This window comes from Bos taurus, chromosome 5 (genome assembly GCF_002263795.3).
Source record: "Bos taurus isolate L1 Dominette 01449 registration number 42190680 breed Hereford chromosome 5, ARS-UCD2.0, whole genome shotgun sequence".
NCBI classification, from domain to species: domain Eukaryota; kingdom Metazoa; phylum Chordata; class Mammalia; order Artiodactyla; family Bovidae; genus Bos; species Bos taurus.
Window position 1 is genome coordinate 109496259 of NC_037332.1, and position 108417 is coordinate 109604675.

The 108417-nt window shown below is 53.6% G+C and overlaps 5 protein-coding genes and 2 non-coding genes across 14 annotated transcripts in view; all 7 read left to right on the plus strand.

Annotated features, from left to right (window-relative positions):
• SH3BP1 (SH3 domain binding protein 1) overlaps positions 1–822 on the plus strand; it is a 16056-nt gene extending 15234 nt beyond the window's left edge. Inside the window, exon 18 of the mRNA XM_002687920.6 lies at positions 1–822. This exon is cut by the window's left edge and continues 37 nt beyond it. Coding sequence (XP_002687966.1) covers positions 1–376 — 376 coding nt within the window. The 3' untranslated portion in view covers positions 377–822.
• Positions 823–2509: 1687 nt separating this feature from the next.
• Positions 2510–8280, plus strand: PDXP (pyridoxal phosphatase). Its single transcript, NM_001035035.2, is given in 2 exon segments — positions 2510–3151; positions 6974–8280. Coding segments are annotated over 2 exon segments (891 nt in total). The 5' UTR covers positions 2510–2577; the 3' UTR covers positions 7291–8280.
• A 7974-nt stretch (positions 8281–16254) lies between these two features.
• Positions 16255–19535, plus strand: LGALS1 (galectin 1). The gene is given in 4 exon segments (NM_175782.1): positions 16255–16305; positions 17625–17704; positions 18823–18994; positions 19332–19535. Coding segments are annotated over 4 exon segments (408 nt in total). The 5' UTR covers positions 16255–16296; the 3' UTR covers positions 19479–19535.
• A 3486-nt stretch (positions 19536–23021) lies between these two features.
• On the plus strand, positions 23022–29468 carry NOL12 (nucleolar protein 12). Of its 2 annotated transcripts, none has more exons than NM_001046557.2 (6): positions 23022–23137; positions 24429–24534; positions 24807–24855; positions 25371–25513; positions 26798–26895; positions 27205–28044. In NM_001046557.2, exons 1-6 carry the CDS (start codon positions 23058–23060, stop codon positions 27368–27370), a joined length of 642 nt encoding a protein of 213 aa, NP_001040022.1. In that variant the 5' UTR covers positions 23022–23057; the 3' UTR covers positions 27371–28044. The 2 variants fall into 2 exon arrangements, with proteins under 2 accessions (NP_001040022.1, XP_059742709.1); XM_059886726.1 differs by lacking the exon at positions 23022–23137 and adding an exon at positions 24252–24339 and having other exon boundaries at positions 27205–29468.
• MIR2438 (microRNA mir-2438) lies at positions 25300–25366 on the plus strand. The gene has a single exon (NR_031051.1). It is a non-coding gene; the product is annotated as a microRNA mir-2438 (primary transcript).
• Positions 29469–34584: 5116 nt separating the features above from the next.
• TRIOBP (TRIO and F-actin binding protein) lies at positions 34585–95602 on the plus strand. Of its 7 annotated transcripts, XM_024991625.2 has the most exons (24): positions 34585–36594; positions 37088–37217; positions 38146–38306; positions 43440–43579; positions 44875–45049; positions 46131–46302; positions 51939–54519; positions 58906–59020; positions 59705–60799; positions 63848–63925; positions 66276–66413; positions 76055–76111; positions 78752–78820; positions 78945–79034; positions 79405–79514; positions 81147–81672; positions 82316–82426; positions 88035–88182; positions 89933–90035; positions 90836–90995; positions 91076–91189; positions 92178–92264; positions 93105–93268; positions 94887–95600. In XM_024991625.2, the coding sequence occupies exons 3-23, from the start codon at positions 38193–38195 to the stop codon at positions 93264–93266; spliced, it is 6345 nt and encodes a 2114-aa protein (XP_024847393.1). In that variant the 5' UTR covers positions 34585–36594; positions 37088–37217; positions 38146–38192; the 3' UTR covers positions 93267–93268; positions 94887–95600. The 7 variants fall into 7 exon arrangements, with proteins under 7 accessions (XP_024847393.1, XP_059742287.1, XP_059742285.1 ...); XM_059886304.1 differs by lacking the exon at positions 66276–66413 and having other exon boundaries at positions 34585–36615; XM_059886302.1 differs by lacking the exon at positions 66276–66413.
• On the plus strand, positions 92491–92550 carry MIR2285CA (microRNA mir-2285ca). Its single transcript, NR_162319.1, has one exon. It is a non-coding gene; the product is annotated as a microRNA mir-2285ca (primary transcript).
• Positions 95603–108417: the final 12815 nt, after the last annotated feature.

Here is a 108417-nt window from a genome sequence, read left to right on the forward strand (position 1 = left end):
CCCCCAGGTCTCCGGCACCCGCAGCTCCCCTCCAGCACCACTGCCGCCCCCTGGCTCTGGCAGCCCTGTGACCCCTCGGGCTCTGCCCCGCCGTCTGGTTGGCAGCAGCCTCCGGGCCCCCACGGTGCCACCCCCGTTGCCTCCCACTGCCCCCCAGCCTGCCCGGCGTCAGAGCCGCCACTCACCAGCTTCCCCCAGCCCGGCCTCCCCAGGTCTGGCCTCTCTCAGCCCAGTCACTCTGAGCTCACCTACACATGTGGACCTGGGGGCGGCCACTGAGGAGGGAGAGGGCCCTGAGGCTGCAGGCAGGGCCCCCACTGCCCCAGTCATCCCCCCTCAGGCCCGGCCCAGGAGCCTCGCCTCAGAGACCAACTGAGCCCACAGCTCCTCCCCGACACCCCTCAGCACCCGTTCCCTCCCGCCTCGTCCTCCCAGGACACAGCCCTCACCCCTCCCAAGGGGGCGGGAGCCTCCAGCCTTTGCCTAAAGTGCCTTGGTGCCCGCTGGGTCGGCCCCCACGGCAAGAAGGACTCAGGACAGTCCTCCACTTCCAGACCTTTTCCTCTTGGATCACCCTGGGCCTCAGGGGCCCCTCAGCCACCTCTCTGCTCTCTGGCAGGATCCCAGGGGAGCTGCCAGAAGGAAGCAGAGGCTTGCCTGCTCCCACAGGACTTTTTTTTTTTTCTCTTGCCAACATTTTTTTTTTTTTGTAAGGCTAGCAAATAAATTATTTTGGACAAAACTGGAGCAGCTACCCAAATGATAGTTTTCTTTTCTATCCTTGAAATAAAGAAGCCACTTTGATAAAAGGGGAAAAAATTACTTATTCTTTGCCTTTTTTTTTTTTGTCTTATCTGAAATAGTAACAGCCAACATTTTTAGCGCTTACTCTTTGCTACACGTTGTACTTTTCTATGCATGAGTTCCATTTAATCCTCTTTCAGGGAAGTAAATCCCATTACCTCTTACAGGTGAGGAGACTGAAACTCAGAAAGTGACCAAGGTCACATGGCGAGTGAGACATGGACCTGGCCCACATCTGCTTGATTCCAGAGTCTGTCCCTCACATCCTGAGCAATTGGAGTTTCCTTTTCTTCAAATGTGAAATCACTTTAACAGCTTTCACCACGGAAATGTTGTTGTGAGGATGAAATGAGACACTTGTAAAGACCAAAGCACTGCCCTTGCACACAGAAGTAAGTGTGCAAGGGCAGTGTGAGTGATGGCTGCTGTCGCTGTGTTCCCCCACCTGTGGTCTCTGTTCCCAGGGAAGGCTCCCCGGGGAGCAAGGATGAACTGTCTTCAAACATTCTCTGACCATACTCTGTACCAGACTCTGAGCGAGGTCCCCACTCAGCCCTAGGCCCAGGGAGCTCCTGGGGAAGGGCAGGAGAACTGACAGAATCATGTATCATGGGAGTTTCCTGGTCCAGTGGTTAGGACTCCTATTTCACTGCCAAGGGTGCAGGTTCAATCCCTGGTCGGGGAACTAAGATCCTGCAAGCTGTGTGACGGGGGAAAAAAAAAAGGTCAGGAGCAAAAGCCCAGGGCAATGAGAAGCAGAAAATATAAGCCCCAGAGGCCGAGGGTGTGCCTTTTCTCAGGTCTCTGAAGCTCCAGTTGCTCCTGGGGGTCAGACCAGTCTTCAGAGTCTTCTCAGAGGTTGGCAGACAACCTTAGATTTGGGACACATGCCTCACCAAGTAGGCACCAAGCTGCCTCTAGCCCAGTGTCTCTACATTCTGGCCTCACAGTAGAATCCCTGGGTGATTAAAAAACAAATCAAAAAAGTCAGGACTCACCCAAAGGAATTAAAATCAGAATTTCTGGGGTCCTATCACACGTTTTAAAAAACGTTTATCGAAGTATACACTTAAGATCCACACATCTTACTGTATATAAATTATATAATTTTAAAAATCTGTCTCCTTGGGAACTCTACTGCGCAGACAGGGTGGAAAACCACTGGTCCAGGCCAAGGGCTCCAGCGTCTCAGGGGACACCCTGTGCCTCTCTCCCCAGTCACAACCACACTGCATCCCAGAACTTCTTCCCAGGACTCCGCTCGAAACTGGAGTGTCTAGGGTTAGGAAGGCAGTGAGATTTGACCCAAAGATAACATCTCCTTTAATATTTGTTTTCCTCCTAGCAACCATCTGTCTTAAGTTTGTGATTGGCTGGGGAACGAGGAACGGGCCTTGTTGTTCCATTCGTAACTCCTTATTGGTCAAAAAGGTCAGTCCCTCTCCCGGCAGGCCGCTGAAGCTCTGCGGCTACTGGTCCAGAGGAGCTGAGAGGCGGGACAAAGGACCAGGCTAGGTCTTCATTGGTCCCCCTTCCCTTGGTGGAGCTCGAGATTCTACCCTTTTCGCCAGGCTCCTGTAGCTCCCAGCCCCGCCGCCGCTCCTCTCCGAGACTCTCCCTCCCATTGGCTGCAGGTCAGGCCGTGGCCCCGCCCCCTAGCCCTTCAGGCGCGCCGATTGGTCGCTGCCCGCGACAGGCCTTCTGCGGGCGAGCGCGCTGTGCCCGCGGGAAGAGAGCGGCGCGGCTCCGGTGTGCGGGCAGCCAGCCGGCTGCATGGCGCGCTGCGAGCGGCTGCGCGGCGCGGCCCTGCGCGACGTGGTGGGCCGGGCGCAGGGGGTCCTGTTCGACTGCGACGGGGTGCTGTGGAACGGCGAGCGCGCAGTGCCGGGCGCCCCCGAGCTCCTGGAGAGACTGGCTCAGGCTGGCAAGGCGACGCTCTTCGTGAGCAACAACAGCCGGCGCGCGCGGCCCGAGCTGGCCCTCCGCTTCGCGCGACTTGGCTTCGGGGGGCTGCGCTCCGAGCAGCTCTTCAGCTCCGCGCTGTGCGCCGCGCGCTTGCTGCGCCAGCGCCTGCTCGGACCTCCGGACACTCAGGGCGCGGTGTTCGTGCTGGGCGGTGAAGGGCTGCGGGCCGAGCTGCGCGCCGCCGGGCTGCGCCTGGCGGGGGACCCCAGCGAGGACCCGGGCGCGGCCCCGCGCGTGCGCGCCGTGCTTGTGGGCTACGACGAGCACTTCTCCTTCGCCAAGCTGAGCGAGGCCTGCGCGCACTTGCGCGACCCCGACTGCCTGCTGGTAGCCACCGACCGCGACCCGTGGCACCCTCTCAGCGACGGCAGCCGGACCCCCGGTGAGCGCGGGGAAACAGCTGGCGGGAGGGGGGGGGGGGCGGCCTGCGCTTTCAGCTCCATGCCTGGGGGTGAAGGCTGGGGAAGGGGCGTCTCCAGGCGATAGGAGGGGTACTGGAGGGATGTACGGGCGGTTCCCACCCAGCAACAGCCCAGCATGTCTTCATGGCGACATCTGGTATTTCTTGCAGCTTTCTTGCAGCTGCCACCCTGTGAGGGGCAGAAGTAGGGTCCGGTTGGACAGATGAGGACATTGTGGCTCGGGGAGTCACAGGTGCAATCCAGGGCCCTGACTCCCAACCCTAGCCTTCCTGAACCAGCCTGCATGACTCCTGTCATTTTCCCCACCCGCCATCGGAGTGAGGTGGGAGAGTTGGGGACAAAGCCTGCTCCCCTGCCCCGAGGGTTGGAACAGGCGTTTCTGGCGGCAGATTGAAGGCAGGTGTGCGGAGAGAACGGGCGGTGGATGGAGTTTGACCTGAGTTCCAGCTGCAGGGCTCTGTAATCTTGTTAAATTACATAACCGTGGAGCATCTCCTCCCTGGGGGTAAAATGGGAATACTAACCATGTCAGTTTAAGTTTCGCTGAGGAGAGAGTGATCAGGGCAAGTGCTTGCTCTGTAATAGGTGCTCAGATGATGTAAATTGTATCTGAGCCCTCTCCTGTTACAGAGCTTTATGAAGCACCTTGGTGTGTTATTTAGTTTCAGAATTATTCTGGAGATGGAAGTTATTGTTCCATTTCCAAGTTAAAGCAACTGAGGCTAAGAGAAGGGACATGAGCTACCCAAAAGCAAGAAGACCTGAACTTGGCACTTGAGACCACCTTATCCCCAGCCTCTAAACCCCACCCCTGCCATCCAGGGCACTCTTTGCTGCTGTCATTTAGGAATTTCACATCTGCAGAGGAGGCAGGAGCAAAGGAGGCTCCTATATCTTGGAGGGTTCGCATTAGACAAGAGCAGAGGGTAGCAAAGGCTAACCGACAGCAGGGACAACCCGTCAGTCGGCTGAGGGAGGGACAGATCTCCATCACTTTCTCCCTGCTGGCCACTGACTGTATTGATTCCAGATCCTAGGAGGGCAGGGTGAAACTGATGGAGTAGACAGAGTATTATGATGGGTGACAGGGAGGGCCTAGAGCTGAGGAGACCTGGGAAGGCTTCCTGGAGGAGGCATCTTGCAGGACAGGGCTCTCAGGAATGGAACAGGGCTTGGGCCATGGCAGAATCAGTTCCAAGCTGGGAATCTTAATAGTTCTAGGCCTATCTTGGCTTTGCCGCAGACCTACTTGCTGCATGACCACTTCAGTGTCCCCATAAATCCAAGGGGAAAGCGCTGCTCAGGGCTCCCAGCTGCCAGTGGCTCCTGCCTGCCTGAGGCCGTGCTGTGAAAAGTGAGTTTCTCCAGAAGCCTCACAGCTCAGGTGAAGGCTGTGGGTTCCGAAGCTCGCCCAAGGGCTCAGGAGAGATGGAGTGGAGCTGCTGGGTAGAGACCAGGCCCTGCCCAGGTGTGCCCCTTGAATCTCAGCACCCACTTGGCTTTGCCCACCAGCTCTGCTGGTCATTCCCACAGCCAAGAGGGGGAGACAGAGCTCAGCAAATACACCACTGCTGTCCTGTTTGAATCGTGCAGCTTTGTAAGAGGAATAACATTTTAAGTAAAGACCCCAGTATGCATAAAATCTGAAATAATGTGAATTTCACCCCAGTTCCCCTCCCATCCCTATGGGTCTGCTTAATTGTGTGTTTATCTTGTTACCACGTGGCAGTCACTTGAGTCGGCAAATAGAAAGGCCTGCTGTCTTAGGAATACGTCACCAGCAGAATATTCAGGACTCTTGGATGACAGGATGTGGAGAAAACTGGGATATGAAGGTCTGAGGGCAGAGTTGCGTTCAGACTCCCCTGCTGGGATGTTTGCTCCCCCAGAATACGATCTCAGTTTCCTTCACTGCTCTATCCCTGGTGCCTGGCACATAGTTGGGCCTCAGTAATACTGGCTGAGTGAGGTGGGACACGAGGGGCCAAGAGTGATAGGCTCAGACCTGGTAGGAAAGGAAGACGCTGACAGAGCGATGGTCCTGGAGCCGAGACAATCCCTTTGGGATGACTCAGTTGAGCCCTTTCCATTCTGGAAGGAATTCCTAAACAAAGGGTAAATGGCTTTTCCTTCTGACTCAGTTCTTAGGAAACCGAGTGGGCAAGTTCTAGGTCAGAAGTCAGGGAGACCTGCCCCACTGGGTCACTCTGGGCCGGCTCTGCCTTGATCCCAGGGAAGTTCCTCCTCCTCATCTCGGGGCTGCAAGGCTGAAGACACTTGCTGTTTGTGCACCTTCTGTGCCTTTGGCTTAATCATGTTGAATGTCATTCATTGTGAGAAGGGAGACAGGAGGCCCGGAGTGTTTGGAGTCAGACCAGTGGTATACTGATAAATCTTTAAGAACCGGAAGAGCCTTGATTTACACTTTTGCCAGTTTCTGTGGTGGTAGTACTCTCCCTGGTGGCCGATTTCAGCCTACCAACATGAGGTCACTTCCCATCGTGGGCTTGGGAAGGAAAGTAAGTACACACCATTCTGTAATATTTCCATCATTGCAGATATAAATAACCTCAAGAGCATAGATAATGGTAAAATAATTAGGCAGCGATGAGTTTTGAGAATTTATTACCTTTGTTTTAAACATTTTATTTAAGTTCATATGAGTTGACTTTAAACAGTGGCTTTGTTTAACTACCAGCTCACAGAATTCCTGAAAAGGAAACATTCAGCACTCTGGAGCCAGTACAGGCCGGCCCTCGTGTGTCTGAGTCAGACTTACTTGAATGCATATCCTTTATCTGCCACTTCCTAAGCTGTGCAACCCTGGACAAGTTACTTAACAACACTGAACATCGTCTGTAAAATGGGTATTCACGAGCTCCCGCACAACCCCTGGCACTTTAGAATGTGCTTAGTAAATTGTGATTATCATCATCATCTGTTCAAGGACATTAGTGTGAAGGTAGAACATTCTGGCACAAAGACATACCGATGGGACGGGCACAGTGGACTCATTGTATGGGGCAGGATGGTACTGGGCTGAGAATCAGAACCGTCCTTTTCTCAACAGCCCTCCTATTGTTCAATACTTGGGTGCATTCCACAATTCTGCTTATTATAGTTACTGCAGCCACGGACATCTTCAAGCATGTAGCTTTTGTCTCCAGTTTGAATTCTCGCCTTGTGATCACTCCCAGCGGAGGCAGACTGGGTCAGAGGTGCAAACATTTCTGTGCCCTGCTGTGTTCCAAAAGAGCTGGTGCCAGTTTCCGACAGAACACATTCTTGTCGCAATAACCACAACTGCTGTTGGTTACGTGCTTTTCCATTTCCAAAGCACTTGCCCCTGTGGTGCCCACAGCGCCTCTTTGAAGGCAGGCATCACTTGGACCCCCCTTTCCAGTGAGTCCAAGGAAACTCAGAGAGATTGGCTTGCCCAGAGATGTACGGCTGCCAGGGTGAAATGGTGAACCACAGGCAGGACTGACTGAGCCAGGCCTGGTTATGTGCAGTGGCTCCATATTCGAGATGGGAAAACTGAGGCACAGGGAGGTTAATAGCTTGCCCAAGAAAAGTGGAGACGGAATGTGAATGCAGGCAGCTGGTTGCAGAATCTATGCCCTTAAGGCCCACACTAAGACTGGGAAGCAGGCGGCCTTTTCACTCATTTCAGCCTGATTTAACCCCTGTGCCAAGCTGCCTCTGAGGATTCCAGTTCCCAGGCCTGGATGGATGCCTTCCCCGCTGCCTCCCGCACTGACCAAGTGTCCATGTCCCTGCAGGCACCGGGAGCTTGGCTGCTGCTGTGGAGACAGCCTCGGGCCGCCAGGCCCTGGTGGTGGGCAAGCCCAGCCCCTACATGTTCGAGTGCATCACAGAGCACTTCAGCGTGGACCCCGGCCGCACGCTGATGGTGGGCGACCGCCTGGAGACTGACATCCTCTTCGGCCACCGCTGTGGTATGACCACCGTGCTCACGCTCACGGGCGTCTCCAGCCTGGAGGAGGCCCAGGCCTACCTGGCGGCCGGCCAGCACGACCTCGTGCCCCATTACTACGTGGAGAGCATCGCGGACTTGATGGAGGGGTTGGAGGACTGACCCACTGATGCAAGCGCAGCCACAACCCTCCCTTAGCCTGTTCCCGTAGGTGGAGGTGATGGGCCAAGAGCTGCATTAAGGGCTACCGGCTCCCGCACCCCAGTTTCTACCCGGGTGGGACTGGAACCCAGGGAAGGAGTCAAGGTCCCCACACCCACTCCCAGCAGTGGCTGGGCACTCTTTGCTATCCCAGAAGCTGCCCCCTCCCCTCTTACTGGTTCACCCCGGCCTGACCCAGCCAGGTAGCCTTATATCCTGCCCTGTGACCTCCCCTTGTTTCAGTCTGGGCCCTGCTGCCTTGTGATCTCCCCAACCCTGAGCACTTCCGCCCTGGGGCCGCTAGAGCTTTTCCTGGGTCCTGGCGTGGGGTGCCTGTTGACCAATCAGAGGTCTAGGTAACCAGGAATCATTATTGCCCTGAGCCCTGAATGGACCAATCAGAAGGCTAAGTGATAGTGATGCATTGCTGTTGGGTCCTGAGTGGACCAGTTGGGAGCCTAAGTGACAGTGACCTTCTCAGTTCCTAGGTCCTGGGTAGACCAATCAGGACCCCAGCTAGTAATGAGCCATTAGTCTCTTGGATCCTAAATAGAACAATCTAGAAGTCTGAGAGACAGTGGCCTCTCGACTATCTGGGTCTGACTGGACCAGCCAGGGGTCCAGATTTCTGTTCATAAATAAGGGTCCAAGTGCTGAAGACACCGCTCCTCCACAAAGGGGGCCTTTAGTGACTCTGGAGGCTTCTGTAGTGAGGGCCCCACCCCTCCCTGATCATGGTATCAGACCAGTGCTGATGGTGGCCACAGCTTGGGAGTGGGGCTTTTGTGCCCCCGCCTTGCTATCAGTGTTTGCTGTGCCACCTCTCCCGTGCCCACCCCAGTTATTTATTATCGTGTGCCACTGATGGTGGGGGTGGGGGCTGAGCCTTCCCCCGCCACCTCCACCCCTGTTGTAACTGGTCCTCCCGTACTTAATAAAGTGCGAGTAGGAGTGTCTGTGTGGGTTCAAGTCTGTGTCCAGGGTGGGGTGGGGGCAAGAGCCCCTGCCTGAGCCTGTTCTCCCCAAAACTGGCCCATTCCCTCTGTGAAATGATCCACCCCAGTTCCAGCGTGTTCTCTGTGTAGAGTGGTACCTTAGCTTAATAGCACTTTATGCCTCACCGAGTCTTTTTTTAAAAACATTTTTGGCCATGCCACATAGCATGTGGAATCTAGTTCCCCAACCAGGGGTTGAACTTCCGCCCCCTGCACTGGAAGTGCAGAGTCTTAACCACTGGACCACCAGGGAGGGTCCTCCTCACTGAGTCTTTATATAATAATATGTTTCAGTCCTTCAGGAAATCCAGCAAGCTTGCATTACTCATTCCCCTTTACTCCTTGCGGAACGAGGATCAAAAAGGTGATGTTAGCTTACACAAGGGCACACACCTAGAAAGTGTGACCCCCTGAGTGGGGCCGAAACTTGTGTTGACTCTGGGAGGCTGCAGCCCCGCTTTGTAGAGACTGAAGGGGGAGACAGGTCCTCGCCCTCCTCCAGGAGCTCAGGAGAGATACAGTGCCCACCCCTCCACTGGATTTCAGGCATCCTTCACACCTGGGCTGCTGCTGTGACTGCCCTGCTGGCCTCGAGCTTCCCCAGGGCCTCCTGCAGAGCAGGTGCCCAGCTGGAAGCTGGTTGATGGGCAGGCCTGACTCACTGATGCACTTGTCACTTGAGCTTGCACAAGCCCCTGCCTGCTCAGCCTGTTTCCTCATCTGTAAAGTGAGGGATGGGACTCCGAGGTCTGGAAAATTCTCTTCAGTGTGGTTCTTGGGAAGATGGAGTGCTTGACTGAGTCTGGCTGCATCAGGAGGTAGGAGCAAATGTGCTTTTCTGGTGACTTTTGGTTAAGGCATAAAGGAGTTTATTGGCTGCCCCATGAAGTGGTCCAACACCCTCCAGGTGCATCTCTCTCATCCTGTCACTCTTATGGGCTTTGGATGTGGAAGTGGTTGCAGCCATTATGTGATCACAAGGCATGGCCTGGTATATTTCTCTGTTCTGTGACTCTGCTTCAGAAAAATGGGAAGCACTTGGGGGTATTTTCCCTAGACCTCTAAAAGTTGCAAACCATCAGAAAAAGTCTAAGAACAGCACAATGAATACCATATGGTCTTCACTAGATTTCTAGCTAATATTTCAGGCAACCGATGACACCAATTGACGAAACAACTCCTTCACATTATACCTCCTGATTTCAATAGGTTCCTAGTTTTGCCTCACCCCACCCCCACCCCTGCCTGTTGACTACTTTCTTGGTGAACAGAAACCTGAGAGGTACTTTCTGTTGTTCCTGCCATAATTTTTCCCTCTGGGAGTGGCTTTGAGTTAGGGGCCAAAGCTTAGACTTGCTGAAATAAATCTGAGCTTAGTCTAGCATCAGAGTCCCACAGAGCACTCCCTTTTGATTTCATTTTATCTATTACAGATAATCATAACTACAGGTCTGTAAATTTTACTTTTTTCGCAATTCCTTATGCATCCATTTAGCCAACTCCCCAGGACTTGGAGCCATGTCTAAATTCCACTGGTAACATTTACCTTTATTTAATTAAATTTTTTTTCAGAATGCACATAATTTTTTTGCTTTTTGCCAAGCTGCGTGGCTGGCAGGACCTTAGTTACTCAGTCAGGGACTGAACCCAGGCCCTGGGCCATGAAATTCTGCGTCCTAACCACTGCAGCACCAGAGAATTCTCCTAGGTCTACCTTTAGAGGCAATGCAGCACTGCTGCTCGACCATGGGTGACCACGTGACCACCTAGGACTCAAAGGTTCCTCACCCCTGCCCTTTCATACTTTCTCTTTTCAACCCACACATTTCTATGAGCCAGGGCCTTTGTAGCAAATCCCACTTCTCTGACACACACTGAAAGGGGAAACTGTTTACCCACAGGATACAGTACTTCTGACACCAAAATGTGCGAGGTTTCTACATCAAGCAATTCTCCAGTTTTCTGCGAATACCACCTGGGTGTCCTACAACCTAATTCAATTTTGACACTACCTGGAGTCAGTGCAGACCCCACAGGTTAAGGGCTCAGCCCCCCTAGACTTTCCCCTACTTCAGTGCCAGGCCCAAATGCCAGGTCGTTACCTGTACTCTGATCCACTGGCTATAAATCAGAGGTTCCCACAACCCCCTTCTCAGGTTTGATCATTTGTTACAACGGTTCACAAAACTCAGGGAAACTATGATTATGGGTTTATTCTACAACAAAGGATACGACAAAGCATACCGGTGAACAGCAAGATGAAGACATACACAGGGCGAGGCCCTGGAGGGTACTAAGAGAAGAGTTGCTGTCCCAGTGGGCTTAGGCTGTGCCACCCTGCCAACATGTGGGCGTGTTCACCAACCTGGGTGATCTCCAAACTGTGTAGCTTGGGGATTCCAATGGAGGGGGTTTATCACGTTGGCATGATAGATCATTAGTCTCTAGCTCCTCTCCCCTTCTTGGAAGATGGGTGGCAGAGCCGAAAGTTCCAAGCTTCTGATCACTGCTTGATCTTTCTGGTGACCAGCCCCCACCTTGAAGCCATCCAAGTGCCCACCAAGAGTTACCTCATCAGAACAAAAAATGCTCCTATCACTCAGGAAATTCCACAGGATTTAGAAGCTCTATGTCAGGAACCAGGGTCATAAACCAGATACACATTTCTTACTATGTCACACTCCCTCAGTTATTTATCTTTTATGTTTTGACTGCACCAGCTCTTACTTGCGGCATGCAGGATCTTAAGTCCAGCATGTGAACTCTTAGTTGTGGCACGTGGGATCTAGTTCCCTGACCAGGGATAGAACCCAGGCTCCCGGCATTGGGAGTGCAGAGTCTTAGCCACTGGACCACCACGAAAGTCCCTAATTTATAAAAGTTTCAAACCAACAGAAAAGGTGTAAGTGAAAGTGAAGTCACTCAGTCGTGTCCAGCTCTTCGAGACCCCATGGACTGCAGCCTACCAGGCTCCTCCGTCCATGGGATTTTCCAGGCGAGAGTACTGGAGTGGGGTGCCATTGCTTCTCCTAGAAAAGGTGTAAGAATGGCACAATGAACACTCATGCCCTTCATCTACATTCCCAGTTGTTTTCTATTTGTCCAATTTGCTTAGTTGCTCTGTATGTATACTGACATTTTTAAACTGGCTTGTTTGAGAGTATGTTACAGGTATGAAGACTGCTGCTGCTGCTGCTGCTAAGTCGCTTCAGTCGTGTCCGACTCTGTGTGACCCCATAGATGGCAGCCCACCAGGCTCCCCCGTCCCTGAGATTCTCCAGGCAAGAACATTGGCGTGGGTTGCCATTTCCTTCTCCAATGCATGAAAGTGAAAAGTGAAAGTGAAGTCGCTCAGTCGTGCCCGACTCTTAGCGACCCCATGGACTGCAGCCTACCAGGCTCCTCTGTCCATGGGATTTTCCAGGCAAGAATACTGGAGTGGGGTGCCATTGCCTTCTCCAGGTATGAAGACAGTTCATCTCAAATCGTTTACACTGTCTGTCCTAAAAGCAGGGGCTAACCGTGGATTGTGGTTGTGCAGAAGAGTGAGGACTGTCTATCTGGCCATAATCCATGATCATACAGGAACCCAGATCTTTTATGATTTCATTGAGCCACTGAATCAATCTGCTATGGAAACCTCCTAGCTCCAGACTGCTTGGTATGTGAATTTTTCTTAATTTTAAAGCAGTTTTTCTTGAGTTTTCTGTTACTTGCAGCCCCAAACTCTCCTGATACACAGGTCCCAAGCACATTATAGAAAACATTAAAATGCATCCACAGCCCCCATTAAATATATTTATGGGGGGGGTACTATACATATCTCCAAGGATTTTTATACTTTCATTTTAGACATTATTTAGCTATGGGGATCTAATGTAAGAGTGACCAATCTCTAGGAAGGCTTGGACATGCTTTTGAAGAAGAAAATTCCACCCACAAAATTGCTTTCAAAGGCAATAGTTTTTATGACTAGCAAGGGTTAGGTTTGACCAAAGTAAACACTTATTAACTTCAGTTCTGCAGTCTTAGTATTTGGGGGCCAACACATTTTTTTTCCTTCAAGTCTCAAATATTTTCTAAGCTCTTAAAAAGCTCTTAGCTTCCTCTGAGTCTATAATTATGTCACCCCCCTCCCCACGTACACACACATACCAGAGAACCATTAAAAAAAAATAAAGACTCATGCCTGAGCCCTGGAGGATAATGAAGGACAGGGTCTGGACCTCACCTAGACCTCATGAGAGGAGTGGTGATTCTCCAAAGGCAAGCTGGGGCCTGTGTTCAGAGAGGGACAAACACTAGGTGGGAAGGCAAAGTGACAGAGGCCCCTGTGTTTGGGGAGACGGCTGGCTGAGCACATGCAGCAGCGCAAGCAAAGGCAGGGAGGTGAGAAAGGATGAGCAGGTAAATGAGGAGGTGGGCTCCAGCACAATCTGCTTGGGAAAGTATCTGAAGTTGGGGGCATCCTCCCACTAGTCCTTTCCGACCCTTCATGGAACAGGGGGAAAAGATCACTTCTGAGGTCCAAGAATCCCAGCATCACACTGTTCTTCCCTTGGCTCAGCAGATGAAAGCACTGCAGCCCAAGCTCCCCGTGTGACCCTGGCCAAATGGCCACCCTCCCTGGGTGGTCTCCACATTATTAAATGAAGGAGCTCTGGAGCTGGCTCTGGCCACGCCCACCTTCTGGGGGTGCAGAGGGTACCTCAGGGGGTCTGGTAGCCCTCCCCACCACGGCCAGCTGGAGGAACCACAGCCTTCCTGGGGGCTGGGTGGGAGCCGGCAGCCTGGGAAGAGCCATGCTGGCCTGGATCTCATGTCTGGACAAGCTCAACTCATTTCTCACAGCAGCAGCCAAGGTCCAGCCCGTAGGGCCAGCCTGCAGGATGGAGGAATTCCAGACAGCTGGCTGCCTCCACTGCAGTGAGGCACAGGAGAGTCTCTGGGTGGGGAGGGGCTTGGCTTTGAGGAGTGCAGGAGAGAAAGCTGACTTTCAGCCCCTCTCACCTCACTCCTATAACCCTCCAGGCAGATGGGTAACATCCCCACTTTCCAGGCCTGGATACAGGTTCAGGGAGGACAAGGATCTTGGCTGGAGTTACAGCCCGGTAGCCCCCAAATCAGGACTTGCCCCTCCTCTCCGATTCTGATGTCAGCTTGGCTTCAGGGCCCCAGAGCAGCTTCCCTGTGCAGAAGTTCGACCCAGGTGGCTGCTTCAGGAGGGAGGTGAAGATGAAATGAGATAATGGATGAAAGCGAGGCGCCGGGCACAGGGCCTGACAGATAAGTGCCGCCACCAGCAGAAGGCCCTGAGACTGTGTGTGTGGGGGGTTTAATGCAGCTTGTCCTTGCCCTCCACCTCCAGAAAAACACGGTCCTTCTTATTTATAGGGGACACTGGACTCTGTAGAGACTCCCCACCAGAGCCTGGGGATGGGGGGACTACCTAGGGATGACGTGGGGGTGAGAGGGTGGCCTCCCAGAAGTGTTGACCCAGGAAGGTGCACTCAGTCTGGAAGAAGATAAAAGAAGACAGCAAAAACCTTCTGAGACTCTATGAACAAAAGAATCATCTATTAAGGATATACAACAGACCTGAACTCTACCTTGCGCTAAGCTTGTGCAAGAGAGCAGGCCTGCTCATGCCCAATTCACAGACAGGCCAACCGAGGCAATCAGGCAGGCCAAATGCCACAGAGGACTAAAGCAGCCCTCATCCAACAACATACACTTCCTGGTGCCAAACTCCATCTTCCAGGATGTGGGGGAAATGAAGGAGCAGCTCCTGAGGCTCTAAGAGCCCCACCACTGGGGAGTAGCCAGCCAGGCCCACCTGATGGCCGTCACAGCAGGGACTGCATCCGAAGCATCTCTGGCTTTGGTCCAGGGCTCCTCCTGAAATACCCTCATTCCTTGTCCAGGCAGAGAGGATGTCTGTGGGCCTCAGAGGGCAAGCGCAGAGGAGAGGCAGTGGAACTGGGCACCACCCACCCCTCCCTAATGCGGAGGTTTGGAGGGAGGCCCTGGAGGAAAAAGGGAAGCACTTTTGCTGGTTGGTTTCTGAGGCAGCTGGCTTGGTCTAGGAGGAGGGGTGAGGGGCTCACAGGGGGTGCCACCCAACCTCTCTGGGCCTGCCTTTCAGCCCCGTGCCCTCACCCCTCCTCCTGTGCCAATGTGGGCCTCAGTCTCTGGAGGAAGATGGGGGATGGGGAGGCAGCGAGCTCAGGGCAGGGCCTCTAGATGTGAGTCACCCGTGGTCCACATCTTCTTAGCTCTTCAGTGCTGGTGATTTCAGAAGGGGGACACTGATGTGAAGGAGGTCCTGTTGATACCTCTCTTAGCAAGCCCCCAACCCCACCCACCCAGGGCTCCCCATGCTCCTCTCCCTACTTGGTTTCTGAATGTGAGGTGAGCACCCCTTGAACCCACCCTCAAGTCTGTTGCTACAGTGATTTTTCCTGCAGTCTAAATCTGGCCTCACTACTCAATCTTCATGTAACTTTCTGTGGCCTCCCCAGCACCCTCAGATCAAACAATGCCCACACCCCTCCGTGAGGCCCTTCATGATCCAGTACCATTGGCCTCCCAGCCTCATAACCCCATCTTTCCCCAGCACCCCCCTAAACTCCAGCCACGCCCAGATGCTCACAGTTGCCCAGATGCTCACGGTTCCCCAGACGTGTGCTGTCTCATTTCTGTGCCCATGCTGGAATGCCAGTCCTTGTTTCTTCACCCATCCTTGAAGATCGACCTTCTAGGACTTCCCTGGCAGTCCAGTGGTTAAGACTCTGCCCTTCCACTGCAGTTGGCACACGTTCAATCCTTGGTCAGGGAACTAAGATCCCGCATGCCATGTGGGGTGGCCAAAAAAAGAAAAGACCCACATTCTTCCCATTCTGGACCACCCCACCACAGTGCTTGCTCATGACTTCTCTCAGAGCCAGCATCGTGCTACTTCTTAATTAGGTTCACAGTCAAATTCTGCCCCCAACAGAGAGCTACGTGAGAGCAGGTACTGAGGGCTTCATCTTTGAATCCTCTGAGGCCAGCTCAGGGCCAGGCACATAATAGGTGCTCAGTAAAATACCTGCTAAACGGATGGGGAAAAGAAGTTGTGCCTGGCGTCAGAGGGAGAAAGAATGGAGGCGGGTGCACAGACCGGGGTCCCCAGCCTTTTATGGCCTGGCTCACCCTGGGCCTCCTTCCAGGCCTGACCCTCTTGGACAGGCCAGAAGCTGTTAGGCAGGGGCTCCTGGAGGATCTGCAGCAGGGCCCTCGGGAGGGCCAAAGCCTGCGGCCTGAGTCCCGAGCCTGGGCGGCAGCCTCAACCCTGACACCAGCCCAGTCTTTCTTTAGCGCTAGTGAAGAGCAGAGCAGCAGCCGCAATCCCTGTTTCCGGGGGAGGCAGGGCTTTGTGGTTAATGGGTCCTGCGCCCTCTGCAGAGGCGCCCAGAGCGGGCCACGCCCTGGCCCCTGCCAAGGAACAGAGCCTCTCGAATCTCAGATCTAATTCTCGAGGGACCCTGCACCCCTTCAGCTGCCTTCTCTGGGTATCCCCCCAGCTCAGCCAGCTAGCCCTGGCCCTCTTCCAGCTAACTCTTGGACCTAATTCATCCTCAAACTATTTTCCACTGGCTTCCCCCAATCCTTGCCACAGCACAATTTTGGGAAGGGTAGGAGAATTGGGAGGTGGAGCCTGGACCTTGTGGGAGTGGCTAAGAAGGAATGGGGGGGCATCTCCACTCCGATTGGTCATCTCTGCTCCACAACGGGCTTCAAAATTCCATTCACTCCGCCTCCTGTGGCCCCCATCCCCTTCCTGAGTTACAATTGGCTCAGCATCCAGGGGGCGGGACTCACCGGGGTCTGGTCCACTTAAAAGGGTGGGATCGGCCCAAAGCTCATTTCTCCTGCAGAGTCTTCAGACAGCTGGTGCCGAAGTTTCAGGAACATCCTCCTCTCTCCAATCATGGCTTGTGTGAGTATGGGGACCCCCCCCAACTCAGGCCCAGAGATGGTCTGGGGGCTCAGCCAGGGAGAGCGAGGGTAGATCAGGATCTGGGTTCTAATTCCCGTGGTGCGGCCTTGAACAAGTGTCTTTTCTGGGCCTCAGTGGCCGTGTCTGTAAAATGAGGGTAGGGCCACAGTCCCCCAAGGCCTTCTCTGGCTTAAGAAATTTCTGGATTCCCCCAGAGTCTGATAGCAGAATTATTTCCGCCAAGGTCTGACTTTTCTGCGGCTCTCTTGAGAAGTGGGAGTGGAAAGGGTGTGGCCGACTGGACATGGGGGCGGGAGGAGCATTTTCTTAGTGCCCAGGACACTGTCCCTTCCCCCTCCTCCACCTAATAGAAACTGCTCTCCCTTCCCCCCCTGCAGCTGTCCCCAGTCCCTGGGCCAGGGCAGAGTCACCCTGTGCTCCAGAGAGCTCTGAAAAGTCGCCAGGATCTGAGCCACGCTGCCTGGGGGTAGCCTGCATAGGTTAGCCCGCTGCAGTGAGTGATTCTGTCCAAGGTGGTCAGATGAAGGTTGGGGGAGAGTGCCCTACAACCCTTTCCTCCAGGCTAGGAGGGGTGTGTATGTGTGATAAGGGATATCAAGGAGCAAGCTAGAATATTCTGCAGGCCCCGAGGGACAGGATTCAAGTTTCTGGCAGGAGGAACCACTCACACCAGTTAAGCTTTGCACTTGAATTGTTAACCCTGAACCAGCCAGGATGCAGGCTCCTACCCCGGGGCCCATTCTCCCTTCTTAGAGGGGTCTAACTGTGCTCCTTAGGGGACTCCCCTCCAGCCCCTGTCCCTCTCTGCACAGAGGGGCTTGAAGGGGATGGTGGACACCGCCCAGCTCCAGGCCTCTTCCTCTCCAGCAGATGTACAGACAGCCTCACTTACCCTCCTTTGCCCCCCAACTCGCAGAGACCCATGTGGAGGCGGGCTCTCTCCATCTATTCAGCGAGGCAGGCAATGGAGCAGACAGCACTCCACCTCCCAGGCTAGACATTGCATCTAAAATCCCCAGGCTAAATGGCAGAAACTTCTAGATCCTGTCTTCTTAGAATCTCAGTCATGTTACAGACAAGAAATTGACTCAGCTGGGAGTAGGGACTTGCCCAGAACCACACAAAGAAGGAGAGCCTAGAACTTGCAGCCGGGTTCCTCAGGCTTCAGGTCGGCCTGGTCAGAGCACCCTAAAAAGGGGACGACCCCACCCCTTCATCCCCACCCACACCTCTAGACGCCCCATCCCGACCCCGCCATTGCGTCCTCTAACCCTTCTGGGCGGGGTCTCGTCTGGCAGGGTCTGGTCGCCAGCAACCTGAATCTCAAACCTGGGGAGTGCCTCAGAGTGCGGGGCGAGGTGGCCGCAGACGCCAAGAGGTGAGGGGGATGAGGGCTGGGGCGGCGGGCGGCGGGCGGCAGGGGCGGCGGGCGGCAGGGGCTGGGGCTCAGCTCGAGGGAGGAGCCGGGCCCGGCCAGGGGCGTGGCTGGCTGGGCCCGGCCCCTCCCTCCCGCGGGGGCAGGTTTCAGGTCCGCGGCCGCTGAGGCAGTGTCTTCTGGATGAGTCACTTCTTCCGCGGGGTCTGGACGCCCCTACCATTGTCGCACCCTTAAACTGAACCAGCTGCGGCCTCGTCATCTACCTCGGCTGGCCTTCCTCTCGCCCCTTGCTGTGGGCGGGGCCTGAGGGGGCGGAGAGAAGGGATGAAAGGGCGTCACCCTTGCTGCCCGCCTTCGAGATCCGTTTTTTTTTTCTTTCACTCCTTCCTGAACTCATCATTCATTCGGCCAGCTGGCCTAGTTTCTCCGGAGTCTTGTGACCTTGGGTCAGTCAACCCCCCGCCTTGAGCCTTATTTGTTAATCAGTTCGTGGAGGGGGCAGTTGCTGTGTGAAAGTGCAATGCTGGATCTCTCGGTGACGATGATGACCAGCTGACCGTATTAAAAGAGCCGCAGGTTTCACGCGTACCACTTGTGCCATTCTTTCCAAACCCTCAGAGGTAGGCATTGCTGTTAGCTCCACTCAGCAAATGTATTATTGTTATTCGTTCATGAGCCCCGCAGTTATTGAGCACCTACCTGCTGTGTGTCACGCATCGTGCTGGGCACCAGGGCTACAGATAGACAAGACGGCCAGGACAGTTGCCTTCCCAGAGGACGCCATCTGGAGGGAGTCTCTGACCTTGATCAAAGGGGCTGGGACACAAATTCATGTCTGCAAGAGTCCTGGCTGTCAGCACAGCAAGACCCTTAAGAGATCCTCTTGGTGCAGCCTCCGCTGTGTAGATATGGATACTGAGATCCAGAGAGGGGCAGGGACTTGCTCAGGGGCGCACAGCAAGGAGGAGGCAGGGACACAGCTGGAATCCAGGTTTCCTGCTTCTCGCAGTGAGTTCCGCCAGCGAGGTGCATTCACACGGACTGGGTGGCACAGACTAGAGGGCCTGAGGGGGCTATGGCCAGTAGGGGTGGCCTCAAGCCCACCTGTTACCCTCTAGCTTCTTGCTGAACCTGGGCAAAGACGACAACAACCTGTGCCTCCACTTCAACCCTCGTTTCAACGCGCATGGGGACGTCAACACCATCGTGTGTAACAGCAAGGACGCTGGGGCCTGGGGGGCCGAGCAGAGGGAATCTGCCTTCCCCTTCCAGCCTGGAAGTGTCGTGGAGGTGGGCTGGCGTCTGGGGGCGGCGGGGGATCAGGGCACTGGGTGGGCTGGGGCAGAGCTGGGTTGAGTGGCTAGAAATCTAGGGCCCAACCCTCCAACCTCGCTCCCCCTTCCTCTACCTTCCCATCTCCCTGCCCTTCCCTCACCAGTTGTGTGATCCTCGGTGAGCAATATCCCCTTCTCCCAACCTCAGGGCCTCACCCATGAAGCAGGGCTGTTGTCAGGGCCGAGTGAGGAAAGGGCTCTGCGAGGGCCTAGGACCTGCATGCTGCAGCTGTGGCCATGGAGTCAAGGGTCTCTGTGGGGTCCACATGCTCACTGCCTTTCTGCACCCCTAGGTATGCATCTCCTTCAACCAGACGGACCTAACCATCAAGCTGCCTGATGGATACGAATTCAAGTTCCCCAACCGCCTCAACCTGGAGGCCATCAACTACCTGTCTGCAGGTGGTGACTTCAAGATCAAGTGTGTGGCCTTTGAGTGACATATGGGCCAGCCAGCCCATGGCCCCCAATAAAGGCAGCTGCCTGTGCTCCCCCTGATCTAGCCTCCTGTGTGTGTGGGTGTGGAAGAGGAGGGTTCCACCAACTGCCCCAAGCCCTGTCTCTGCCCTTTCCTTCACTTTCATTCACTACCTTGATGCATACCTTTTTGGGGGGTGGGGCTGCGCTATGTGGCTCGTGGAATCTGAGTTCCCTGACCAGGGATGGAACCCAGGCCCATGGCAGTGAAAGCATCTAACCATTGGACCCGACAGGGAACTCCCTTGATGTTATACCTCTTAAGTGGGCTTCCAATCCACTCCATTATTCTTGCCTGGAAAATCCCGTGGGCAGAGGAACCTGGCAGACTACAGTCCATAGGGTCGCAAAGAGTCAAACACAACTGAAGTGCAGGCATACCTCTTACGTGCCACTGACATCTTCTTCCCCTGGGTCCCCTGGGCTGAACAGAAAGCTCGGTACCCAGTAGGGAGCTCAATACTAAATAAGCCCCAGTCACTACCCTCAAACAGTTGCCAACTCAGTGGACCCCAGCACGCAGTAGATGCTCAAAAGGTATTGAATAAATGAAAACAGGGAGAGTCAAGAACAGGCTGATTCATGCCATGGTATCTGAAGCAGCACAGAGGGAGGTAGAGGGAAGAATACCTGGGGCCCCTCATTTGTTTTCATGAGCTAGGAAGCCGTCCGATTTCAGACAGAGAAAAGCTGTGTGCCCTTCTGGGCCTTAATTGACCTCACTGAGCCTGTTTAATTCATGCATATAACGGGGAGGATAGCATGGAGCCTCTCATGGGATTGCTGTGAGGATGAGGTGAGGTATGTGAAGGAGGACAAGCATAGGGCTGGCACATGACAACCACGCAGTGGGTAGTATATCCGTCCCTGCCCCACTATCGCGTGAGATCTTATCCCCTGAATCTGAAGGGGAGGAAACAGGCTCTGGGTGGTGACTCCCTGGTCTGTACCAGGCCCAGCTGAGCCTTCTGGGGCTCCCCAATCACCCCAGCTTTGTGGTGCCTGGCCACACCCCTGAATGCTGGAGTGTAAGGGCAACCAGGGTGCCAGTCTGGAAACTCAGGATCCTTAACCCAACAATGGGAAGATGGGCTTGGGCAATGGCCCTGGCACCACCTGCTGGCCCATTTCTGATAGGAGGAATGGGGGAGAGGGGATGCTAGCCCCTGCAGAGAGCCTAGAAATAGAGGCAGGTGGGCCTCCTGCTGCACACAGCCTCTTCTTCCCTGCAGAGCAGAGGATTGCAGGGGACTCACACAGCTCATGATGAGGCCTCCACGATCCCCTCTCCTGGTTTCCAGAGGATGTGCTTTCCAAGGCCAGCCAGGCTGTGTTACTCTGGAGGGCAAGGCTTCACCCAGCTCCATCATGCTCATTTGTCACAAGAGATGGGACATGAGTTGACTGCTGGGCAACCCTGCACACTGACCACGCCTCTGCCCCCTTTCCTTTCTGCTCCCTCCTGTAGGGCTCCTACCTCCCTGGGAAACAGCCCCTGGGAACTGAGCCAGTGTTCCCAAAAGGCTTAGAATCAGAACCTCAGCAGGCAACCCCCAAACCCCAGGGAAGCCTCCTGAGGTGTGTGTGGGGTGGGAGCTTGGCTAATTTCAGTCTCCAGAACAGCTAGCATCAGCTGTGAAACACTGGATAGGTCTCTTTCCCCCAGCCTTAGTTTTCTCACCTGTAAAATGCGGGCTGTTATTTTCAACTGGCCCCTTTGGGTGGATCACTCCCATCTCAGTGGGTCCGCTGCAGGATACATCTCTATGTGGGCCTCGGAGGATGGAGAACACAGGCTGGGAGCTGCCTTGAGCCACACCCAATCTCCAGGCTCTCTTGGGGCACCCAAGTGGCCACCCAGAGAGAGACAGCTTTGGAAGTCTGGCTGTGGGTGGGGCGCCCTCTGCTGGACATTGGAGAAAGTGTCTTCTTGACTGCCTTTTTCTCGCCCTACTTACTCTCCCTACACTGGCTGAACACACAATATACCAGGACTGGGACTACAACCAGGCAGAGGAAAGCTCCTGTGGCAGATTAGGAGAGAGATCACTGACTGTGGAGGAAAGAAACTCGGCTTGAAGTCAGATAGACCTGTGTTCAAACCCCAGTTCCATCACTGTGTGCCCTTGGACCAGTTACATAACTCCTCTGAACCTGTTTCCTCACCTATCAAATTGCATTAATACTAGAATCCACCTTGTGTGACTGTTGCAAGGATTAGCTGAGATAATGTGGAGAACTGCATTGTGCCTAGCACATAGTAGGGGCTCGGTAAACATTGGTTCCCTTCACCTCTTTTCAGACCCCGTGTGTCCCAAGAGCCTATGAAACTGGGTCCAGAGAAACAGTAAGTAGAGTTCTGTCTTTAGATGACAGGGCTCTGCCCTCAGCACCTGCTCTTCTTGTCTGTGTGACCTTGGGTAAGCGACCACACCTCTCTCAGCCTCATTAAAATGGGACTCATATCTCAAAAAAGATAATCATTTAGGGACCATGGCGATCCAGTGGTCCACACTTTCACTCTAGGGGACATCTTGGGTTGGAGGACTAAAGATCCCACATGCTACATGGCACAGCCAAAAAAAAAAAAAAAAAGATAATCGTGCAAAGAACTAAATGGCAGCTGCTGTTAATTCTTTGGCTTATTACCTTCATCATCATTTCTATTAAGAAAATGTGCCATCTCTTGCTGTGCCTGAACATAAAAATATGCTCAATGAACATAAAAATAATTTCAAGGAGAAAGTGATCCTAAAGGGAAGTGTGTTAAGACTGTGAGCTAACTGCAGCAAAGGGCTCTCAAGCTTTTGGAGTCTGGGTGGGGTTGCCAGTCCCACATCTATTTCCCTGGAGTAAAGGGGACCTGGAACTCCCAGGGAAGAGTTTGGAACAACGGCACCTGCCCGGGTGGCGTGATTCACTCTGCGCTGGGAACTTTGGCAGATGTGGCCTCTTTGAGCCCCTCGTGGGCTGGCAGCTCCAACTGGGTGGGCTGCGAGGGCCGACTGCACAGAGATTCCCCACAGAGCAGCTGTCTTCTTACTCTGCACCTGACCGTACGTTCCAGGAGGGCAGAACCACTCCACACACAGGGCAGCAATCGGGGGTGACGCTGCACACCACTTAAGAACGAGCTGACTTTAAGTTACTTCCCCTGAGCCTCCACGGAAGGCCGCTCGCCGGGCATCTTGCTGGGGGTAAGGCGGGGCGCAACACTGCAGCCAAGGCAATGCTTCTACCCAGTCGGGTGCCAAGGATGGCAAGCGGCTTGGCCACTAGTGGCGGTGTAGGGCCAGAGAGACAGTTTTTCATCACCTTGTTCAGCTGCGGGGAGTGGGGAGCGTAGGGGCGGGGGCAGAGATCCCGCCTGTTATACACGAAATAGAGAGGGACGGGAGGAACGCAGGGCGGCCCCTTTAAAAGGCGGGGTCCGGCGAGCGGAACGGCAGAGCGTCGCTGCGGAGCACTTCCGGGAGGTTGTCAGTTCTACAGCCGGAAGTGTCTTTGGTGCGCGGAATACGCGCCGCCGGAGAGTTCGTGCTATGGGCCGCAACAAGAAGAAGCGAGATGGTGACGACCGGCGGCAGCGGCTCATCCTGAGCTTCGACGAGGAGAAGCGGCGGTGAGTGCCAAGGCTGAGCGGATCTCGTTCGGGCCGCCGGGCAAGGCCGAGGCCGGGTATGTCCGCATACGCTCACGCGGAGGGCCCTTCCGGTCCCGCCTTCTCGGCGTGGTGCGGAGCCCTGGCTGGTGGAAGCCGCGGCTCTGGGCCCCCCCAGCCCGGAGGGATGGAATCGCCCGCCCCGCCCTCGCGTCGCTTCTTTGCTCCCCAAGCCGCCTTGTGATGCTGTGTGCGCGGCCCGAGAGCGGGCTTCACCCTCCCCAGCCTGGCGGTCTCACTCGCAGTTGTGTTGTTCAGACTATCAGTCCTGTCGGACTCTCTGCGATCCCATGGACTCACAGTAGACTCAGCTGTTTTGGATGAAAATGATTAGTGAATGAATCATTAGTGAAAATCATTAGTGAATGAATTAGTGGTCTAGCACCACTCAGAGTGCCACCGGGACCTATGGTAGTGGGTCAGTGAAAAGCCTGGTGTTGGGCTCCAGAACAGATAGCAATGGTGCGGCCAGACCTAGGAAGATGAGAGGGACTGAGATAAGATGGAGCGTGGGGAAGGAAGTGCTGGGGCATCGTCAGGAAACTCAGGGAGGCATCAACAAGACCTACAGACGAGTCGAGGGGCAGAGTCCTGGGGAAATGGGTGTTGGTCCAATGGACAATTTGTGGAGGTCTGGGTGAGGGTGGCCTTGAAAACCCCACTTGAAGCGGCCTAATTCACTGAGGAATAGAGTTTGCCAGTGAAGAAGGGACCCTCACCGGCTCTAGGTTCAAAGGCTCTCAGCCTATGTCCACCACCTGGCCCTGTTGCTGGCAACTAAGAGCCCAGGAGGGTAGTGAGTGGGGAAAGAGGCAGCATCTCCCTCTCTTTCCCTAACCTTACACTCTCTGACCCCCTTGGGCAAGTCATCTTACCTTTCTCTGCCTCAGTGTCTCCCATCTGTGAATTGGGAATGGGTACCTGATTGAGGACAGGGGAAAAGGGGGTGACAGAGGATGAGACGGTTAGATGACATCATTGACTCAATGGATCTGAGTTTGAGCAAAGTCCAGGAGATAGTGAAGGACAGGTCATGCTGCAGTCCATGGGGTCACAAAGAGTCAGGTGTGACTGAGCAACTGAACAATAACCACCCAATATGCATGCTGTTAAGATTACATGAGTTAATACGTTTACATTTTTGGAATGGTGCTTAGCACATGGTGAGTGCAGTATTAGCTTTTTTCCCCACCTTTTCCTGGAGTGAGCCCTTCTTCCCTTGTGTCTTGTTTCTCTTGCCTCTTTGCTGTAGGGAGTACCTGACAGGCTTCCACAAGAGGAAGGTAGAGCGGAAGAAGGCAGCCATTGAGGAGATCAAGCAGCGGCTGAAGGAGGAGCAGAAGAAGCTCCGGGAAGAGGTGCAGAGGGAGAGGGCAGCAGTGTCTCTGACTCGCAGGGACTCTGCAGCCTCCCTGGCCCGAATAGGGGCACCTGCAGGGCTGAGGGGAGGGGGCGGGCAGGCCTGGCGTGCAGTTTATGCAGATAGAGATGCCGTGGTCCAGGTGTGGGGAAGGTTCAGGGTAAGATCTCTTGATCTTTCCCTCCAAGCCATGGTCTTACTCATCCTGGAGGGGAGCAGTGTCTGGGCTGAGAGGCCATACTCACCATGTTGCCTTCCCTTCGGTTTCAGCGCCACCAGGAATACTTGAAGATGCTGGCAGAGAGAGAGGAGGCTCTGGGTAAGTCCAGTCCTTGACCTGACCTGGAGAATAGCCAGTCGGTTGAGTTTGTTTATCCCTTGGTGGGTGGAAGGGAAGGGGTACAAGGACTGCAGAGAAGCTGACATCCCTAGCTTTAGGGATCTTGGTGGTGCCCTAGGAGCCAGGGGTGTCCTCAGGTACCTCTAAATGTCAGTGGATCAGAGACCAGGAGGAGACCCAGACCTCTTGGCAAATGGATCCTGAGCAGAAAGCCCAGTTTCTGAGGCCTGGAGGGACTGGGGGTGGCAGTAGCTCCTGGGCTCCTGGTGGGGACCAGGTGGTGTGGGGTGTCCCTGGAGCATGAAGGGAGGAGTTGGGTCATTTCCAGCATTTGTCTACAGGCCAGGCTCTGGAGCCAGTGACTTCCTGGGTGCCACTCTGTAGAGTAGAGGGGGCCATTACATTCCAGGGCTGGAGTCAGGGGTGGGGTGTGTGCTGGAGCCTGCTTGCTTGTGTCCTGGGCTGAGGCCTGGTCCTGTACCCACCCTGCACAGAGGAGGCTGACGAGCTAGACCGGCTGGTGACAGCAAAGACAGAGTCGGTGCAGTACGACCACCCCAACCACACAGTCACTGTGACCACCATCAGCGACCTGGACCTCTCAGGGGCACGGCTGCTCGGCCTGCCCACGCCTGAGGTGGGGCTCTGTCCCAGCCTGGGGGAAGAAGGGACACAGGGTCAGCCTGGCTTATCAAGCGGGTCAGTAAGCGCTGGTCCATGTCAAGGATTCCAGTACAAGGGGCTCTTTGCTCTGGGTAACCCTCCAGGGCCTGGACCAAAGCCCTGAACCCTGGGGCTTCAGAGGTCAGCTCTACCATGAGCAGCTGTGGCTGCTTGGGCAGGTTTCTCTGCCTCGCCTGCTTCTTCCTTTCACCAGTACACTGGGGGTCACTGATGATAGCAGCTGCCTTGCTGGGTCGCTGTGAGGATAAGGGTGGTCTGTCCACTAGAAGCCCTCGAGAGCGGCTGGTTGTGCTTGCTACCCCTGCAAGACACGTCTCTCTGCTCTGACCTGTGAGGTGTGAGTCATAGCAAGTTCCAACCAGCATTAAAAAAAAAAAAAAAGGAAACAATATCAAAAGTATCAGAAAGCATCCCAGCAGGTGTTGTCTTATGAAACCTATGTTTCAGTTAAGCTTGTGTCTGGGTTGTGTAGGGATTTATGCACATGTATATGTATAGTTTGGAGAAGGAAATGGCAACCCACTCCAGTATTCTTGCCTGGAAAATCACATGGATGGAGGAGCCTGGCGGGCTACACCCCATAGAGTCGCAGAGAGTTGAATGTGACTGAGTGACTAACACACACACGTGTATAGTTAGTTACCAGGTAAACCACATCCCCTTGCGTGGGTTATAGTGTCTTTAAGTTCTAGAGCCACTGCTTTATTATATCCTTTCTGAGCTCACACTCGCTTTGTGTTTGATGCTTATTCTTCTGTTGTGAAAGTTGCTCAGTCGTGTCTGATTCTTTGAGACCCCATGGACTATAGCCTGCCAGGCTCCTCTGTCCATGAGATTCTCTAGGCAAGAATACTGGAGTGGGTAGCCATTCCCTTCTCCAGGGGATCTTCCCAACCCAGGAATTGAACCCAGGTCTCCCGCATTGCAGGCAGATTCTTTACCGTCTGAGCCACCGGGAAGCCCTTTCTTCTGTCTGGTCTGATGCAAAGACCAGTCTTGTCTCCATTTTAGAATTCTTCCGTTTGCGAGTGTTGGAGTGTGCCCACTGTGGGCCGTGGCGGTGGAGGACTTCAGAACCCAGCTCTGCCCCATGTCATTCCTGCTTCAGGGCACACGTGGCCTTTCGCCACCTAGAGCCGCCTTCTGAGCCCCGAGCAGGCGTGGGAGGCAGCAGAGTGGTGACTGTTCAGGAGGCTCAGGCCTGTTGATCCGCCACTCCTGTTCTGTGCTTCTTTAGCAAGGGGCCGGGTCTGGGCCTGAGGAGGAGGTGTCATCCATGGAGAAGCCGACCAGAGCCTTACCCAGGAAGTCCAGGGACCCTCTGCTGTCCCAGCGGTGAGCCCTGGCTTGTCCTCCCCTGTGAGCCTGTTCCTGTGGCTGGTGTTGTGACAGTCACCTCCCGCTGGCCCATGGTGGGTGGTGTAGGGCAGAGTGCCTGGGGTAAAGGACCTTTGTCGCTGTGAGCTGAGGAGCTGGCAGGCCCTTTGGGACAGAGCATGCTGCCTGTAGAATGGCATTTGGGGCCTGTCCTGACTTCCCCTGCATGAGCTGGGCTGTCAGGCACCCCCCGACCCACCCTTCCACCCATACCTTATTCCCCAGGGTAAACTTGAGGCCCAGGCCTCACCAGCATTCCTCCCATAGGATCTCCTCTCTCACGGCCTCACTGCATGCACACAGTCGCAAGAAGGTCAAGAAGAAACGTCTTCGCCGGGCCCAGGACACCACCAAGAAGCCCCCGAGCGCCACTCGTACCAGCAAGACACGGCGCCGCCGGCTGACAGGCAAAGCCCGGCACAGCGGGGAGTGAGCTTGGAGACCCCGGCCAGGCACCAGCCTTGTCAGCAAGGACCTGTCCTGTCTCAGCTGGGCTGTCTCATAACCCAGCCTGCACCCAGGCAATGACTACAGCCCAAGCTTGGGAGGCCAGCACCCCTCCAGCCTGGGGTTTGGACTCCAGAAGGTACAGGCAGCTGAGAGCTGGCCTCCCCCAGGAGGAGCCTCCGGGGGCCAAGTGTGGGGCGTCTGGCCAAATGTGAACCTCCCTGGACCTTCATCAGATTTGTGAAACTAAGCACACGTGTGGTTGGTTTGTCCCTGACCCTGATGCCGCACACCAAGGGCAGGCGTCTGGGGACGTGGGTCACCCTCGCTGTCCAGCAGTTCTCCCTCTGGGTATGTAAAAGTGGTGCTAGGCCTGGGCCCCCTGATGGGCTGAAGCCCGGCGCCACCCCTGGCAGACACAGAGTCTGCCTGCAGCCCTGGAACGCCGGCCCGTGGGTGAGCAGGGATAGCCTCTGCCTTTTCCCAGCTGGGAGTTGGGCTTGTGCCTCCCCTTGGCCGTGCTGGTCTCCTCAGCTGACATCGAAGGAGTGGAGATGGGGGGTCCGGGAGTATTCTCACCCCCAAACGTGGGCAGCTTCTGTAGGCTTCCAGCAGCTCCCAGACAGCCCAACAAAAAAAGAGTGATTAGTCGTTTGTAAAGAAAATCTCTCTCTCCTCACTGAAAGCGTGGCTGGCGGGTGCTTGGTGAGGGCTGCCGATTCTTTACACTTCTTCCAGGTGCGGCTTCAGAGCCGATGGAAACCAGCCTTGTTGCAGCAGGTGAATGACCTGTGTCACTCACACTCCCCGCTCTAATGACGGACCTGGGCTGGTGGCAGGGTGTAGGTCCGCCTGCCGCAGGTGGGTGTGGTGCGAGGGTGGGCAGCCGGAGCACCTGTTCTGGAGATTCAGACCCTGCTTGCGCTGACTGGTTCCTGTGGCTGTGGACCAGGGCCCAGGAATTTCGGGTGCTGCCCTGATTCGGGGAGCCGTGCCCAGTCCTGACACCAGGACTGCAGAGGGGTGAAGGGTGAGCTCTCGGCCCCTGTGAAGCTGGTGGGCTATTGAGTGTGTGTGAAGGGAATGCAGGTTCCGCCCCTGCACTCAGGGGCTCCTGGAGCCAAGGGGGCAGGGATCTGGGGTCTGCAGGGCAGGCCTTCCCCTTCATTCACCATGGAGGGCCTGCTGGACACAGTCCTGGCCCTGCATTGGGCAGGCGCTCTCCCATCACCATCAAAACCCACCATCTGGGGCTTCCCTGGTGGCTCAGGGGTAAAGAATCCACCTGCCAGTGCTGGGGACATAAGTTCGATTCCTGGTCTGGGAAGATCACACATGCCACAGAGCAACTAGGCCTGTGTGCCACAACTGCTGAGCCCCTGCTCTAGAGCCTGCGTGCTGCAACTAAAAAGCCTGCACAGCAGTGAAGACCCGGTAGAGCCAAAAAAACCCACCCCATCTGGTGCTGGCTGTGCATATCTGAAGGCCACACCTGGCCGTGGGAATGTGAAGCTCAGGGTTTATGGCTGGGAGGCCCTATGACCTGGCTTCTCTGGCTCCTTCCACCTGATCTCCCTGCTGCCTTCCTGTTGTCCTCCCCATGTGGCTTAGGGTGGGGCCACTCGCCTCACTTGGCTGCCTCCATCCATGGCAGATGGCAGGGTCTGTTACTGGGCCATCTAGATGGTTCTGGTACTTGACCCAGGGCAGTGAGTCTCCTGACGCCCTCATGAGCAGGAGCAGAGATGAGCCCGGGGTCTGCACACGTGGCCGGGCTGGGATTTGAGTCGTAGTTCTACTGCTGGCCCACTGTGTGAGCCCACTGCTGCTGACCTCCTGGAACTGTTACCCCACATGTAAAGTGTCATAAGACACCTACCTCGCAGGCCTGCCCGGAGGCTGAAGTGAGGCCACGTGCATGAACCACTTCCCACGGCTCCTGACGTTTTGGGTGCACCTTCTGTGTGCGCAGCTGCTTCTCACACGCCTGACCCTGCTCTCTGTCCCCAGTGCCATAGGGTCTTTTCACAACTTACAATCTATATTTGTAATGTTGATCTGTATTAAATTCTCATCTGTCTCTCTCCCACCTGTGCCCTTTTTTCATCCAGCAGACCAAGAAAGTTGAATCATGGTAATCTTTGTCAATCCTAAGATCAAAAGTGCTGGAGTGAGAACCCTCTGGAGAACTTTCCATGTTCTACCTGAATTCTTCCTGTCACTGTCCATCCGTCAGGCCCTGCGGTTTGGGGCCTTTAGGAGCTTAATCAGGAAAGATTAGATTTAGCTACATATAATGTGAAACAAGATTTTAAAATAACTGGCTTATATAAAGCTAGAGTTTTCAGGTTAACAGAAATAGAAGGCAGCGAGCCTGAAGCTGAGAGGGCAGGCTTTTAGCTTTTCGTTTTGTGTCGTTTTAAACACAGGTTCTACCTCGTGGTCCAAGATGGCTGCCTGAGCCTCAGCCATCATATCTGCCTCTCAGTTACAGAAAGGAAGAAGGGATGAAAGTCAGGTCCCTCCTTTTAGAAACACATGATGCTGGTGCTATTACGCAGGCAGCAAAGGCTTTAGGGCAGGAGGAAGAAGGAACTTCTACCTGTCAGGAAGGCTGAGGAGCGTGGCTTGTTCTGGAGAACCATGTACCCATCTAGGAATTGGGGAGTGTGTTGCTGACGAGGGAATTGGTATTGGGGTGCAAGCAGCAGATTGTCCCACAGGAGCCAGAAATGTTAAAGGGCTGTCTGGAGGGGATCCAACTGTGGAACTAAAGCCATAGCAGAGGCTTATCCGTTGCTGTTACTACACAAGTTTCCTGATGGGTCAGGCCTGTGCTAGTAAAACAAAGCCATGGCCATAGTTACTGGGAGCCAGGCCTCAGCTCAGTAGTAGGCTCTGGTTTTGGGGTAGCCTGATTCTCCCTGGGAGCTTAGGGTGAGGAGGCCAGGTGGAGCCGCCCTGTGGGTCTGGAACTGAGGAGGAGAGGGACTGGATGTCAGGCAAGCCTTAGCTTCCTGTTCCAAAATCCTCTGGATCCTGGGACTTCTCTGGAGGTCCAGTGGCTAAGGCTCTGTGACCCGAATTCAAGGGGCCCAGTTTCAATCCCTGGTCAGGGAACGAGATTCTGCATGCTGCAACCAAAACCCCGTGCAGCCAACTAAATAAATATGAAAAAAAAAATCCCCTTGACCTTGATGTTCCCTAGACTTGAGCTGTTGCCCTCCCTTTGGCTATGTGGATGGTTCTGGGGAGAGGTTCCCAATTCATCCTAGTGTGGGGAGCTCACTCCCTGCGCTCGTGAGCAGGTCCATCTTAGCAAAGTCCTGTTCTGAACAAGCATTTGCCTCCTTCAGACGCTATGGAAGCCCTCCCTTTAGGTGCTCACAGGCTGCCCTCAGCCTGCCCTGCTCTCCTTGGCTCTCAGTTGCCTCCTCTGGGAAGCCTTCCCGACCCCTGGGAATCAGTCATTTCTTCATCTGGGCTCCAGGTACACTTTGTGTTTCTTCCTTTTAAACACTGATCATGTTCTCACTGGGTTCCCTCTCTCCCCCGGCCAGGCCCTGAGCAGAGTGGGAAGTTTGTGTCGGTCATTTCTGTGTGTCTACCCCCACACAGGACTGGAGCCCCTAGGTTTTCAGCCAGTTCTGGCTAGATTACACTGAAGTCAGTCCCCCTCCCCACCAGTGTTCTCATATAATCCTTGAAATAATCTTTCTGAGAATGCTCTTGGCCCTAGTGCCATGTTTGCCTGTCTGCAAGTTTCTAAATCTAGTTTTTGCACCTCACCACAATCATCTCCCTCAGGCCTTTGCTGAAACCTTCCCTGTCCAGTGAACTTTGCTCTCTCCCTTCCCTCTTAGTCACCATGACTGGCAAATAATCAGCTGAAGGAGGATAGGAAACAAATTTATCAAGCGCCTCCAATGTGCTAGTGACATTATCAACTCACAACAGTATTGTGTCGTGGGTACTAGCTCCATTTGACAGATGAGAAGACTGAGTCTCAGATTAAGTACATCAAAAGTTACTGTTAGAACTAATAAGACATGACCCTCACATCTCATGGGAGAGACAGACACATGGAGTTCACCCTGGAGGTCAGGGTTTGATGTATAGGCCTGGGGGTGGGGCACAGAACAGTGAAGAGGTGACGTTGACATGAGTCTTGAAAGATGGTTTGGCCAGGTGGGTGGGAGAGGGGATGGGCAGGCAGGCAGAGAGCCCTTGGGAAGCAGAGGTTGGGGAGGGGTGGTCAGAGGAGAGGAGAAATCGCAGAGGCCTGAAGGGACCAGAACCTTAAGGGTCTCAGGTGTTGAGCTAAGGATCTGGACCCTTATCCGGTGGCCAGCAGGAGTCCCTGAGTTGGCGGGGCAGGGGTTTAGCCTGAGGAGAGTCAAAGTCAGGGATTCATTTGAGAGCAATCTCCCTGATGGCATGGTCAGGGAACACTGAGGGTGTGAGAAAGACTGGAACCAAGTATTTACTGAGCACCATTAAGGAAGTGCTTAGTAAAGTATTACATGCTTCAGTTCACTCGCTCAGTCGCGTCCAACTCTGCGACCCCAGGAATTGCAGCATGCCAGGCCTCCCTGTCCATCACCATCTCCCGGAGTTCACTCAGACTCACGTCTATCGAGTCAGTGATGCCATCCAGCCATCTCATCCTCTGTCATCCCCTTCTCCTCCTGCCCCCAATCCCTCCCAGCATCAGAGTCTTTTCCAATGAGTCAACTCTTCACATGAGGTGGCCAAAGTACTGGAGTTTCAGCTTTAGCATCATTCCTTCCAAAGAAATCCCAAAGGCTGATCTCCTTCAGAATGGAGTGGTTGGATCTCCTTTGCAGTCCAAGGGACTCTCAAGAGTCTTCTCCAACACCATAGTTCAAAAGCATCAATTCTTCGGTGCTCAGCTTTCTTCACAGTCCAACTCTCACATCCATACACGACCACTGGAAAAACCATAGCCTTGACTAGATGGACCTTTGTTGGCAAAGTAATGTCTCTGCTTTTGAATATGCTATCTAGGTTGGTCATAACTTTTCTTCCAAGGAGTAAGCATCTTTTAATTTCATGGCCGCAGTCACCATCTGCAGTGATTTTGGAGCCCCCAAAAATAAAGTCTGACATTGTTTCCACTGTTTCCCCATCTATTTCCCATGAAGTGATGGGACCAGATGCCATAATCTTAGTTTTCTGAATGTTGAGCTTTAAGCCAACTTTTTACTCTCATCAAGAGGCTCTTTAGTTCCTCTTCACTTTCTGCCATAAGGGTGGTGTCATCTGCATAATCTGAGGTTATTGATATTTCTCCCAGCAATCTTGATTCCAGCTTGTGCTTCTTCCAGCCCAGCATTTCTTACATGCTTAGCACTGAGCAAAACAGGGTGGTCCCTGCCCTCCAGGGACTTACATTCCCTGAACTGTATCTATGGGGATGGAGACGAGGAGACTTGAAGAGAGATAATAACATTTATTGAGGTACTCACTGTTTACCAGTCCCTCTTTACCTGGTTTAACTCACTGAGTTCTCATGGTAACCCCACAGGGTAGGCAATTCCACTGAGCCCATTTTGCAGGTGAGGCGGATTTAGGTGACCCTCACCCCACCCTGATGTGTGCCAGGACATGCCTTTAGCTGAATTCTAACTATTCACTGTCTCTCTGTCTGAGCTGGGATTTAAGCTGTAGGTGGTCTCTGGCTGGGCACATGTACATCTCCAGGGAAAGACCCAGAACATAAGTATGCCCAAGTCGTGGGTCATTCCTCACATAGGTGATACTCTACTTACATACACTAACACTGCCAGACTGGCTGAAGAAGGCCTGAGAAATGGAAAGTGGAGATCCAGGATCTTACCTCCAGGGGGCGCCACTCACGAGGTCGACAATGTGAAAGACATCCTAGGAACAACGGGAGTCATGCCCAAGATCCTGACAGAGGGAGCCCTCCCTCAAGTATAGGATGACCAGGGAGGGCGTCCTGCAGGCGGTGGCATTTAAATCATCACTTCTTGTTGTTGTTTAGTCGTTAGGTCGTGTCCGACTCGTTTGAGACCCCATGGACTGTAACCCACCAGGCTCCTCTGTCCATGAGATTTCCCAGGCAAGAAAATTGGAGTGGGTTGCCATTTCTTTCTCCAGGGGATCTTCCCAACCCAGGAATTGAACCCATGTCTCCTGCATTGCCCACTCCATCCTGAGCCAGGATCACCTGTTCAGGGGATCTTTACTGCTGAGACGTCAGGGAAGTCCTGAGTCATTGCTGCTGCTGCTGCTAAGTCACTTCAGTCGTGTCTGACTCTGTGCGACCCCATAGACGGCAGCCCACCAGGCTTCGCCGTCCCTGGGATTCTCTAGGCAAGAACACTGGAGTGGGTTGCCATTTCCTTCTCCAATGCATGAAAGTGAAAAGTGAAAGTGAAGTCGCTCAGTCGTGTCTGACTCTTCACGACCCCATGGTCTGCAGCCTACTAGGCTGCTCTGTCCATGGATGACAATCTGTGATTTACCATTCCAGAGACACTGCATGAAAGAGAAGTCCTGAGGATTCATTTGGTTACTCACACAGTGTTTAAAAGCAATTTGACTTAGCCATATTTTAAAAATTTGAGGTTTCATCTAAGTGTTCAGATTTTCAGCTTCTCCAGTAAAAACAAGCCTGGTGGCTTTGAATCACCACTTACTTCACAGGGTAGCCTTAGGCTGGAGCCTGCCCTGATGACCCCTTCAGAGATTCATGCCTTCCTGCCCATGCTCAGTTGGGTCACAGCCCCCTTCATCTCTATCTTGCCTGCCGAGACCACGTGATTCTCCAACAGGCTGATGAGCCAGGAGGCCTGGGATGACCATTCCTGCTTGAATAGTGAGGAAACTGAGGCTCAGAGGGATAGAAGGGATTAGAACTGTCACTTACTGTTCTACTTCCCCAGATCTCTGAAGAGGTTATCTTGGCCCAGGGGAATGGTGTGAACAGAGGGGTGGAGGCGAGCAGGCACAGACACTTTAGGGATCTGAAAGAGGAATGGGAGACTGGGACGAAATGGTGACAAGAGGTGATGCTGTCTGGCTGAGACACCATCATGCCCTGAGCCACCCCACAGAACTCAGAGTGTTTTTAGACCAGGCACTGTCATCGAGGAGCTGAGTCGGAGTTTCCCGTCTATATAATGGGGCTGTAGCTGGCCTTCCCATATCAGGGCTGAAACTACCACTGTCCCCTTCAGGAGGGGGCTTCCTCAAACAGCCCCCTTCACTCCTCCCGACACACCCTTGGCTCCCCAGCCCCTCCTCCTGCCGCCTTCAGGACCCTGACTGCTGCCCGACCCCCCACGGTTTCCCCTGCCTTGGAGAAGTACAACCAGGCAGGCTCCAGAGATGCAGAGAGCCCCTCAGAACAGCCCACCAGCCCTGCCCCCTGATTCTCCCCCTCACCCCCTTATTCTTTCCACTCCAGCCTTGCTGCTTCTGTCCCCGCAGCCTGAAATACTCTTCCCTGGGACCTGCAGGCTCACTCTGCCTTGTCTTCTCCAGGTCTTAGCTAAAAGGTCACCATCTCAGAGCGGCCTTCCACGACCACCTTATCTAAGAAGTGATGCCCTGGGTGGGAGGGAAGTTCAAGAGGGAGGAGATGTGTATATCTATGGCTGATTCGTGATGTATGGCAGAAACCAATACAACACTATAAAGCAATTATCCTCCAGTTAAAAAAAAAAAAAAGGATAAAAATAAAAGTCCTTCCCCCAAAAAAGAAGTGACTCCCTCCCCACACCAGCCACTTCCACCCCCACCCCCATCCAGCTTCATTTTTCTCCTTAGCACTACCACCAGCCAATACACTCCATGTATTGCTTATTTATCTTGTTTGAGATCTGTTTGTCTCCACTAGAATGTAAGTGCCCTGAAAACAGGAGATTTGCTCTTTTGTGCACTGATGAGTCCTCAGCATATACAACTGACAACGCAGGGGCTCCGTAAGTATTGAACGAATTGAAGTGTCAGTAGTGCCACCCTGAGTTGGCTCCTGATTTTACTGCTTGATGGTGGGTAGAGGGCCATACCTGAGCTTCAAACTCAAACCAAGCACCCACCTCACCCCCAGCTCAGAGAGATCAAGTAACTGTCTCAAGGTCACACAGCCAAGAAGTGCTAAAGGCCGACTACTCCCTGTTTTGCTTACAGTAATTGGGGCTGAGGAGAAAGATCATTATCCTTGTTATGAGATGTGCTTTCCACTTACTCCATCCTGAGCCAGGATGACCTGTTCAGAGGTCCGTCTCTCCCAATAGACAGTGGGTGTGCCCTTTCAGAAGGAGCCACCCTTTGTTCACATTACCATTTCCCTGGTGCCCAGCACAGGCCTGGCATGTACCAGGTACCTGTAAGTGTCTGAAAGAATTAATGACTGAAGGTGCTCTGTAGTGACCAGCAGAGTCCAGACACACCAGGATTTTAGTCTTGGCTCTGCCACTTACTAGCTGGGTGACGCTGATGAGATAGTTAATTTCTCTGATCCTAGTTGCTGTGAAATGAGGACCTTGGCACTGAATCCTTCAGGTTACTACATCCTCACAGATGTAAAGATTTTGGAACAGGAGCTGGCACACAGTTCAGGGTGTCAGCTTGAAAAAGAAGGCATATTTTTTAAAAAGGAGGAGCTGGGCATTTTATGAGTGAGCGCCACATCAATGGAAGTGTGCAAATGAATGTGCAAATAGTTGAAAATTCCTGGGCTTTTCATTTTGTCCTCAACAGTTACTATTTCCATTTTATAGATTAGAAAATTGAGGCACAGAGAGATTAAGTCTCTAGCCCAAGGTATGGGCTAAAGCCAGACTAGGGAACTGCGGCGGGAATGAACCGAAGGGAAAGAGATTAGAAAGATCCAGACCTGCCAGTGCCAGCCGCCCCTAGAGCCTCCTGGGAACCTTGACGCGGATGTTCAGGCTAAACGTGCGGCGGGTCCCGCACTCGGAGACTTCTGGGCGCCGCCCGCCTCCGCCCCGCCTTCTCCCCGCCCCTTGCCCTCGGGTTGTCCAATCCCACACTCTTCATGTAAATGAAGCACCTAGGGAGAACCTATGCGAGAGCGGCAGAGGCGTGGTCTTCGCCCACCTCCCGGGCAACGTTCTGATTCATTGTTAAAATAGAGAGGCTGTGACCCTTGGCACCCCACCCCGGCACCCACTGTGTGTGGAAACCCGAGCCGAGGTCAGTACCGCGAGCGGAAAGGTGAGAAGGGAGGGGAGGCTAGTGAGGAAAGGTAGAGGAGTGAGGGACACGGGGAGGGACTGTCTGACTAGCTGGATGGAGAGAGGTCCAGGGATCCATTCTCCGGGTGGGGCATGCATGTCCGCTGAAGGTTTCTCATTGTATCCACACCTAAAGTGCATTTTAGAGAAGGGTTCTTAATTGGTTGGGGGTGGGAGGAGGAAGCAGGATCGGTGAAGGGCACGTGTAGTTGAGCACCCCACACTCGCCCGCAGGGAAATAAGCAGCGTTCTCGTCTGAGGCTCCTTTATGTGGCGGGATCAGGAAGGAACCGCCCAGACTGGGCAAGACCGATGCGTTCCCCCCACCCCCCACCACTGGGAGCAGGGAAGGACAAGGAGAGATAACGGCCCTGGGTGGATTAGAGACCCCAGGGCTACCGAAGGGCCAGTGGGTGCTCCCTAGCCCCCTCAGTACCCATCTACTTCCCCAGGTCTGATGGTCAAGGAGCCAGGAATCTTCTCCCTGGTTGCCCCAGGGGAGGATGTGAAATCCTCCAGGTCTCCGCTGAGATTGGCAACTAAGGCCAGATCCCCTGGGACACTTTGGAGGAAACTTGACAGGTATGAGCTGCTGACCAGGGGCAGGTAAAGTGCATGTGTGCTTGGGGATATGGATTACTCTCACTCCACTCGCCTTGATGGGGGTGAGAAGAGCATCTTCAAGTCACACTCTTCTAGTGGGGCTCCCCTGCCCACCCCCCCCCCCACCCCCACGGCATGGGGTTGGAGCCCTCAGTGGAGCCCAACGGGGAAAGCCCGGTGCTCCTCACAACTCCAGGGTTTCTGTTTGGCTGAGCTCTGCCAGACTTGCTGTGTGACCTTTTGTTGTCTACTTTCATCCATGATTTTGTCCTCAACTCTGAAAATACCTGGCTGGCCACTTGCCTCTCTTCCCAGGGTTTCCCAGGGGATCTGTGTGAGTGGACAGTGTGATCCAGTGTCCCTCATGCCCACCTCTGAGAGTGCAGGAAGACACACAGCCTGGGTTTGAATCCAGTTCAGCCACTGGGACTTTAAGTGAGTTATGGAATCTCTGTGAGACTTAGCTGCCTCATCTGAAATTGGCATTCATTTTATCTACAATGCATGTTAACTGTAAGTCAAGGGCACTGAAACTTTGGAGTGCATTGGAATCACCTAGGAGACTTGTATAAAATGCATTGTATAAATGCCTTGTGTAAGTGTCTTATCTCCAGAGATGGAAGGAACTGGGAATATGCATTTTATAAGCAGCTCAGCTGAGTCTAACGCAGGGTCCTCAAAATACACTTCAAGCAACACTGCAGTAATGAGTAGAAATCACATGTCAAATGCTTGGCAGAGTGCCTGGTGCTTAGGAGGTGCTTAATGAGTGTTTGTTGAATGAATAAAAGAACAGATGAAAGAATTGATGGATAACCTCATTTCCTTGGTCCTTGGCTGTCTGGGATTAAACCGGGGCTGGAGTTCAGGTCAGCTGGTCTTTGCCTCCCCCTGCCATTCTTCCCAGGCCCCACCATCGAACTGAAGGAGCTGCCTTGGCCTGACTCAACTGATATGGAGGGGGTGGCTGGAAATGCCCCCTGTGAACACTTTGAAGCTGATGTGCTGGCCCAGAGCTGCTGTCAGGACTGCTGCCACCCTGAGGAGGCCCACAGAGCAAGGCACCAGGTGGGTAGGCTTCCTGGAGTGGTTGGGGTGGTTTGGGACAAGGGAGTCTATGATGTGGGTGCTTGGCCGGGCCACTAACTTGCAGCTGAGCCCAGACACTGACCTTCCTTGTGGTCAGAACCTCAGTTTCCCCAGTCTGTACAATGAGGCAGTAGAACCACGTTCATGTTTCCCAAATGCCAGTAATTCTCCTTCTGCTCTTACCATTTTTTGCCAAGCCTCATATAACCTATTTCTTGCTGTGTTGTCGCTTCAGTTGTGTCTGACTCTTTGCAACTGTGGACTATAGTTCGCCAGGCTCTTCTGTGCATGGGGATTTTCCAGGCAAGAATACTGGAGTGGGTTGCCATGCTCTCCTGTAGGGGATCTTCCTGACCCAGGAATCAAGTCTGCGTCTTTTATGTCTCCTGCGTTGGCAGGCGTGTTCTTTACCACTAACGCTACCCGGGAAGCCCATTACTTGCTGTATTATTCTTTAAATCCATGCCCTTTTTTAAACTTATACTAAAACAAAAGTTTACATCACCACCACAAATAGAAAACTAGGATCATGTCCTTCATATAGAAGGTTAAAAGGAAAGAAAAGAAAAGGAAAAAGAAAGTCAGAAATGTCATTAAATTCTTACCAGGAAGTATTGTTATAGGCTAAAGGCTCTGAGCTTGGGACTTCCCCAGCAGTCTTGTGGTTAAGACTCTGTGCTTCCACTGCAGAGGGTGCTGGTTTGATCTCTGGTCGGGGAACTAAGATCCCACATGCCAAGTAGGGTGACCAAAATTTTTTTTAAAAAAGGAGTTCTGAGCCTGGGTCCTGCTGTCTGTCTATTAAAAGGGAGACTGGTAGGTGTTAGGCATTATAGATATCCCATACCCACTAAGGGCTTTCTCCTTGAAGGTACTGGAGGAGTGAAAGGGGAGGCATTTTCTCACTTTGTGATGGATGAAGTTTTAGGTTCAGCCCTGGTCTGTGTAAACCTGGGGCTAAAAGAAGCATGGGACCGTGACTCTTCAAGAGTGCTTGACGCTGACCTCCTAATGACTCTGCCATTCCCAGTGCCCCTCTTGAGCCTGGTGGCCGTCTCCATGCAAGCGTTAGGCTCTGAGAAGTGGTCATTATAAGGGAATTGCTGTTCAGCTTTGGAGCCAGGCAGACCAGAGTCCCAGTCCTGGTTTGCCATTTGTGTCACCATGAGTCACTGACCTCTCTGGTTTCACTCTCCTGATGGGTAAGGTGGGGCAACAAATGCTTTCCCTCAGGGCATCCAGCCCTCGTAGCCCGAGTCACGTGTGGCTAATTCAGTACACACTAGCTTCCTTTCTTCCATCTTCCCAACCAGAAAAATAAACCTGGGAGATTCTTTTCTACCTGTCCTGATACTGCCAAAAATAGCTCCCCAGCCCTCAGCCCCAAGTTCAGGAAGCAGATGCTTGAAAGCCCTCTGAGTCCATCTCCCCTGCAGATGACCTTCTCCCAGTGGGTGGGGGGATGGCAAACTTGGAACAGAAGGAACCTGGGTTCAGACATGTCAAGCGCTAGTCTCAGTCCCACTCCTTCCCAGATGAAACCATGGGCCACCTTGTGTGTTCACATGTATTGAAGAGGTGCTTTTTTCCTTCTTTTTCTTTTTTAATTTTATGGATGTACCACATGGTATGTGGGATCTTAGTTCCCTGACCAGGAATCAAACCCTTGCCTCCTGCAGTGAAAGCATGGAGTCTTAACAACTGTACTGCCAGGGAAGTCCTGCAGAGGTGCTGAAAATGTGTCAGGCATTATGCTAGATTTGGGGAAACAGTGCTAAATAGAACAGACAGAGTTTCTGGTTCATGAGGTTTGTAGTCAAGCAAGAGAAATGGAGACAAAGTAATCAGGCAAATAGTTCATTATGGTTGAGATAAATGTTGTAAAGGAAGAGCAAGTGGCATGAGGATAAATGGTGGGGTACTGGGGAGTGTTACTCCAAGTGAATCATATTTTAGCCGCCTGCTGAGGACTATGAGGGCATGGCCAGCAAAGTTGGGGGAAGAGGAGGGAAACAGTGTGTGCAAAGGCCCTGAGGCAAAAAGTAGGAGGCACACTTGAGAAGGGAGAGAAGCCAAGGATGGAGAATGGAGTGCGGAGCTGGTCTCACCAGCCTTGTGGGGACGTTAGACTTTTCCCTGAGAGGCATGGGGAACCACTAAAGATTTTAAACACGGGAGCGATGTGATCAGATTTGCATTTTCAAAAGTCACTATGACTGCAGGACAGCAGAGAGTGTGAGTGACCCAGGTGACCAAAGAGGAAAAGTGTGATTACTCGTATCAGAGATGACAGAGATTTGAGGATGGAGACAAATGGACACATTTCAAAACTAACTGAATAGGAGCATGTAAAGGATTTGGTCACTGAGTAACGTGAGGGGCCAGAGCATGGCTGACTGCTAAGTTTTTTTCCTGGGGCAGGGTTCCTGGGATAAGAGGTTTGTTTGGAGTTGTTTGGGGTGGTGAGTGAGAGGTGCCTGGGGGACACAGTGAGGATGAGGGGGGTTTACTTACTATAACGAGCTCAGGAACCAGACTCAGAGGAAGATAGAGGCTTTCGAGTCATCAGGATCTAGCACTGATGAAAGCCCTGCTCACAGATGAACAGGTTCAAACATGTGGAGTCACGAAATCTGTGGTTAAAAAAGCACCCCCGGCATGGATGGAGCTGTGCATTTCCCAGCGGGATCCTTAATTACACTGCGGAGCAAACTCATTCCTGAGGGGCCTGATACATGTATCACTTGGGGTTAGAGCCAGTTCTGATGTCTTCACCTATGTTAGAAAATGCAGGGACTCCCCTGAAAGTCCAGTCGTTAAGACACCAAGCTTCCAAGGCAGGAGGCATGGGGTCTGATCCCTGGTGGGGAACTAAAGATCCCATATGCCATGGGGCATGGCCAAAAATAGATACATTAAAAAAAAATTGAGTTTTTTTTTTTTTTTTTAAAGGAAATGCAGAAATGGCCCCAGGCCCCAGAGCAACCCTTTCCCAGAAGCTTACTTCAGCTCCCCTAGGCTCCTAGGCTCTGGATGCATCTCTGCTCTGCTCTCAGCTGAGTCTCCCTGGGTGGGAGGTGCAGGAGGGCTTATCCCTGGGAATCACACAGTCTTGACCAGGTCATGGCCAGGTTCTGGATGGAGGGGTGAGGGGCTGAGTAGGAGGGTCTTGCTGTACGTCAGACTCCACACATTCCTTTTCAATGCATCTCTTCTTAAGTGTATTTAACATATCCTTGATTCAACGCTAATAAAATTCCATTGAATGTTTTTACATTGTTTATGATATTTAATATGTACAGACCAGGCAGTGTTATAAGCCTTTTACTCATATTAACTGATGTAATTCTTGTAACACCCCTAGGAGGGTCCATTAATTACCTCCACTTTATAGATGAGCAAACCAGGCTCAGAGAGGGAAGTCACTAGGCCAAGGTCACTCAGCTGGGAAGTGGAGGCGCCAGGATTGGGCCTGATGTCGGTCTGAGGCCAGAGCCCGTGCCGACCCGCCAGACAGGAAATCAGAGCTGGGGACTAGCTGCTGGGCCTACTCGTGTGGGTGAGGGGTAGTGATGGGGCTGGAGGTAAAAGCAGGGAGCAGGTACCATGACAAACTGGGGGTCCTGGTGGCCCCAGCTGGGCTAGGACCCCTTGACGATTCCCCGAGAGCCGCTCCCTCTTCATTCACGTGGCAAGGTCCCCAGGGCAGCCAAGGCGCCAGGCTGGGCTGCAGTTCTGACACCTCCCGCCACCGGGCGCTGATCAGAATCTGGCTCCGGGGCAGGGGGTGAAACTGAACCCAGCCGGGCGTTCTCTGGCTCAGCTTGGCTCAGCAGACACTCCAGCCCACTCCTTGGCACTGCCCAGGTCCCCGAGGGGTGGCCTCCCTGGAAGCTGGAGACTCTGTGCCCACCCTGGGGCTGTGGCCTCCGCCCTGGTTCTGGGCTCCAGGGTCCCCAGGGAGCCCGTGCCCAGGCCCCCCCGCCCGCCCCTGCTCTCAGGTGAGCCGTGAGGATCGGGTTCCTGCGGTTTCATGTCCTGCATTGTTCTTGGCTGGGCCCCTGCTTATGAAACAGTAATGAGGGGCCCCTGCTCCCGCAGCTGGGCCCTCTAAGGTTTCCGCTGCCTCTGCCGCCGCCGCCACGGCCCAGAGTCAGGGCCTGGGAGGGCGGCAGCGCGGGGGCCTGAGCCGGAGCCCCCCGGGGACAAAGGTGCTGACAGCCGACAGCCGCCACCGCCGGAGCCCGCCGCCCAGGTAACCCGAGAGGAGGCGGGGTGCAGAGTGCCACGGCCGCTGTCCCCCCTACTGAGGGAGGGCCCTGCCACCCCAGGAGATGGGGGAAAATGGGGGGGCCGTCCCAGAGGTGAGCAGCCGTTCCCCCCGGATGAACCCAGCACCTGCCTTCGCAGGTGTGGCCCTGCTCAAGGCTGCAGGCAGCGAGGAGCCGGCAGTCGGCTCAGGGGCCCCGTCCCCACTCCTGGGACCCTGACCTTCCAGCCCTGGAGCCCCAGACTCTCCTTTTGGAGGGTGTATCTCTCCTTTTCTCCAAGGTCTCCTTTCCCATCTCTTCCTCCCTTAGACATTTTCCTACATTCTCCGGTCAACTTGATCCTCCCCCTCGGTCCTCATCCATGTCTCTTGGTGACAGAAGACCCTTTGGGATCCTTTTGTGCGCTTCACATCCTCAGGCACACACTCACACATGTGTGCCAACACACACAGGCTTGCTTGTGTACACAAATCAAGTGGGTATGTTGATGCATGTGTTTATATAAACAAACGTTTATGCACTCTGCAAACAGACGCACCAACGTACCCACTGGCCATGCACACGTACGTGCACACGCAAATCCTTGCACACATTGCAGGAATTTACACGAACACATACCTACATACGTGTGCACATGCACACACCCTGTACCTCTGCCAGTCCCCAGCTTGGGTCCCCAGGGGCGCTTCGAGTCTGACAGACAGCTCTCTTTGAGAAGCAGAGATCCCCGAGGAGGAGCTGTCTGGAGACTTCCACACCAGCTGGTGGGGGGAGGGGCGGCGCAGGGGGAGGGGAGCCCCCACGTGGGCCGTGAGCTGCCTCCTCTCCAACTCTGTCTTAGGAGCCTGGGAGGCCTGAGAGTGCTGAGGTGCCCTACTGCGACCTGCCCCGCCGCCGGCCTGCCCCTGAGGACTCGCTTGGCACCCCGACCTCCAGCTGCCAGTCTGTGGTGGGTCCAGGCCGTGGGCCAGAGCCTGAGAGGTGGGTAGGACCCTGGGGCCTGAGGAGGGGTTCCCGGGGTAGGATGCCCTCACCCATCCCTCCCCACACCCCTTCATGATGGCAGCCTGTGATGGCTGCTGGCGTGGGTCACATGGTGCATCCACTTGGCCTGGGCATAGGAGCAGTGGGCATGTTCCTTTCAGGGATGGAGCAGCCGTGTACCCACCCTGCGTGGGCATGGCCCAGAGCCTGCTCACATTTCCTGGTTCCTTTTGCTTTAAAAGATTAGACAGTCTCACACCCAGGGGCACTTTTTATCACGCACCTACCTGACCATACACCGCTCCAGGCTGTCTCCATTCCGGGGCCTCCGTTGGACTGAAGTCCCTCTTTGGGGCCATGGTGCCTTGGAGGGCACGGCCGAGAGCCTTGAAACCTGAGTTCTAGCTTCAGCTCCCTCCCCGATGGGCTGTGGGAACTTAAAAGCAAGTTTTGGCCTCTTTTTATACCTCAGTTTCCCTGTTTTGTTTTGTTTTTTAAAGAGTTATTGAATCACATCAGCATTGTTTTGGGACTGTGTGTTCCTATTTAAAAACAAAACAGTGCTGAATTCAAATGTTTCAGAAAGTCTGGGATAAACAAATTTGAATATCTTTTTTTGCAGGACTTGTCAGAGGTTTTAGTTTGCTAGCATGCATTGTGCTTTTGGGTGGGGAAGGAAGAAGTATGTAATATATTTCAAACTTATTTGATCACAGGCCTCTTTTAAGGGTCATCACCCTTTTCTATCTCACAGGCTGATCTGTGGGTCACTCTTTGGGGATAAAGCTAGCTCTAACCTACTGGCTTCTTTAAAGCAGGGCTTTCTTTACAGCCCCCTCCCTGATATCCAGACTGGTGGCCCTGTCACTTCCCCTGGAGCCCTGCTACCTCTCAAAGCCCCCCATTAGCCCAGCACTATTCTGTCTTCTTAGTCTTACCGAGCTTGGGATTCTCTCTTCTGCTCCAGGGACATGGTTAGGGCTGGGGCCACAGCCCTGAGTCACAATGCTTTTCTGCCTTTTCCTAGCTCTGTAACCTTGGCCAGTCCCTTGACTTCTGTGAGCCTCAGTTTCTTCATCTGTAAAATGGGAATCATTACACTCACTTAAAAGAGAGGCTTTTGGAGCTAAACGAGATAGGCCCTGTGAAGGGCAGAGCACAGACAGCCCTTGGTGTTAGCTTTCTCCTCCGCCCAAACATGGGCTGTGTGTGTACCTGAGCGGTGGTGGGGTGTTACTCCTTAACTCCTATTACTTTGAGGGATAAAGTCATGAGTCTGTCTCCTCTCCCAGGGGCCCGCCAGCAGGGCTCCTGGCAGAGGGCTTCACAGCTGCCTCCAGGAGCCGGGAACCTGAGGCAGCTCCCTACCTGGAGGGCCTGGCCTCCTCCCCGTGTGGCAGCTTCAACGAGAGCCCTGACTCTGGCACCAGTGAAGCCCCTGATGATACCAGCGACTCATCATTGGTGGTGAGATGGGGGTGGGAGGCTAGGGCAAGAGCAGGTGTCAGCCCTGGGCCAGCCCTGGGATCCCACCCAAGCCTCCAGACAGGGCTGAGCCTCTCACACCAGGGAAGGGAGCCCAGGTCCTCTGCAGACTTAGCCAGCATATTGGGCTGCCCATGGAGGGGCGGGGACTCTGCAGGGCCGGCCCAGGGGGGCTGAAGATCTGGCTATGACAAGATGGAAGCAGGCATTTCAGCTCCCGGTGAATCACCAATGGGCTCCGGCTGCCAAAATCTCTCAGTTCACAGAGGCTGGGATGTTGGGTGTGGTGCCCAGAGCAAGAGTGAGACTGGCCCTGGGCCCTGCACTGGTCACACTGCTCAGCCCCATAACCAGCCCTGGCATAAATCTCCAAGGATCAGAGGAAAGAGAGCAGGCTGGGGGGCCTGGCAAGGGCAGCGAGGGCGGGGCAGGGGGGGCGGCCATTTAGCCGGGAAAAGAGGAGACTCAGGGGAACTTCCTGGGACATTCAACCCTCAAAGGTCTGTCCTGGGCCAGAAGAGGCAAACTATCCATGAGAACATAAGGGAAAGTGAGAAGATTCAGAATAAAACATCCCAGCCTGTGGGCAGTGTCTTGGAAAGTCTTACCACCCCTCTCTGAGGTAGAGAATTTTATGGCCCTGACTTGGGGCAGGAAATCTGAGTCTCAGAGAAGAGAATCGTATTACTTGAGGCCATGCATCTGGGAAGCAGTGGGGCTAGATTTTGAACACCTACTTCTATGGGCACTCTGGAATGTCTCTGGGGTGGGGCCCCTATACCAAGGCCCTGCTGTTACATGGAGTCTGACTGCCCTGGGTACGAGTCTCCTCCCATATAAACCATTTCTCAGCTGAGTGACTTTGGGCAAAGTCTTAGCGCCAGTGAATGTACCTACTGCACAGGGTCAATTGAAGATCCCAGCACAGTCTTGAGTATACAGCAGGTGCTCTTTCAATGTCAGTTCCTCTCCCTTCCTTCTACCCATCTCACGCGGGGAGTGCAGGCCCTGGGCTCTCTCTTTTTGCATTCCAAACAGACTTTCTCCTCCCCTTCTCTGGCAGGACTGGGACACTGTTGAGAGACGGGAGGAGGCCCCCAGTGGGGACAACTTCACCATGATGATCCCACGGAAGTCTCAGGAGGTGCCAAGGGCTGACGGTGCCCGTAAGGCTCCTCCTCTCCTCACCCAGTCCCCTGTGGGAGGAGGAGACACTGCAGGCCAGAAAAAGGAGGGTAAGTACCTTTTGCCAGGCCAGGTTGGTCCTTAGGACCACAGGTGTGGTGATGGCCCGGGAACTTGGAGCCAGATAGCCAGGTTTCTGGTCACATGGGCCCCTGGGTACATCTTATTTTGACAGCTTAGATCAATAACAGTAACAGTTCCCATATAATTATGGAGCAGACATAATGTGCCATGCAACTTGCTTTAAATACATCATCTCACAACTGGTGGGTCAGGATCTTCAGGTTGTAAGTGACAGAAACTGACTGAGTGAACGTCTAGGGGAATGACTTCAGGTTTGGCTGGATCCAGGTGTTCAGACAGCATCAGAAATCTGGTCTCTGCTCTGCTTACTTCTGTGTTGGCTTCATTCTCAGCCAGATCCTCCCCTGATGATGAAAAGCTGAGCTGAAGCAGTGGCAGGCTATATCCTACCTAATTTCCAACTCCCACAGTAAAAGGGTACAGTCTTCCCTACTGATGTAGCTGTGGTCCCAGGAAGGGTTCTCCCTGGTTCTTGTGCCCAAACTGGTGACCAGGGATGGGATCGGCCCCCTGTGCAAACCTCATGGTCTGAGAGTCAGGGAGAGGAGATGGCCTGGAGGAAATTAAGGTGATGTTTCCAGAGAAAAACAAAAGATGCTGGTCAGGCCAAGCCCACTGATGCCTGTGACACTGGTCAGCCCAGGATGCTGGGCCCTCCATCACTACTGCACTGTGTTGCTTCCGGGCCTGTGTCTTCAGCATCACGAGGATTTGGAAATGTGAGATGGGGCACCCATGTCCTAACCCCACGGGGCAGTCTGGGCTTCCCACGGCCCCTGTAGCATTCAGACATCAAACACATGAGCACTATCTGTGTGTAAGACCTTATGCTAGACACCTTGGGTGTTCAGGGGGAGATAGGCATGGTCTCTGTCCCAGAAAGCTCATCATTCAGTAAAGCAAACAGACAGGAGATCAGAAGCCCAGGACACAGGAAGAGCAGAAACAGCTGCAGAAACAGAGGCAGAGCAGAAAGAGCTTCATTCCAGCCGGGGAAGGACTCAGAGGAACGCCTTCTGGACGTGGCGCTCTAGTTGAGGAAACTGCTGAGTACAGTCTAGGAGTGTGACGCGGGAGTATCCTGGTATGCACAGCTTCAGCAAACAGCGGGGTGTATAGTTGGGCCAAACCATGCAGGCCTCGAATCCAGCCAAGGGGTTTGGACTTTCTTCTTCTCTCTTTTTTTAAAGTGTCTCTATGTCCTTCTTTATTTTTTCTTTCTTTTTTATTTATCTGACGGTGTCGGGTCTTAGTTGCAGTACGTGGGTTCTTCATTGCATTGTCATGCAGGATCTTTCATTGTGGCACATGGACTCTAGTTGTGGCAAGCAGCTTCAGGAGTTGCGGCATGCAAGCTTAGTTACTCCAAGGCATGTGGGATATCAGTTGCCTGAGCAGGGATTGATCCCCCATCCCCTGCATTGAAAGGCAGATTCTTAACCATTGGATCACCAGAAAAGTCCCTGGACTTTCTCCTTTAAGTAGTAGGGAGCCATGGAAGGTTTTTGAGAAGGGGAGTGATGTCCTGAGCCTTAAAAGAGTTTCACTAGGGCAAGGATGCAAAGGATTCAGGGTGAGGCTGCAGGATGAGAAACCAGTTAAAGAGAGTATCGCAGCCACTGTAGTAATAACTGGTTCAGGCACAAATCACCAGCAGATGCTAAATTCCTGCATGAAGGGTTGTTGGGGAACAGGATATTCACATGGACTCAAAGTATCACCCCTCAGATTACACATTGGTTATGAAGGGAATAGGCATCCTTAGGATGGGAGATCTGGCAGACACCAGCTTAACCAAGTGGTCGCTCGGCATCCTAGCATGGGGCAAATTGGCTGGGTGCCCCTGCGTGACGCACAGGGGAGGGCACAGCATCTTTTCCCAGTTTGGCTGCTAAAAAAAAAAGAATCTATCTCCTGCCTCTAATCCCAACAGAACATCAGACAAACCCAAACAGGGATATTCTGCAAACTAACTGACAGGATTCTTCATGAAAGACCAAAAAGGACTGAGGAGCTATTCTTGAATAAAAGAGTCAGGGAAGTGAAACGCCATGTGTATCCGGGCTTGGGTCCGGGATAGGAAAATAAAGAGCTATGAAAGACATGACTGGGATATGGGGAAGTTTGAATGTGGACTGTATGTATTGCATCCATGCTGTGCTTCCTGAGCGTGAGGACAGAAGCAGACCGTCCTCACTCAGGAGGTGCACATGGAGGGGCTCTTTGGTGGCTCAGACAGTAAAGAATCTGCTTGCAGTGCAGGAGACCCAGGTTTGATCCCTGGGTCGGGAAGATCCCCTGGAGAAGGGAATGGCTACCCACTCTAGTCTTCTTGCCTGGAGAATTCCGTGGACAGAGGAGCCTGGTGGGCTAAAGTCCATGGGGTCGCAAAGAATTGGATGTGACTGAGTGACTAACACTTTTCATGGATGGCTTAGAGGTGAATTGTCATGAGGTCTTTTTTAAAAACTTATTTATTTATTTGGCTACGTGGGTCTTGCAGCACAGAGGATCTTCAGTCTTCACTGCAGCACACAGGATCCTTCAGTTGTGGCATGTGGGATCTAGTTCCCTGACCAGGGATTGAACCCGGGCCCCCTGCATTGGGAGCTCAGAGTCTTAGCCACTGGACCAGCACAGAAGTCCCTCCTTACGCTTTATGTGCAATCAGCAGCAGTTCTGGTCAGCACCTCCAAAACACATTCCAAAATATGTCTCCTTTTTGCCGTCTCTGCCACTGCTCCCTGATCAAACTAGGGGTTATTGCTGGAGCCTCCTTCAGTCTCCGGCTTTGCCAGGCCACTTCAGTCCATTCTCCCTCCAGCAGCTGAGCCATCTTTAAAAACATTCATCAGATCTTGTCAGCACCTCACCCCCACTGCCCTGTCCTCTCAGGCCCTGGGGAGAGGGCGTGTGGAAAGAAGTGCCTCCCCAGTGTGAATGGCCTGATCCTGGTGGGATTTTGTACTAGACATCTGCTTTCTTGCTCTTAAACACAGGGTAGGGGGGTGGGGGGGGGAACCCTCACTATGTGACCTGCTTGATCAAAGGCAGTCACCGCTGTCTACCTGGTGGCAAGCTCCCAAATTGCAGCAGGAGGCCACGGCCTGGGAGGAATCAGCCAGGTGCGAGATGCTGGGAACACTTTGACATCCCTCTAGGGCTCCTCCCAGTTTGCAGACACACTGGATGGAGCAGGGTGTGCCGAGCCCTGGCTGGCTGAGGGACAAAACACAGATGCCCTGAACATCTGCCTAGTCTGCCCCGTGTGCTCAATAAAGGGGCTGCAGGAATGAAGTCAGATCCTGGTTGGGCCAGGCTCAAAGGATGCACTGGTGAGGGGAAAGGGAAGGAACTGGGCCTGGGGTGCTGACCCAGCTGTGAGCCTCTGGGAGGGGCGGGAAATTCCATCTCAGCCAGCACCCAGGCTCACCGGGAGGGAAGACTCCAGGACGAGGCAGAGCTCAGAGCTGGAAGGTGGTGGGGCAACATTACTGCTCACTTATGGTGTGCTAGGCACAGGAGACACAGCTGTAAGTGAGAAGGTGAGGCCCCTGCCCACAGGGACCTCGGAGGCCAGCGGAGGTGGGCAGAGCCTTGCTGGCCATGGGAAATGCCTGGGTTTTATTCCAAGTGCAGTTGGGAGCCCCGAAAGTGGTTTGTGTGCTTGTTTTTAAATCTTTTAGAATAGTTGCAAAAATGGTACAGAGAATTTCGATTACAGTCTTCACTCGGGTTCCTCCGGTGTTGACATCTTACATAATTATAGCCCGATTATCAAAATTAAGAAATTAACACCGATAACAATACTGTTAACTAAACTACACTGTTTTTGTTGTTTTTAATGTTTATGTGTTTATTTGGTTGTGCCGGGTCTTAGTTGCCGCACATGGAGTCTTTTAGTTGAGGCGTGTGAACTCTTAGCTACAGCACGTGGGATCTAGTTCCCTGACCAGGGATTGAACCTGGGCCCTCTGAATTGGGAGTGTGGAGTCTTAGCCACTGGACCGGCAGGGAATTCCCACTACAGACTTTCTTTGGATTCACGTTTTCCTCCACAAATGTCTCTTTTCTGTTGCAGGACCCGATCCAGAATCCCACGTTGCATTTAATCATCATGTCTTGTGAACTTTCTCCCCTCTGAGATAGCTCTCAGTCTCCTTGTAAGCCGGGGTGGTCTAGCTAGGTTTGCTTTTCGAAAGGATCTCCCTGGGTAGATGATGACCTTGTGCCCAGAGTGTACGTGTTAGAGGGCTATTGTGAAAAACGAGGGAGGCTGAGAGCGGGGAGGTGGGAAGAGGTAGATGAGAGAAGCTGGCAGATTTGGAATGTCACGGGACATCAGTCCATCAGGCAACAATAGGCAAAAAAATTTTCTCCTCGGGGGCAGTGCTATGCCGGCTTCCAGGATCCTAGTTCCGCGACCAAGGGCGGAACCCGGGCCCTGGCAGTGAAAATGCCAAGTCCCAACTACTGGGCCACCAGGGAATTCCCAACGATGAAAACTTTGTCATTCTGTGTGTGGTTCCAGTCCCCTGAAGGGTACTAGAGACTCAGGGTTCAGTGATACCAGCTCAGAGAGCTTGGAGGAGGCAGAAGTTTCAAAGTAGAAGAGGGATTCCTTTTTTGTTCTTTGGCCAAGCCATGCAGCTTGTGGGATCTCAGTTCCCCCACCAGAGACTGAACCCTGGGCCAAGGCAGTAAATTCCAGCCACTGGGCCACCAGGGAACTTCCCAGAAAAGAGGGACTCTGAAGCATGGCCTTTAATGAAGGCAGTCATGGCCCCGTCAAGATGAAGCCACAATAGCCTTTACTTCTCTTCTGAAGCACCAACCCAGGGACGTACGTGCACAGGGCTGGTGGCTACCATATGCTTGGGGACCAAGGGACTGAGGGGGTGGAGGGTGACACCACTGTCATGCTGCCCTTCATGGGGATGGGGGTTGTGAGGGTGTCCCTCCCTGAAGAGGGAAGTTACACGAATCCCTTAGATCAAAGCTTCTTCAACTGTGGCGTGCGTGCAGATAGCCTAGGAATCTTATTAAAATGTGGATTCTGATGCAATGTGCCCAGTGCGGGTAGTGGTGCTGAGAGTCTGCATTTCTAGCAAGCCCCTCAGGTGAGGCCATTGCTGCCTGTTCACAAAAGGAAATTTCTGGAGCTATCACACAGGAGTCTCACTGGAAGGGAGGGAGGGAGTTCTGGGAATCCAATTGCAGGAAGTAGAACAGAAATGGAAAATTGTTGGTAGCTGCTATGAGATTCAGCTCTTCCTCTCTGGGCTCACAGAGGCGGTTTTCAAAACTGCTCTTGAAGAGTTTGCTTCTTTTCTGAAGGTCACTATGTGACCTTTGGCTCTACCACCCACCCCACTTTGACCAAGTCCGCCTGGTTTTCAATTTCAAATTCCTGACTTCAGCCTGAGAGGGGCACCTAAGCCCTCCTGCAGTCTGCTTGCTCCTAGGGGCAGAGGTGTGTGAGGACCTCCAAGAAGAAGGTGTGGGGTCTGCCCCAGTCATCCATCTTAGGGGACCAGGAAAAGTAGGCTGTGGGAGCCGCCTGGACCTCTCCGCTTGCCTTGAACCTGCCTCCTCTCTCTAGGCTCTGGAGTTGGGAACCGAAGCGCCGGACAGCACTGGGCCAAGCTCCGGGGAGAAAGCGGGTACTTCTCCTTGGAGCGGTCCCAGTCGGTGCCGACCCCGGCCTCCCCCGCGACGCCACAGAGTGGTCCTCGAAGTGCCACCTCCCAGGCTTCCTCTCTCCATCGCTCTGCCCCAAGGAATGCTGTCCAGGCTGCTTCCCCACAACACGGGGCCTCCCGAGCCTCCTCTCCCCACCGAATCATCCAACGGGACAATGCCGGAACCTCATCTACTCAACAGGATGCCCCCAAGACCTCTTCCACACAGCAGGACACCCCCAGAGCAACCTCTCCTTCAAGAGCTGCCCCACGAGACAACCTCAGAACTTTGTCCGCCCAACAGGATGCCCCCAAGACCTCTTCCTCACCGCGGGACACCCCCAGAGCAACCTCTCCTTCAAGAGCTGCCCCACGAGACAACCTCAGAACTTTGTCCGCCCAACAGGATGCCCCCAAGACCTCTTCCACACAGCGGAACACCCCCAGAGCAACCTCTCCTTCAAGAGCTGCCCCACGAGACAACCTCAGAACCTCATCCACCCAACAGGACGCCCCCAAGACCTCTTCCACACAGCGGAACACCCCCAGAGCAACCTCTCCTTCAAGAGTTGTCCCACGAGACAACCTCAGAACCTCATCCACCCAACAGGACACCCCCAAGACCTCTTCCACACAGCGGAACACCCCCAGAGCAACCTCTCCTTCAAGAGTTGTCCCACGAGACAACCTCAGAACCTCATCCACCCCACAGGACGCCCCCAAGACCTCTTCCACACAGCGGAACACCCCCAGAGCAACCTCTCCTTCAAGAGTTGTCCCACGAGACAACCTCAGAACCTCATCCACCCAACAGGACACCCCCAAGACCTCTTCCACACAGCGGAACACCCCCAGAGCAACCTCTCCTTCAAGAGTTGTCCCACGAGACAGCCCCAGAACCTCATCCACCCAACGAAATAATCCTTGGGTTTCCTCTCCCCCCAGAGCCACCCAACAAGACACCTCCAGAGCCTCTTACACCCAACAGGACAACCCTCAAGCTCCTGTTCTGACTTGTACTCCCCAGCAGGGCAACCCCAGACCTTCTTGTGTTCCACAGAACACACCTAGAAGCTCTTCTGCCCAAAGGGACAACCCTAAAACCTCTTGTACCCAACAGGACAATCCCCAATTCTCTTCCTCACGGCGGGGAAACCCCGGAAGCACCTCCTGTCAGGGCTGCACCCAACAAGACCATCCCAGAGCATCTTCTCCCCATCGCTCCTCTCAGCGGAACAACCCCCGGAACGCCTCTCCCCACCGTACTAACAAAGACATCCCATGGGCCTCCTTTCCCCTCCGGCCAACGCAGAGTGATGGCCCCCGATCCTCTTCCCCATCTCGCTCCAAGCAAAGTGAGGTTCCCTGGGCATCCATTGCCCTCCGGCCAACGCAGAGCGACCGGCCTCAGACCTCATCTCCTGCTAGATCAGCTCAGCGGGACTCACCCCAGTCTTCCTCTGGACCCACCCAGCACAACTCACCATTCCGGGCCACTGCCACCTCCCATAACCCAGGCCACCATGGGGCCTCCAGGACCTCCTCGCCTCTGCATCCCACTCCCCGTGGTGCACCCCAGATCTCTTCCGAGCCCCCCCAGCCTCCGTGTGCTGTGTGCATTGGGCACCGGGACGCCCCTAGGGCCTCCTCACCTCCTCGCTATTTACAGCATGACCCCTTCCCCTTCTTCCCAGACCCCCACGCATCTGAGAGTGAATCACCCCACCATGATCCCCCCTATATGCCCCCAGCCGTATGCATTGGACACCGGGATGCCCCCCGGGCTTCCTCACCCCCCCGCCACACCCAGTTTGACCCCTTCCCCTTCCTCCCAGACACATCGGATGCTGAGAACCAGTCCCCGCAGCACGACCCTCCTCAGTTCCCCCCACCTGTGTGTATCGGGTACCGTGATGCACCCCGGGCCTCCTCCCCGCCCCGCCAAGCCCCCGAGCCCTCCCTCTTGTTCCCGGATCTCCCCAGAGCCAGCACAGAGAGCCTGGTCCCCTCCATGGACTCTTTGCATGAGCCTCCTGCCATCCCTGCACCGGTATGCATTGGGCACCGCGACGCACCCTCCTTCTCATCTCCACCACGCCAGCCCCCCGAGCCCTCCCTCTTCTTCCAGGACCCTCCTGGGACGAGTATGGAGAGCCTGGCCCCTTCCACCGACTCTCTGCGTGGCTCCCCAGTGCTGCCCCCTCAGGTGTGCATCGGGCACCGGGATGCCCCTCGCGCCTCCTCCCCACCCCGCCACCCGCCCAGTGACCTAGCATTCCTGGCACCCTCACCTCCTCCAGGCAGCTCGGGGGGCTCCTGGGGCTCGGCACCCCCAGGGGAGATCAGGCACAACTTGGAGAGGGAGGAGTACACCGTGCTGGCTGATCTGCCCCCCGCCAGGAGGCTGGCGCAGAGGGAGCCGGGGCCCCAGGGCAGCAACGGGGGCCGCACCCGCAGCCCTGGCCGCGCAGAGGTGGAGCGCCTCTTCGGGCAAGAGCGCAGGTGAGCCCAGGGCGGGGGCGGCCAGGTGGGCTGGGGAGGAGGCTTGGCAACAGGCCAGGTGGAAAGTCCGCAGGCTTAGGTTCCAGATGAGGAAAGGGTTTAGATCCCCTGCCTGCCACTTACTGGCTGTGTGACCTTGGGCAAGGCACTCCACCTCTCTGTTTCCACGTGCTAGAGTTGTTTTTGACAATTAAATGATAATACGCATAGCCTAGTAGTTAAGAGCAAAGACCAGGGTCAGGCAGGCTGGGTTCAAATCCTGGGTCACAGCCATTCCCCAACCTATGTGATGCAGCAAAGTGATTTAACCTACTTGAGCCTCAGTTTCCTCATCTGTAAAACTGGGACTTTAATACATTAATTTAAATGAGGTCAAACTCTTCGTTGGAGAGTCACAGGTTTATTTTATTTTTTTTCCCACCTTGTGTGAGGGGGGAAGAAAAGAGTCCATGTTTTTTTTTTTTTTTTTCCTGCCTTGACAAACAAAACTCATGGGTCCCATACATTTCAGAAAACAGAGATGTCAATTTAAAAGTATGGCCAGGAGACTTCCCTGGTGGTCCAGTGGCTAAGACTCTGTGCTCCCAATGCAGGGGGCCTGGGTTTGATCCCTGGTCAGGGAATCAATTCCACATGCTGCAACTAAGAGTTCTCATGCCGCAGCCACGACTTGGCACAGCCAAATAAATACATAAAAATAAATTTATTAAAAAAATATAGCCAGAGCCATATATCTTAAATAAGAGAACCCACAGGATGGCAGACTTTTTGGAAGTTCAATGTTCCTTTTCTGGGACACGGTGACAGCACCTGAAGTCCAGGCATCACACGAATCTCCTTGGTCATTGGCTTCATTTACACAGGCGTTTAAGACCCAGCAGAGCATCTGCTTTTCCACAACCTCAGGGAGGAGAAACATTTCCTCCAGATCCGGCTGAGATTTTCATCAGCAGTTCCAGCCTCATAGTCTTTAAGGGTCAGGGTCTGGAATTAATTAGTTAGGGACCCAACCCCAGTTAGGGTCAAGAGAACCAAAAACATATAGGTCTGAAAGTCTCGAAACTTTCAGTGTAGAAGTCAATAAATTACAGTGTATTTACCGAGACAAAGTTGTACAACCATCAGCACAACCTAATTATAGAACATTTCTATCACTGTAAGGAGCCGGTAATATTTTGCATCCACAATTCCTCTCTTTGTTGTCCCTTAGACAACATTTTCTCTTAGATTTGAATCTGCATGAAAAATCTTATCTCTTCTTCAGATTTCCTTTCCCATAAAGTTTTATCCATTTACTACCCAGGTGACAACCTTTGTGGGCTCCGGCCTCAGTGTACAATACACGTTTTCTTAGTTAGTTTTTTTTTTTTCTAGAGAAGTTTTAAGGGTCACAACAAAATTGAGTGGAAAGTACAGAGATCTCCTGTGTAGACACCGTTCCCACAGGTGCACAGCTGCCTCTACTATCAACATCCCCCACCGGGGTGGTCCATTGGTTACGAGCCATAGGCTTACACTGACGCATTATCACCCAGAGTCCATAGTTCACAGCAGGGTTTACTCTGATGATGCACATTCTGAGTTTAGACAAATGTTTAATGATATGTGTCTACCATCAGAATATTACAGAGTAGTCTCACTGCCTTGCAAACCCCCTCTGTCTTTGACCTTTTATTATGACTCTCTTTTAAAAAGATTATTTATTTTTTTGATCATTTGGCCATGCCTTATGGCATATGGGATCTTAGTTCCCCCACCAGGGATCAAACCCAGTCCCCTGCATTGGAAGGGTAGAGTCCTAACCACTGGACCACCAGGGAGGTTCCGTAATTCTTTTTGGTCTAATGTCAATTTGCATACGTTTGACTTTATCTGGTAACTCAGCAGGGTCTTTAAACCAAAATTGAATTTTCTTTTTTTCCTACTGTGATAACTTTTAGAGAGATAAAAGATTTGTTGCAGAAGTCTGGAATATGTTTATAGTTTGATTAACCATTTAATTGTTTTTACACAGATTCTTCATTTTATTTTGCTCCCTTTGAAGTAGATTATCTTTTTTAAAAGCTTTATTGAGGTGTGATTGATATATAAAAGTTGTATATTTAACATATATGTTTTGGTAAAGTAGATTATTTACCTTTTAACCAAGGTTTTACAACTCTACTGAGTAATTAACATTTTCCCTCTTGTATGGTATTTTTTCCAAGTAGGAAACCATTTGTCCTCTGAAGATAAAATTTGAAAACCTATTTAAGTATCCGTAAATGGCAGGCTGAAATTCATGAATGGGTGGCTATAAAGCGATACTTTTCTTTTCTCCCATTTATTCATTCAACATATTTATCCAGCATCTACTCTAAGCATCATTCTCATTGAGCCTGGAAATTTTTCCTTAAAGGGTTATGACATTAAAGCATTAGGAATTTTGGCTTGACATCTTCATTTTCTACCCTCTTAATGCCTTTGGAATCTTTTTTTTTTTTTTAATTGAAGTATAGTTGCTTTCCAATGTGGAATCTCTTGTCTTAGAATCATATAAGCATTTCCTAGTCTCTTAAATTCAAAACAGAGCCTTCACAGAATTTGCTAGACTTGACAGCTGTTGTCCTTTAATGCACTCTGCAAGTGGAAGAGCCCATCCAAGCTTTCAAAGGAAATGTATTTCCTTTGTCGCCTTCGGTGCAGCCACACCAACCCTCAGGAACAGGTAGCCCAAGGAGACACTGTTGCTTCAGCATCAGAAAGGCTGGGTCTCGGTTGAAGGCTCAGAATCTTCTTGGTCTCTCCATCCCGCATAGGGGGAACATCTCAGAAGGAATACTCATTTAACACACTGAAGTTTATATGGAAAATGCCCTCACTCGGGACAGAACACACATTTTCCTCACCAGCCGCACAGGGTCTTTGCTGCCATTCTCCCCACCTACTCAGCGTTGGGGTTTTTACTCCACAGAGGCTCCTGGTTCTAAGAGAAACTCACTCTAAGGTTCAGATCTCACAGAGCAAGGAAACTGTCTCGCTTCAAATTGGATTAAAAATCAAACCTGATTAGGCAGCCTTCAAACTCAGAAATACTCCAGAGTGGGGAACTTCAGTTCCCTGTGAGTCACATGCCAAGAAGTGCTAAAACAGCAAATTAGTTTATGGATCTGATTCTAATGACATTGACAAAAGCCATAACACAAGAACAAAGCCCAAACCCATAATTGTTTTATTCTCCAAACCTCTAGTTTCAGCCTAGTCTCCAAGCTAGAGGAAGACTGCAGAGCACAGGTCCTTGCTCAGACCTGAGCAGAGATTCCTCTTCCTGTTTTGCTGGCTTGGTCAAGGTCAGCACCTGGTCATCTTTCCCAGGCTCCTTCTGGTGTGGTTTAGCCACCAGAGACAGTTTCATTTGTCAATTTAAATGAAGTCTGACTCTCAAACCCTCTTGCAATAAATATCCTAAATGTCAAGTGGAGTGGTTAGGTCTTATATATGGGAGGGGAGAGATGCGCCCAGATTCTGTTCAGTGTTCCTACACTCCAACAGAGACGTCACGTTAAATGTTAATAGCCATGGCTACCAATTATTAAGCACGACAACTAGCTGAAACCAGGGACTTAGGGGTTATCTTTGTTGGATGTGGCGACAATGCCTAGAGTCTGGGTGTCTTAGAAATGACATTTGCATGAATGGTTTTATGTTGGCCTTTCTGGAGTTGTGGAGCAGAGGGGATATTTCATTCTTCTGATTTTGCTAAGAGCACTTTTACTGACAGCTAGGATGGCTGCAAACCTGTTAGTAGTAGGGGGAAAACAGGTGGGCCTCAGAAGTCCAAAATTTACCATATGGGCAGGAAGAAGGCAAAAAGAATAGGATATGGCGGCATATGACATTATGCATCTCTGATCGCCACCTCATGGCTTGCGGGAGATGAGGTCAGATAGCACAAGTGCCTGGCACCCAGGAAGTGCTCCATAAATGTTTGCCATTAAGATCATGTGTGCGCAGTGCTTGGCACAGTAGGTGCTGAATAAATCTTAATTCCCACAAGGACCAGTTGAGACTATGTGGGTGAGCTGTGGGCCACTCATGGGGTAGTGGCCAGAAAGGAAGCACTGAGTGAGACAGGAGGTGGTCTAGGCCAAGGTGGAGCCCCCTACTTTTGCTCACCCCTTTTCTCACTTCATCTTCACAACAGCCCCGTGAGGCAGGTGGACTACTATCCCCATTTTGCAGAAGGGGAAACTGAGGCCCTGAGAGGCTCCTTCCTCACTCCAGGCCCTTCATCTAGCTTGCAGTGGGTCCCTGAATCTGCCACTGGGGGCGGGAGTAGAGGAGCTGGGGTACCGGGAGTGGGACAGCCCCAAGGGCCCTCAGAGGGGCGGCTGCGTTTGCTCATAGGAAGTCCGAGGCACCGGGGGCCTTCCAGGCCCAGGACGAGGGGCGGTCGCAGTGGCCCAGCCAAGGTCAGAGCCAACTTCTCCGAAGACAGTCCAGCCCTGGCCTCAGCAGGGAGGTGAGCACGGCCAGCCTGCTGGGAGGCCCCTCTACCCCCAAGGGGTGGGCCATTGCTTCTCCTCTCCCCCAGATGCTGGGCGGGGGTCCTGGGAGGGAGGTTCTTTATGAAAGGGTCAAAGCCCCAATCATGGGTGTCCAGCTCCTCTCTCTCCCAAAGAGTCAGCAAAAATGAGGCAGACCCCAGTTCATCCATCTTGAAGATGGCCTCTGCCCTCTTCCTTCATTAGGCATCTACCAAGTTGGGAAGTTTTCAGGGAAACTTCCCATGGGTCAGTCCAGCTCTACAGGCTGTCTCTTCCAGGGTGGGGATTTGCGTGTTTAAAGTAGCTCTTAGGTGGCAAGGCCCACCCAGGGGATGGGGTGTTGGTGGTGCAGATTCTGGCCCTGGAGAGCCCAGGTTGGAATCAGTATCTTGTGTGGAGGGGTGGTGGGGGAAACTGGAAAGTGAGCAGCTCTTCTTTTTGGAAGTGAGGAAGGTGGGTGAGAGGGAAGGGCTGACACCCTCAGGAAGGGATTTCAGGGGCCCTAGGTACTCTCTGACCTGCTTTAATCCAGCCTGCTGTGAAGAGAGAGCTTGCAACTCCCCTGAGGCCTGGCTGGGACCCCAGCTGCCTGTCCTCCTAGACAGACCCCACCCAGCCAGGGGCCTGGAGCCTCACCCACCCCTTCACCTCATCCTCAGGTAACCAAGTCCCCTGCGAAGCAGGCAGAACCAGCCCGACGTAGCCGCACAGAAGCCCCTCATCCCAGGAGCCCCGAGAGGCGGCCTGAGGGGGACCGGTGGCTCCAGGGGTCCTCGCCTCCCCTGAGGATGTCAGCCAGAACTCCTGAGAGGGAACAGCGGACACAGAGACCCCTGGAACGTGGCCGGGTGGGCCCAAGACAGCCCCTGGGAGGGTGGCGGAGTCAGGAGGAGCCACCAGGATCCCAGGGCCCGCACAGATGCCTGGAGAGAGGCTGGCGCAGCCAGGAGGAGGGCCCAGGCCTGGGAGGCTGGCAAGGACTCGGGGAGTCCAGCCGGGGGGCTGCCAGAGCCCCAGAGGCAATGTGGAGGGGCCTTCCCAGGGAGTCTGAGAGCTGGAGCCTGCTGGGTGGCCTCTCTGGCCACAGGTGGCAGTCAGAGACCTGGGAGGAGCCCCTGGACAGGGGCTGGGGCAGCCTACAGGAGCTGTCCAGTCCTCACCAGCCTGTGACCCCCCCGGAGAACTCCAGGGCAGGCCCAGGGGAGTTCTCGAAATCCCAGAGGCCTGAGACATTACCAGCCATGGGCAGGGGCACCGAGGGAGCCTGCCCACACTTGCACGGCTCCGAGAGGCGACCTGAGTTTGACTGGAGGGACCTGGTGAGCCTTCTCGGGGTACCCAGGGAGGGGACGTGGAGTCGCTCGGAGGAGCCAACACTCACCTCCCATCTTCCACGGCTGGACTGGGAGGGCCTCCTGGAGCTCCTGCAGGCCCAGTTGCTCCACAAGGACCCAGCGGGACACTGGGTTGGCCCTGGCCAGGCTTCCCCAGGCACTAAGGGTACCCAGGAGCTGGAGCAAGACCAACACAGCCAGCCTGAAGGAGGAGCAGGGGCTGCCCTAGTCAATGGATATGACCCCGGGCAGTGGCCCCAGAGCTCCGCTCAGCCGTCCAGCCCCACCAGCATCTCCACCCAGTGGCCAAAGACCAAAGTGACAAGCGGACCAGAGTCCTCAGCTACGACTGGTCTGGAGGAGACGAGCCAGTTGGGGAGCAGGAGCCCTGCAGAGGACCCCAGCTTGCCACAGCGGGAGGTAAGTCAGTCTCATTTCCAAGGGACAGCCTGAAAGTCAGCCCCACCTGACACAAGTCTCCCGAACGGTCACCCCTCAGCTCCTGCACACCGTCTCCCTCCTGACCAAAACCTGTCCCTACCACCAAACTGCAGTGATAATACCCAGCCCTTTCTTTGAGCATTTACTAGGTGCTAAATCTTGATCTGAATGTTTTATGGTATTTTCCTCATTTACTCTCCGCGGCAGTCTGATGAGAAAGGCAATATTTACAGATAGGGAGTCTGAGACACAGAGAGGTTAAGCCACTGAGTGGCTTAGATCACACAGCTAGTAGGGCTTAGGGTGGGGGTGGACCGCAGGTCTGCTCTGTGCAGATCACCCTGAGGCCTCCCACAAGATGCACTGACCAGGGCCTTCTCCCCTTCTGGCCCTACGATACTTGGTTTGTGTTGCTTTCTGGTGGCCTCTACCTGGCCCTGTCTGGGACTGCACCCAATGTGGTCACGTCCCCTCCCCACGGCAGTATTCCAAGTTCCTTAAAATCCAGGACGGCTTCACTTACCCCTCTCTGGCCCCTGCAGCGCCTCTCAGGCACAGGGAAGGAGTTGTATAAATGCTTATTGGTCTGAGCTCACTGCTGAGACAGCTGCTTCAATGGGGGCCTGTATGGAAAGCAGGCCCAGTGCCTGGCACATAGTAGATGCCCACCAAGTCCCTGCCTTATCTCTTTGGCCCAGGGGCAGGGTCACAGAGTCAGTGCTGCCCCGAGCGTTTATTTGAAGATGGGAAGGGTCCTAGAGACCAGAACCCTGCAACCTGGCCTCAGCTCACCAGGGATGCAGCATATTTTAACACCCAGCTTCTCTTGGTCCTGGTCTTCAGTAGTGTGGGACCAACTGCTCCCCCGACAGGCACCACTGGGGCAATGTGGAGGTTCCTGCTCCTTTATCCAAACTCTCCTCATCTCCATGATGTGCAGCCCCATGCTGCCTCCTCCATGGACGACAGGGGAGGGTTCACGGTGTGTCAGGACCTGGGCTGGGGGCTTTACACACTTTGCCATGCGTGCCTCAGATAGATACAGTGCCCAGACGCATTCAGCATTTGCCGTGGGTCACACATATATGTGCTTAGTTGCTCAGTTGTGTTCGACTCTTTGTGACTCCATGGACTGTAGCCTGCCAGACTCCCCTGTCCATGTGGATTCTCCAGGCAAGAATACCGGAGTGGGTTGCCATGCCCTCCTCCAGGGGATCTTCCCGACCCAGGGATTGAACCCAGGTCTCCCGCACTGCAGGTGGATTCTTCATTGTCTGAACCACCAGGGAAGCTCATGTATAAGGCGAGAGAAATGGGACCAAAGTATTGACTCCAAAGCCCAAGGTTGCTTGTTTGGTTTTTTATAGCTGTTTTACAGTGTTGTGTTAATTTCTACTGTACAACAAAGTGACATAGTTATACTCTTTTTAAAAAACAACTCACTTAAAAAATCATTTTTCTTTCATTTTTTTTGGCTGTGCTGAGGCTTCGCTGCTGCACGGACTTGCCTCTAGTTGCAGCGAGTGGGGCCTAGTCCCTAGTTGCAGGGTGCAGGCTTCTCATCGCGGTGGCGTCTCTTGTGGAACACGGGCTCCAGGACGTGTGGGCTTCAGTAGTTTCAGCGTGTGGGCTCAGAAGTTGTGGCTCCTGGGCTCTAGAGCACAAGCCCAGCAGTTGTGGTGCACGGGCTTAGTTGGTCTGCAGCATGTGGGATCTTCCTAGATCAGGGATCGAATCCATGTCTCCTGTGTTGGCAGCAGATTCTTTACCATTGAGCCACCAGGGAAGCCCTCCCTATATATATATATATTCATATTCTTTTCCATTCTGGCTTATGAAAAGATATTCAATACAGTTTTTTTGTGTTATACAGTAGGACTTTGTTGTTTATTCTATATATAATAACTTGCATCTGCTAATTCCAAACTCCCAATCCTTCCCTCCCCACCTCCCTCTCCCCTTGGCAACCACAAATCATGCCTGTGAGTCTGTTTGTTTTGCAGATATGTTCACTTGTGTCATACTTTAGATTCCACATATAAACGATATCATGTATTATCTGTCTTTCTCTTTCTGACCTACTTTGCCTAGCATGATAATGACTAGCTCTATCCACGTTGCTGTAAGTGGCGTTATTTCATTCTTTTTTAATGGCCGAGTAATATTCCATTGTGTGTATGTACGTGTATGTTCCTTGTTCAAGTCTCAGATAGGTGCTCTGTCTGAGATGCTTTTCCTGAATACTCACCCCACCCCTGGGCTGGTGATGTTTCCTTTCTGGGCTTGGTAGTTCTGCTACTCTTCATCGGGTCATGCTCAGTTGTTGCCATTTTTCCTTAAAAAACATGAGCTCCTTGAGGGCAGGAGCTGCACCTACTTTATCTCCATACCCCCAGCCCCTAGCCCAGGGCCTGACACAAAGGAGGAGCTCAGCTCAGTGGCTGGTTGACCATGAATATATGGATGCTTGAGGGCCTACAAGAAACAGATTGGGGGTGGGTAGGTCAGTGGGTAGATGATGAATGAATGATAGATGACAGATGTGTGAAAGGGTAATGGATAAATGATATGTGCTGGACAAATGAGAAAGAGATGTCAGATGGATGACAGATGGGTGGGTGGATGGATGGATGGGTGATAAATGGAACAGATGATGGGTGCTGGATAGATATAGCATGGATGGGTAAATGTTGTAGAATATGCATGATGGATGGTGAATGAATGTTGGCAGGATGGGTAGATGGATGTTGGATGGATTAAGGAAGGATACATGGATATAGGATGGATGAATAGATGATGAGTTAATTGAGGATGGATATATTGGGATAATAGATGTTGGATAGATGAGTAGGTAGATGATGTAGGGTAGATTTTAGATGGTGGATGGATATATGGACCAATTGATGTTGGATTCTAGATGGACGTTAGATGGATGGATGATGAATGGATGGATAAGAAGTTGGATAGATGGATAGAACCTGGGAAGGGAAATACCCTAATCGAAGCTATGTTCCTTCTTATCTCCAGTTCCAATCAAAGGAGCCTGAGGAATCAGAACGAAGCAGAGGACAAGACTCACTGACTGATCAGAAGCAGGCCGATTCGGTAGTTGGGTCACTGGGTCATGGGTGTGGGTCATAGGGAGGGGAAGGGAAGGGAAATCAGGTAGGAGGTGGGCTGAGGTCCTGAGATGAGTTCTGGAGTCATCCAGACCAAGGCTGGCTCTGTCATGGGGTCACTGAGAAGAGGGGCTCTAGAGGAGCTGGGCAGCAGGGCTACCTTCTGGCTTGGAGACCTGGGTGGTTGGATGGTCCTGGGGTCAGAAGCCCAGGGCTCCACTTTCGACTTGCTAGGATGCCCTGAAAAGGTCACTGCCCTTCCCTGGGCAAATGGCAGTTTGACTCTGATAGTCTCGGAAGGCAAGGTCCTCCTGGGTCTGGAGGGCTGGCCACCCTGGGAGAAAGGGTAGGTTTCCAGGAGCTGGAGCCAGAGAGGCACTGAAGAGGGCTAGGGAGGTACAGAAGTCAGCTGGGCCTGGAGGATCTCCAGGGTCCCGGGCGGGAGAGATGTATGCAAGTGGTGGGACCCGCCAAGGCTGCTGGGAAGCCTGGCTGCAGCTGGAGCACATGCTCTGCCCCGCCCCTCCCCAGGACCTGCCAAACAGACTGTTTTCATCACCCTCAGCCTCCAGAGAGGTGAGGTCAGAGCCGAGGGCCTGGGGCAGCGGGAGGCGGGAGAGGAAGACCAGGCTGCTTGGGGCCAGCGCTTCTCTAATCCTGTTGTTCTGCTGTTTCTCATGCTGGCTCCTGAAAAGCCGGGTGTGACGGGGTGAGGGGGTGTCTGTCTGGCCTTGCTCCTAGTCTGAGCTGGGGGGATTCTGCCCGACCCCTGACTGTTGGGCAGAGGAGGAAACGAGGGGCAGGGCAGTCATCCTGGATCATATAGCCCACCGGTGGCGGAGCTCAGATTAGGACCTGGGACTCAGAACCCCCTACCCAGGCCTCTCCCTGCTCCCCCCCGCAACACCGCTTCCCAGCTCTGCCCTGATTGCCTTCGTGGCCTCGCAGAGTAGAAGCAGCATGCTCACTGCTGAGTGGGCCATCTGTGAAATGGGAGGTGATGGGGACTGGTCACTAAAGGTGCTTCCAGTTCTCCCAGGGACTCCGGCAGCTTTGCTCCTCCTCTTTCTGTGTTATTTCTTCACACTTCCTGGGACCAGAGTTTTGTGAACAAAGAGGAAATAGAAATATAGTGGTCTCCCTTTAGGCTCCATGAAATGGGCCTGCCCCAGCAACCCAGAAAACCTCTCAGTCCACCCCCAGGAAGCGTAGACTGGACAGAATGACAACTGCCTCATTCATTCATTCATTCGCTTGCATACTTAGTGAGCACCTTCTATATGCCTGTGTGTGCGCCAGAGGTGAACTGGAGTGCCATCATGGAGCCTACGGTCTAGTGGTCAGAGCTGTGATGGGGATGTGGTGCAGGGTCGGGGCCGTCCTCCCCCACAGTGTCCTCTGGACATGTGCTTTGATGCTTCATGTCCCACATCCAGAGAATCTCTGGATACTGGGGACTTGGGACACCTGGGTTCTGTCCTGCCTGTGCCAGTAACCTCCTTTGTGACTTTGGGCAAATGCCTCTGCTTCACAGGGGCCTCAGTTTCCCCAACAAGTGAAGGTGAAAGTCGCTCAATCGTGTCCAACTCTTTGAGACCCCCATGGACTATACAGTCCACTGAATTCTCCAGGCCAGAATATTGGAGTGGGTAGCCATTCCCTTCTCCAGGGGATCTTCCCAACCCAGCGATTGAACCCAGGTCTCCTGCATTGCCGGTGGATTCTTTACCAGCTGAGCCACTAGGGAATCCCCAAACAAAGATGACTCCAAAGCGGGTGCACTTGGGGGCTCTGCTGGGTATGACTGTAGATGTCTGGGACTCATTCCTTTCACAAAGGTGAGGAGAGTAGGCAGATGGGGGACTCGGGGTTAGGGGACACTTGGGTGAGTCCTTGGCTCCAGAGGACTGTTGCCATGGGGAAGAGGGACCCAGAGTTTCTCCATCTTTAGATATTTCAAGAGAAGCTGGAAATATGTAGTTATGTGTTAACCTCTTGATTAACACTGGAACCTAATGCAAAATAATCTGAAAACCCTATGCGGGCTGAACACACATCTGTGGTCTGCATTCCTCTCCTGCTGGCTCCCTGGGGTCCAATTTGAGGGTGGAGAAGTGCACATTCCCAAGGGTGCTGAGCCCCCAGAGCCCTGCCAACCAATACCTCACGGGTGAACGAGTTCACAAGCTCTTTTCTCGGCAGTTCTGGGATGGAGGAAGATGGCAACTCTGGGCCTGTGAGGTGGGCGTGGCAGCATGGGCAGGGGAGGCTGTCATCAGGGACTCCCCCATCCCACCAAAGGGACCTGGGGGCCAACACTGGACCCTGTTTGACAGGCAGACAAGAGGCCAGCAGAGGGCAAGGCTGGGAGCCCACTCAAGGGCCGACTGGTGACCTCATGGCGGATGCCCGGGGACCGTCCCACGCTGTTCAATCCGTTCCTGCTGTCTCTGGGGGTCCTCAGGTGGCAAAGGGTAGGCTGGCTCCAGTGGGGTGGGAGGGGTGAGGGTGGGAGAGAGAGGGGGAGGGGAGGGAGGAGGCTGGTGTTAGGCAGAGGAAAACCAGTAGGGGCTGAGAGGGAGAGATGTGGGACCCGCACTTGAGAAAGGAGAGCTGGAAGCAGAGCCCTGAGCTCCCTTGGTCTCTGCGGTGAGGGGCCTGTCCCACCTGCAGGACTGGGCTGGGGCCGCTTTCAGCTTGCAGGGTGAAGGGTGATGGAATAATCCACACAGCTGAAGCTCCCAATCAGCATATAGGCCAAGGGCAGCCAGGCTGGGAGTGGGGGAGGGGGAGAGGGAGAGAGGGCCTGCGAGGGGCTCTGGGATTGCAAAGTGTGTCTCAGACCTGGGCCTGAGCCAGTTGCACAAACATCTGGCATTACGTAACCCATCCTCTACCCAGAGAGGGCTGTAAACACTCAGGCCTCTGGTTTGGGGTTTCCTCAAGAGCGAGGAGAGGGGAGGGGAGGCAGCTGAGATTTGCTCTCTCTGGCCCCTGCATCACGGTGGAGGGAGCAGGCCTGGCCACCTCCAGGGGCCACAGGCTGGCTTGTGGGCTCTCTTCTCTCAGTGACAGGCTGGTTCTTGTACTCTGATAAGCTGGGGGTCTAGCTCTAAGCTGGGCACATTGCTGCTGCTGCTGCTAAGTCACTTCAGTCATGTCTGACTCTGTGCGACCCCATAGACGGCAGCCCACCAGGCTCCCCCGTCCCTGGGATTCTCCAGGCAAGAACACTGGAGTGGGTTGCCATTTCCTTCTCCAATGCATGAAAGTGAAAAGTGAAAGTGAAGTTGCTCAGTCGTGTCCGACTTAGCGACCCCATGGACTGCAGCCTACCAGGCTCCTCCGTCCATGGGATTTTCCAGGCAGGAGTGCTGGAGTGGGGTGCCATTGCCTTCTCCGAAGCTGGGCACACTAGATGCTGTAATTAGACACAGTGTAAACTCAGGGAGGTGAGGTGGACTTGCCCAAGGGTGCATGGCTAGGGTTTAGAGGAACCAGCCGCTTGCTGATTTTCCTCATTTCTTGATGAGAGCATGGCTGCAGCCAAACTCACCAAGCCTCAGTTGCCACATCTGTCTAATGGGAAAATAATATATATATGCCGATGATCAGGGCTGTGGGGAGGACTGGCTCAGAGACATCAGGATGTACAGAGGTGTGAGGGGGTGGGGTGGGGGGCAGTGTCCAAACACTAACTTTCCCATCTGCTTCTTCTTTTCTTTTTAGTATTTAAAAAAGATATATCTTGGCTCAGTTTATTTATTTTTGTTTATTTTTTGGCCACATGGCATGTGGGATCTTATTTCCCCAACCAGGGATCAAACCTCTGCTCCCTGCAGGGGAAGCGTGGAGTCATAACTACTGGACCACTGGGGAAGTCCCCCATCCACTTCTTCATTTCCTCTCTGCTTCTCTATGGGGGTTAAGGCACAAGGATAACCAAGCAAACATGGTTATCTAGGCAGGGTGGTATCTTTAAGGGGCGGGAATTACCTTATCAGCCCAACTAAAGGTCACTAACACAGAGTAGTCCAGCAGGAGGGAGCAGGTAAGTCCTTGGTGGGAGAGCAGGGGAAGAGAAATGTGGAAATGGACTCTGGGATGCTGCTGCTGGTGATGATAACCAGCATTTATTGTGCACCTACTATGTGCTCGGCTCTGTGTTCAGTGAGTGGTACACCTGATTGCATTGAATCCTCGCCCTTGGGTGTAACAGGTATGGTTCACATTGTCCATTTCATAGATGAAGGAATGAAACTCACTCGTTCTAGGTCACACATAGGGGAGAGCTAGGATTTGAAGCCTGCTCTAGCCAACCTCAGAGCCCACCCTGTCCCTACCACCTCCATGCATCTGTGTCTCCTTGCAGAGTCCTTGCAGCCCTTAGAGGCTCCGCAGATTTTCCCCATTGGACAGATACAGCAATTGAGGCTCAACGAACTGGCAGCTCTTCTCTCATCCAGGGGTGAGGAAAATCAGGAGCTGAGAGACAGAACTGCTAGTGGAACCACCCAGACAGTTACTCAGAGCAGCATTAAACATCTCTCAGGCTGGATAGTGAAATTAGTCCAAGGTCAAGAGCCAGGAAACCTAAGGCTTGAGTTCTGTCTCTGCTCCTAACTGGTGTGGCTTTAGGCCATTGTCTCCCTTCTCTGAGCCTCATATTGTTATCCTCAATAGAAGAATGGTCTGAAACTGGATAACCCCAAAGCTCTGTTTAAGAAGTCACTCCTGGGTCCCTAAAGCTGTACCATCCCTCTTACCAGGGCAAGTTGCAGTAAGGCAGTCATTGGTTCACTTGTGCATTCACTCACTGGACCAACATTTGTGAAAAACCTGATATGGGCTGAGGCCCTGGGCTTTACATGATATAGACGAAAACCACTCTTCCTGCCCACAGGGAGCTCACAGTTTGTAAGGACACTGACATAGAACTGGTCAGGACACAGTGTGGTCATCACTTGAGTTGTAGAGTATACAGATGCAGGGAGCTCTGGACACGGAGATTCTCAGTCTGTGCTGGGGGCACTCTGGCTTCCTTTGGACTGAGACTTGAAGGGTGAGGAGGAATTTTCCAGGCAAACAAACATTTGGAGGGAGGGGAGGGAGAGAGTGAGTGTGTGTGTGTTGGGGCATAAGAGGACAGGAAGGGAAGTGTTCCAGACACAGCACAGAACAACATGTGCCATTAGGGAGGCACAGGGGACCTGGCTTATTCTGGGACGTCCTGGTGCTTGTGCAGCCCTAGCACGTGAAACGTGTGTGTGTCTAATGATGAAGGACAGCAGGCAGGGGCCATATGATAATGAGCACTGACTGCTGGCACAAGAATGTACCTCTCAGCAGTGGAGAAGTGTTGAAGAACTCTGGGCAGGGGAGTGTTCTAATCACTGTGTTGAGGGTACTGGAAGAGAGTCCCGGGGGCCAGGAAACCAGCAAGGAGGCTGGTGCTGTCAGGTGCCCAGTGCCCATGCCACTGGGCAAGGGTGGTAGCTGAGGTCTTCTGTCCGTTCACTCACTCTCCCAAGGACCAAATAAATGCCTGAGTGAGGTATAGGGGTAGGATGAGACCACTGCTCAGCAATGCCAGAAGGCCAGTGTCTAGGAGGACTTATCCGTGGTCTCATTTCTCAGGGTGGAGAGAATTCCAGTGGGAAATGCTGGGAGAACTTCAGCTCCCTGGGCCTCCACTTCTTTAATTTGTGAAATGGGGATAGTAATTATAATCATGACAGAAATAATTTCTGAACCCCAAAGTGAGATGGCAGAATCACTGAGATGGTAATTATTCCAATCACCCTATGTCTTACCTAAGGAGAACTAACTAGGGATAAAGGGAGTGTTCTAGGTGCTTTATTTAAATAAACACTTAATCCTTACAGCAGCCTGTGAGATGATAGCATCATCTCATTTTACAGAAGGTGAAGCTGAGGCACAGAGAGGTTAAATACTTTGCTTAAGGTAACACAGGGCTTGAGTCACAATGCTCCATAAGCCATTCCATGCACTTAGCAACAAATTCCATCACAGTCCCTCCTCAGCTGTAGGCTTAGAGGAGCTCCTGCAGGCAAAGAACCTCTTAAAAACCACCAAGTGCTTTGGGAAAGAGAAACAGTCCACACCCAAGAACACAAAATGAGGTTCTTAAACAGAGAAAGACTCCCTGTGAGGAGGGGGCATTTAAATGGGAAGGCCCTATGATTCCAGAACTCACTTTGCGCTTAGATTGTGCTAAGTTGCTTGGCTCTTTGTGACGCTATGGACTGTAACCTTTCAGGCTCCTCTACGGAATTCTCCAGGCAAGAATACTGGAGTGGGTTGCCATGCCCTCCTCCAGGGGATCGTCCCAACCCAGGGATGGAACCCGAGTCTCTTGTGTCTCCTGCATTGGCAAGCGGGTTCTTTACCACTAGCGCCCACTCTTACTTGTTAAGAACCCCCGCCTCTTCTTCCTGTGTGATCTTGAGCAAGCTGGCTCACCTCTCTGAGTCTTCATTTTCTCATTAGTAAAATGGAGGCAAGGACACCCCCTTGTCGGGTCTGTGGTTAAGGACGAAAGTCCATTACATAGGTAATGAGCCAGGCTGGGCGAGTGGGACACGCTGAGTTGGTAGTATTGGGTGCTTTGCCCGCGTCGTCACCCAATCGAGGGGCAGAGCCCTAATGGACCCATCGCTCCCGTCTGGCGCCTGGCGACTGGGTCGGGGGAACCGTTGCTGGGCGACGAGGGTGCCACACCCCGCTGCCCCCACCCCGCACTCCCGCGCAGCGGCCGGACGGAGTCACCTGCACGCTGGGCCCTTCCTTCCTCCCAGCACGCCCCCGGGGCCAGAGCCCGGCCCGCCCTCCGCTGCCTCCGCCCCCTCCGCTCCCTCCGCCCCCTCCGCCCCCATCCGCCATGCCGGGGACCGCCCCTGCTCGCCCGTCCCGTCGCAAGAGGCCCCGCCTCCGGGCCTTTCCCGCTCTCCCATTGGCCCGCCTGCGGCCCCCGCCGCTGTTTGTCCCGGCTACCCCGCCGCCCATTGGCCATTCCGGATCCTCCCAGGAAGTTTGAAAAAAAAAAAAAAAAAGTTTTACGGGCGGATGGAAGGGGCTGGGGCAGCGCCGGGGAAGGGAAGGGCCGGGAGGAGCGGCGGCTGGCGGCCGAGAGGGGCGGCGGCGGCGGCGGGATTCCCGCTCCGCTGAGCCCAGCCCGAGAGTCCTTTCCACCTTCCTGCCTCCTGCTCTTGCCGCCCCTGGGTGCCGACATGACGGTGAGTGCCCCCCCCGCCAGGGGTGCAGCCCTTCTGCACCCCCAGGCCGGGAGGAGAGCGACAGCCGGAGCCAGAGCCGCGCCGCTCCCCTCTGGGCAACCCCCTCCGGCCGCACGGGCCGGCTGTCCTGCCTCACCTGCCCCCGGCCTCACTTTTCCGAGCCAGGAGCCCGGTCAACCCCTACCCCGAGAAGATGGGAACTCTAGCTCTCAGGCACCACCCCCTAACTTTTGCAGGTCCAATCATGGACAGATTCGGGGTGGCCCTTTCCCCTTCTCTTCTCCAGCTCCCTTTAGTGAAAACCTGGTCTGATTCCCCCAAGTTGCGCCAGATTCTTAAGGGTCTCCCAGGGTTCTGGGTCGCGGGAGGAGCGGAGATGGGCCTAGCCCGGGTCTGGGTCTCGCCAGGGGCTGGAGAGAGGCGCTCCCTTGGTTGGAATGGGTCTCGCTGGTGCGGGTCTGGGAAGTCTGTCCGCCCGTGTGGGCGCTGGGCGCAGGTTGGCTGGGTGAAAAGAGGCCTCTGGAGCCCATCCTGGGACTTCTGAAGTAGCAGGATACCGTGCTTTCCCGGACTTGCCACTTCGCAGTGGCTCTGGGACCTTGGGTGGGGCAGGCCAGCCATTGGGAGTGAGGAACACGGTGGCAGGGATTTGTCTTTCTCTTGGGGATAAGTCATACCCAACCTCTATCAGTACTTGTACCTTAATTATCATATTGCGTCTCATAGCTGAGTTCACCGATAGCCCCGTTCCACAGTGTAATAAACTGAGGCTTGGAGAGGGGCGTCGGTGAGTTGCCAGAGGTTACCCTGAGTGTAAGGGAAGGAGTAGCCCTTTTCCAGGTCACTCTGGCCCCTTCACTGTGATGTTCTGGAAGGGAGGGGCAGGAGTGCTTTTGGTTTCTGGCAGGCGCCTTAGGGAGGCTCTGACAGCCTGGTGAGGAGAGTTGAGGGCAGTTGAGCAGCGTGGGTGTGCGCAGGGCCCCTGCCTCCTAAGTGCGATGACCTGCTCACTGCCTGGACTTCCTCAGCCTCTGCACATCCTGCCACCTCTCTGCTGGCCCTTCCTGTTGTCAGCAGCCTCCCCTCCCCTGTCAGGGAGTAGAGAGGGATGTGGGGGGAGGAGCTGAGTCAGTGTCTTCCACCCCACCCCCCCATCCCCGCCTTAGGCTAGTGGAGAGTGGTTGCATTGCCTATGGGGTGCCTGCCAGGCCCTGAAACTGGGTGCTGTCACATTACCAGCTTGGATCCCTGCAGGTTGATGGTAACTCCCGGTCTAACCCATGAGGACACTGATGAGTTCACACTGTAGGTAGTGAACTTATGTGCCCTGGGTGACATGGCCCGGCCCTGGCTGAGCCAGAATTTGTAACTTGGTCTGTCCTAGTTTTGTCTCAGGATCGGATAAATGTACATAGTTGCCTTTCCTGGGGAAGCACATGCTGAACTCAGGTAAGGCTGCCAGAAGCAGCATGTGGGGGCCCATCCCTGCTGGTGGGAAGAGGCTTCCCGAGGGAAATGACTTCCTGGGACTATAGGACTTTGTCAAATGGAGAGGGATTGTGGCGGGGGGTGGGGTGGTGTACAGTGTGGACCAAGGCTGGTGGCCATATTTGGGGAATGAAATGGTGAAAACATAGAAAAAGGACTTGGGAAGGAGGGCCTCAGAGGCCAGGAAGAGCAGCTTGGGCTTGTTCAGGGGCACTGGAGAGTTATGAAAGGTTATGGAGCAGAGAGGAGGCTTGTAATGACCTTTGACAGTGTTTACCGGATTCATCTTGGCTGCTCTCAGACCTGAGCCCACTCCAGGCTAGTATCCTGCCCATTGCTTCTTCACATCCTCTTCCTCTCTCCTGGCCCCATCTCCCTGACTTCAACCTCAGAAATCTGAACGAGCAAGTGGCAAAGGTGCTATGAACGTGTCAATGCTTAGAGGCTTCAGGAAGCTGGGCCTGGAGTCAGGCTCTGCTCCACCTTCTTTTGCCTTAGCTGGGTGCAGCCTTGCCCCGGAGCTTCATCCTCAGCCGCTGCCTGGCATCAAATTATACACCTGCTCACTTGTTTATTGTCTCTCTCCAGAGTTCCACCAGGCAGGGGCTGCATCTCTTGTTCACCGCTGATTTCCTGGTGTAGAACAGGGCCTGGTTCAAAAAAATCAGAGAGAGATGAAAAGAAAGAAGGGAAGAAAGAAATTTGTATGAATGTCCCGAGTCCTAAGATCTTGTCGGGGGGGTGAACAGCGCGTGTCCCTGATGGAGTTGCTTCTGGTCTAGCCTTGAGGGATAAGTGAGTGGCTTCAGGATGATCACAGATGCCACAGAGGCCCTGGGAAGTCATCTGGTGTGGTGTGTACTGGGAAAGGTGCCTCGGAGGTGGCAGTGAAGCCAGGTCTCAAGGCATGAGAAGGGGTCTGCCTGGGTGAAGGAGGTGGAGGAGGCCTTGTGTTTCAAGCAGAGGACATAGGTGTGTGTGGAGGGCCCCAGTCCTGGTGTGTGGGGGATCAGAGAGGAAGTGTGATGACGTAAACCATGGGGCCCCCTAAGCAGGGGTGAGGCCAGGCTGAGGCTTTCGTGCTGTCCTGAGGCAGCCGGACCTTGTTCTGAAGCCGTCCCTGAGGCTTTGAGGCAGGCCTGTGACACTAGGCCTTTGGGAGCAGGTCCCCTGCCAGAGCGCGCACACAGGGGGCGGCGTCCATGGTCCAGGCTGGCTTGAGGCACAGTTGACCTGTGGTCAAAGGAGGGAGGGCTGCTGTGAGGTGCTATCAGTGCTCCGGAGGGGAAAAAAGGGGGAAAGGGAGCTTCCTGCAGGTGGAGGGAAGGTATCTGGGGCTGAGGAGCCATGTGTGAAGTTACAGGGGGCAGGGAGTTAGGTTCTCTGACCTTTTGACCCTTGGGGGCTTCCCAGGTAACTGCAGGACCTCGCCCGCCAGAAGGTTTAAAAACTCACACTGGTGGCCTTCTCTCCCCAAGGTCACCATCCCATCTCATGCCTGATAGTGTGTGGGTACCAGTGTTTCTGTGTGTAGTTTCTCTCATGGAACTTGGGGGAGGGCAGGACCCCCCCCCCCATCATTTGCCACATCAAACATCTGGGCTCAGGGAGGGGATGTGACTTAGGAAGGTCACTCTGCTTCCCAGGCAGCCCTCGGGGTCCCAACCTGTCATTCCTGCCCTTCCTCAGCCTCTGGAAGCCCATGACTCTCCCAGCCCCAGCTTGGCTGTCTTGATTGGCTGGGTGGTCAGCTGGTCCTTCCTGGGGAGCTCTCCCCAGGTCTACACAGTGATGCCAGCTCTGTGGTCCATCCTAAAAAGCCTGGCTCCTCAGCTGCCAGGAGGTGGGGTGGGAACAGCCCCCAAAGCACAGGAATTTAGATCAGGGAGGTAGAGGAGGGTGGATATTTAATCAGCAGGTTTCCCCTGGGGTCACAGCATGCCAGGCCCTGAGGCCACGGGAGGCCCCTGTCTGCACATGGATCCAGATGACTTGGTGGCCCTGAGCATGGCTATTGGTCTTCAGTCTGAGCTTAGAACCGCCCTGGGCAGCTTCTGGCCCACGTGGGGAACAGGGCGGGGAAGAAGAGAAAGCAGACAGGGCGTACACAGCCTGGGGTTTCCCAGGTCTGAGCAGAGCCCGTGTCCCTTCCGTCAGACAGGTCTGCAGGGAAGGGCATGATGCAGGGGTTGGGCCGCCAGCCTGCCGAGATCCAGGGGCCTTGGTCCCAAGGCCATGGCTGAGGATGGCTCAGGAGGTCCAGGCTGCTGGCCCAAGCCCCTCTCAGGCCTCTTCCTCCACTGGAGGAAGAGGAAAATGGGGCTTCCTCAGAGGAAAGCGGGTCAGGGCAGGTGGCCAGGTCAGGTGGCTCCAGTTTCCAGGTTTCCAACCGTTGTCACCATCCACCCCGCTGAGCCATGCCACCCGCTCCCTCCACGCAACCAGACACCTTGGCCCGGTGGAGCTGTGATGCAGGTGCTGATAGGTGGGCTCAGAGCCATGGCAACAGGTGGCAGCCTCCTCCCTGCCGGCCAGCTTGGCCCACCAGCGAGCAGGAGCTGAGACAGCAGGGGGATCGGGACTTAGACAAGAGAGAGAGGTCTCCCCAGCAGGCCAGGAGGGTCTGAGGATTGGCCTGGCCAGAGAAAATGCGCAGATGAGCAGTTTTGTCCTCTAGGGGCTAGGCCGGGGGGACCTAGCTCCAGGTCCCTATGGAACATGCTACAGCTGGGAGCCCCCAGACCCCGGGGCCGTGCCCCCCTGGGCAGCACTCGGCAGGTAGGACTTGCCAGAACTGAGGTACCCTCTCCCCGGCCCTTCCAAGAGCTGGGGGCGCCCAGGGGGTCTCAGACCACACCCTGGGCCTGGCTCCATCTTTCAGGGTCTCCAGGAGACGAGGAAGGGCAGGGCTGGTTGGATCACGGGAGGGTTTTTGGGTTGGGGGTGGGTAAGATCATTAGGGCATTATCTGCCTGGGCCTCAGTGAGAGGAACTGGACAGTTCACTCAGCCCTGCTGATCTGGCCTGTCCTCTGACCTCTGTAAGGGTTCCTTGTTCCAGGCAGAGTTCTCTCCCCTCTCTCTCTCCCTCTCCTCCACACTCAGGTGAGGAAGCAGGCTGGCCAGGGCGGGAGCTTGGAGGTCTGTGGTGGATGGCCAGTCACCCAGCCCACCTCTCAGAGGTTGCCAGATGTTCAGGAAGGGGACCAAGGCTGCTTCAGTGGCTGGGAGCCTGCCTGGATTTGGGGGGTTATCTGGGTCCTCAACCCTCCTTCCTGGCTTCCCAGGACTCTTATAGGACTTAGAGCAGGTAGGATGAGCCCCTTTGGTTCTCGCTGGGCCTGACTCACCTGCCACCCCCTCTCCCCATAGCCCGATCTGCTAAACTTCAAGAAGGGATGGATGTCTATCTTGGATGAGCCTGGAGAGGTAGGAGGGCTGTGGTGGGGTGGGGTGAAGGGTAGGGGGTGGGCAGTGGGGTTGCTGCAGGGCCCTGTAGGGTCCTGGGGGCTGCCCAGGTGGCTGAGCAGCTTCCCTGGCCTGTCCAGCCATCTAGAGACCCTGGCTTCTGGATGGAGGGGTTAGAGGGTGAGGGCCAGAGTGGGAACCCTGAGGGGGACGTTTCTTGTCCTGCTGGAAAGAAGGCCTTGGGCTGCGGGGTGGGAGGCCAGAGGCTGCTAGTCATCTCAGTTTCATGAAGCAGCCTGCAGTATGTAAAGGTCACCAGGATGGTGGCCTCCTGGCCCTTCACGCCCTGCACCCCATTCTCTCTCCTCACCAAGAGCCCCTAGGCCCTTCCACCTCTTGATGACCCTGGCTGGGTATCTGAGGGTCTGGAGTGGAAGGGTTCACAGAGATCATCCAGCCTGAGATGTATACAGATTCCCAAAGGCTCAGCCATGCAGCAGCTCCCCCCAACCCTGGGGTGGGGGCTCAGAGTACATTTCTTGAAGTCTCACCAACCTGGGGCCCCAGTGAGTCACAGCTTCTTCCAGCCTCAGTGGCCTCATCTGTGAAATGGGCATGCTGGGTAGTGAGAATTCTTTCCAGGCTGGATAACAGTCACAGAGGTCAAGCACATAAAATGTTCCACAGAGCCCTCAGTGCCCGCTTGGGCCTCAGCTAATCACCCTTCCCTTTCTCTACTGTGTGCATCCTTAGAGCCAGAAGGGACAGTAGCTTTTCACCATTCTACCCTTCTGGCTGCCAGGCTGGAGGTGGAGCTGGCCTCCTGCCCACCCAGCCTGGGAGGGGACGTCTCCCTGCCCGGGTCCTGCATGCGCCCGCAGCTTGGGTCTGCATGCAGCCCGCATGCCACGGAGGGCTTGAAGCCAAAGGGAATCTCATTGTATTCCCTACCCACATGCTTTATTCCCTCTAGCCCACAACCTTCTGAACCCGCTGCCTGCTTGCCAGCCCCCTGGTGGCTGGGCTCCAGGCTCACACAAGGCCGGGCATCCCGCCAGTGACCCTTCCCAGCCTCCCCACCCAGGGTCTCTGGAGGGCAGAGACTATGAGCCCCACCCAGAACTGGCCATTACTCATTCTCTTTCACAGGGTTTTGGAATGTCCGAGCTGGAAGGGCCCTGGGAGTTCAGCCAGCCCGACCCCGTGGTGCACAGACAGGAGACAGGCCCGCAAGGGCTTTGATCTCTTCCAGGCCCAGCAGCACCTTGGGCAAACCCAGGCCTAGAACCTGGGGTGCCTGAGGCCCAGAGTTCCGGCCAGTTGCCATCCCAGGCAGTCGTAGACGAAGCCTGGAAGGGCCTAAGAGATCTTTGGGCCTGAACCCCTGCCCCACTTGACAGAGGAACAGTTGTCCTGTGTGTAGCAGCTCGGGTCACTCAGAAGAACAGCGTGGTTCTAACAGAGCAAGTCTCTCAGAACAATCCTCGACACCCTAGTGCCTGACCACACGCCAGGTGCCATGAGAGACATTCCGGGGAGGGTTAGGAATTTCTGACCTCACCAGGAGGCTTAGGGACTACTTAGCCCTACTTTACAAGTCAGAAAACTGAAGCTCAGAGAGGTTGAGACACTTGACTAAAGACACACAGCTAGCAAGGGATGAAATAGCTGTCACCCAGGTCTCTTGGATGCTGAAGTCCTATTTCTCATGGGAGGCCAGTGTGGAAAGAAGTAGAAAGTATCATCCTGGCATATCCTTGAAAACTTAACCATCTTCTTGAGGAAAGAAAACCAAGTACTTGAAGTATTAACAACCAGAGCTTGGCGATGCGGGGGAGCTGCGGAGGACATGGGCTGACCCTGGCAGTGGGTGGATCTTGACTGGCATTCCAGTGAGTGGCCAGAAGCCCAGACGTGAGCTGAGCTTGGCACTTTCATATCAGGCTGTTCTGATGCCCCCACCCCTCTCCTACGTGTCCTGCCAACCTAACCCCATCTGCAGCAGAGAGAAGCATTGCAGAAAGGTGCCCACATCATAAATGTACAGATAATGCATTCTCATAGCTGCACATATACGTAACCAGCACCTAGATCAAGAAACAGAATATGACCAGCTCTCAGACACTTATCCCTGGGCCCCCTTCTGGTCCTCTCTGGGAGACTTGTCCTTGGCTGTTGGGGTGATCGATCCAGGAGTAGCATATGGAAGAAAACTCTTGAAGTCCTGGCCCCTGGCTTGCTAGGCAAATGCCCTTACCCAGGTCACAATCCCTTCCTGGACTGCACTGGGCAGGATTTGCGTATAGGAACCTTGATGATCTTGGCGGAAAGGATCAAGAGGCCTATGGAATTGTCAACAAATCAGGGAAGGGCTCTCAGAAAGAAAGGGAGGGTGTAGTTAGTGAAGAGAAGCCAACCCATTTCACAGATGCTGCTCCCGAGGCTCAGAGAGGGAATGGAGGAGCTAACTACAAATGTGGATTTTGTGACTCTGCACTGTCCCCTGACCCCCACCCCTCAGCCCAGCTGGTGAGGGTGCCGGGCACCTGCTGCAAGCCGAACAGTTGACCTGGAAGCACCCAAGATGCCTGTGGAATGATGCACAAACACACACTCATTCCATGCCCCCGACCCTTACTCACGGCCATCTCTCCTTCGCAGTGGAAGAAGCACTGGTTTGTGTTGACCGACTCAAGCCTCAAGTACTACCGGGATTCCACCGCTGAGGAGGTGAGACAATGAAGTGGGAGGGCTCCTTCCCCCATCAGGTTCCAGGGGCCCCCTGGTAGGGGGTCAGGGGGTTCAGGGAGGGATCCCTGGAGTCCATGGACCATCATGAGCCCTCCTGCTGCAGGCGGATGAGCTGGACGGCGAGATCGACCTGCGCTCCTGCACGGACGTCACCGAGTACGCGGTGCAGCGCAACTATGGCTTCCAGATCCATGTGAGCCTGCGGGCTGCTGCGGGCGGTATCCCTGGAGGGCCCCCAGAGGAGGCGTGGGGGTGGAGTGTGGCTCACCAGACTGGCTCCCATCACTCATTTCCCCAGAGACCTTGTCCTCAGAGCCAGCGAGAAGCTCTGCTGCCAACACCGAGCTTGTCTGGGGCAATCCCAGGAATCACTGGCAAGCCGATTCGAATGTTGGAGAGACTGTGGAGGGGATGGGGCTCTTCCAAGGCTAGGAGGAGAGGGTGTGCATCCTCTGCTCACCTCCAGGCTCAAGAGGAGGGAAGGGCACCTCCCCGGGGCCCAGAGTGGGGAAGGAGCAAGGAAGCTGGCCAGGTGGCAACCTACCTGTGGGGTGGACTTGCAGACCAAAGACGCTGTCTATACCTTGTCGGCCATGACCTCGGGCATCCGGAGGAACTGGATCGAGGCTCTGAGGAAGACTGTGCGTCCCACCTCAGCCCCAGATGTCACCAAGTATGTGCTGGGCTGGACTGGGGACTTCGGGGAGGCGCTTACCATCCCCCCAGCCCTGCATCCTGAATGGGTGTCCAGTGCTCGCCTGAGGGCCCTGGGCCTCAGTTTCTCTGCCAACAAAATAGGGAGGTGGGGGAGGGGGCAGTGGGTATCTGTGGCACTCATCCAGAAATACCTTGAGCTTTGGAGGTTGACTCATCCCACCCTGAAAGGGTGGGGAGAGGCCTCGGCTCTTTGGAGAAGTGCCGCTGAGTCAAAGGGCCCGTGAGGTGGCTGATTGTCTGTGTGCCTAGGGGGCTGTGTCTGAGCCTGTGTCAGGGAGAGGGGATGGCTACTTAGTCTGGGTGGGGGACTCACTCCCTGTGGAGGTCGCTGTGGGGAGAGGGGCGGGAGGGTTGAGTGACCTGGTGGTAGAGCCCCCACACAGTATAAACCCCAGATGTGGGACTTGCCTGGCAGTCCAGTGGTTAGGACTCTGTGCTTCCACTGCAGGGGGGCATGGGTTCTATCCCTGGTGAGGGAGCTAAAAGTCTCCCATGCCACGCAGCACACCCAAAAAGTAAATAAATATAAATTTAAGTAAGCATCTTTTTAAACAAACAAACAAAAAGCCCAGATGTCTCTGAGGGTCAAAACTCTGGCTGTTGGGCAGCAGAAACTGAAGCTTGGTATTGAGGGGGCACGGAGTGTGTGTCTGCCTGCCCAGCCACACCCTGGCTGGCAACCTTAGGCCAGTTGCTGTCTGGACTGAGATTCAGATTCCTCACCTGTCACGCCAGGTGTCGTGTGAGGATATGCACAGAGGCGCTTTATAAACTCTTGCCCACTGTGCAGCTGGACTATGGTTTGCTGTATAGGCTTCACTGCTATAGCAAAGAAACCCCAAACACAGGTTCATGCAAGGGAGAGGTTTATTTCTCACTCCAGCCCAGACCTGGTGGGGCGGCTGTGCAGCCCCTAGCCCCCAGCCTTGACTCTGGGCCAGAACACTGCTCACATTCTCACAGGTCCAAGCCAGGAGCCAGGCCAGGGCACACCTGGTCCTTTGAAGGGTGCCGCCTCTCACTTGCACTGGGCAGAGTGGTCACATGGACACTTGTAGCGGCAAGGGACACTTTAGTTTCTGGCCAGGTGACCACGTACCCAGTGTTGCTATGGAAAAAGTGTTGTTATAGAAGAAGTTGTTATGTGTCTCCACAGTTTGTGCCTGTGTAGCCAGAGGCCACTGTTCACCTCACCTGCAGTGCCCCTGGGCATCTCCCCTATTCCACTGAGCCTCTTGAACCCAGGGCCTTGTCTCCCACCACACCCTTAACGCTGATGCTGCCATCACCATTCACAAAGGCCTTGCACACATTCACTCATCTAGTCCTCACGTCCCTCCTGTAAGAGGCATTGTTGTCCCATATTACAGGTGAGATGACTGAGGCTTAGAGAGGGCGGCCAGGTTCCCTGGAAGTGGCCGAGCTGGGATGGTTCCCAGGATCTGTTAATGAGGGAGCGGTAGTTCTAACCTGCTTCCTCCACTGGGGTCTGTCCCCAGGCCCCGACGCGCGGGTCACACTCCAGAAGTGCTTGTTTTGGGACCAAGCAGGCCAGGTCCCACCTGACGTGGCTCTGCTGGCCCCCTAGGCTCTCGGACTGCAACAAGGAGAACACGCTGCACAGCTACGGCACCCCAAAGGGCTCCCTGAAGGCAGGGGAGCAGCGGGTGGGCTCTGAGGTCATCAGCCGGGGTGGCCCCCGGAAGGCAGACGGGCAGCGGCAGTTGCTGGACTACGTGGAGCTCTCCCCGCTGACTCAGGGCTCCCCACAGCGGGCCCGCACCCCAGCCCGCACCCTCGACCGCCCAGCCAAGCAGGAGGAGCTGGAGCGGGACCTGGCCCAACGCTCCGAGGAGCGACGCAAGTGGTTCGAGGCCACGGACAGCCGGGCCACGGAGACACCGGCAGGTGAGGGTCCGCGCCGGGTCCTGGGCGCCCCCCTGACCGAGGACCAGCAGAGCCGGCTCAGCGAGGAGATTGAGAAGAAGTGGCAGGAGCTGGAGAAGCTGCCCCTTCGGGAGAACAAGCGGGTGCCTCTTACTGCCCTGCTCAACCAAGGCCGCGGGGAGCGCCGGGGGGCCCCGAGCGACAGCCACGAGGCGCTGGAGAAGGAGGTAGGCGGGCACGGCTGGCCTCTGGGAGCCTCCTCACCCCACCAGCGCCCTTAACATCCCTGCACTCATGCTGTAGCGTTAGTTCTTGCATACCTACGGGGACTGGGGAGTTCACCCCTGAGCCATGACACCAGATGCCTTGTAAACTGGACTTCTTTCCTGGACCTTGGGGATCTTTTGTTTTTGTTTGTTTTTCCCCATCTTTGTTCTGTCCTCAGCAATCCCAGAGAAGGGAAGGGGGAAGAGAAGGGAGCGACCGTTTATTGAGCACCTTCTGCATGCCAAGCCTTGTACTAGGCCCTCCTTACTTACATTGGCTCATGCAGTCCTCACCTGGTCACATGGCCGTTTCATGGTCCCATAGGGTAGACCGCCTCACTGTTTCTCTGATGGGAAACTGAGGCTCCAAGAAGTTTCCTCCCACCTGTATAATAGGTAAATATCCGTGACTGTGGTATCTTGCTCCCAACCCTGTTAAGCCTTCTTCTCTGGGCCAGCGCTCTCCTGGGTCCCTGACCTGGCCATCCAGGAAGCACCTGGAACGTCCCCCTTGCCCGTGTGTCCACACCAGGGCCACTTCATCCCGCCAGCTCCATTCCCCTTTTAAGACCCTCACTGACCTTGCCTCCCCCCATCCCCGTAGGTCCAGTCCCTTCGTGCCCAACTGGAGGCATGGCGTCTCCAAGGGGAGGCTCCTCAGGGTGCACCCAAGTCCCAGGAGGACGGCCACATACCCCCCGGCTACATCTCACAGGTAAGGCCATGGAGCGGTTGTGTTGGGGGTTGGGGATGGGTTTCTGGTTGCCGTGTTTTGAGAAAACAGCTGATATTCTGGGGGCCCTTCCTATACCAGAGTGGAACCCGGGTGAGGCCTTTGATGTGCACCATCTCACTTAATCTCCCCAGAGGGTGGACGTGAGGACTGTGCCCATTTTGCAGACAAGGCCACTGAGCTATAAGAGGGTATGTGACTTGCCTGAGGTCAACTGGCCTGCAGATGTCAGAGGTGGGATTTGAACTTGGGTCCAGCTGACTGCAGAGCCCATGCGTGAGCCCCCACTTGACCTTTTGTACTTAGACTCCCTTCCTCTGTACTGCTCTGGGGAAGAGGGGCCTGATGGAGCATGGGACCCCCAGGGGGCAGGCTCCTGGGAAAGTTAAAGTCACTCAGTTGTGTCTGACTCTTTGCGACCCTATGGACTATCCAGTCCATGGAATTCTCTAGGCCAGAATACTTTAGTGGGTAGCCATTCCCTTCTCCAGGGGATCTTCCCAACCCAGGGATCGAACCCAGGTCTTCCACATTGCAGGCGGATTCTTTACCAACTGAGCCACCAGGGAAGGCTAGGCCCCTGGGAGTCGCTCCCTAAACACTGGAAAATCCTGCCGGGCGGAGGCCCTGAGCAAGGTGGTCTACAGGACATGAGTGCCTCCAGTGGCCCTCGGGGGACGCACAGCCTGCCTAGGACAGCGACTCAACAAGGGTTGATTTTGTTCCCCTGGGGACATTTTGGCCGTGTCCAGAGACACTTTTGATTGTCATGTCCGGGACAACTAGTTCTCCAGAAAAAAATACGTGTGCGTGTACACACTGACACACTTATATATGTTTATTGTAAATTTTACTGATACAGAGCATGTTTAGTGTGCAACTTACAAATAAAAAATACGTCATGCTTCTATTGTGAATTCCATATTGCAAATTGATTTTTCTCAGAGTACTGTTGTTGATTTCTCCAAATGCTCGTATCCACAGCAAACTGACAAATGAGTGTCGTTCTAACATGAATGTTGGTTGGCATTTTTTTGTGTGTGAATGAGTATGACAGCCAGATATATGCCTAAACTTTACTTGGTCAATGTCATGAGCAACTTCTTTGCTGAACTGAAAGATACTTTACTGTTGAGACTATTTGAAAGTATTCTTTTGAGGACATTTCTTGGGGTTTTGTTCTGTGTACAATGTAGCAGTCTGAGCTAGTGCACATTTTGAAGTTTAATCTGTACTGTGAGCGTTAATAGCTTTTTCTCATCATTTGGTTAAGTCTGGACAATCAACAAAACAGTAAATCAAGCTCTGATTTGTAATGTTTACCAGTTTCCATGGTGTAAATATTCCTGCTATGGCTGATGTCCCTGAACAGAGTTGGGAAACTGTACCGAGCATCATGTGGCATTTCCACCCTGCAGATACAGGACATGTAAATAACCTCAGAGCATAGCTAATAATAAAATGCAGTGACATAATTAGGAGGTAATGAATCTTGAGTATCAGCTTTGTTTTTTAACACTTACTTGGTTTTGTCTGCACTGGGTGTTAGTTGCTGCTTTCAGCCTCTTCACTGCTGTGTGCCGGCTTCTCTCTTGTTGGAACGTACAGCTTAGCTGTCCCTCAGCATGTAGGATCTTAGTTCCCCTACCAGGGACCAAACCTGTGTTCCCTGCATTGGAAGGCAGATTCCCTGGACTGCCAGGGAAGTCCCTCAGCCTTGTTTTTAATGCAACTAATTATAATTTCCGATAACAGCTATGCTAAATAGCTGCACCACAGAATTCCTAAAAATTTGACAATTGCTGTTCCCCAGATAGCACACCCTTGTCTGAAGCAAAAAAAAAAAAAGACGGCTGGGGTCCCAGGCTCTGGGCAGGGAGGCCTTCTAGAGATTCCGAGGGAGCGTGGGGCTCTCAGGAAGTGTTCCTGGAGCTGGGGGTGGGAGCGGGGGCTGAGGCAGGAGGGGGTTGCCGCTGGGTATTCATCAAGGAGACGCCCACTGCCGAGGTGAGAAGCTGGGATCGCGACCCACACACCTCAGGAGGTTTGGGGTCTGGGACGCGACATCAGGAAGGTGGGGTTAGTATGCAGGGAGTCCTAGCACTAGGAGCTAGGACGCTGCTGAAGGAGGGGGGAGGGAAGTGGGTGGGGGTGGGGAGGGGAGCTTCAGGCTGGCCCACTGCCTCGAGGAAGGCAGAGGGGAGCTGGCCAGAAGCTGGGGCCACCGTGCAAGGCCAGGGGCCATCTGGGGCTGAGTGGTTCTGGAACATTCAGCTGAAGGGAGACCAGGGCTGAGGGGAGTTGGGGGTGTATTGTGGAGGGTGAGCCTGGGGATCACCTGATGTGGGGAAGGGGAAAGGGAGGGCCCAGTTATTGTTAGGGCTCCCTCGAGGCCAGAGGAAGGTGGGGCATCTCTAGATAGAGGGGCCAGCACCACCACCTGAGGCCTCCAGGCACCTCAGAGATGCCCCCTACCCACCCCAGAGGGCTTCAGACTGAGCTTGGTGGACCCCTTGGACACCCCAGAGGCTGCCTTTTTTGGGTGGGTCCATCCACAGTTGTTGGCCCTGGAGCAGCACTGTCTTTGACTATTAGAACCTGCATTAATTTCCCTTGCAGGAAGGTTTCTGTCACTAAAACAAAGCTGGAAAAGCACTGCTCTGACTTCTCAGGGTACAGATGGGGAAACGGAGACCCAGAGAGGAGGCGAGTCCTCCAAGCTGGCAGCAGACTTGTGTCTGCAGTCCTGGCTTCCTGGTCCCCAGGCGCCCGCTGGGCTCCCCAAGGCTGTCAGTGTTTCATCCTGTTAGATTGGGATGGGCAGGGGTAGCAGGTGGAATGGGGGGTGAGAAGGGCATAATGGGGAAACAGCCCAAGACGGGGTAGGGGAGGGTACCCAAAAAGAGGAGCTGAACCGTCTGTGTCCCCTCAGGCCCCAGGGGAGGCAGCTGGAGAGTCAGTGGACCCTAGTGAGGTGACAGCAGGGCAGGGATTCCCAAGCCTGATATCTCAGGCCAAGGGGGTGCCCCCCTTCCAGCTTGTGGGGTTTGCTACTGCAGGACAGCAGCCAGGGGGCCTGGGGCTTCAGTGCCTACTGCAGTAGCGGCCACGGGCACTTTACCTACTTTGATCCACATCAGTGGTGGCAGCCATCACACTTGGGCCCTCAGAAAGGCAGGTCAGAGGGAGCAGCGCCTGGCCTTCTAGGAGCCCCTCCTCATGGGCTAGTGCCCACCTCCTGACATCAGCCTCTGGACGCCGTATTGACTGCCAGGTCTGCTGGCCTGATGGGGCTCTTTAAGAACAGCAATCCCATCTCCTTTAGGCTCCTGTCTCTACAGGTGGGTGGTCTCTACAGTGAACGCTGACTTAGCTCAGGGAGCCTTGAGAGTTGGTCTTATGGGGTCTGTATTACAGATGAGGAGATTGAGGCTGAAAGAGGGGAACAGGCTTGTTCGGGTTCACTCCGTGGTACAGCCAGGACTAGGACCCAGTCTGTGGAACTCCCAGGGCCATGTTCCATTGCCCCACCTGAGGGGACACACAGAGGCTCAGTGAGACAGGTGTCCCCTACCCACAGCTCGGAACACCTGGATCCTGGAGACCTGGCCCTTGTCCTTCCCCAGACTGGCCCATGCAGCCCCCCAGATGTGGCTGCTGGTGTGGTGGGGGTCATCCTCCGTCCCCAGCCGTGAGGTGCCCTGTGCCTTGGGGGAGGACTCAGCCTCTTATCTGCATCGGGTCTCTTATCTGTGCCTCCTGTTTCTCCCTTGGCTTTTCCCCTTCCCTTTTGAATGATCTTAAACATATATTAATCATGTAAGAAATTTGCTTACATTTTCAAAAATAATTTCAAACAAATCAAAATGTTAGAAACAAATGTGTGAACTCTCCTCCCCCTACCTGCTTCCAGCCCCAGGGGTTACCTTGGTTACCTTCTAAGCATATCTGTATAGTTTTCTGTTGCAGCTGTGATGAATTGCCAGAAACATAAGTAACACAATTAATCATCTCACAGTTCTGTAGAGTAGAAGTCTAACGTGGGTCTCCCCAGGCTATTAATAAAATCCAGACATCCATGGGATCTCGTTCCTTTCCATAGGCTCTGGGGAGGCTCCATCTCCTCACCTTTTCTAGTGTCCAGCAGTCGCCTGCATTCCTTGGCTCATGGTCCCTTCCATCATCTTCAGAACTTGTGCAGGAGAGTCCGGTCCTTCTCTCTTCCCACTGGGCTCCTGCCTTAGTCCCCTCTCCCTCTCCCTGCTCTCCTGCCTCCTCTTCCACATCCAAGGACCCTGTGATTACTTTCGGCCCAGAGGATAATCTAGGATAATCTCCCTATTTTAAGGTCAGCTGATTAGCAATCACTAGTCTCCTGGGCCGTGTAAGGTAACACATTCGCTGGTTCTCGGAGTAGGGCGTGGACATCTTCGGAGGGTCATCCACTCTACTTTCCAGGGTAGCCTTCTATACCTTTTTCTGTGGCCTTATGCACAGGTACTCAGACCTACAGCTCTTAAGTGTTTTTGGTCCGTGAATGGGGTCACACCACGTGTATCATCAGAAACCAGCTTTCATGACCTAACTTTCGAGACACCTTTCCACAGCAGTCTGCGTGGGCAGCTCTGTCTTTTAACAGCTGCCCAGATCCTTTGTAAAGTGCAATCCCATAACTTATTTAAGGGCTTTCCTGTTAGGTACTTACCTTGTTTCCATTTTTCACCTGTTACCAACCTGGCCGCAGGCGATACCCTTGTCTAAGAGTCTTTGTACATGCGTGACTTTCTGTGGGGTCATTCCTAGGAGTGGACCTGCCAGGTTAAAGGGTCATTAAAATTTGATGACACCACCAAACTGCCCTTCACACACCCGGTTGCAGCTGACTCTCCCAGCAGTGGGTATTATCAGTCATTTAAAAACTTGCCGGTCTTGTCTGCACAGCCCCATTTTGTGCTAAGTCATCAATTTCAGTTTGCTTACTCAGCATCTGCCACAAGTCAGGCCTGGCCTAGACCCCAGGGACTCTGAACTGTATCAGATCTTCTTTGTTTGGTGGGGGTGGGGGGTGGGGATTTATAATCTGGCAGAAGCAGAGCCTTTAAAAACAGGGGAGAGGCTGACCAGAGTCAGAGCTCGGAGGATATTTAAGCCGGGCTGCAGGCCAAGTGGATTACCCGGGAAGAGAAAGTTGTAAAAGAAAGTTCCAGGCAGTGGGAATAACATGAGCTAAAGCTCAGAGGTGTGAACATGCCATGAGCTGTTTTGTTTTTTTTCTTTTTTAAGTAACTATGATGTTCCTTGGTTGGGGAGGACTTAGGTTGAGACCATCAGGGTTGGCAGACACTGGAGCAGGGACTTGCTCTGCAGGATGGGAAGCCCAGAAGGGTTTGAAGCAGAATGACAGGCTGGGGGTTGTGGGTGGCGGGGAGCAGGGGCAGATACAGGCTGATGATGCCAGGGTCTTGAGGGAGAGGTGGTGAAGCCTGGACCAGGGCAGGCCTGCCCCCGAGGCTTCTTGCCTCAGGCTGGGAAAGGGGCACTACCTGGGCCATGGGGGCAGCCCCGTGATGTCCTGGCCTCCCACCTGCAGGAGGCATGCGAGCGCAGCCTGGCAGAGATGGAGTCTTCGCACCAGCAGGTGATGCAGGAGCTACAGCGGCACCACGAACGGGAGCTGCAGCGGCTGCAGCAGGAGAAGGAATGGCTCCTGGCTGAGGAGACAGCGGCCACAGCCTCGGGTGAGGACCCTGGGCAGGAACGGCACAGCAGGGCCCGGCCCCATGAGCCTCCAGGCTGTGGCTCCTCTTGACTGGAGGTCTTTAAATAAGAGATGAAGGTCTGGTGCCAAACTTGGGGTGAGGGGTCAGGAGCCCCTAGATATGGCCTCTAACCCTACTTGCAAAGGGGAAACCAAGGCAATAATTGATTTCCCCCTACACACAGACCATGGGTTAGGGTTAGAGTCTTCTCCTCAGGGGCCTGTGGCTACTGGGAGGCCCACGTCAAGCCACATACACACACACACTGAGCTGCAGTGTGTGTTTGTTTTCCACAGCCAAAAATCCGTGCCATGTGCTGGGGAGAGACTGGTCAGCCGCAGACCCTGCTCTTCTATGAGCGCCGTCTCACTGGGCCAGTGGGCTGGGGCCAGTAGGCTGGACCCAGGGGAGAGCAAGGCAAGGTGTCGTCGGCATTTAACCAAACCCTGTTACACACACGAGCAACCTTAGTCCTTGCAGTGCCCCAGGGAGTGAACCCATTTCACACATGAGGAAGCTGGGGCTCAGAAGTTAGCAACTTATCCCAGATGACATAGCTTGGAGGTATCAGAAGATGGAGCTGGAGCACAGAGCACTCTGACTACAAAGCCATGCTCTAAACCCTTCCCTCTGCTCTTCCAAGTCAGGAACAGGTATACCCAAGATTCTGGCCAGCTTTCCCTCTCTGTCCCCTGCAGACCTGCTGTGTGTGTCTGGCACATCCTAGACACTTCCATGGGGTTTGCAGAATAATAGAAATGATGAAAGAGGTCATGTGATTTGGAACTTGCCACCTGCCAGCGTTCAAGAACTCAAACTGAGGGCCCCTCGTCCCAAACCCTGGGGTCAGTGTGTTTTGCATTTTAGGAAGATAACCCAGGATATCCTCCCCCAGCAGGGTCTGGGTTTCACCTTGAAATCTAGCACTAAGATTTTGCAGTGAAATTTCTGTGTTGCTCTTAAGTGGGATAATAATGACCAGAAATAGCCTTGAATCTGTTCAGGTTGGGGATTGCACCAAAAGAATTATGAAACACTTGCAGTGTTCAGAGCTTTTGGATTTTGGAATTATGGATAAGACTATGAATGAGGACTTGTTTAATCCTCACAACAGCACTGTGTGAGTGTGGAAAGAGACTCAGTCCTTGGGGGCTTGCAGACTGAAAATAAACCAGTGGGGGCCAGTGTCTGAGTACTGCCTCTGTGCCAGGCATTGTTCTATTCTGCATGCTCTACGCACATCTCCCAGTAACCCATGAGGAAAGGCGTTTTTTGTTAACCTTGTTTTATAGATAAGGATTCAAGGCACAGAGGGGTTAGGTCCCTTGCACAAAATCACACAAATTTGTACCGGCCACAGAGCCAGTGTTCTAGACTATTTGGCTGGGCCAGGCAGATGGACCTTGTTAAAGAACCTTCCAGGCTCTGCAGGGAGGACTGTGTGTAGTCCTATCCAGAAATCATGAATAACAAGAGGTACTGGTGGTCAGACACTGAAGTGTCTCCCCAGCAGAGTCCTTCAGACAGGTTCTGTCATCCTCCTGTGGTAGACAGGCTCAGAGAGTTTGAGCAGCTTACCCAGAGCCACTCAGTCCATGACACAGCCCAGCCCAGCACTCTTTGCTTATCACTCTCTGCTCCTGTCTCCACGCGGAGTCCTAGGGGAAGTGGAACTTGTTGCTCCTGACCCCTCCCCAATCTCCCTTCTACCTCTCTGCCCTGCTTCCAGCCATTGAAGCCATGAAGAAAGCCTACCAGGAGGAGCTGAGCCGGGAGCTGAATAAGACACGGACTCTCCAGCAAGGTCCAGATGGCCTCCGGAAGCAGCACCAGTAAGAGGGTGATGGGGCCCTGCAGCCTGGGGGCAGGGCCTCCCTCTGAGCCAGGGGGCCCAGCTGTCCACTCTGCTGGTTATGAGTGAGGGACCTGTGCTGAGACCCCTGGGCAGGGGACCATGTTAGTTTGCCCCCAGCAGAAATTCCTGTTCCAGTCATGTGGCGTAGGGAACAGAAGCGGTAGGACCCCCCACACCAGTGCACACAACTGTTCTCAGGCCCCTTCTTGTCTATCCAGTCTCAGTCTCCACTCTCCCTTCCCCTCTTTAGTGTCCCCTAGAGCTTGGCTTAGGGTCTTCCCTAGTGGCTCAGATAGTAAAGAATCTGCTTGCAATGCTGGAGACCCGTGTTCAGTTCTTGGGTCAGGGAGATCCCCTGGGGGAGGGCATGGCAGCCCATTCCAGTATTCTTGCCTGGAGAATCCCATGGACAGAGGAGCCCTGCAGGCTACAGTCTATGGGGTCGCCAGGAGTCGCACACGACTGAGTGACTAATGCACACACACAGAGTGGGGCTACAATAGAAGCCGGTAGGTGTCCTTCCCTGTCAGAGCACAGCTCTGGAATGCTGGGGCTATAGAGGCGTTAAGAGATGGGCTTCTCCAACCCACCCCCCTCACAGAGGAGGCATCTACAACCCGGAGAGGCTGACACACCAGTTCACAGCCCCACAGTGGGCTGAAGGCAAAACTAGGGCAAGAATCAGAAGTCCTGAGTGGCTTCAAGTCTGCATGACCTGACCCGGCTTGGCCAAGGGCCGGAGAACCCGGGCCATCCTCCCTGACTCTACCCTGGCAGGTCAGACGTGGAGGCGCTGAAGCGGGAGCTGCAGGTGCTATCAGAGCAGTACTCGCAGAAGTGCCTGGAGATTGGGGCCCTGACGCGGCAGGCCGAGGAGCGTGAGCACACGCTGCGGCGCTGCCAACAGGAGGGCCAGGAGCTGCTGCGCCACAACCAGGTGGGCCTTGGCCCCCGGGGGTGGGGGTGGGGCGTGGGCATCCTGGCCCCCCCACACTGACCATCCCCCACCCCTCCCAGGAGCTGCACACCCGCCTGTCCGAGGAGATTGACCGGCTGCGCAGTTTCATCGCCTCTCAGGGGACGGGCAACGGCTGTGGTCGCAGCAGCGAGCGGAGCTCCTGTGAGCTGGAGGTGTGCCCACATCCCCCCACCCTGTGCCAGGCCTCCTAGCTGGGGCGTGGGGCCTGGGCCTGGGGAGGGTACCCGGACAGGCTGGGTCTGTCCTGGGGAGAGGACAGGGCAGCTCGGAAGGAGGCCTGCTGTGCACCCAGCACTCCTGGGTCAGCTGGGTGAAAGCTCTCCACCTGAGTCCTATCACCTACCTGCTGTGTGACCGTGGCAAGTCACCTCACCTTTCTTAGTCCTAGTGGCTCATTTGTAAAACGGAGCTAGCCCCTCCCTTACTGAGAGAAGCCAGAATGAGAAAATGTATATGTGATCCCAGGATCACCCTTGTCTTTGGTTGTATTTAACAAAAATTTGTACACAGCTTTACTCTCTGCCTGGCATTTCTATAAGCCCTTGTATCTGCTAAATCATTGAAGCTTCTAGCAGTTTTATGAAAAAGATGCTGTTGCTCTCCCCATTTTACAGTTGAGGAAACTGAGACACAGGAAGGTCAAGTACCATGTGCCCAGGGTCACATGGCTTGTCAGTGTGGGAGCTGGGATTTGAACCAGGCAGCCTGGCTCCAAAGCCTTAAGCTTTTAAGTCTCCCTCACCCTGCTGAACCTGTCTCCTTCTCGGTCAGGTCAAAATAGCAGTACCTGCTCATCAAGGTTTGGGGAGGTGTTAATGAGGAAGCCCAGCCCTCTCTGGCTCACAGTAGGGCCATACTGTGGCTTCTTTCCATGATCTTTGCCCTCAAGTTGAGGGCCTGGTGCTGTGTTCTGACCACAGCAGGGGTGACCATAAGATATCCACTCACATGGTACAGATGGGCTGAGAGAGCAAGGAGAAATCAGAGAGGGCTTCCTGGACAAGTCTTCCCCCAGGGACCCTGGTGCAGGTTAGCTGCCTTCTAGGGGCCCAAAGCAGAGAGAAGTCAGGCTTTGGGGTGTGGTGGGCCAGGGTAGCTCTGGACTCTGGCCCCAGATCAGCCTGGAACCTGTGACCTCAGGTGCTGCTGCGAGTGAAGGAGAACGAGCTGCAGTATCTGAAGAAGGAGGTGCAGTGCCTCCGAGATGAGCTCCAGATGATGCAGAAGGTGAGTCCTGGCCAGCTGAGGTGCCAGAGGGGTGGGGAGCCCCTGGATCCAGCTGTGCCCTCATCCTGTGATCACCTGTTCTGTGTCGGCCACTCCTGGCCTCATCAGGCCCTCCCTGTGCCTCCCCCATGTAGGGGTCAGTATTCCCATTTACAGACAAAGAAACTGAGGCTAAGAAAGGGTAAGTGATTTGCTCCAGGCCACCCTTGTTTTTATTGGGTTGGCCCAAAAGTTCTTTTGGGTTTTCCCATAACATCTTATGGAAGGGACCTGAATGAACTTTTTGGCCAACCCAGTATTTAATCAGAAAATATTTATTGAATACCTACTATGTGCTCAGCACTACTGGGTACTGGGTGACTTGCTGTGGACCAGACCAAAATCCCTGTCCTTGTGGAGTATGCATTCCAGTGTGGAGTATGCGTTCCCAGAAACCTGTGTTTCTGGGAGCTGGGGGACTGAGATTTGGGGCCCAATCTGACCCACCCTTGGTGCCGTGTCCATGTGTCTTTGACAACTCTCTGTGTGTTGGTGGTTCTGGGAGACTCCTGGAAGGGGCCCAAACCCTGGGCCGGGCTGACCTGCCCTCCCAGCCACTCACTTGCGTGTGTGGCCTCGGACAGAAGCTTCACCACCCTGAGCCTCGGCTCTCATCTTAAATGGGATGAAAATGATGCTGAAACCTGTGTCACTGGGTGGAGCAGGGGAACCTTCTGGGGAGGCCACCTAGAGGGAGAAAACCAACCGGGGGCCTTGGAGGGGCCTGGCTGTTTGTGCCGGCAGGTGGGCAGGGCCAGGAGGGAGGGCTCCCTGCCCTCACAATGCCTCCCCGGCCCTCAGGACAAGCGCTTCACCTCGGGAAAGTACCAGGACGTGTACGTGGAGCTGAACCACATCAAGACGCGGTCGGAGCGGGAGATTGAGCAGCTGAAAGAGCACCTGCGCCTCGCCATGGCTGCCCTGCAGGAGAAGGAGGCTGTGCGCAACAGCCTGGCCGAGTAGAGGTGGGCCCCACGGGGTGGGCACTGTGGGGCGAGCAGGGGGAGGCCGTCACAGGCGCCAGGCTGGAGGTGTGACCTCAAGGCTCATCTGCACCTGAAAGCCTGCGCTGCCCCCTGAGCCAGGGCACTTCCTCCTCCCAGCCTCCATTTCCCTATCTGGATGGGGGGACAGTGACGCTGGCAACTCGGGGCCATCCCGGGGATCCATCCGACTCTCCCAGAGGCTGCTCTGTGAGCTGGAGCGCGTTTCCTTCAGAGGTGGGCCAGCCAGTTCAAGTCTGTGATTATCGGCCCTGTCCCCGCCATGTGACAGTGGAAGCTTCTTAACACAGAGCCACAGCTGCAGCCCTGCACCATCCACGCCCCTCCTCAGGGCTGGCAGTGCCCTAACTGATCAGCCTGGCTTGGGTGGCAGATCCGGTGTGGGTGTGCCTACCTCCTCATCAGACCCAGCAGCACAGCTCGCTGGTGTGTCTGCTAATCGCCCACAGGTTCCTTCCTCTGAGCTTCACACCCCAGACATCACTGGAGGCCGTGTTCTGTCCCACTCAGTTTCACAGTCGTCCCTGACTTAGCAGGGTCTGAGACTTTTTTTTTTTGGTTGCACTGGGTCTTAGTTATAGCATGTTGGATCTAGTTCCCTGACCAGGGATTGAACCCAGGCTCCCTCCATTGGGAGCACAGACTCTTAGCCACTGGACCACCTGGGAAATCCCTCTGAGATATTTTTATGATGCTTTTCCTCCTGCCCTGTCTACCTGGAGCTTCCTCTTTGTAACACGTCCTTGGGGACTTCCTAAGGCACTCGGGAGAGGCCACCCTGTGGGCCAGGCGCGGGGAGAAGCCCAGAGGAGCAGGTCTGGCCCAGCCTTTGGGGTTGAGAGGCTTTAGAAGGGCCTGCTGGTCACACTTCCCTGGCCTTAGCCAGATCCCCTTACTCTGTTTATTGAATTGAAATGTAGTTGATTTACAGTGTTACAGTTTGCAATGTTATTTTAGTTTCTGGTGTATAGCAGAGTGATGCAGTTATATATACTGGGTTGGCCAAAAAGTTTGCATTTTTCTATAAGGTGTTATGAACAAACTTTTTGGCCAACCCAATAGAAATACAGATATGTTCTTTTTCAGAATTTTTTTGTTATATTTTATTATAAGATATTGAATATAGTTTCCTGTGCTATACAGTAGGACTTTATTATTTATCTATTTTATATATGGTAGTTTATATCTGCTAATCCCAAACTCCTAATTTATTCCTCCCCCACCCCTACTTCCCACTTTGGTAACCATAAGTTTGTTTTCTGTGTCTGTGAGTCTGTCTCTGTTTTGTAAATTCCACATACAAGTCATATCATATGATATTTGGCTTTCTCTATCTGACTTATTCCACTTAGTATGATAAACTCTAGTCACATCCATGTTGCTGCAAATGGCATTATTTTATTCTTTTTTATGGCTGAGTAATATTCCATTGTATTAATATATGTATACTTTATCCATTCATCTGTCGATGGACACTTAGATTGCCTCCATGTCTTGGCTATTGTAAATAGTGCTGCTGAGAACTTTGGGGTACATGTTTTTTTTCTAATTAGCAGACTCCCCCAATCTTGTCTTCTAGGTCCTCGTGGTCCAGCCCACTGCAGACCCCCCAGTCCAAGGGGACCAATCGCCTTCCTTCTCTGCTGGACGGACGTCAGAAGCCAAGCTTTCTTCCCACCCTCTGTGGGCTCACACCCACGTGCACTCACACCCACCACACACATGCACACACACACATACACACACATAGCAACACACACACATACACATGTACACTTTCTGCGTATCTGAGCGCGCCCCTAGCACTGGGTCTTACCTTGCACCTTCTTCAGGATTTTATATGTGAAGAGATTTTTATATAGATTTTTTTTTTCCTTTTTTTCCCCCAAAAACACTTTATACGTTTTAAAAAGCAATTCCTGGTGGCACATGCCTCCAGCACCAGCCCCCACTCTGTCCCCAGCCACCTGCTTGGGCTTCTGGGCCTGTCTCCCCATCTGGGGTGTAGCGGAGGCCTGGCAGTAGCTGTGGCAGGGTGGACTTGGTGGGAGAGGCAGGGAGCCGGCCACCCTCTTCCTACCCTACCTCCCACTAACTACTTCCTGCCCTGGGGGGGACCCACTCCCTGGGACTCTGGACAGAGGGACAGATGGACAGAGGGAGCCGGCAGCTGTCCCCACAGCCCTGCCCCCTCCTGTGAGGGGGTGCTGGGCATGGATCTGTGGGAGCCGCCCCGTGCAGGCATTTCTCTCCTGCTCCATGAGCCTTCTTAACTTAATAAAATGTTCTGGCAGCTCTGGTGTCCTGGATGGCCTACACAGGGTGGGTGGCAGAGGTTGGGGGTTCTTTTTTTTTTTAATTAGAGGATAAGTACTTTACAATATTGTGATGGTTTCTGCCATATATCATCATGAATCAGCCATAGGTACATGGGGGTATATAGGTATATCTATCCTATATATGTAGTCCGCCAGACTCCTCCATCCATGGGATTCTGTAGGCAAGAATACTGGAGTGGGTTGCCATGCCCTCCTCCGGGGGATCTTCTTGATCCAGGTATTGAACCCTTGTCTCTTACATCTCCTGCATTGGCAGGCAGGTTCTTTACTACTAGCACTACCTTGGAAGCCCACGTAGGTATATATAGAGAGAGAGAGAGAGAAAGGCATCCCATATGTCCCCTCCCTCTTGAACGCCCCTCCCACCTTCCTCCCCATCCCACCCCTCTAGGTTGTCCCAGAGCACCAGCTTTGGGTTCCCTGCATCATACAGAAGACTGTCTCTGTGGTCGGGGTTTCTTAAAGTGGCTTCACCACCCATACCCTCCAGCACTCCACCCTTCCTAAAGGAGTAGCATGTGGGCTTCTGAGGGTGGGGTTGAGAATCTGGTTTCTCCACCAGGCTTTGCAGCTCCACGTGGGGTTTGCAGGCCAGCAGGAGCAGCTTGTGAGAAACCCCAAGTCCAGGCTCCGCCCTGACCTCCTGAGTCAGAATCTGCACTTTAACATGCGCCCCACGCCCCGCCCAGGGATCAGGGGCATCTCATTTTGAGAAGCCCTGAGTGAGCACTGGGCCAGCCTTGGAGGAAGGACTGGGACCTGAGGCTTTGCCCATGACTGACCTTGGTCAAGCCATGCCCCTCTCTAAGAGCCTTAATTTGCTTCTCCATCAAATGAGTATTTTTCAATCCCAGTCCCATGTTGACGCTGTGCCCAGAGGTTTTGTCCAGCCTGGCAGGCTTAGGGGCGGGGAAGTAGAAGCAGTCACCCCAGGCCACCACGCTGGGGGCCTCATCTCTGTTGGCTGTTGTGTTGATCGTGGATGGCCCCACCTGGGGCTGGGAAGAGGCCCCCTTTCTGAGATGCCATCAGTCCAGCCTGGCTGTCCAATTTGCAGGGCTGTGGCGAAGGTGATGAAGACAAGGCAGCCTCACCCCCTGCGGCTATTCCCATCAACCCTTGGGGGACCTCTGTGCTGAGCACTGGGTGTGTAGAGTTGAACAAGAACTGGCCCTGCCCCCGACTGAGGCCACAAAAACAGGTCACATAGGGTTGGGTTCTAGAAGGCTGTGGGAACCCAGGGGAGGCCCCCAGCCCACAGGTGGAAGAGGATTTTGGGGGTGGTTTTGGAATATGACTTTTCTAGATGGAAAAATGGGTCCATGGAGTCACAAGAGTCAGACTCGACTGAGGGACTGAAAAACAACAACAAGATGAAAATATCAGGAAGGTTTTCCAATTCCAAGGGGAAAGCATGAGCAAATGCCCTGTGAACCTCCCTAGTGTGTTCAGGGAACCCATGGGGGAGCAAGCTTGTGGGGTGTGGGGGAAATGTGCCCCATTCCCTTGTAGTGATGGGTTTAGGAATGGGCATGGGATATAGTTCCAGCCAATGAGATGGCCCAGGAAAGTCTTGACTGGGGTGGAGGGATGGAGCAGATCATCCTCAGAGGTCTTCCTTACTCTTAGGGGCACAAGGAAGGGAGGCCTCTCTCTCCTGACCTTTGGACAGTGCTGGGTGAAGTCCCCATGTTGCCACCATTTTAGCTCATTAATATGCTAAAGATGGTGGAACAGAAAGAAAGAAGAACCAGAATCCCTGAGCCATCAAATCACCCAGGCTTGGTGCTGCCTTGATTCAGGACTTCCCGTCTCATGGGATAAGAAGCATGCCGTGGGCAGCCCCAGTAACCAGATAGTTGAGTCCAGGGCCCTGCCCATCCTCACCAGGCCCTGTTGCCCCAGACCAGCCCCTCCTGGACATCATTCTAGCCCATCCCCTGCCTCCGTGACTCTCTCAGTCCAACTCGGGCTGCCCATGTGGCACCTGGGCTGTGGCAACACCCTCCCCACCAGCTCCCTCCCACCCCACCCTCTCCGCAGGCAGGGCTTCCCAGACAAACTAAAAAATCAGGCCAACCTATGAACAGGTGCCCCACCTCAGCTGTTGAAAAACAATGAGATATCCCTCCCCACCCCACCCCACTAGAATAGCTCAAATCAACAGAACTAACAATACCAAGTGTCTTGAGGATCTGAAAAATGAATTCTCACACAGGGCTGGTGGGAGTACTCTAGGTACCAGCACTATGAGGAACTGTTGGCAGTTTCTTATAAAGTTAAACGCACACCTACCTGTGACCTTGCATTTCCACTCCTGCATGTACACCCAAGAGAAATGAGTGCTGAGGTCTACAAAATGACTAGTACAATAATATTCATGTCCACCTTACTCATAGTAGCCCAAATCTGAAGACAGTACTCATGCCTGTCAACAGTAGATTGAATAAATGGTGGCATATTCATACATTAGAATACAATAGGGAAATAGGAGAGAATTACTGCCACATGCAACCGCACAATGAGTCTTCCAGACATGATGTTAAGTGAAAGAAGACAGCCACAAAAAGGCCCACGTTGGAACTTGCCTAGTGGTCCAGGGGCTAAGACTTCAAGCTCCCAAGCAGGGGGCCCAGGTTTGACCCCTGATGAGGGAACTAGATCCCACATATTGCAACTAAAAAAAAAAAAAATAGATCCCACATGCTGCAATGAAGACAGAAGATCCTGCATGCTGCTCTAAGACTTGACGCAGTCAAATACCTTTTTTCAAAGAAGGTCCATGTTGTACAAGTCCACTTATAGAAGTTCAAGAACAGGCAAAACGTCACTATGGAGACAGTCTTCAGAACAGTGGGTTCCCCTGGGTTCCTGGTGTGGTACATGGACTAGTGGTAGGCACAAGGGAGATTTCTGGGGTGCCAAAAATGTTCCGTATCTGGACCAGGGAGGTCACATGTAAAAACCTACCTCGTTGCACACAATGATTTGTGCATTTGACTACCTGAATCGTGTCTAATTTTTTAAGAAATCCAAGTTTCTAGCAGGTGCCCAGGTGAAGCTCCTAGGAAAACCGCAATTACCTGTCACACCAGGAATTTGGCCAAAGCCACATGGTTTGGCTGCTAGGTCTGGTCTCCTCAGGCAGCCAAGCAAGTGCTGTGGAAAGAGCACAGGGCAGGGTATCAGACACACCTGTCTGGGTTCAAACCCCAATTGCTGCCTCCAGCAGACTACATGAACCTCACAAAGTCACATCCTCTCTGGGTTTATTTCCCCATCTCTCTTTTTCCCCTTAGAACAGGGGTCCCCACCTCCTACACCATGGACCCTTTAGGAACGTGGCTGCACACCAGGAGGTGAGCGGCAGGAAAGCCAGCGAAGCTTCCATCTGTGTTTACAGCCACTCACCATCACTTGCATTACCACCTGAGCTCCTCCTGCTCAACAAACTCAGTCAGTGGAATGCACTTGAATCAACTCCCACATCCTTGGAAAAATTGTCTTCCTACAAAACTGATCCCTGTTATCAAAAAACTTAAGGACCCCTGCCCTAGGCATGCAAGCACAGTGTCTTTATTTATTTACTTAGGCAGAGTCTCTCAGCTTGTGGGATCTTAGTTCCTTGAACAGGGATGGAACCTGTGCCCCCAGGAGTGGAAGCGAGGAGTCCTAACCACTGGACCACCAGGGAAGTCCCTATTTCCCCATCCTCTTAAGTGGAGATGATAATGCCTGCCACAGAGTTATTCAGGTATTGAATTACCAACTGTTTCAATGATCTATAAACTTAATGGTTTAGAAAGTTTTATTATTACCACACTTGGTCCTGTGGGTAGACTGGGCTCAGCTGGGCAGTTCTCTTGCTGTCTGATCTGCAGTGGCTGTCAGTAGTGGCAGGGCTGGAGTTTCCTGAATGGTCACTGGGGTTGGCCATCGTAGATGGCTTCTTCACTCATATCTGGGCTTCAGCTGGGATGGTGGTGATAGCAGAGGCCATTGGACATCTCTCTTTCTTTCTCTATGTGGTCACTTCATATGGCTAGCTTGGGCTTCCTCACGACACGGCAGTCTCCAGGCAGTCTGTAGTCTGACTTCTTACATGGTGGTTTACTTCCCTAGAGAGTTTCAAATGATGCTGGAAGCATCTACATGCCTCTTACGACTTAGGCTTGGAAGTGCTGTGACACTGCTTCCATCACATTTGTCAAAAACAAGTCATAGGGCCAACCCAGATTCAAGGGAGGGGGACAACACCAGGGCATGAGTGCTGGGGGGTGGTTTACGGGGAGCCAGCTTTTTCCTCTGTGTTCCTGCTTCTCTACCTAACTCTCCAGCTCCTCTTTCTCAGTCTCCTTTGTGGAATTCTCTTCTGCTATCAGCCCTCTAATGCTGGGGTTCCCCAGTGTCTGACCTCAGCTCTCCTATCTTCTACACGTTCTCCTGTGACAAGCTTGCTCTCTGTCTTTGATCTCTGCTACTAGCTGCTACTGCTAAGTCACTTCAGTTGTGTCCGACTCTGTGCGACCCCATAGATGGCAGCCCACCAGGCTCCCCCGTCCCTGGAATTCTCCAGGCAAGAACACTGGAGTGGGTTGCCATTTCCTTCTCCAATGCATGAAAGTGAAAAGTGAAAGTGAAGTCACTCAGTCGTGTCCGACTCTTAGCGACCCCATGGACTGCAGCCTACCAGGCTCCTCCGTCCATGGGATTTTCCAGGCGAGAGTACTGGAGTGGGTTGCCATAGTCCTCAGCTTTTGTCTGTCTCCAGTCCAGACCTTTCTCAGAAACTCCAGGCCTGGGCAGCCTCAATCTCAGGGCTGCTATCAAAGTCCTGTCTTCCCTCCAACCTACTCCTCTTCAGTTAACTACAAGAACGTGCGGTCAGCACAGAGGATGCAGCAAATCCAGCCTGGGAGGTCAAGGGAGGCTTCCTGGAGGAGGTGGCCCTGGAGCTAAGCCAGAACTAGCTAGAACGTATTCCAGGTCAAATGAATACCATGTTCAAAGGCACTAGATGGGAGAAGAAGATCTATATATATATATGGGTCACTTTGCTATACAACAGAGATTGGCACAACATTGTAAATCAATTATACTTCAATAAAAATAAATAAAAATTTAAAGGCACTTGATAGGTCTTCCCTGGTGGTCCCGTAGTTGAGAGTCTGCCTTCCCGTGCAGGGAACATGGGTTCAGTCCCTGGTTGGGAAACTAAGATCCCGTGTGCTGCATGGCGTGGTCAAAAAAAAAAAGATACTAGATGGAAAGAAAAGTCCATTCAGGGACAGAGCAGCTGTATGTGGATTGAGGTTGGCATATATAGAGGGATCCAAAATGAGGCTGGAGGAACAAGCCAGACCTGGAATTCAAACTGCAAGGAGGGTGGGTACCATGGGTCCAAGCTCTAGCTGCATTCTTAACCCAGTGGGGAGCCATTGGGGAGTTTTAAGTGGGCACTGCCCTCGTTCAGGATGAGGATCTGGGCAAAGATGGGAGTGTGCACAACCCCTTCAGCACACGGGGTTGGTGAAGGCTCTGAGTTGGCCTTAGGGGTGGCATGTAGTGGGGGTTGGAGAGGAGAACAGGACCCCAAGGAAGAGCAGTAGGTAGGTTCCCAACAGCCCCAGGGAGTGAATGCTTTGAGAAGCGACTGGCTGACGGGCTGGGAGAAAAGGCCCATTAAGGGCCTGTTGGATTTCCTCAGGCCACAGAGAGTGGGGAGTGTGTGTGGGACGGGGGCTATGGGGAGAGGACAAAGTTTTGTCATTTCCTTACTACCTTCACTCTTTACACCTTGTCAGACTTGATTCTGCCCCTCAGCTCCAGGGACCCACAGCTCCTCTGGGAAGAGCGGGGCAATGTCGCCTCAGAAGGCACTGGTGATGCAGCCCTTCCCTTCCGCCTCCTCTGATGCCTGTGGGAGGCAGGATGAGGAGCAAGGAAGAGCTCAGGTCGGCGGCGGGGGCAGGGGAGTAAGGGGCCCAGAGAGTCCTTCAACCGTATCCTAGCTCCTAGGCAAACTTGGGCAAGTTATATAAATTTTCTGTGCCTCAGTTTCCTCATATGTAAAATGGGAATAGTAGTACATCCCTCTCAGGAATGTTGTGAAGCTCAAAAATGAGCCAAAAGATGTAACATGGTGAGAAAAGTTCCTGGGATCTAGTAAAATCCAATAAAAATGTTATTGCCGTGATTGTTATTGTTATGGGATGGTTATAAGGATTAAATGAAATGATGGAAGTACAATGCATGGCATGGGGCCCACAATTCAGTATTTCAAAAACAGGAACTATTATCTTTTATTTGTAGTCAGAGGTTAGCCGACTGCCCCTGCCCTTTGCCATTTCCAGGAGATCTGGTTGAACTTGGTCCAAACCCCAATTCCATGGCCTTCGAGAATCCAGGCCTCTTTAGCCCATCTGGCAGGTTCCCACTTATCACTTGTCAGGGCATCCTGAGACTTCTCTTTCGGGGGGTAGGGGTGGTGGCAGGGATCTGTTGCCATGTCAGCCACGCCCTTCAGGGGCTCTGTGATAAATCCTCTGGAAAAGAGTCCTGCTAGTGAGCTCTAGTACTCTCACCTGGAGAATCCCATGAACAGATGAGCCTGGTAGGCTGCAGTCCATGGGGTCGCTAAGAGTCGGACACGACTGAGCGACTTCACTTTCACGCATTGGAGAAGGAAATGGCAACCCACTCCAGTGTTCTTGCCTGGAGAATCCCAGGGACAGGGGAGCCTGGTGGGCTGCCGTCTATGGGGTCGCACAGAGTCGGACACGACTGAAGCAACTTAGCAGCAGCAGCAGTGAGCTCTCACCATCTCGTCCCTGTGCCCTCTTGATCCCAACAAGTAGGGGCACCTGGCAGTCTGGGAGGAGCCCACCTGGCTGTGGGGAACTGCCTGCTCCTTCTGCTTATCTTTGTCTCCAAGCCCATGATTCGTTCTGTGTCCTCCCCTGTCCCAACAACTGGGACCTGAGTCACCCTCTTCCCTGGTCCCCAGCCTCTGGTTTTTCCCTTCCCATCCAACCCACACCAGCGTGGGTTTTCTAAAACAGAGATCTCCCTTTGTGAAACCCTGCCCCGAGCCCCTGCTGTCCTTAGGATCGAGCCTTGGCACATGAGCCCCTACCCCAGCCTCCTCTCCCTGCCCCTTCAGGACTGCTGGGCTCTGGGTTTCCACTCCACAAAGGCACCTGCAATTCTCAAGTGTGCCCACCCAGGCACCTGTCTGTCCTCACCCTTCATCTCCATCTGCACCTGCCACTTCCTGCCCCTCCCTTGGTAGGCCCCTGGCAGAGTCAGGACACAGATTAGTCACCACTCGCCACCTCCAAGAAGCCCGCCCAGATTCCCTCACAGGGAGCTAGATGCCTGCTCTGGCTTCCACAGCCCTTCCACCTGACATGTTCTCTCCACATGGCTCACTCCGTCTGGGAGCCCCCTGAAGCCAGGGGCCAGCTCTCACTTACTTCCGTTTCCCCAGCGCCCAGCACAGAACACTGGAGTCTCAGCTGGATTCTTGTTTGTTGATTGACTCCCTGACTGACTGACTGGAAATGAATGACTACCCAGTCAGGCACCCTCCAGACAGGGCACAGACACAGCCTCAGCCTCACTCCCACGCCAAATGGCAAAGGGTGAGGTCTCCCCATAAACCAGCTGGGAAGCTCAGCAACCAGCCGGAGGCGCTGGCAGCTAATGGCAGTTTCCTTTACATGAAAGGGCCCAGGTTGTAACCGTGAGTCAGCCAGTCATCCCAGCGTCCCCTTCTGGCTTTTATGAGGGCCCCTTGGGCTCTGAGGCCCAGGGAAGGAGGAGCTCACACTGAGGGAGCATCTGCTGTGAGTGGATTTTCAGACAACACCTCTTTGATGTGTTGTCCCATTTGTAGAGCAGGAAGCTGAGGCTCAGAGAGGGGACAGGACTCACCAAGGTCAATAACTTAGTGGGTCACCTCACAGCGTGTCTGGTTCTAGAGACCAAATCTTCTGACTCAGGCTACCTGCCGAAGAGAAAAATATCTACCTTTTGTGGAGCACTAACCGTGTGCCAGGTTCTAGAATAAGCATTTGCATTCATCGTCTCTTTTAATCCCCAGAACAGCCAGTGAGGGAGGTGCATAGTCACCTCCATTTTATTTTTTGTTTGTTTTGGGTTTTTTTGTTTTTTTCTTTAAAACAATTTTTTTCTGTTTTCGTTTTGTTGTTACCTCCATTTTATAGGTGAGGGGCAGGGACCCAGCAGCGCAGGAATCAGAGAGCTCGAGTCCAGGTCAGTGGGTTTCATAGCACAGGGGGCTTCCCAGGCTGACCCAGGTCTTCTTACTGGAAACCACCCACAGACCACATGCCTTGGGTCTCTTGCTTGGGACATAGGTTTGCAGGGAGATAGGGGTTCACCTCTGTTGGGCTAACTTGATGAGCTACCTCCACACTCCTGCCTCAGTTTCCCCAGTTATGCAGATCAAGAGAGCTTCCTCCCAAGTGGGCTAGGAAGGCTAGGGCCCCTGGAAAGGGCAGGAAGGGGCCCGCATTGTTGTCCCTTCACCATCCCACAGCTCCAGCATCACCCCATGGCAGTGAAAATGAAAGGGTTAGCTGCTCAGTCGTGTCCGACTCTTTGCAACCCCATGGACTGTAGCCCGCCAGGCTCCTCTGTCCATGGGATTCTTCAGGCAAGAATACTGGAGTGGGTAGCCATTCCCTTCTCCAGGGCATCTTCTCAACCCAGGGATTGAACCTGAGTCTCCTGCCTTGCAGGCAGATTCTTTACCGTCTGAGCCACCAGGGAAGAGATCTGGGTTGGGGGCTGCCAAACACGATTTTTCTCAAAGCTCCTGAGCTCTTGCAGTGTGGCTCCCTGCCTGGACCTCCAACCCCATTCTGAACCCCCACACCAGACCCTTCCTGGCTCTGGGCACACTGGACCCAGCTGGCCTCTCTCTCCAAGCGCCCTTGCATCTCCTTGAGATCATGGTTCACCGAGATCAATGGCCGTCTCTGTGTCCCCATCTCCGCCATCAGGGCAAGGCGTGGAGCCTGCTTCCCAAAGATGCTCATGTGGTACGGCCACCCATGGGTCCTGCCACCTCAGTGAGGCATTTCTAGCTTCAAGAGATGGGGGCAGCTGGCCAAGCGGGCGTGAAAGGTGATTCATGGTGGACACACCTCACCGGCAGTGAGACGTTGCTGCATTGTTGAGGAGGAGCCGAGGGGATCCTGCTGGGAGACCTTCACCTGGGACCCAGCCAGTGGGGACCCTCAGGACTCCAGGAGATTCTCATGTTCTCCCATTTCCGTAGGAAGACAGGCTTGGAGGTACCTCTGACTCCACACTCAGGGTCCCCCCATAATCCAGGCCCCAACCTCAGGCATCCTCTCACCTCTTCGCTGATCCATTTATTAAGTCAAAGTCTGTGCCTGTACAAGGACGTTCATTGCCACACTGGGAATAGGAAGTGGTTAATAAATTCCCCACCACATGCGTCAAGCAGTTATAAAAAGCAGTGAGGGGACTTCCTTGGTGATCCAGTGGTAAAGAATCAGCCTGGAAATGCAGGGGACACAGGTTCAATCCCTGGTCTGGGAAGATTCCACACGCTGTGGGTCACCTAAGCCCATGAGCCACAACTACTGAGCCCGTGCTTGGAACCCTCGAGCCAAAACTACTGAAGCCCAGGTGCCCTAGAACCTGTGCTCTGCAAAAAGAGCGGCCACCTCAGTGAGAAGCCCAAGCTCCACAACTAGAGAGTGGCCCCCACTTGCTGCAACTAGAGAAAGCCCGGGCAGCAGCCAAGATCCAATGCGGCCAAATTAATTAATTAATTTAAAAATTGTTATTAATTTGGTGGCACTGTGCAGCATGTGGGATCTTAGTTCCCCCACCAGGGATTGAACTCCGGCCTCTGGCATTTAGAGCATGAAGTCTTAACCCCTGGACCATCAGGCAAGTCCCCAAATTAATTAATTAATTTTTTAAAAGCCGTGAGGTAGTTCTTATATGATGATGTGGAGAGATCTCCAAGATGTGAAGTAAGGAAATCAACAGGCAAACCCAGGTGTGGGGTGTGCCATTGTTTATGTAAAAGAAAGAGAATACAACAGGTATGATTGGCGTATGTACTTAGAGATGCTTAGAACCTCTCTGGAAGGAGACACACTCATGTGCATGCACCTGGAGAGGGAAAACCCAGGGGGAATATGGCCCTGGCTGTGCAAAAGCCTGGAGCAGTGGTTGCCTTGGGAGGGGTCTGGAAGGGTGGGTGACAGGGGGAAGGGACTCTTATTTTGAAGTTGTAGGCTTTCCTGAGTTTTCCCAGGTGCAGTGATAGCTATTCCCAAATAAATAAAAGCTTAAGTAATAAAATAGGGGACTTCCATGGTGGTCCAGTGGCTAAGACTCTGCACTCCCAAAGCAGGGGGCCTGGGTTCAATCCCTGGTCAGGGAACTAGATCCCACATGCCACAACTAAAGATCCCACGTGTCGCAACTAAGACCTGGTGTATATTAAAAAAAATAAATAAAAGAGCCCCAAAGGAGTACACTACGGGAACCACAGAGCTAAAGCCAAGTCTGGGGTTCAATTTCTGGTCCAGCCAAGTACTTACTTCCTTCTCATCTGGAATGGATTGATGAACAGGATTCAGTGAGGTCATGGGGGCACCACCCCCGAGCATGCTTGGCCACAGGGCCCGTGCCCACCAAGTGGCAGCTGTCATCATTGCTGTTAATGTCTGGTCAGGCCTGTCCCAGGACCTCGGTGACACAGATGTGAAGGACACACCCTCACCCCCAATGAAGACAACACCAGGGAGGGTGGATGTTGCAACTGCCCCAGCCAGAGGAGTCAGAGTCGCCTGTAGGGAGAGGTGACACCCACGCTGAGTCTCTGGGGACTTGGGCGTCATCAGAAGACCAAGGCAGAGAAGGGCAATCCAGGCTGAGGGAGTGGGCGGGGACACCTGGGGCCACACCATGTAAACAGAGCTGTGGACGCATGCTGTCGAGAACACCTGTGCCCACGGCCACCCCCTCCCCTGCACTCACATGCTGCCCGGCTCAGACATCCAGCCCGCACAGGAGTCTGCATATGCTCCAGGGCCTTGCAGGTGGGCAGCTTGGGGGCAGATTTGCTTGTGACCACAGGCAAATCACTTAACCTCTCTGGGCCTGTTTCCTCACCTCTCACCTGGGGATAATAACAGTAACTGACCTTGTAGGAATGTGGTAAGGATTAAATGAGGTAGTTCCTGTAGAGTACTGAGAACACTGTTCAACAGATATTCACTGTTATGATTTCAAATAGGCATGTTAATAAGAATTCTAACACACTCAGTGATACATTAATATCATTACATTATGTGTTCGTATTTCAGACTCTAGATGGGGGAACAGTGGAAACAGTGTCAGACTTTATTTTTCTGGGCTCCAAAATCATTGCAGATGGTGACTGCAGCCATGAAATTAAAAGACGCTTACTCCTTGGAAGGAAAGTTATGACCAACCTAGACAGCATATTCAAAAGCAGAGACATTACTTTGCCAACAAAGGTTCATCTAGTCAAGGCTATGGTTTTTCCTGTGGTCATGTATGGATGTGAGAGTTGGACTGTGAAGAAAGCTGAGTGCCGAAGAATGGTTGCTTTTGAACTGTGGTGTTGGAGAAGACTCTTGAGAGTCCCTTGGACTGCAAGGAGATCCAATCAGTCCATTCTGAAGGAGATCAGCCCTGGGATTTCTTTGGAAGGAATGATGCTAAAGCTGAAACTCCAGTACTTTGGCCACCTCATGTGAAGAGTTGACTCATTGGAAAAGACTCTGATGCTGGGAGAGATTGAGGGCAAGAGGAGAAGGGGATGACAGAGGATGAGATGGCTGGATGGCATCACTGACTCGATGGACGTGAGTCTGGGTGAACTCCGGGAGTTGGTGATGGACAGGGAGGCCTCGCGTGCTGCGATTCATGGGGTCGCAAAGAGTCGGACACGACTGAGCTTCTGATCTGATCTGATTAATGTTTTACTAAATGCATGCCTAGAGGATTTATATTAACATGTATTTTATGTTCAGTTCAGTTCAGTCGCTCAGTCGTGTCCGACTCTTTGCGACCCCATGAATTGCAGCACGCCAGGCCTCCCTGTTCATCACCAACTCCCGGAGTTCACCCAAACTAGATAGCACATTGGTCCATCGAGTCAGTGATGCCATCCAGCCATCTCATCCTCTACCATCCCCTTCTCCTCCTGCCCCCAATCCCTCCAAGCATCAGAGTCTTTTCCAATGAATCAACTCTTCACATGAGGTGGCTAAAGTAATGGAGTTTCAGCTTTAGCATCAGTCCTTCCAAAGAACACCTAGGACTGATCTCCTTTAGAATGGACTGATTGGATCTCCTTGCAGTCCAAGGGACTCTCAAGAGTCTTCTCCAACACCACAGTTCAAAAGCATCAATTCTTTGGCGCTCAGCTTTCTTCACAGTCCAACTTTCACATCCATACGTGACCACTGGAAAAACCATAGCCTTGACTAGACGGACCTTTGTTGGCAAAGTAATGTCTCTACTTTTCAATATACTGTCTAGGTTGGTCATAACTTTCTTTCCAAGGAGTAAGCATCTTTTAATTTCATGGCTGCAGTCACTATCTGCAGTGATTTTGGGGCCCAAAAAAATAAAATCTGACACTGTTTCCACTGTTTCCCCACCTATTTCCCATGAAGTGATGGGACCAGATGCCATGATCTTAGTTTTCTGAATGTTGAGCTTTAA

Coding starts and splice junctions, on each gene's coding strand:
- NOL12 (NM_001046557.2), top strand. CDS start 23,058: ATGGGCCGCAACAAGAAGAAGCGAGATGGTGACGACCGGCGGCAGCGG. Junction 24,535..24,806: donor AGAAGAAGCTCCGGGAAGAG/GTGCAGAGGGAG, acceptor CTTCGGTTTCAG/CGCCACCAGGAATACTTGAA. Junction 24,856..25,370: donor AGAGAGAGAGGAGGCTCTGG/GTAAGTCCAGTC, acceptor CACCCTGCACAG/AGGAGGCTGACGAGCTAGAC.
- TRIOBP (XM_024991625.2), top strand. CDS start 38,193: ATGGAGGGGGTGGCTGGAAATGCCCCCTGTGAACACTTTGAAGCTGAT. Junction 90,036..90,835: donor GGCCTCCGGAAGCAGCACCA/GTAAGAGGGTGA, acceptor CTACCCTGGCAG/GTCAGACGTGGAGGCGCTGA. Junction 90,996..91,075: donor AGCTGCTGCGCCACAACCAG/GTGGGCCTTGGC, acceptor CACCCCTCCCAG/GAGCTGCACACCCGCCTGTC.